The sequence below is a fragment of the Mustelus asterias genome, unplaced genomic scaffold (genome assembly GCF_964213995.1).
Source record: "Mustelus asterias unplaced genomic scaffold, sMusAst1.hap1.1 HAP1_SCAFFOLD_780, whole genome shotgun sequence".
Taxonomy (NCBI): domain Eukaryota; kingdom Metazoa; phylum Chordata; class Chondrichthyes; order Carcharhiniformes; family Triakidae; genus Mustelus; species Mustelus asterias.
The window spans coordinates 12297-156079 of NW_027590727.1; the positions used below are offsets into that span (position 1 = coordinate 12297).

The following is a 143783-nucleotide window of genomic DNA, read 5'->3' on the forward strand; positions in this document are numbered from 1 at the left end:
CTGGGAACAGATCCCAATCCCAGGGGGAGTCACTGACCCCGGGAACAGATCCCAATCCCAGGGTGAGTCACTGACACCGGGAACAGATCCCAATCCCAGGGGGAGTCACTGACCCCATCAACAGATCCCAATCCCAGGGTGAATCACTGACCCCGGGAACGGATCCCAATCCCAGGGGGAGTCACTGACCCCGGGAACAGATCCCAATCCCAGGGTGAGTCACTGACACCGGGAACAGATGCCAATCCCAGGGGGAGTCACTGACCCCGGGAACAGATCCCAATCCCAGGGTGAGAGACTGACCCTGGGAACAGATCCCAATCCCAGGGTGGGTCACTGACCCCGGGAACAGATCCCAATCCCAGGGTGAGTCACTGACCCCGGGAACAGATTCCAATCCCAGGGGGAGTCACTGACCCCGGGAACAGATCCCAATCCCAGGGTGAGTCACTGACCCCGGGAACAGATCCCAATCCCAGGGGGAGTCACTGACCCTGGGAACAGATCCCAATCCCAGGGTGGGTCACTGACCCCGGGAACAGATCCCAATCCCAGGGTGAGTCACTGACCCCGGGAACAGATCCCAATCCTAGGGGGAGTCACTGACCCCGGGAACAGATCCCAATCCCAGGGTGAATCACTGACCCCGGGAACGGATCCCAATCCCAGGAGGAGTCATTGACTCTGGGAACAGATCCCAATCCCAGGGTGAGTGACTGACCCCGGGAACAGATCCCAATCCCAGGGTGAGTCACTGACCCCGGGAACAGTACCCAATCCCAGGGGGAGTCACTGACCCCGGGAACAGATCCCAATCCCAGGAGGAGTCATTGACTCTGGGAACAGATCACAATCCCAGGGTGAGTGACTGACCCCGGGAACAGATCCCAATCCCAGGGTGAGTCACTGACCCCGGGAACAGTACCCAATCCCAGGGTGAGTCACTGATCCCGGGAACAGATCCCTTTCCCAGGGTGAGTCACTGACCCCGGGAACAGATCCCAATCCCAGGGTGAGAGACTGACCCCGGGAACAGATCCCAATCCCAGGCGAGTCACTGACCCCGGGAACAGATCCAAATCCCAGGGGGAGTCACTGACCCTGGGAACAGATCCCAATCCCAGGGGGAGTCACTGACCCCGGGAACAGATCCCAAACCCAGGGTGAGTCACTGACCCGGGAACAGATCCCAATCCCAGGATGAGTCACTGACCCCGGGAACAGATCCCAATCCCAGGGGGTGTGACTGACCCCGGGGACAGATCCCAATCCCAGGGGGAGTCAGTGACCCTGGAAACAGATCCCAATCCCAGGGTGAGTCACTGACCCCGGGAACAGATCCCAATCCCATGGCGAGTGGCTGACACCGGGAACAGATCCCAATCCCAGGGTGAGTGACTGACCCCAGGAACCGATCCCAATGCCAGGGTGAGTCACTGACCCCGGGAACAGATCCCAATCCCAGGGTGTGAGACTGACCCCAGGAACAGATCCCAATCCCAGTGGGAGTCACTGACCCCGGGAACAGATCCCAATCCCAGGGTGAGTCACTGACCCGGGAACAGATCCCAATCCCAGGGTGAATCACTGACCCCGGGAACAGATCCCAATCCCAGGAGGAGTCATTGACTCTGGGAACAGATCCCAATCCCAGGGTGAGTGACTGACCCCGGGAACAGATCCCAATCCCAGGGTGAGTCACTGTCCCCGGGAACAGTACCCAATCCCAGGGGGAGTCACTGACACCGGGAACAGATCCCAATCCCAGGGTGAGTCACTGATCCCGGGAACAGATCCCTTTCCCAGGGTGAGTCACTGACCCCGGGAACAGATCCCAATCCCAGGGTGAGAGACTGACCCCGGGAACAGATCCCAATCCCAGGTGAGTCACTGACCCCGGGAACAGATCCAAATCCCAGGGGGAGTCACTGACCCTGGGAACAGATCCCAATCCCAGGGGGAGTCACTGACCCCGGGAACAGATCCCAATCCCAGGATGAGTCACTGACCCCGGGAACAGATCCCAATCCCAGGGGGTGTGACTGACCCTGGGAACAGATCCCAATCCCAGGGGGAGTCACTGACCCTGGAAACAGATCCCAATCCCAGGGTGAGTCACTGACCCCGGGAACAGATCCCAATCCCAGGGGGAGTCACTGACCCCGGGAACAGATCCCAATCCCAGGCGGTGTCACTGACCCCGGGAACAAATCCCAATCCCAGAGTGAGTCACTGACCCCGGGAACAGATCCCAATCCCAGAGTGAGTCACTGACCCCGGGAACAGATCCCAATCACAGGGGGATTCGCTGACCCCAGGAACAGATCCCAATCCCAGAGTGAGAGACTGACCGCGGGAACAGATCCCAATCCCAGGGGGAGTCACTGACCCCTGGAACAAATCCCAATCCCAGGGTGTGAGACTGACACCAGGAACAGATCCCAATCCCAGCGGGAGTCATTGACCCCGGGAACAGATCCCAATCCCAGGGTGAGTCACTGACCCCGGGAACAGACCCCAATCCCAGGGTGAGTGACTGACCCCAGGAACTGATCCCAATCCCAGGGGGAGTCACTGACCCCGGGAACAGATCCCAATCCCAGGGTGTGAGACTGACCCCAGGAACAGATCCCAATCCCAGCGGGAGTCACTGACCCCGGGAACAGATCCCAATCCCAGCGTGAGTCACTGACCCGGGAACAGATCCCAATCCCAGGGTGAGTCACTGACCCCGGGAACAGATCCCAATCCCAGGGGGAGTGACTGACCCCGGGAACAGATCCCAATCCCAGGGGGAGTCACTGACCCCGGGAACAGATCCCAATCCCAGGGGTAGTCACTGACCCCGGGAACAGATCCCAATCCCAGGGGGAGTCACTGACCCCGGGAACAGATCACAATCCCAGGGATAGTCACTGACCCCGGGAACAGATCCCAATCCCAGGGTGAGTGACTGACCCCAGGAACTGATCCCAATGCCAGGGTGAGTCACTGACCCCGGGAACAGATCCCAATCCCAGGGTGTGAGACTGACCCCAGGAACAGATCCCAATCCCAGTGGGAGTCACTGACCCCGGGAACAGATCCCAATCCCAGGGTGAGTCACTGACCCGGGAACAGATCCCAATCCCAGGGTGAATCACTGACCCCGGGAACAGATCCCAATCCCAGGAGGAGTCATTGACTCTGGGAACAGATCCCAATCCCAGGGTGAGTGACTGACCCCGGGAACAGATCCCAATCCCAGGGTGAGTCACTGTCCCCGGGAACAGTACCCAATCCCAGGGGGAGTCACTGACACCGGGAACAGATCCCAATCCCAGGGTGAGTCACTGATCCCGGGAACAGATCCCTTTCCCAGGGTGAGTCACTGACCCCGGGAACAGATCCCAATCCCAGGGTGAGAGACTGACCCCGGGAACAGATCCCAATCCCAGGTGAGTCACTGACCCCGGGAACAGATCCAAATCCCAGGGGGAGTCACTGACCCTGGGAACAGATCCCAATCCCAGGGGGAGTCACTGACCCCGGGAACAGATCCCAATCCCAGGATGAGTCACTGACCCCGGGAACAGATCCCAATCCCAGGGGGTGTGACTGACCCTGGGAACAGATCCCAATCCCAGGGGGAGTCACTGACCCTGGAAACAGATCCCAATCCCAGGGGGAGTCACTGACCCCGGGAACAGATCCCAATCCCAGGCGGTGTCACTGACCCCGGGAACAAATCCCAATCCCAGAGTGAGTCACTGACCCCGGGAACAGATCCCAATCCCAGAGTGAGTCACTGACCCCGGGAACAGATCCCAATCACAGGGGGATTCGCTGACCCCAGGAACAGATCCCAATCCCAGAGTGAGAGACTGACCGCGGGAACAGATCCCAATCCCAGGGGGAGTCACTGACCCCTGGAACAAATCCCAATCCCAGGGTGTGAGACTGACACCAGGAACAGATCCCAATCCCAGCGGGAGTCATTGACCCCGGGAACAGATCCCAATCCCAGGGTGAGTCACTGACCCCGGGAACAGACCCCAATCCCAGGGTGAGTGACTGACCCCAGGAACTGATCCCAATCCCAGGGGGAGTCACTGACCCCGGGAACAGATCCCAATCCCAGGGTGTGAGACTGACCCCAGGAACAGATCCCAATCCCAGCGGGAGTCACTGACCCCGGGAACAGATCCCAATCCCAGCGTGAGTCACTGACCCGGGAACAGATCCCAATCCCAGGGTGAGTCACTGACCCCGGGAACAGATCCCAATCCCAGGGGGAGTGACTGACCCCGGGAACAGATCCCAATCCCAGGGGGAGTCACTGACCCCGGGAACAGATCCCAATCCCAGGGGTAGTCACTGACCCCGGGAACAGATCCCAATCCCAGGGGGAGTCACTGACCCCGGGAACAGATCACAATCCCAGGGATAGTCACTGACCCCGGGAACAGATCCCAATCCCAGGGGGAGTCACTGACCCGGGGAACAGATCCCAATCCCAGGGGGAGTGACTGACCCCGGGAACAGATCCCAATCCCAGGGTGAGTCACTGACCCCGGGAACAGATCCCAATCCCAGGGGGTGTCACTGACCCCGGGAACAGATCACAATCCCAGGGTGAGTCACTGGCCCCGGGAACAGATCCCAATCCCAGGGGGAGTCACTGACCCTGGGAACAGATCCCAATCCCAGGGGGAGTCACTGACCCTGGGAACAGATCCCAATCCCAGGGGGAGTCACTGACCCCGGGAACAGATCCCAATCCCAGGGTGAGCCACTGACCCCGGAACAGATCCCAATCCCAGGGTGAGCCACTGACCCCGGAACAGATCCCAATCCCAGGGTGAGCCACTGACCCCGGAACAGATCCCAATCCCAGGGTGAGTCACTGACCCCGGGGACAGATCCCAATCCCAGGGTGAATCACTGACCCCGGGGACAGATCCCAATCCCAGGGTGAATCACTGACCCCGGGGACAGATCCCAATCCCAGGGTGAGAGACTGACCCCGGGAACAGATCCCAATCCCAGGGTGAGAGACTGATCCTGGGAACAGATCCCAATCCCAGGGTGAATCACACAAACCACCAGGGTTTGAGGATAAACCCAGCAGAAACTCGGGGCTGTTTGACAGCTGGACTGAGCTGGCTAATTCCTCAGGCGTCAGGCGAATTGCTACTGGACTGAATTCCTGGCAGGAAAAAAGGGGTGGGTGGAATGGGGAAGGAGACATTTGATCCAAAAAAGAATCTGGAAATCTGTGGAAATGGGAGAAGCGAGCAGGCAATGGATGGTGGAAGGGGAGAAAAATGAACAGGTGCAGCTTTTCACACCTGAGGACAAAATCCTGATTTAAATCCATGGAAATGTCTGCCTCAGAATGTCTTTGACAGCCTGGCAGAGTTGGATGCTGCCATCTCTGACACAGAATGCCACCGGCAGCAGCTGGAGATTCCTTCATTTCACCCCCCCCCGCTTCCCACTCCATGTGGACTCTCCCTGTAGGATGGGGTGTGTGTGTGAGAGAGAGAGAGGAAGCTAACAGTAACTGTGGTACCCAGATCAGCATCCCTGCTAACGCTGCTCTGCATCCAGCACTGAGCGTGGGTCCAACGCCCTGTCGCAACCACCAGGTAAACAACTTCATTGCAATTCATCTGCCATTCCATTGATAAAAACAAAAGCACAAGGATTTCTTTGGTGTTGTTGTTGTTGGGTGTGGAAGGGGTTATTTCCAAAAATCCCTTTTTATTTTGCCTGTTCGCGACTGTGGCCATTTTGTCCTGGGCATCCTTGAATGATTTCTCTCTCTCTCTTTACATTCTGTGGTAGGATTTACTTTAACGAGTCTGTGATCTTGCTTATTTGGGTTATTGCAATAAAGAGAAAAATCTAACAGCAGCCGTGTGGCTTTTACAGCGGAATGAAGTGTGAAGCTGTGATGTGAGGTTATGTTTGGAAATGGGATTGATGGAATGAACTGTTAATGTGACCTTGTCACTCCTGGTAATTGTCACCCTGCGTATCCGGAACTCAATCAGTCCTGGAGGATTTGCCCAGCTAGATTATAAAGATTTGTTCGGACAAGATGATAAGCATGTTAAATATTTAATCAGATTGTGTAGTGTGCAGAGGATTGTCAGGCGTGCTGTGCTTTGAGAGTCTCCTTTTGTTAACACCGGGCTTCTGAGATACTTGAATAAATTCTTTTGGTTTTCCCCCAATCCGTGAATTTTGGGGACCGTTTGAGATGCAGAGGCTGTGACAGGGGCGTGTGCCCCAGTCAAAAGGGTCTGGGTATATGTTAAAGTGGCAAATTGTGCTGCTGTTTTTTTTGTGGGTCAGATTGGCGATTTGTCCCACTGTTGTGGTGATAGGCATGCAGTCCGGTCGAGAGGCAAGAGATACCCGGGTAAAACTGGCACGGTGGCTCCTGTTGCCAGCTGTACCCAGGCTCTGTCATGCGATTCAAGCGAATTGCCCCCAGGCACTCAATGGACAAGGAGCTGGTGAGCATAATGCGACATTACAATGTGACTGGAGTCCCAGGCAGCAAGCAGGAATGCAGGGGGTGACAGAGAGAAAGACAAGAAGAGTGGAGGAGAGAGAGAGAGAGAGATGGGGACTGTGGAGGGATGTAAAGGGAACGGAGCAGAGAGAGACGATGGAGGGGAAAGAGAGAAAGATGGCAGGAGAGAAAGAAAGAAAGAAATGCACAGGCAGCAAATGGAGGGCGAGAGAGACAGCAATTCAGAAATGGGAAAGGTCGACAGAGGGGGAGAGAAAGAAATGGAAGGATATGAATGGGGGGAGGGTGAATGGAGAAGTGTGGCAGGGGTGAAGGAATGAAGCATTGAGCAGAGAGAAGGAGAGATGGAATTAAAATGGAGAGGCTTCAGGCAGATGGACAGAAGCTCATGGAAGAGACATTTCAGACAGAGCCTGACATCTTGGTGAATTCCTCATGCACGAGGATATTGCCGGTTAGTTTCAATCCCTGCTGACAAGCAGGAATCACTAACAGTTAGCAAAGATCTAGGGATGAGATATCTGGTCCTTAGAAAGGACTCCTGGCTTGGACATGTCTCCAGTAATGGATGGTGAGCTATAGCCTGGGAAACAGAGGCTTGTGCGTGAGTATTCGACCATTCAAAGCCCACGCCATGTCCCTCTGCAAATCAATCAGGGCAATCACATCATCAATACTTTCATTCAGTCCTTCCCCCATCCCAGGCTTCATTGAGTGAAGGTACTGATTTGCACAATGGTACACATCGCACGCACATCACTGAGTTACATCTGAAATCAAAAGCAGCAGTTCAAGTGGTTTAAATATAGAATAAAAAATGCCCGAGAGAGAGTTATAGACTGTCATCCATTTGAGGGGTTCGGCAGAGGAAATATATATCAGAATAACAGATACCCGGGAGTGAGTTACAGACTGGAATCTAATCGAGGGGTTTGGGTGGTTTATATATCAGAATAACAGATACCCGGGAGTGAGTTACAGACTGGAATCTAATCGAGGGGTTTGGGGTGGTTTATATATAGAATAACAGATACCCGGGAGTGAGTTACAGACTGGAATCTAATCGAGGGGTTCGGAGTGGTTTATATATAGAATAACAGATACCCGGGAGTGAGTTATAGACTGGAATATAATTGAGGGGTTCGGGGTGGTTTATATATAGAATAACAGATACCCGGGAGTGAGTTACAGACTGGAATCTAATCGAGGGGTTCGGGGTGGTTTATATATCAGAATAACAGACACCCGGGAGTGAGTTACAGACTGGAATCTAATCGAGGGGTTTGGGGTGGTTTATATATAGAATAACAGATACCCGGGAGTGAGTTACAGACTGGAATCTAATCGAGGGGTTCGGGGTGGTTTATATATAGAATAACAGACACCCGGGAGTGAGTTACAGACTGGAATCTAATCGAGGGGTTCAGGGTGGTTTATATATCAGAATAACCGACACCCGAGAGTGAGTTACAGACTGGAACCTAATCGAGGGGTTTGGGGTGGTTTATATATCAGAATAACAGATACCCGGGAGTGAGTTACAGACTGGAATCTAATTGAGCGGTTCAGGGTGGTTTATATATAGAATAACAGATCCCCGGGAGTGAGTTACAGACTGGAATATAATTGAGGGGTTCGGGGTGGTTTATATATCAGAATAACAGATACCCGGGAGTGAGTTACAGACTGGAATCTAATCGAGGGGTTTGGGGTGGTTTATATATAGAATAACAGATACCCGGGAGTGAGTTACAGACTGGAATCTAATCGAGGGGTTCAGGGTGGTTTATATATCAGAATAACCGACACCCGAGAGTGAGTTACAGACTGGAATCTAATCGAGGGATTCAGGGTGGTTTGTATATAGAATAACAGATACCCGGGAGTGAGTTACAGACTGGAATCTAATCGAGGGGTTCAGGGTGGTTTATATATAGAATAACAGATCCCCGGGAGTGAGTTACAGACTGGAATCTAATCGAGGGGTTCAGGGTGGCTTATATATAGAATAACAGATACCCGGGAGTGAGTTACAGACTGGAATCTAATCGAGGGGTTCGGGGTGGTTTATATATAGAATAACAGATACCTGGGAGTGAGTTACAGACTGGAATCTAATCGAGAGGTTCAGGGTGGTTAATATATAGAATAACAGATACCTGGGAGTGAGTTACAGACTGGAATCTAATCGAGAGGTTCAGGGTGGTTTATATATCAGAATAACAGACACCCGAGAGTGAGTTACAGACTGGAACCTAATCGAGGGGTTTGGGGTGGTTTATATATCAGAATAACAGATACCCGGGAGTGAGTTACAGACTGGAATCTAATTGAGCGGTTCAGGGTGGTTTATATATAGAATAACAGATCCCCGGGAGTGAGTTACAGACTGGAATATAATTGAGGGGTTCGGGGTGGTTTATATATCAGAATAACAGATACCCGGGAGTGAGTTACAGACTGGAATCTAATCGAGGGGTTTGGGGTGGTTTATATATAGAATAACAGATACCCGGGAGTGAGTTACAGACTGGAATCTAATCGAGGGGTTCAGGGTGGTTTATATATCAGAATAACCGACACCCGAGAGTGAGTTACAGACTGGAATCTAATCGAGGGATTCAGGGTGGTTTATATATAGAATAACCGACACCCGAGAGTGAGTTACAGACTGGAATCTAATCGAGGGATTCAGGGTGGTTTATATATAGAATAACAGATACCCGGGAGTGAGTTACAGACTGGAATCTAATCGAGGGATTCAGGGTGTTTTATATATAGAATAACAGATACCCGGGAGTGAGTTACAGACTGGAATCTAATCGAGGGGTTCAGGGTGGTTTATATATAGAATAACAGATCCCCGGGAGTGAGTTACAGACTGGAATCTAATCGAGGGGTTCAGGGTGGCTTATATATAGAATAACAGATACCCGGGAGTGAGTTACAGACTGGAATCTAATCGAGGGGTTCGGGGTGGTTTATATATAGAATAACAGATACCTGGGAGTGAGTTACAGACTGGAATCTAATCGAGAGGTTCAGGGTGGTTAATATATAGAATAACAGATACCTGGGAGTGAGTTACAGACTGGAATCTAATCGAGAGGTTCAGGGTGGTTTATATATCAGAATAACAGACACCCGAGAGTGAGTTACAGACTGGAACCTAATCGAGGGGTTTGGGGTGGTTTATATATCAGAATAACAGATACCCGGGAGTGAGTTACAGACTGGAATCTAATTGAGCGGTTCAGGGTGGTTTATATATAGAATAACAGATCCCCGGGAGTGAGTTACAGACTGGAATATAATTGAGGGGTTCGGGGTGGTTTATATATCAGAATAACAGATACCCGGGAGTGAGTTACAGACTGGAATCTAATCGAGGGGTTTGGGGTGGTTTATATATAGAATAACAGATACCCGGGAGTGAGTTACAGACTGGAATCTAATCGAGGGGTTCAGGGTGGTTTATATATCAGAATAACCGACACCCGCGAGTGAGTTACAGACTGGAATCTAATCGAGGGATTCAGGGTGGTTTATATATAGAATAACAGATACCCGGGAGTGAGTTACAGACTGGAATCTACTCGAGGGGTTCAGGGTGGTTTATATATAGAATAACAGATCCCCGGGAGTGAGTTACAGACTGGAATCTAATCGAGGAGTTCAGGGTGGCTTATATATAGAATAACAGATACCCGGGAGTGAGTTACAGACTGGAACCTAATCGAGGGGTTTGGGGTGGTTTATATATCAGAATAACAGATACCCGGGAGTGAGTTACAGACTGGAATCTAATCGAGGGGTTTGGGGTGGTTTATATATCAGAATAACAGATACCCGGGAGTGAGTTACAGACTGGAATCTAATCGAGGGGTTTGGGGTGGTTTATATATAGAATAACAGATACCCGGGAGTGAGTTACAGACTGGAATCTAATCGAAAAGTTCAGGGTGGTTAATATATAGAATAACAGATACCCGGGAGTGAGTTACAGACTGGAATCTAATCGAGGGGTTCAGGGTGGTTTATATATAGAATAACAGATCCCCGGGAGTGAGTTACAGACTGGAATCTAATCGAGGGGTTCAGGGTGGCTTATATATAGAATAACAGATACCTGGGAGTGAGTTACAGACTGGAATCTAATCGAGAGGTTCAGGGTGGTTAATATATAGAATAACAGATACCTGGGAGTGAGTTACAGACTGGAATCTAATCGAGAGGTTCAGGGTGGTTTATATATCAGAATAACAGACACCCGAGAGTGAGTTACAGACTGGAACCTAATCGAGGGGTTTGGGGTGGTTTATATATCAGAATAACAGATACCCGGGAGTGAGTTACAGACTGGAATCTAATCGAGGGGTTTGGGGTGGTTTATATATCAGAATAACAGATACCCGGGAGTGAGTTACAGACTGGAATCTAATCGAGGGGTTTGGGGTGGTTTATATATAGAATAACAGATACCCGGGAGTGAGTTACAAACTGGAATCGAATCGAGGGGTTCGGGGTGGTTTATATATAGAATAACAGATACCCGGGAGTCAGTTATAGACTGGAATATAATTGAGGGGTTCGGGGTGGTTTATATATAGAATAACAGATACCCGGGAGTGAGTTACAGATGGAATCTAATCGAGGGGTTCGGGGTGGTTTATATATCAGAATAACAGACACCCGAGAGTGAGTTACAGACTGGAATCTAATCGAGGGGTTTGGGGTGGTTTATATATAGAATAACAGATACCCGGGAGTGAGTTACAGACTGGAATCAAATCGAGGGGTTCAGGGTGGTTTATATATAGAATAACAGATACCCGGGAGTGAGTTACAGACTGGAATCTAATCGAGGGGTTTGGGGTGGTTTATATATAGAATAACAGATACCCGGGAGTGAGTTACAGACTGGAATCTAATCGAGGGGTTCGGGGTGGTTTATTTATAGAATAACAGATACCCGGGAGTGAGTTACAGACTGGAATCTAATCGAGGGGTTCAGGGTGGTTTATATATCAGAATAACAGACACCCGAGAGTGAGTTACAGACTGGAACCTAATCGAGGGGTTTGGGGTGGTTTATATATCAGAATAACAGATACCCGGGAGTGAGTTACAGACTGGAATCTAATTGAGCGGTTCAGGGTGGTTTATATATAGAATAACAGATCCCCGGGAGTGAGTTACAGACTGGAATATAATTGAGGGGTTCGGGGTGGTTTATATATCAGAATAACAGATACCCGGGAGTGAGTTACAGACTGGAATCTAATCGAGGGGTTTGGGGTGGTTTATATATAGAATAACAGATACCCGGGAGTGAGTTACAGACTGGAATCTAATTGAGCGGTTAAGGGTGGTTTATATATAGAATAACAGATCCCCGGGAGTGAGTTACAGACTGGAATCTAATCGAAAAGTTCAGGGTGGTTAATATATAGAATAACAGATACCCGGGAGTGAGTTACAGACTGGAATCTAATCGAGGGGTTCAGGGTGGTTTATATATAGAATAACAGATACCCGGGAGTGAGTTACAGACTGGAATCTAATCGAGGGGTTCAGGGTGGTTTATATATAGAATAACAGATCCCCGGGAGTGAGTTACAGACTGGAATCTAATCGAGGGGTTCAGGGTGGCTTATATATAGAATAACAGATACCTGGGAGTGAGTTACAGACTGGAATCTAATCGAGAGGTTCAGGGTGGTTAATATATAGAATAACAGATACCTGGGAGTGAGTTACAGACTGGAATCTAATCGAGAGGTTCAGGGTGGTTAATATATAGAACAACAGATACCCGGGAATGAGTTACAGACTGGAATCTAATCGAGGGGTTTGGGCTGATTTATATTTCGAATACAAAGGCCCGGGAATGAGTTACAGACTGGAATCTAATCGAGGGGTTCGGGGTGGTTTATATATGGAATAACAGATACCCGGGAGTGAGTTACAGACAGGAATCTAATTGAGGGGTTTGGGGTGATTTATATTTAGAATACAAAGGCTTGGGAATGAGTTACAGACTGGAATCTAATCGAGGGGTTCGGGGTGGTTTATGTATGGAATAACAGATACCCGGGAGTGAGTTACAGACTGGAATCTAATCGAGGGGTTCGGGGTGGTTTATATATGGAATAACAGATACCCGGGAGTGAGTTACAGACTGGAATCTAATCGAGGGGTTCGGGGTGGTTTATATATAGAATAACAGATACCCGGGAGTGAGTTACAGACTGGAATCTAATCGAGGGGTTCGGGGTGGTTTATATATAGAATAACAGATACCCGGGAGTGAGTTACAGACTGGAATCTAATCGACGGGTTCGGGGTGGTTTATATATAGAATAACAGATCCCCGGGAGTGAGTTCCAGACTGGAATCTAATCGAGGGGTTCGGGGTGGTTTATATATAGAATAACAGATACCCGGGAGTGAGTTACAGGCTGAAATATAATTGAGGGGTTCAGGGTGGTTTATATTTAGAATAACAGATACCTGGGAGTGAGTTACAGACTGGAATCTAATCGAGAGGTTCAGGGTGGTTTATATATAGAATAAGAGATACCCGGGAGTGAGTTACAGACTGGAATCTAATCGAGGGGTTCGGGGTAGTTTATATATAGAATAACAGATACCCGGGAGTGAGTTACAGACTGGAATCTAATCGAGAGTTTCAGGGCGGTTAATATATAGAATAACAGATACCTGGGAGTGAGTTACAGACTGGAATCTAATCGAGAGTTTCAGGGCGGTTAATATATAGAATAACAGATACCCGGGAGTGAGTTACAGACTGGAATATAATTGAGGGGTTCGGGGTGGTTTATATATCAGAATAACAGATACCCGGGAGTGAGTTACAGACTGGAATCTAATCGAGGGGTTTGGGGTGGTTTATATATAGAATACAAAGGCTTGGGAATGAGTTACAGACTGGAATCTAATTGAGGGGTTCAGGGTGGTTTATATATGGAATAACAGATACCCGGGAGTGAGATACAGACTGGAATCTAATTGAGGGGTTCAGGGTGGTTTATATATAGAATAACAGATACCCGGGAGTGAGTTACAGACTGGAATCTAATCGAGGGGTTCGGAGTGGTTTATATATAGAATAAAGATACCCGGGAGTGAGTTACAGACTGGAATCTAATCGAGAGGTTGGGGGGCGTTTATATATAGAATAACAGATACCCGGGAGTGAGTTACAGACTGGAATCTAATCGAGGGGTTCGGGGTGGTTTATATATAGAATAACTGATACCCGGGAGTGAGTTACAGACTGGGATCTAATCGAGGGGTTCGGGGTGGTTTATATATAGAATAACAGATACCCGGGAGTGAGTTCCAGACTGGAATCTAATCGAGGGGTTCGGGGTGGTTTATATATAGAATAACAGATACCCGGGAGTGAGTTACAGACTGGAATCTAATCGGGGGGTTGGGGGGCGTTCATATATTGAATAACAGATACCTGGGAGTTCATTAGAGGCTAGATCCTCAACAAGGTGTTTGTGTGGTTTGGATATAGACCAACAGATACGTGGGAATGAATTAAACCCTGAGATAAAAGCAAAATACTGCAATCGGATGCTGGAATCTAAAACAAAAACAGAAAATGGTGGAAAATCTCAGCGGGCCTGAAAGCATCTGTGGGGAGAGAATAGAACCAACATTTCAATACTGGGGGACCCTTCGTCTGCTCCGACTCGAAACTCTGGCTCTATCTCTCCCCACAAATGCTGTCAGACCCACTGGGATCTTCCAGCGTTTTCTGTTCTTGTGCCTGGGAAAGAATTCGGGCACAACAACCTGAATCGAGGGGTTGGGGGTGGTTTATATATAGAATAACAGATACCCGGGAGTGCGTTACAGACTGGAATCTAATCGAGGGGCTCAGGGTGCTTTTTATATAGAATAACAGATACCCGGGAGTGAGTTACAGACTGGAATCTAATCGAGGGGTTCGGGGTGGTTTACATATAGAATAACAGATACCCGGGAGTGAGTTACAGACTGGAATCTAATCGAGGGGTTCGGGGTGGTTTATATATATAGAATAACAGATACCCGGGAGTGAGTTACAGACTGGAATCTAATCGAGGCGTTCGGAGTGGTTTATATATAGAATAACAGATACCCGGGAGTGATTACAGACTGGAATCTAATTGAGGGGTTCAGGGTGGTTTATATATAGAATAAGAGATACCCGGGAGTGAGTTACAGACTGGAATCTAATCGAGGGGCTCAGGGTGCTTTATATATAGACCCGGGAGTGAGTTACAGACTGGAATCTAATCAAGGGGTTTGGGGTGGGTTATATATAGAATAACAGATACCCGGGAGTGAGTTACAGACTGGAGTCTAATCGAGGGGCTCAGGGTGCTTTATATATAGAATAACAGATACCCGGGAGTGAGTTACAGACTGGAATCTAATCAAGGGGTTTGGGGTGGGTTATATATAGAATAACAGATACCCGGGAGTGAGTTACAGACTGGAATCTAATCGAGGGGTTTGGGGTGGGTGATATATAGAATAACAGATACTTGGGAGTGAGTTACAGACTGGAGTCTAATCGAGGGGTTCAGGGTGGTTTATATATAGAATAACAGATACCCGGGAGTGAGTTACAGACTGGAGTCTCATCAAGGGGTTTGGGGTGGCTTATATATAGAATAACAGATGCCCGGGAGTGAGTTACAGACTGGAATCTAATCGAGGTGCTCAGGGTGCTTTATATATAGAATAACAGATACCCGGAAGTGAGTTACAGACTGGAATCTAATCGAGGGGTTCAGGGTGGTTTATATATAGAATAACAGATACCCGGGAGTGAGTTACAGACTGGAATCTAATCGAGGGGTTCGGGGTGGTATATATATCGAATGCCAGATACCCGAGAGTGAGTTACAGACTGGAATCTAATCGAGGGGTTTGGGGTGGGTTATATATAGAATAACAGATACCTGGGAGTGAGTTACAGACTGGAGTCTAATCGAGGGCTTCAGGGTGCTTTTTATATAGAATAACAGATACCCGGGTGTGAGTTACAGACTGGAATCTAATCGAGGGGTTCAGAGTGGTTTATATCTAGAATAACAGATACCCGGGAGTGAGTTACAGACTGGAGTCTCATCAAGGGGTTTGGGGTGGCTTATATATAGAATAACAGATACCCGGGAGTGAGTTACAGACTGGAATCTAATCGAGGGGTTCAGGGTGGTTTATATATAGAATAACAGATACCTGGGAGTGAGTTACAGACTGGAGTCTAATCGAGGGGTTCAGGGTGGTTTATATATAGAATGGATTGGTAACCTGCTGTCTGATCGAAGACAGAGGGTGGTGGCGGATGGAAAATTTTCGGATTGGAGGCAGTTGCTAGCAGTGTGCCACAGGGATCAGTGCTTGGTCCTCTGCTCTTTGTGATTTTTATTAATGACTTAGAGGAGGGGGCTGAAGGGTGGATCAGTAAATTTGCTGATGACACCAAGATTGGTGGAGTAGTGGATGAGGTGGAGGGCTGTTGTAGGCTGCAAAGAGACATAGATAGGATGCAGAGCTGGGCTGAAAAATGGCAAATGGAGTTTAACCCTGATAAATGTGAGGTGATTCATTTTGTTAGGACTAATTTAAATGTGGATTACAGGGTCAAAGGTAGGGTTCTGAAGACTGTGGAGGAACAGAGAGATCTTGGGGTCCTTATCCACAGATCTCTAAAGGTTGCCACTCAAGTGGATAGAGCTGTGAAGAAGGCCTATAGTGTGTTAGCTTTTATTAACAGGGGGTTGGAGTTTAAGAGCCGTGGGGTTATGCTGCAACTGTACAGGACCTTGGTGAGACCACATTTGGAATATTGTGTGCAGTTCTGGTCACCTCACTATAAGAAGGATGTGGAAGCGCTGGAAAGAGTGCAGAGGAGATTTACCAGGATGCTGCCTGGTTTGGAGGGTAGGTCTTATGAGGAAAGGTTGAGGGAGCTAGGGCTGTTCTCTCTGGAGCGGAGGAGGCTGAGGGGAGACTTAATAGAGGTTTATAAAATGAAGAAGGGGATAGATAGAGTGAACGTTCAAAGACTATTTCCTCGGGTGGATGGAGCTATTACAAGGGGGCATAACTATAGGGTTCGTGGTGGGAGATATAGGAAGGACATCAGAGGTAGGTTCTTTACGCAGAGAGTGGTTGGGGTGTGGAATGGACTGCCTGCAGTGATAGTGGAGTCAGACACTTTAGGAACATTTAAGCGATTATTGGATAGGCACATGGAGCACACCAGGATGATAGGGAGTGGGATAGCTTGATCTTGGTTTCAGATAAAGCTCGGCACAACATCGTGGGCCGAAGAACCTGTTCTGTGCTGTACTGTTCTATGTTCTATGTTCTAGAATAACAGATACCCGGGTGTGAGTTACAGACTGGAGTCTAATCGAGGGGTTCAGGGTGGTTTATATATAGAATAACAGATACCCGGGAGTGAGTTACAGACTGGAATCTAATCAAGGGGTTCGGGGGGTTTATATATAGAATAACAGATACCCGGGAGTGAGTTACAGACTGGAATCTAATCGAGGGGTTCGAGGTGGTTTATATATAGAATAACAGATATCCAGGAGTGAGTTACAGACTGGAATCTAATCGAGGGGTTCGGGGTGGTTTATATATGGAATAACAGATACCCGACAGTGAGTTACAGACTGGAATCTAATCGGGGCGTTCGGAGTGGTTTATATATAGAATAACAGATACCTGGGAGCGAGTTACAGACTGGAATCTAATCGAGGGATTCGGGGTGGTTTATATATAGAATAACAGATACCTGGGAATGGGTTACAGACTGGAATCTAATCGAGGGGTTTGGGGTGGTTTATATATAGAATAACAGATACCCGGGAGTGAGTTATAGACTGGAATCTAATCGTGGGGTTCGGGGTGGTTTATATATTGAATAACAGATATCCTGGAGTGAGTTACAGACTGGAATCTGTTCGAGGGGTTCAGGATGTTTTATGTATAGAATAACAGATCCCCGGGAGTGAGTTACAGACTGGAACCTAATTGAGGGGTTCAGGGTGGTTTCTATATAGAATAACAGATACCCTGGAGTGAGTTATAGACTCGAATCTAATCGAGGGGTTCGAGGTGGTTTATATATATAGAATAACAGATACCCGGGAGTGAGTTACAGACTGGAATCTAATTGAGGGGTTCAGGGTGGTTTATATATAGAGTAACAGATACCTGGGAGTGAGTTACAGACTGGAATCTAATCGAGGGGTTTGGGGTGGGTTATATATAGAATAACAGATACTTGGGAGTGAGTAACAGACTGTGGTCTAATCGAGGGGTTCAGGGTGGTTTATATATAGAATAACAGATACCCGGGAGTGAGTTACAGACTGGAGTCTCATCAAGGGGTTTGGGGTGGCTTATATATAGAATAACAGATGCCCGGGAGTGAGTTACAGACTGGAATCTAATCGAGGTGCTCAGGGTGCTTTATATATAGAATAACAGATACCCGGAAGTGAGTTACAGACTGGAATCTAATCGAGGGGTCCAGGGTGGTTTATATATAGAATAACAGATACCCGGGAGTGAGTTACAGACTGGAGTCTCATCAAGGGGTTTGGGGTGGCTTATATATAGAATAACAGATCCCCGGGAGTGAGTTACAGACTGGAATCTAATCGAGGGGTTCAGGGTGGTTTATATATAGAATAACAGATACCTGGGAGTGAGTTACAGACTGGAGTCTAATCGAGGGGTTCAGGGTGGTTTATATATAGAATGGATAGGTAACCTGCTGTCTGATCGAAGACAGAGGGTGGTGGTGGATGGAAAATTTCCGATTGGAGGCAGTTGCTAGCAGTGTGCCACAGGGATCAGTGCTTGGTCCTCTGCTCTTTGTGATTTTTATTAATGACTTAGAGGAGGGGGCTGAAGGGTGGATCAGTAAATTTGCTGATGACACCAAGATTGGTGGAGTAGTGGATGAGGTGGAGGGCTGTTGTAGGCTGCAAAGAGACATAGATAGGATGCAGAGCTGGGCTGAAAAATGGCAAATGGAGTTTAACCCTGATAAATGTGAGGTGATTCATTTTGTTAGGACTAATTTAAATGTGGATTACAGGGTCAAAGGTAGGGTTCTGAAGACTGTGGAGGAACAGAGAGATCTTGGGGTCCTTATCCACAGATCTCTAAAGGTTGCCACTCAAGTGGATAGAGCTGTGAAGAAGGCCTATAGTGTGTTAGCTTTTATTAACAGGGGGTTGGAGTTTAAGAGCCGTGGGGTTATGCTGCAACTGTACAGGACCTTGGTGAGACCACATTTGGAATATTGTGTGCAGTTCTGGTCACCTCACTATAAGAAGGATGTGGAAGCGCTGGAAAGAGTGCAGAGGAGATTTACCAGGATGCTGCCTGGTTTGGAGGGTAGGTCTTATGAGGAAAGGTTGAGGGAGCTAGGGCTGTTCTCTCTGGAGCGGAGGAGGCTGAGGGGAGACTTAATAGAGGTTTATAAAATGAAGAAGGGGATAGATAGAGTGAACGTTCAAAGACTATTTCCTCGGGTGGATGGAGCTATTACAAGGGGGCATAACTATAGGGTTCGTGGTGGGAGATATAGGAAGGACATCAGAGGTAGGTTCTTTACGCAGAGAGTGGTTGGGGTGTGGAATGGACTGCCTGCAGTGATAGTGGAGTCAGACACTTTAGGAACATTTAAGCGATTATTGGATAGGCACATGGAGCACACCAGGATGATAGGGAGTGGGATAGCTTGATCTTAGTTTCAGATAAAGCTCGGCACAACATCGTGGGCCGAAGAACCTGTTCTGTGCTGTACTGTTCTATGTTCTAGAATAACAGATACCCGGGTGTGAGTTACAGACTGGAGTCTAATCGAGGGGTTCAGGGTGGTTTATATATAGAATAACAGATACCCGGGAGTGAGTTACAGACTGGAATCTAATCAAGGGGTTCGGGGGGTTTATATATAGAATAACAGATACCCGGGAGTGAGTTACAGACTGGAATCTAATCGAGGGGTTCGAGGTGGTTTATATATAGAATAACAGATATCCAGGAGTGAGTTACAGACTGGAATCTAATCGAGGGGTTCGGGGTGGTTTATATATGGAATAACAGATACCCGACAGTGAGTTACAGACTGGAATCTAATCGGGGCGTTCGGAGTGGTTTATATATAGAATAACAGATACCTGGGAGCGAGTTACAGACTGGAATCTAATCGAGGGATTCGGGGTGGTTTATATATAGAATAACAGATACCTGGGAATGAGTTACAGACTGGAATCTAATCGAGGGGTTTGGGGTGGTTTATATATAGAATAACAGATACCCGGGAGTGAGTTATAGACTGGAATCTAATCGTGGGGTTCGGGGTGGTTTATATATTGAATAACAGATATCCTGGAGTGAGTTACAGACTGGAATCTGTTCGAGGGGTTCAGGATGTTTTATGTATAGAATAACAGATCCCCGGGAGTGAGTTACAGACTGGAACCTAATTGAGGGGTTCAGGGTGGTTTCTATATAGAATAACAGATACCCTGGAGTGAGTTATAGACTCGAATCTAATCGAGGGGTTCGAGGTGGTTTATATATATAGAATAACAGATACCCGGGAGTGAGTTACAGACTGGAATCTAATTGAGGGGTTCAGGGTGGTTTATATATAGAGTAACAGATACCTGGGAGTGAGTTACAGACTGGAATCTAATCGAGGGGTTTGGGGTGGGTTATATATAGAATAACAGATACTTGGGAGTGAGTAACAGACTGTGGTCTAATCGAGGGGTTCAGGGTGGTTTATATATAGAATAACAGATACCCGGGAGTGAGTTACAGACTGGAGTCTCATCAAGGGGTTTGGGGTGGCTTATATATAGAATAACAGATACCCGGGAGTGAGTTACAGACTGGAATCTAATCGAGGGGCTCAGGGTGCTTTATATATAGAATAACAGATACCCGGAAGTGAGTTACAGACTGGAATCTAATCGAGGGGTTCAGGGTGGTTTATATATAGAATAACAGATACCCGGGAGTGAGTTACAGACTGGAATCTAATCGAGGGGTTCGGGGTGGTTTATATATAGAATGCCAGAAACCCGAGAGTGAGTTACAGACTGGAATCTAATCGAGAGGTTTGGGGTGGGTTATATGTAGAATAGCAGATACCTGGGAGTGAGTTACAGACTGGAGTCTAATCGAGGGCTTCAGGGTGGTTTATATATAGAATAACAGATACCCGGGTGTGAGTTACAGACTGGAATCTAATCGAGGGGTTCAGAGTGGTTTATATATAGAATAACAGATACCCGGGAGTGAGTTACAGACTGGAGTCTCATCAAGGGGTTTGGGGTGGCTTATATATAGAATAACAGATACCCGGGAGTGAGTTACAGACTGGAATCTAATCGAGGGGTTCAGGGTGGTTTATATATAGAATAACAGATACCTGGGAGTGAGTTACAGACTGGAGTCTAATCGAGGGGTTCAGGGTGGTTTATATATAGAATGGATAGGTAACCTGCTGTCTGATCGAAGACAGAGGGTGGTGGTGGATGGAAAATTTCCGATTGGAGGCAGTTGCTAGCAGTGTGCCACAGGGATCAGTGCTTGGTCCTCTGCTCTTTGTGATTTTTATTAATGACTTAGAGGAGGGGGCTGAAGGGTGGATCAGTAAATTTGCTGATGACACCAAGATTGGTGGAGTAGTGGATGAGGTGGAGGGCTGTTGTAGGCTGCAAAGAGACATAGATAGGATGCAGAGCTGGGCTGAAAAATGGCAAATGGAGTTTAACCCTGATAAATGTGAGGTGATTCATTTTGTTAGGACTAATTTAAATGTGGATTACAGGGTCAAAGGTAGGGTTCTGAAGACTGTGGAGGAACAGAGAGATCTTGGGGTCCTTATCCACAGATCTCTAAAGGTTGCCACTCAAGTGGATAGAGCTGTGAAGAAGGCCTATAGTGTGTTAGCTTTTATTAACAGGGGGTTGGAGTTTAAGAGCCGTGGGGTTATGCTGCAACTGTACAGGACCTTGGTGAGACCACATTTGGAATATTGTGTGCAGTTCTGGTCACCTCACTATAAGAAGGATGTGGAAGCGCTGGAAAGAGTGCAGAGGAGATTTACCAGGATGCTGCCTGGTTTGGAGGGTAGGTCTTATGAGGAAAGGTTGAGGGAGCTAGGGCTGTTCTCTCTGGAGCGGAGGAGGCTGAGGGGAGACTTAATAGAGGTTTATAAAATGATGAAGGGGATAGATAGAGTGAACGTTCAAAGACTATTTCCTCGGGTGGATGGAGCTATTACAAGGGGGCATAACTATAGGGTTCGTGGTGGGAGATATAGGAAGGACATCAGAGGTAGGTTCTTTACGCAGAGAGTGGTTGGGGTGTGGAATGGACTGCCTGCAGTGATAGTGGAGTCAGACACTTTAGGAACATTTAAGCGGTTATTGGATAGGCACATGGAGCACACCAGGATGATAGGGAGTGGGATAGCTTGATCTTGGTTTCAGATAAAGCTCGGCACAACATCGTGGGCCGAAGAACCTGTTCTGTGCTGTACTGTTCTATGTTCTATGTTCTAGAATAACAGATACCCGGGTGTGAGTTACAGACTGGAGTCTAATCGAGGGGTTCGGGGGTTTTATATATAGAATAACAGATACCCGGGAGTGAGTTACAGACTGGAATCTAATCGAGGGGTTCGAGGTGGTTTATATATAGAATAACAGATATCCAGGAGTGAGTTACAGACTGGAATCTAATCGAGGGGTTCGGGGTGGTTTATGTATAGAATAACAGATATCCAGGAGTGAGTTACAGACTGGAATCTAATCGGGGCGTTCGGAGTGGTTTATATATAGAATAACAGATACCTGGGAATGAGTTACAGACTGGAATCTAATCGAGGGGTTTGGGGTGGTTTATATATAGAATAACAGATACCCGACAGTGAGTTACAGACTGGAATCAAATCGAGGCGTTTGGAGTGGTTTATATATAGAATAACAGATACCTGGGAATGAGTTACAGACTGGAATCTAATTGAGGCGTTCTATGTGGTTTATATATCGAATAACAAATACCCGGGAGTGAGTTATAGACTGGAATCTAATCGTGGGGTTCGGGGTGGTTTATATATTGAATAACAGATATCCTGGAGTGAGTTACAGACTGGAATCTGTTCGAGGGGTTCAGGATGTTTTATGTATAGAATAACAGATCCCCGGGAGTGAGTTACAGACTGGAACCTAATTGAGGGGTTCAGGGTGGTTTCTATATAGAATAACAGATACCCTGGAGTGAGTTATAGACTCGAATCTAATCGAGGGGTTCGAGGTGGTTTATATATATAGAATAACAGATACCCGGGAGTGAGTTACAGACTGGAATCTAATTGAGGGGTTCAGGGTGGTTTATATATAGAATAACAGATACCCAGGAGTGAGTTACAGACTGGAATCTAATCGAGGGGTTCGGGGTGGTGTATATATATATAGAATAACAGATACCCGGGAGTGAGTTACAGACTGGAATCTAATCGAGGGGTTCAGGGTGGTTTATATATAGAATAACAGGTACCCAGGAGTGAGTTACAGACTGGAATCTAATCGAGGGGTTCAGAGTGGTTTATATATAGAATAACAGATACCCGGGTGTGAGTTACAGACTGGAATCTAATCGAGGGGTTCAGAGTGGTTTATATATAGAATAACAGATACCCGGGAGTGAGTTACAGACTGGAGTCTCATCAAGGGGTTTGGGGTGGTTTATATATAGAATAACAGATACCTGGGAGTGAGTTACAGACTGGAGTCTAATCGAGGGGTTCAGGGTGGTTTATATATAGAATGGATAGGTAACCTGCTGTCTGATCGAAGACAGAGGGTGGTGGTGGATGGAAAATTTTCAGATTGGAGGCAGGTTGCTAGCAGTGTGCCACAGGGATCAGTGCTTGGTCCTCTGCTCTTTGTGATTTTTATTAATGACTTAGAGGAGGGGGCTGAAGGGTGGATCAGTAAATTTGCTGATGACGCCAAGATTGGTGGAGTAGTGGATGAGGTGGAGGGCTGTTGTCGGCTGCAAAGAGACATAGATAGGATGCAGAGCTGGGCTGAAAAATGGCAAATGGAGTTTAACCCTGATAAATGTGAGGTGATTCATTTTGTTAGGACTAATTTAAATGTGGATTACAGGGTCAAAGGTAGGGTTCTGAAGACTGTGGAGGAACAGAGAGATCTTGGGGTCCTTATCCACAGATCTCTAAAGGTTGCCACTCAAGTGGATAGAGCTGTGAAGAAGGCCTATAGTGTGTTAGCTTTTATTAACAGGGGGTTGGAGTTTAAGAGCCGTGGGATTATGCTGCAACTTTACAGGACCTTGGTGAGACCACATTTGGAATATTGTGTGCAGTTCTGGTCACCTCACTATAGGAAGGATGTGGAAGCGCTGGAAAGAGTGCAGAGGAGATTTACCAGGATGCTGCCTGGTTTGGAGGGTAGGTCTTATGAGGAAAGGTTGAGGGAGCTAGGGCTGTTCTCTCTGGAGCGGAGGAGGCTGAGGGGAGACTTAATAGAGGTTTATAAAATGATGAAGGGGATAGATAGAGTGAACGTTCAAAGACTATTTCCTCGGGTGGATGGAGCTATTACAAGGGGGCGTAACTATAGGGTTCGTGGAGGGAGATATAGGAAGGACATCAGAGGTAGGTTCTTTACGCAGAGAGTGGTTGGGGTGTGGAATGGACTGCCTGAAGTGATAGTGGAGTCAGACACTTTAGGAACATTTAAGCGGTTATTGGATAGGCACATGGAGCACACCAGGATGATAGGGAGTGGGATAGCTTGATCTTGGTTTCAGATAAAGCTCGGCACAACATCGTGGGCCGAAGGACCTGTTCTGTGCTGTACTGTTCTATGTTCTATGTTCTAGAATAACAGATACCCGGGTGTGAGTTACAGACTGGAGTCTAATCGAGGGGTTCAGGGTGATTTACATATAGAATAACAGATACACGGGAGTGAGTTACAGACTGGAATCTAATCGAGGGGTTCGAGGTGGTTTATATATAGAATAACAGATATCCAGGAGTGAGTTACAGACTGGAATCTAATCGAGGGGTTCAGGGTGGTTTATATATAGAATAACAGATACCCGGGAGTGAGTTACAGACTGGAATCTAATCGAGGGGTTCGGGGTGGTTTATATATAGAATAACAGATACCCGGGAATGAGTTACAGACTGGAATCTCATCGAGGCGTTCGGGGTTGTTTATATATCGAATAACTGTTACCCTGGAGTGAGTTACAGACTGGAATCTAATCGAGGAGTTCAATTCAATACAGGTTGGCATTTAGTTGGGGCTTGTTCTGTAAAATGGGTGCGAGGGATTGGCTAGTGGCCAGCCTGACTTCAGTGGTGGGCAAATGATTGGAAACCATTCACAGACAAGTACACCGTCAGTGAGGAAAGCACAGATTGATCAGGGATATTCAGCATGGTATTGTTAGGGCAAGATCATGTCTTACCAACTGAATAGTATTTTTTTGAGGAAGTGACAGGGAGGAGTGATGAGGGGAGTGCAGTAGATGTTGTCTACATGGATTTCAATAAGACATCTGTCAAGGTCTCACATGGCGGACTGGTCAAAAAAGTGAGATCTCCTGGGATACGTAGGGTGGCGAGTCGGATCCAAAATTAGCTCAGTGACAGGAAACAAAGGGTGACGGTCGATGGATGTTTTTGTGAATGGAGAAGGGTTTCCAGTGGTGTTCTACGGGGCTCAGTGTTGGAGCCCTTGCTGTTTGTTGTATAGATTAATGAATTAGAATTAAATGTGGGAGGCATGATTGGGAAATTTGCGGATGTCAGTGGTAGTTGATAGCGAAGAGAACTGGAAAATCCGGCAGAGTGTGTGGTGATGCATTTGCAGGGGGCAAAGCAAGCAAGGGACTAACCAATAAACCATTAGATACTGAGAGGGGTTCAGGAAGTGAGAGACATTGGAGTTCCAGGATTTTGACTCAGTGACGATGAAGGAATGCCGAGGGAGCGGAGATTGCAGATAGTGGCGGGGGAGCAAGCTTAGGCAGGAGGTCAAAAATCAGTTTGCCGGTTGTGAGAAATTAGTTTGGAATCTTGTTCAGTGCATTGAATTCCCCCAACAAGCATGGAGGGGGCAATTCAATACACTGCCTGAGAGTGTGCTGGGATAATTCAATACACTGCCTGAGAGTGTGCTGGGATAATTCAATACACTGCCTGAAAATGTGCTGGGATAATTCAATACACTGCCTGAGAGTGTGCTGGGATAATTCAATGCCCGGTCTGAGAGTGTGCTGGGATAATTCAATGCACTGAGAGTGTGCTGGGATAATTCAATGCACTGCCTGAGAGTGTGCTGGGATAATTCAATGCCCGGTCTGAGAGTGTGCTGGGATAATTCAATGCCCGGTCTGAGAGTGTGCTGGGATAATTCAATGCCCGGTCTGAGAGTGTGCTGGGATAATTCAATGCACTGAGAGTGTGCTGGGATAATTCAATGCACTGTCTGAGAGTGTGCTGGGATAATTCAATGCACTGTCTGAGAGTGTGCTGGGATAATTCAATGCACTGAGAGTGTGCTGGGATAATTCAATGCACTGTCTGAGAGTGTGCTGGGATAATTCAATGCACTGAGAGTGTGCTGGGATAATTCAATGCCCGGTCTGAGAGTGTGCTGGGATAATTCAAAGGACAAAGAACAATACAGCACAGGAACAGGCCCTTCGGCCCTCCAAGCCCGCGCCGCTCCCTGGTCCAAACTAGACCATTCTTTTGTATCCCTCCATTCCCACGCCGTTCATGTGGCTATCTAGATAAGTCTTAAACGTTCCCAGTGTGTCCGCCTCCACCACCTTGCCCGGCAGCGCATTCCAGGCCCCCACCACCCTCTGTGTAAAATACGTCCTTCTGATATCCGTGTTAAACCTCCCTCCCTTCTCCTTGAACCTATGATCCCTCGTGAACGTCACCACCGACCTGGGGAAAAGCTTCCCACCGTTCACCCTATCTATGCCTTTCATAATTTTATACACCTCTATTAGGTCACCCCTCATCCTCCGTCTTTCCAGTGAGAACAACCCCAGTTTACCCAATCTCTCCTCATAACTAAGCCCTTCCATACCAGGCAACATCCTGGTAAACCTCCTCTGTACTCTCTCCAAAGCCTCCAACGTCCTTCTGGTAGTGTGGCGACCAGAACTGGACGCAGTATTCCAAATGCAGCCGAACCAACGTTCTATACATCTGCAACATCAGACCCCAACTTTTATACTCTATGCCCCGTCCTATAAAGGCAAGCATGCCATATGCCTTCTTCACCACCTTCTCCACCTGTGCCGTCACCTTCAAGGATCTGTGGACTTGCACACCCAGGTCCCTCTGCGTATCTACACCCTTTATGGTTCTGCCATAATGCACTGTCTGAGAGTGTGCTGGGATAATTCAATGCACTGAGTGCAAAGGTAAGGAAAGGAGTAGGAAGGCAGTGGTGATTGGGGAGCGGCGCGGGCTTGGAGGGCCGAAGGGCCTGTTCCTGTGCTGTATTGTTCTTTGTTCTTTGACTCCACAGTGAGGGGGTCAGACAGGTGTTTCTGTGGAAGAAGTCAAGAAACGCGGATGGTGGTTTGACTCCCTGGAGCCGGGATCAGGGGTGTTTCCAACAGGGTCCAAGAAATCCTTAAGTTGGAGGGAGAGGAGCCAGAGGTCGTGGTGCATACTGGTACTGCCGACATAGGCAGGAAAGGGGAAGGGGTTATGAAAAGAGAATATAGGGAGTTAAGTAAAAGGAACGCCAAGGTAGTAATCTCAGGATTGCTACCTGTGCCACGAGACAGTGAGGGAAGGAACGGAATAAGGTGGAGGATGAATGAGTGGCTGAGGGATTGGAGCAGGGGTCAGGGATTCAGGTTCCTGGATCATTGGGACGTCTTCAGGGGCAGGTGCGACCTGTACAAAAAGGACGGGTTTCACTTAAATCCCAGGGGGACCAATATCCTGGCGGGAAGGTTTGCTAAGGCTACTGGGGAGTGTTTAAACTAGAATGGTTGGGGGCTGGGAATCAAAATGTGGTGACTGGGAGAGAGGAGGTTAGAGTAAAAATAAGAGGGGCTGGTCGGCAGTGTGAGAGGGAGGATAGGCAGGTGAAGGGGAAAGGGAGCTCTCAGACCGAAGGGTTGAGGTGTGTTTATTTTAACGCAAGGAGTGTAGTGAACAAAATGGATGAGCTTAGAGCGTGGATCGCTGCTTGGAAGTGTGATGTGGTGGCCATTACAGAGACTTGGTTATCTCAGGGTCAGGACTGGGTACTTCAAGTGCCGGGTTTCAGATGTTTCAGGAGGGACAGGGAAGGAGGCAAAAGAGGTGGGGGAGTGGCACTGTTGATCAGGGATAGTGTCACAACTGTAGAAAAGATGGACGCCATGGAGGGATTGTCGATGGAATCTCTGTGGGTGGAGGTTAGGAACAGGAAGGGGTCGGTAACTTTACTGGGTGTTTTCTATAGGCCGCCCAATAGTAGCAGGGATGTGGAGGAGCAGATTGGGAAGCAGATTCTGGAGAGATGTGATAATAACAGAGTGGTCATGATGGGAGATTTTAATTTCCCAAATATCAATTGGAATATCCCTAGGGTAAGGGGTTAGATGGAGAGGAGTTTGTTAGGTGTGTTCAGGAGAGCTTCCTGACACAGTATGTGGATAAGCCTACAAGAGGAGAGGCTGTGCTTGATTTGATATTAGGGAATGAACCTGGGCAGGTATCAGATCTATCAGTGGGAGAGCATTTTGGGGATAGTCATCATAACTCTATCTCCTTTACACTCGCATTAGAGAGAGATAGGATCAGCCGAGCTCGGAAAGTGTCTATCTGGACTAAGGGCAACTATGATGCTATTAGGCAGGAAATTACAGGCATAAATTGGAAGGAGGTATTCTCAGGGAAATGTACAGAAGAAATGTGGCAAATTTTCAAGGAAAATTTGTCTGGAGCTCTGCACGGCAATGTTCCAGTGAGACAGGGGAGTTATGGTAGGTTACAGGAACCGTGGTGCACGAAAGCTGTAACGGATTTAGTCAGGAAGAAAAGAAAAGTCTACAAAAGGTTCAGGGAGCTAGGTAATGTTAGAAATCTAGAAGAATATACGACTAGTAGGAAGGAACTAAAGAGGGAATTTAGAAGAGCCAGGAGGGGACATGAGAAGACCTTGGCAGACAGGATAAAGGAAAACCCCAAGGCATTCTACAAGTATGTGAAGAGCAAGAGGATAAGATGTGAAGGAGTAGGACCTATCAAATGTGACGGTGGGAAAGTCTGTATTGAACCGGTAGAAGTAGCAGAGGTACTCAATGAATACTTTACTTCAGTATTCACAGTGGAAAAGGATCTTGGTAGTTGCAGTGCAGACTTGCAGTGGACTGAGAAGATTGAGAATGTGGACATTAGGAAAGAGGATGTGTTGGAGCTTTTGAAAAGCATCAAGTTAGATAAATCGCCGGGAAAGGATGGGATGTACCCCAGGTTACTGTGGGAGGCGAGGGAAGAGATTGCTGATCCTCTGGCGATGATCTTTGCATCGTCAATGGAGATGGGAGAGGTTCCGGAGGATTGGAGGATTGCGGATGTGGTTCCGTTATTCAAGAAAGGGAGAAGAGATAGCCCAGGAAATTATAGACCGGTGAGTCTAACCTCAGTGGTAGGTAAGTTGATGGAGAAGATCCTGAGAGGCAGGATTTATGAACATTTGGAAAGGAATGGTATGATCAGAAGTAGCCAGCACGGCTTTGTCCGAGGCAGATCATGCCTTACGAGTCTGATTGAGTTTTTTGAAGATGTGACTAGACACTTAGATGGGGGAAGAGTGGTAGATGTGGTTTATGTGGATTTCAGTAAGGTGTTTGATAAGGTGCCCCATGCAAGGCCTATGGAGAAAGTGAATGGGGCATGGGATACAAGGGGACGTTGCTTTGTGGATTCAGAACTGGCTTGCCCACAGAAGGCAAAGAGCGGTTGTAGATGGGACTTTTTCAGAGTGGAGGTCGGTCACCAGATCCCAGGGATCTGTTCTGGGACCCTTGCTCTTTGTGATTTTTATAAATGACCTGGATGAGGAAGTGGAGGGATGGGTTGGCAAGTTTGCTGATGACACAAAGGTTGGAGGTGTTGTGGATAGTGTAGAGGGATGTCAGAAGTTGCAACAAGACATAGATACGATGCAAGACTGGGCGGAGAAGTGGCAGATGGACTTCAACCCAGATAAGTGTGTGGTGGTTCATTTTGGCAGGTCGAATAGGATGGAAGAATATAATATTAAGGGTAAGACGCTTGGCAGTGTGGAAGAACTGAGGGATCTTGGGGTCTGGGTTCATAGGACGCTCAAAGCGGCGTCACAGGTAGAGGCTGTGGTTAAGAAGGCGTATGGAATACTGGCCTTCATCAAGAGAGGAATTGAGTTTAGAAATCGGGAGATAATGCTGCAGCTGTATAGGACCCTGGTCAGACCCCACCTGGAGTACTGTGCCCAGTTCTGGTCGCCTCACTACAGAAAAGATGTGGAAGCCATAGAACGGGTGCAGAGGAGATTTACGAGGATGTTGTCGGGATTAAGTGGTATGCGTTATGAGGATAGGTTGAGGGAGCTAGGTCTATTCTGCTTGGAGAGGCGAAGGATGAGAGGTTACCTGATAGAGGTGTATAAGATGTTGAGAGGTATTGATAGAGTGGATTCTCAGAGGCTTTTACCCAGGGCTGAAATGGTTGTCACGAGAGGCCACAGGTTTAGGGTGCTGGGGAGTAGGTACAGAGGAGATGTTAGGGGTAAGTTTTTCACTCAGAGGGTGGTGGGTGCGTGGAATTGGCTGCCGGTAGTGGTGGTGGAAGCGGATTCCATTGAGTCTTTTAAGAGACTTTTGGGTAGGTTCATGGAGTTTAGTCAGAGGGTTATAGATGAGCCTAGAAGGTAAGGAAATTGTTCGGCGCAACCTGTGGGCCGAAGGGCCTGTTTGTGCTGTAGCTTTTCTATGTTCTATGTTCTAATTCAGTGCACTGTCTGAGAGTGCGATGGGGGGATTCAGTGCTGGTTTCCAAATGGAATCAGATTAGCCCCTGAAAAAAGAGAGTTAACATGCAAACAGGGCATGGGCAGAGGGAGAGGAACTAGCTGAGTTGGTCTTGCAGAGAGTTGGCACTGACCTGAAAGATGGAATGGCTTCCTCCTGCTCTGTCGCTGTACAATGATCCTTTCTCAGTGTGGGACTGACATTACTGTACAGTGGAGCTAATCGCCTCACTGTATCATCTGGCTCATGAGGACCAAGTTCCAGAATTCCTGGCTCACCACCAACACCTTGTCCCTAACTCACCCTGACGACTGGACTTCTAACGATGGGAATTTATTTACGAGCTAAGGAGTAATCTTGAGTACTGACAAATGTTTGTGAATTATTACATGCCTCACTTTCCCAGGACTGGGAAAAATTGGGGGCGGCACGGCAGCACAGTGGTTAGCACTGCTGTCTCACAGCACCTGGGACCCGGGTTCGATTCCCAGCTCGGGTCACTGTCTGTGTGGAGTTTGCACGTTCTCCCCGTGTCTGCGTGGGTTTCCTCCGAGTGCTCTGGTTTCCTCCCGCACTCCAAAGATGTGTGGGTTAGGTGGATTGGCCGTGCTAAGTTGCCCCTTAATGTCAGGGGGACTAGCAGAGTAAATATTTGGGGTTCTGGGTTAGGACCTGGGTGGAATTGTTGGCGGGGCAGACTCGATGGGCTGGGAGCGGCACGGTGGCTAGCATTGCTGCCTCACAGCGCCAGAGACCTGGGTTCCCTAATAGCGGCACGGTGGCACAGTGGCTAGCACCGCTGCCTCTCAGCACCAGGGGCCCAGGTTCGATTCCCGGCTTGGGTCACTGTCTGTGCGGAGTCTGCACGTTCTCCCCGTGTCAGCGTGGGTTTCCTCCGGGTGCTCCGGTTTCCTCCCACAGTCTGAAAAACGTGCTGGTTAGGGTGCATTGGCCGTGCTAAACTCTCCCTCTGTGTACCCGAACAGGTGCCAGAATGTGGCGACTAGGGGATTTTCACAGTAACTTCACTGCAGTGTTAATGTAAGCCGACTTGTGACAATAATAAATAAACTTTTAAGACAAATAGCCTCCTTCTGCACTGTAGGGATTCTATGACTGATTTGTGTGTGATTCACTCTGGTGCGATGGACCTGTTGATAGGGACCTGTATGGGAAGCAGACTGTTCAGGATGAGTCTGTTAGCTGGTGTGGCTCCTGTCCCCTTTTGGCTAAACAGCTCTATTCTAACCCTGTGCTGCGTTCACTGTGAAAGGTAAGCATGCGCATGCAGCAGGCGGTAAAGAAGGCAAATGGTATGTTGGCCTTCATTGCGAGAGGTTCCGAGTACAGGAGCAGGGATGTGTTGTTGCAATTATACAGGGCCTTGGTGAGGCCACACCTGGAGTATTGTGTGCAGTTTTGGTCTCCTTTTCTGAGGAAGGATGTTCTTGCTCTGGAGGGTGCGCAGTGAAGGTTTACCAGGCTGATTCCGGGGATGGTTGGATTGGTGTATGAGGAGAGATTGACTAGGTTAGGATTGTTTTCACTGGAGTTCAGACGAATGAGGGTGGAATCTCATAGAGACTTATAAAATTCTAACAGGACTAGACAGGGCAGATGCAGGGAGGATGTTCCCGATGGTGGGGGTGAGTCCAGAACCAGGGGTCACAGTCTGAGGATTCAGGGTAGACCATTTAGGACGGAGATGAGGAGACATTTCTTCACCCGGTGAGCCTGTGGAATTCATTACCACAGGAAGTAGTTGATGCCAAAACATTGAATGTATTCAAGAGGCGGCTGGATGTAGCACTTGGGGCGAACGGGGTCAAAGGTTATGGGGAGAAAGCAGGACTAGGCTATTGAGTTGGATGATCAGCCATGATGGTGATGAATGGCGGAGCAGGCTCGAAGGGCCGAATGGCCTCCTCCTCCTATCTTCTATGTTTTTATGTTTCTAACTGATGAAACTGACTGACTACTTTTTCTCTTTCAGACTCCGTCGATCCAATAATTGAGGTGTTCCTGTCTGTGGGGATGATCGAGTACGTCACCAAGTCACTGTGCTGCTCTACCTCCTAACGTCCTGCCTACAGATACCGCCCTTTCCTCAGCTGATCCTCACTCGTGCTCACTGCTCAGTCAACCCATTCATTCCCACTCAGCCTCTCCCAGCTCAATTCCCGCTCGCTCTCCTGGCTCGGTTCCCTGTAGTGCAGCCCACTTGCTCTTTGCACTCAATATCTCTGCCTCGCTCGCTCTCCCTGCTCAATCCCTGTCTGATTCACGTACCGTCTGGAGCCCGTGTGCCCCGGGACTAACACCTCTGGGGTTTCACTCCTGGATGTGATACACTGCCAATCTCCCTGCCAACCTCCACCAGCCCCCCCCTCTCGAGCCAGGTCACCATGGATGACAACTTCAAGGACCGCACGGCCTTCATTAGAGGGGCTAAGGACATCGCCAAGGAGGTTAAGCGTCAGGCGGCCAAGAAGGTGGGGAAGGGCACAGACCGGCTCCAGGACGAATACAGTCGCCGCTCTTACACACGATTCCAGGAGGACGACGACGATGATGATGACTTCCAGCCACAGCATAGCTACACGCGTGGAAATGATGAGGAGGGAGGCTCGAGCGACGCCACCGAGGGTCACGATGAGGAGGACGAGATATACGAGGGGGAATACCAGGGCATCCCCCACGCCAACAAGATGGTGGACGACCACATGGCGAGCACACAGCCCATGGTGGATGAGTTTCGAGATTATGAGGAGATGGAAGGGGAACGGGAGAAGGAGAAGGAGCAGCTGGCTCAGCAGTACGAGCTGATCCTGCAGGAGTGCGGGCACGGCCGCTTCCAGTGGACGCTCTACTTTGTCCTGGGCCTGGCTCTCATGGCTGATGGTGTCGAGGTCTTTGTGGTTGGTTTTGTGCTGCCCAGTGCTGAGAAGGACATGTGCTTATCTGACTCCAACAAGGGCATGCTCGGTAAGTGGAGGCAGCACGCAACCCATTAAAGCATGAAATAATCGCTGGGACCAAAGGTTCAGAGCTGTGTGCTGCCCCAAGCCCCATTCCAGGTGACCGGGTCTCAGGCCCCATTCCGTGTACCCGGGCCTCAGGCCTCATTCTGTGTGTGCGGGCCTCAGGCCCCATTCCATGTGACCATGCCGCAGGCCCCATTCCATGTGACCAGGCCCCATTGTGTGACCAGGCCCCAGGCCCCATTGTGTGACCAGGCCCCAGGCCCCATTCCATGTGCCTGGGCCTCAGGCCTCTTTCTGTGTGCGCAGGCCTCAGGCCCCATTCCGTGTGTCCAGGCCTCAGTCCCTACCCCTGTCCGTGTACACAGGCAAGAGGCCCTGCCTCATTCTGTGTACCTAGGCCTCAGGCCCTCTCCCGCCCTGTGTATCTGGGCCTCAGGCCCTGCCCCGCTCTGTGTACCTGGGCCTCAGGCCCTGTCCTGCTCTGTGTACCTGGGCCTCAGGCCATGTCCTGCTTTGTGCCCGGGCCCAGGGCCTATACCACTCTGTGTACCTGCCTCAGGTCCTGTCCCGTTCTGTGTACCTGGGCCTAAACCTTGCCCCACTCTGTGCACCTGGGCCTCAGGCCCTGTCCCGCTCTGTGTACCTGGGCCTCAGGCCCTGTCCTGCTCTGTATATCTGGGCTCAGGCCCTGCCCCACTCTGTGTACCTGGGCCCCAGGCCCTGTCCTGCTCTGTGTACCTGGGCCTCAGGCCCTGCCCCGCTCTGTGTACCTGGGCCTCAGGCCATGTCCTGCTTTGTGCCCGGGCCCAGGGCCTATACCACTCTGTGTACCTGGGCCTCAGGCCTTGTCTCGCTCTGTGTACCTGGGCCTAAGCCTTGCCCCACTCTGTGTACCTGGACCCCAGGCCCTGTCCCACTCTGTGTACCTGGGCCTCAGGCCATGTCCCACTCTGTGTACCTGGGCCTCAGGCTATGTCCTGCTTTGTGCCCGGGCCCAGGGCCTATACCACTCTTTGTACCTGGGCCTCAGGCCTTGTCCAGCTCTGTGTACCTGGGCCCCAGGCCCTGTCCCGCTCTGTGTACCTGGACCCCAGGCCCTGTCCCGTCCTGTGTACCTGGACCCCAGGCCCTGTCCCACTCTGCACCTGGGCCTCAGGCTCTGTCCCGCACTGTATACCTGGGCCTGCCCTGCTTTGTACCGGGCTCCAGGTCCCCCTCCTCCCTCTCTGGGATTCTCATTGCTCCCTAGTTGTTAAATAGAGAAACATAGAAAAACTACAGCACAAAACAGGCCCTTCGGCCCCACAAGTTGTGCCAAACACATCCCTACCTTCTAGACCTACCTATAACCATCCATCCTATTAAGCTCCATGTTCTCATCCAGGAGTCTCTTAAAAGACCCGATTGAGTTCGCCTCCACCACCACTGACGGCAGCCGATTCCACTCGCCCACCACCCTCTGTATGAAAAACTTACCCCTAACATCTCCCCTGTACCTACCCCCCAGCACCTTAAACCTGTGTCCTCTCGTAGCAGAGATTTCCACCCTGGGAAAAAGCCTCTGAGAGTCCACCCGATCTATGCTTCTCAACATCTTATATACCTCTATTAGGTCTCCTCTCATCCTTCGTCTCTCCAAGGAGAAAAGACCGAGCTCCCTCAGCCTATCCTCATAAGGCATGCCACTCAATCCAGGCAACATCCTTGTAAATCTCCTTGTTGTTTTAAAAATGATTCCTATTCACATTGACACAGATGAGCTTCAAATTATTCTGGGCAGGAAACCAGCACAGCAGCACTGATGGAGATAGTCAAATTCTCAAGGTGCTTTAGAGGCTGTTGGTGGCGCAGTTTGCAGTTATCTGTACCACAGCTCACAGTGACAGAGTAAACCAGCCCTCCAGGTGCCAGAATAATAAATAGAGGGCACACTAAACCAGAGCAACCCAATGACATCCACACCTTGTTCAGCCTCCCACTGCTCAGGGTCAAACATGATGCAGTGTTTTAGACAATCTGCTTTGGCGTCAGTTGCTGGGGTGAGGGATTCAGCTGGGAGTTGGAGAACAACTGGCGACCCAAGGACAATGGCTTCAGTCTTCCCAGTACTTAGTTGGAGGAAACTTCTCCTCATCCATTCGGGGAACCAGAGCTCCCTACTTGGTGAGTGAGGTAAAGAATGTGACAGAACAAAGATACAGACTATATGTCAGGGGAATTCTTCAAATTAGAACCAGGCCAAAGGCAAGAAGTTGGTGGAGGAAGTCAAGAGGAAAATGAGATCGGCAACGAGAGAATATGAGATCAGAACGGCAGTTAATATATAAAAAGAAACCTTCTAGCGTCATGTAAATAGTAAGCAGGTAGGAAGAGGTGAGGTGGGTCTTATTAGTTTAAGTTTATTTATTAGTGTCACAAGGCTTACATTAACACTGTAATTAAGTTATTGTGAAAATCCCCTAGTCGCCACAGTAGTCGGCGCCTATTCGGGTTACACTGATGGGAATTTAGCACGGCCAATCCACCGAACTAGCAGATCCTTGGACACTAAGGGGCAATTTAGCATGGCCAATCCACCTAACCTGCACATCTTTGGACACTAAGGGGCAATTTAGCATGGCCAATCCACCTAACCTACACATCTTTGGACACTAAGGGCAATTTAGCATGGCCAATCCAGCTAACCTGCATATCTTTGGACACTAAGGGACAATTTAGCATGGCCAATCCACCTAACCTGCACATCTTTGGACACTAAGGGACAATTTAGCATGGCCAATCCACTGAACCGACACATCTTTGGACATGAAAAGGCAATTTAGTGCAGCCAATGCACCTAACAGCACATCTTTGGTCTGTGGGAGGAAACTGGAGCACCCGGAGGAAACCCACGCAGACTCCGCACGGACAGTGACTGAAGCCAGGAATCAAACCTGGGTCCCTGGCAATGAAAGGCAGCGGTGCTAACCACTGAGAAACTGTGCCATTATTAGGGACAAAGAAATAACATAGAAACATAGAAAAACTACAGCACAAACAGGCCCTTCGGCCCACAAGTTGTGCCAAACACATCCCTACCTTCTAGACCTACCTATAACCCTCCATCCTATTACGCTCCATGTACTCATCCAGGAGTCTCTTAAAAGACCCTATTGAGTTCGACTCCACCACCACTGACAGCAGCCGATTCCACTCGCCCACCACCCTCTGTGTGAAAAACTTACCCCTAACATTTCCCCTGTACCTACCCCCCAGCACCTTAAACCTGTGTCGTCTCGTAGCAGAGATTTCCACCCTGGGAAAAAGCCTCTGAGAGTCCACCCGATCTATGCCTCTCAACATCTTATACACCTCTATTAGGTCTCCTCTCATCCTTCATCTCTCCAAGGAGAAAAGACCGAGCTCCCTCAGCCTATCCTCATAAGGCATGCCACTCAATCCAGGCAACATCCTTGTAAATCTCCTCTGCACCCTTTCAATCTTTTCCACATCCTTCCTATAGTGAGGCGACCAGAACTGAGCACAGTACTCCAAGTAAGGTCTGACGAGGGTCTTATATAGCTGCATCATTATCCCCGGACTCCTAAACTCAATCCCTCGATTGATAAAGGCCAGCACACCATACACCTTCTTAACCACCTCCTCCACCTGCGGGGCCGATTTCAGAGTCCTATGGACCCGGACCCCAAGGTCCTTCTGATCCTCTACAGTACTAAGAGTCTTTCCCTTTATATTGTACTCCTTCATCCCATTTGTCCTACCAAAATGGACCACGACGCATTTATCTGGGTTGAAGTCCATCTGCCACTTCTCCGCCCAGTCTTGCATCCTATCTATGTCCCTCTGTAACTTCTGACATCCCTCCAGACTATCCACGACCCCACCAACCCTCGTGTCATCAGCAAACTTACCAACCCATCCCTCCGCTTCCTCATCCAGGTCATTTATGAAAATGACAAACAGCAAGGGTCCCAGAAGAGATCCCTGGGGCACACCACTGGTGACCGACCTCCATTTAGAAAAAGACCCATCTATACCCGCTCTCTGCCTCCTTTGGGCAAGCCAGTACTGGATCCACCGGGCAGCAGTCCCTTGGATCCCATGCCCTCTCACTTCTTCTAGAAGCCTTGCATGGGGGACCTTATCGAACACCTTGCTAAAATCCATATAAACCACCTCTACCGCCTTCCCTTCGTCAATGTGTTTAGTCACATTTTCGAAGAACTCCACCAGGCTCGTCAGGCACGATCTGCCCTTGACAAAGCCATGCTGAGTATTCTTGAGCATACTAAACCTCTCTAAATGCTCATATATCCTGTCCCTCAGGATCTTCTCCATCAGTTTACCAACTCACTGGTCGGTAATTACCTGGGCTATCCCTATTCCCCTTCTTGAAAATAGGAACCACATCCGCAATCCTCCAATCCTCCGGCACCTCTCCCGTCTCCATCGACGACGCAAAGGTCATCGCCAGAGGCTCTGCAATCTCCTCCCTCGCCTCCCACAGTAACCTGGGGTACATCCCATCCGGACCCAGTGACTTATCTATCTTGATGCCATTCAAAGATTCCAGCACAACCTCTTTCTTAAAGTCCACATACTCAATCTTTTCAGTCCACCGCAAGCCCGCAGTACATCCACCCAGGTCCTTCTCCTCTGTGAAAACCGAGGCAAAATACTCATTGAGCACCTCTGCCATTTCTACTGGTTCCGTACAGACTTTCCCACCTTCACCTTTTATCGGCCCTATGCCTTCACGTCTCATCCTTTTACTCTTCACATATTTATAGAACGCCTTAGGGTTCTCCCTAATCCTACCTGCCAAGGCCTTCTCGTGACCCCTTCTGGCTCTCCTAATTTCCTTCTTTAGTCCCTTCCTACAAGCCGTATACTCTTCTAAATCCCTATCTTCGCCAAGCTCTCTGAGCCTTTTGTACGCTTTCCTTTTCTTCTCGACTAGGTCCCGCACAGCTTTCGTGCACCACGGTTCCTTTAACCGACCAACACCTCCCTGTCTGCTCGGAACGTTGTCCTGTAGAACTCGAGACAGACATTCCTTGAAAAACTGCCACCTCTCTTCAGTACATTTCCCCGAGAATACCTCCTTCCAATTTACTCCTCCAATTTGCTGTCTAATAAGAACATAAGAAATAGGAGCAGGAGTAGGCCATCTAGCCCCTCGAGCCTGCCCCGCCATTCAATAAGATCATGGCTGATCTGACGTGGATCAGTACCACTTACCCGCCTGATCCCCATAACCCTTAATTCCCTTACCGCTCAGGAATCCGTCCATCCGCGCTTTAAACATATTCAGCGAGGTAGCCTCCACCACCTCAGTGGGCAGAGAATTCCAGAGATTCACCACCCTCTGGGAGAAGAAGTTCCTCCTCAACTCTGTCTTAAACCGACCCCCCTTTATTTTGAGGCTGTGTCCTCTAGTTTTAACTTCCTTACTAAGTGGAAAGAATCTCTCCGCCTCCACCCTATCCAGCCCCCGCATTATCTTATAAGTCTCCATAAGATCCCCCCTCATCCTTCTAAACTCCAACGAGTACAAACCCAATCTCCTCAGCCTCTCCTCATAATCCAAACCCCTCATCTCCGGTATCAACCTGGTGAACCTTCTCTGCACTCCCTCCAATGCCAATATATCCTTCCTCATATAAGGGGACCAATACTGCACACAGTATTCCAGCTGCGGCCTCACCAATGCCCTGTACAGGTGCATCAAGACATCCCTGCTTTTATATTCTATCCCCCTCGCAATATAGGCCAACATCCCATTTGCCTTCTTGATCACCTGTTGTACCTGCAGACTGGGCTTTTGCGTCTCATGCACAAGGACCCCCAGGTCCCTTTGCACGGTAGCATGTTTTAATTTGTTTCCATTGAGATAGTAATCCCATTTGTTATTATTTCCTCCAAAGTGTATAACCTCGCATTTATCAACGTTATACTCCATTTGCCATATCCTCTCCCACTCACTCAGCCTGTCCAAATCTCTCTGCAGATCTTCTCCGTCCTCCACACGATTCACTTTTCCACTTATCTTTGTGTCGTCTGCAAACTTCGTTACCCTACACTCCGTCCCCTCCTCCAGATCATCGATATAAATGGTAAACAGTTGCGGCCCGAGTACCGATCCCTGCGGCACTGTCTTCCTATTTCCCCTTACTCCATATAAACACTTTCCTAGCTTGCCTGATCCTCTCTTTTTCCAATGCAAACCTAAAGGAGATAGAGTTATGATCGCTATCCCCAAGATGCTCTCCCACCGAGAGATCTGACACCTGTCCAGGTTCATTGATCAGTATCAGATCAAGTACAGCCTCTCCTCTTGTAGGCTTGTCCACATGCTGTGTCAGGAAACCCTCCTGAACACACCTAACGAACTCTTCCCCATCCAATCCCCTTACTCTAGGGATATTCCAATCTATGTTTGGGAAATTAAAGTCTCCCATCACAACAACTCTGCTATTACTGCATCTCTCCAGGATTTGTTTCCCTATCTGCTCCTCCACCTCCCTGTCACTATTGGGCGGCCTATAGAAAACTCCCAGCAAAGTGACCGGCCTCTTCCCACTCCGAACTTCCACCCACAGAGACTCGGTGGACAATCCCTCCACAGCATACACCTTCTCTACAGCTGTGACACTATCCCTGATCAGCAGTGCCACTCCACCCCCTCTCTTGCCTCCCTCCCTGTCCTTCCTGAAACATCTGAATCCCAGCACCTGGAGTATCCAGTCCTGTCCCTGAGACATCCAAGTCTCCGTAATGGCCACCACACCATACTTCCAGGCATCGATCCACGCTCTGAGCTCATCCCCTTTATTCACTATACTCCTGGCATTAAAGTAAACACATCTCAATCCTTTGGTCTGACCTCTCCCCTTCTCTATTCCCTGTCCATCCTCCCTCTTGCACCGCCTATAACCCTTCTCTGTTTGCGAGCTACCTTCCTCACTCTAACATAAGCTTAGAGCCGCAGGGCAAGGCTAGAATGCTAAATTAATCATCTCTACCATTGAGTAAGGGAGAGAAAACTGACAAAATATCAATAGAAACAGAGATACAGAAGTAGTGGATGGGTGAAAATTGATAGGCAGGAGGTACTGGAACGGCTGGTTGTCCTTGGAGAAGATAATTCACCCGGTTTGGATGGCTTGCATCCCAGTTGCTGAAGGAGATTGGGGTGGAGAGAATGGAAGGGCTGGTCATCATCCTCCACTCTTCCCCAGATCCTCAAAAGGTGCCGGGGAGATGGGAGAGTGACAAACTCAACACCCTCATTCAAGGAAGAGTGTCAGGACATTCCTCACAACTACAGGTCAGTTCGTTTAGCATCAGCGCTGGGTAAGGTTCGAGAAACAAGAATCAGAGGTAAAGGACCAACAGACAGGTAAGAGGTTTGGGTTAATTAAGGAGAAGCCAGGATGGATTGGGAAAAGATGGAATATTTTTGATTAATGTAATTCAATTTTTAGAAGAACTTACAGACCAAAAGACGAGCTGGTAAGGGTGCATCGGCCGTGCTAATTTCTCCCACAGTGTGCCCGAACAGGCGCCGCAGTGTGGCGACGAGGGGATTTTCACTGTACCTTCATTGCAGTGTTAATGTCAGCCTTACTTGTGACACGAGCAATAAATAAACATTAAGAAATTCAAGGTGGATGAAGAAAATGCAATCAATGTCGATATCAATTTCAATGTGTGGGGATAGTAGATAGTGGTGTTCCTCAGTGTGTGGGGACAGTAGATAGTGGTGTTCCTCAGTGTGTGGGGATAGTGGATAGTGGTGTTCCTCAGTGTGTGGGGGATAGTAGATAGTGGTGTTCTTCAGTGTGTGGGGGATAGTAGATAGTGGTGTTCCTCAGTGTGTGGGGACAGTAGATAGTGGTGTTCCTCAGTGTGTGGGGATAGTAGATAGTGGTGTTCCTCAGTGTGTGGGGGACAGTAGATAGTGGTGTTCTTCAGTGTGTGGGGACAGTAGATAGTGGTGTTCCTCAGTGTGTGGGGATAGTAGATAGTGGTGTTCCTCAGTGTGTGGGGGACAGTAGATAGTGGTGTTCTTCAGTGTGTGGGGGACAGTAGATAGTGGTGTTCCTCAGTGTGTGGGGATAGTAGATAGTGGTGTTCCTCAGTGTGTGGGGACAGTAGATAGTGGTGTTCTTCAGTGTGTGGGGATAGTAGATAGTGGTGTTCCTCAGTGTGTGGGGATAGTAGATAGTGGTGTTCCTCAGTGTGTGGGGGACAGTAGATAGTGGTGTTCTTCAGTGTGTGGGGATAGTAGATAGTGGTGTTCCTCAGTGTGTGGGGATAGTAGATAGTGGTGTTCCTCAGTGTGTGGGGATAGTAGATAGTGGTGTTCTTCAGTGTGTGGGGGACAGTAGATAGTGGTGTTTCTCAGTGTGTGGGGATAGTAGATAGTGGTGTTCCTCAGTGTGTGGGGATAGTAGATAGTGGTGTTCTTCAGTGTGTGGGGATAGTAGATAGTGGTGTTCCTCAGTGTGTGGGGATAGTAGATAGTGGTGTTCCTCAGTGTGTGGGGATAGTAGATAGTGGTGTTCTTCAGTGTGTGGGGGACAGTAGATAGTGGTGTTCCTCAGTGTGTGGGGACAGTAGATAGTGGTGTTCTTCAGTGTGTGGGGGACAGTAGATAGTGGTGTTTCTCAGTGTGGGGGATAGTAGATAGTGGTGTTCCTCAGTGTGTGGGGACAGTAGATAGTGGTGTTCTTCAGTGTGTGGGGATAGTAGATAGTGGTGTTCCTCAGTGTGTGGGGATAGTAGATAGTGGTGTTCCTCAGTGTGTGGGGATAGTAGATAGTGGTGTTCCTCAGTGTGGGGATAGTAGATAGTGGTGTTCCTCAGTGTGGGGACAGTAGATAGTGGTGTTCTTCAGTGTGTGGGGATAGTAGATAGTGGTGTTCCTCAGTGTGTGGGGATAGTAGATAGTGGTGTTCCTCAGTGTGGGGACAGTAGATAGTGGTGTTCCTCAGTGTGGGGATAGTAGATAGTGGTGTTCCTCAGTGTGTGGGGATAGTAGATAGTGGTGTTCCTCAGTGTGTGGGGATAGTAGATAGTGGTGTTCCTCAGTGTGTGGGGACAGTAGATAGTGGTGTTCCTCAGTGTGTGGGGACAGTAGATAGTGGTGTTCCTCAGTGTGTGGGGACAGTAGATAGTGGTGTTCCTCAGTGTGTGGGGATAGTAGATAGTGGTGTTCCTCAGTGTGTGGGGATAGTAGATAGTGGTGTTCCTCAGTGTGTGGGGATAGTAGATAGTGGTGTTCCTCAGTGTGGGGGATAGTAGATAGTGGTGTTCCTCAGTGTGTGGGGACAGTAGATAGTGGTGTTCCTCAGTGTGTGGGGGATAGTAGATAGTGGTGTTCCTCAGTGTGTGGGGACAGTAGATAGTGGTGTTCCTCAGTGTGTGGGGACAGTAGATAGTGGTGTTCCTCAGTGTGTGGGATAGTAGATAGTGGTGTTCCTCAGTGTGTGGGGGATAGTGGATAGTGGTGTTCCTCAGTGTGTGGGGATAGTAGATAGTGGTGTTCCTCAGTGTGTGGGGGATAGTAGATAGTGGTGTTCCTCAGTGTGTGAGGATAGTAGATAGTGGTGTTCCTCAGTGTGTGGGGACAGTAGATAGTGGTGTTCCTCAGTGTGTGGGGGATAGTAGATAGTGGTGTTCCTCAGTGTGTGGGGACAGTAGATAGTGGTGTTCCTCAGTGTGGGGATAGTAGATAGTGGTGTTCCTCAGTGTGGGGATAGTAGATAGTGGTGTTCCTCAGTGTGTGGGGGATAGTAGATAGTGGTGTTCCTCAGTGTGGGGATAGTAGATAGTGGTGTTCCTCAGTGTGGGGATAGTAGATAGTGGTGTTCCTCAGTGTGTGGGGATAGTAGATAGTGGTGTTCCTCAGTGTGTGGGGGATAGTAGATAGTGGTGTTCCTCAGTGTGGGGATAGTAGATAGTGGTGTTCCTCAGTGTGGGGACAGTAGATAGTGGTGTTCCTCAGTGTGGGGATAGTAGATAGTGGTGTTCCTCAGTGTGTGGGGATAGTAGATAGTGGTGTTCCTCAGTGTGGGGATAGTAGATAGTGGTGTTCCTCAGTGTGGGGACAGTAGATAGTGGTGTTCCTCAGTGTGGGATAGTAGATAGTGGTGTTCCTCAGTGTGTGGGGATAGTAGATAGTGGTGTTCCTCAGTGTGGGGACAGTAGATAGTGGTGTTCCTCAGTGTGTGGGGGATAGTAGATAGTGGTGTTCCTCAGTGTGGGGATAGTAGATAGTGGTGTTCCTCAGTGTGGGGACAGTAGATAGTGGTGTTCCTCAGTGTGGGGACAGTAGATAGTGGTGTTCCTCAGTGTGGGGATAGTAGATAGTGGTGTTCCTCAGTGTGTGGGGACAGTAGATAGTGGTGTTCCTCAGTGTGGGGATAGTAGATAGTGGTGTTCCTCAGTGTGTGGGGACAGTAGATAGTGGTGTTCCTCAGTGTGGGGACAGTAGATAGTGGTGTTCCTCAGTGTGTGGGGGATAGTGGATAGTGGTGTTCCTCAGTGTGTGGGGATAGTAGATAGTGGTGTTCCTCAGTGTGTGGGGGATAGTAGATAGTGGTGTTCCTCAGTGTGTGAGGATAGTAGATAGTGGTGTTCCTCAGTGTGTGGGGACAGTAGATAGTGGTGTTCCTCAGTGTGTGGGGACAGTAGATAGTGGTGTTCCTCAGTGTGTGGGGATAGTAGATAGTGGTGTTCCTCAGTGTGGGGGACAGTAGATAGTGGTGTTCCTCAGTGTGTGGGGATAGTAGATAGTGGTGTTCCTCAGTGTGTGGGGATAGTAGATAGTGGTGTTCCTCAGTGTGTGGGGATAGTAGATAGTGGTGTTCCTCAGTGTGTGGGGATAGTAGATAGTGGTGTTCCTCAGTGTGTGGGGAGAGTAGATAGTGGTGTTCCTCAGTGTGTGGGGATAGTAGATAGTGGTGTTCCTCAGTGTGTGGGGATAGTAGATAGTGGTGTTCCTCAGTGTGTGGGGATAGTAGATAGTGGTGTTCCTCAGTGTGTGGGGATAGTAGATAGTGGTGTTCCTCAGTGTGTGGGGATAGTAGATAGTGGTGTTCCTCAGTGTGTGGGGATAGTAGATAGTGGTGTTCCTCAGTGTGTGGGGATAGTAGATAGTGGTGTTCCTCAGTGTGTGGGGATAGTAGATAGTGGTGTTCCTCAGTGTGTGGGGGATAGTAGATAGTGGTGTTCCTCAGTGTGTGGGGATAGTAGATAGTGGTGTTCCTCAGTGTGTGGGGGATAGTAGATAGTGGTGTTCCTCAGTGTGTGGGATAGTAGATAGTGGTGTTCCTCAGTGTGTGGGGATAGTAGATAGTGGTGTTCCTCAGTGTGTGGGGATAGTAGATAGTGGTGTTCCTCAGTGTGGGGGGATAGTAGAGAGTGGTGTTCCTCAGTGTGGGGACAGTAGATAGTGGTGTTCCTCAGTGTGTGGGGACAGTAGATAGTGGTGTTCCTCAGTGTGTGGGGATAGTAGATAGTGGTGTTCCTCAGTGTGTGGGGATAGTAGATAGTGGTGTTCCTCAGTGTGTGGGGACAGTAGATAGTGGTGTTCCTCAGTGTGTGGGGATAGTAGATAGTGGTGTTCCTCAGTGTGTGGGGACAGTAGATAGTGGTGTTCCTCAGTGTGTGGGATAGTAGATAGTGGTGTTCCTCAGTGTGGGGGATAGTAGATAGTGGTGTTCCTCAGTGTGTGGGGATAGTAGATAGTGGTGTTCCTCAGTGTGTGGGGACAGTAGATAGTGGTGTTCCTCAGTGTGTGGGATAGTAGATAGTGGTGTTCCTCAGTGTGTGGGGACAGTAGATAGTGGTGTTCCTCAGTGTGTGGGGACAGTACATAGTGGTGTTCCTCAGTGTGTGGGGATAGTACATAGTGGTGTTCCTCAGTGTGTGGGGATAGTAGATAGTGGTGTTCCTCAGTGTATGGGGACAGTAGATAGTGGTGTTCCTCAGTGTGTGGGGATAGTAGATAGTGGTGTTCCTCAGTGTGTGGGGATAGTAGATAGTGGTGTTCCTCAGTGTGTGGGGATAGTAGATAGTGGTGTTCCTCAGTGTGTGGGGATAGTAGATAGTGGTGTTCCTCAGTGTGTGGGGGATAGTAGATAGTGGTGTTCCTCAGTGTGTGGGGACAGTAGATAGTGGTGTTCCTCAGTGTGTGGGGACAGTAGATAGTGGTGTTCCTCAGTGTGTGGGGACAGTAGATAGTGGTGTTCCTCAGTGTGTGGGGACAGTAGATAGTGGTGTTCCTCAGTGTGTGGGGACAGTAGATAGTGGTGTTCCTCAGCGTGTGGGGGATAGTAGATAGTGGTGTTCCTCAGTGTGTGGGGACAGTAGATAGTGGTGTTCCTCAGTGTGTGGGGATAGTAGATAGTGGTGTTCCTCAGTGTGTGGGGATAGTAGATAGTGGTGTTCCTCAGTGTGTGGGGGATAGTAGATAGTGGTGTTCCTCAGTGTGTGGGGATAGTAGATAGTGGTGTTCCTCAGTGTGTGGGGATAGTAGATAGTGGTGTTCCTCAGTGTGTGGGGGACAGTAGATAGTGGTGTTCCTCAGTGTGTGGGGGATAGTAGATAGTGGTGTTCCTCAGTGTGTGGGGATAGTAGATAGTGGTGTTCCTCAGTGTGTGGGGATAGTAGATAGTGGTGTTCCTCAGTGTGTGGGGATAGTAGATAGTGGTGTTCCTCAGTGTGTGGGGACAGTAGATAGTGGTGTTCCTCAGTGTGTGGGATAGTAGATAGTGGTGTTCCTCAGTGTGTGGGATAGTAGATAGTGGTGTTCCTCAGTGTGTGGGGATAGTAGATAGTGGTGTTCCTCAGTGTGTGGGGATAGTAGATAGTGGTGTTCCTCAGTGTGTGGGGACAGTAGATAGTGGTGTTCCTCAGTGTGTGGGATAGTAGATAGTGGTGTTCCTCAGTGTGGGGATAGTAGATAGTGGTGTTCCTCAGTGTGTGGGGACAGTAGATAGTGGTGTTCCTCAGTGTGGGGATAGTAGATAGTGGTGTTCCTCAGTGTGTGGGGACAGTAGATAGTGGTGTTCCTCAGTGTGGGGACAGTAGATAGTGGTGTTCCTCAGTGTGTGGGGATAGTAGATAGTGGTGTTCCTCAGTGTGTGGGGACAGTAGATAGTGGTGTTCCTCAGTGTGGGGACAGTAGATAGTGGTGTTCCTCAGTGTGTGGGGACAGTAGATAGTGGTGTTCCTCAGTGTGGGGATAGTAGATAGTGGTGTTCCTCAGTGTGTGGGGACAGTAGATAGTGGTGTTCCTCAGTGTGGGGACAGTAGATAGTGGTGTTCCTCAGTGTGTGGGGGATAGTGGATAGTGGTGTTCCTCAGTGTGTGGGGATAGTAGATAGTGGTGTTCCTCAGTGTGTGGGGGATAGTAGATAGTGGTGTTCCTCAGTGTGTGAGGATAGTAGATAGTGGTGTTCCTCAGTGTGTGGGGACAGTAGATAGTGGTGTTCCTCAGTGTGTGGGGACAGTAGATAGTGGTGTTCCTCAGTGTGTGGGGATAGTAGATAGTGGTGTTCCTCAGTGTGGGGGACAGTAGATAGTGGTGTTCCTCAGTGTGTGGGGATAGTAGATAGTGGTGTTCCTCAGTGTGTGGGGATAGTAGATAGTGGTGTTCCTCAGTGTGTGGGGATAGTAGATAGTGGTGTTCCTCAGTGTGTGGGGATAGTAGATAGTGGTGTTCCTCAGTGTGTGGGGAGAGTAGATAGTGGTGTTCCTCAGTGTGTGGGGATAGTAGATAGTGGTGTTCCTCAGTGTGTGGGGATAGTAGATAGTGGTGTTCCTCAGTGTGTGGGGATAGTAGATAGTGGTGTTCCTCAGTGTGTGGGGATAGTAGATAGTGGTGTTCCTCAGTGTGTGGGGATAGTAGATAGTGGTGTTCCTCAGTGTGTGGGGATAGTAGATAGTGGTGTTCCTCAGTGTGTGGGGATAGTAGATAGTGGTGTTCCTCAGTGTGTGGGGATAGTAGATAGTGGTGTTCCTCAGTGTGTGGGGGATAGTAGATAGTGGTGTTCCTCAGTGTGTGGGATAGTAGATAGTGGTGTTCCTCAGTGTGTGGGGATAGTAGATAGTGGTGTTCCTCAGTGTGTGGGGATAGTAGATAGTGGTGTTCCTCAGTGTGGGGGGATAGTAGAGAGTGGTGTTCCTCAGTGTGGGGACAGTAGATAGTGGTGTTCCTCAGTGTGTGGGGACAGTAGATAGTGGTGTTCCTCAGTGTGTGGGGATAGTAGATAGTGGTGTTCCTCAGTGTGTGGGGATAGTAGATAGTGGTGTTCCTCAGTGTGTGGGGACAGTAGATAGTGGTGTTCCTCAGTGTGTGGGGATAGTAGATAGTGGTGTTCCTCAGTGTGTGGGGATAGTAGATAGTGGTGTTCCTCAGTGTGTGGGGACAGTAGATAGTGGTGTTCCTCAGTGTGTGGGATAGTAGATAGTGGTGTTCCTCAGTGTGGGGGATAGTAGATAGTGGTGTTCCTCAGTGTGTGGGGACAGTAGATAGTGGTGTTCCTCAGTGTGTGGGGATAGTAGATAGTGGTGTTCCTCAGTGTGTGGGGATAGTAGATAGTGGTGTTCCTCAGTGTGTGGGGACAGTAGATAGTGGTGTTCCTCAGTGTGTGGGATAGTAGATAGTGGTGTTCCTCAGTGTGTGGGGACAGTAGATAGTGGTGTTCCTCAGTGTGTGGGGACAGTACATAGTGGTGTTCCTCAGTGTGTGGGGATAGTACATAGTGGTGTTCCTCAGTGTGTGGGGATAGTAGATAGTGGTGTTCCTCAGTGTGTGGGGATAGTAGATAGTGGTGTTCCTCAGTGTGTGGGGATAGTAGATAGTGGTGTTCCTCAGTGTGTGGGGATAGTAGATAGTGGTGTTCCTCAGTGTGTGGGGATAGTAGATAGTGGTGTTCCTCAGTGTGTGGGGATAGTAGATAGTGGTGTTCCTCAGTGTGTGGGGACAGTAGATAGTGGTGTTCCTCAGCGTGTGGGGGATAGTAGATAGTGGTGTTCCTCAGTGTGTGGGGACAGTAGATAGTGGTGTTCCTCAGTGTGTGGGGATAGTAGATAGTGGTGTTCCTCAGTGTGTGGGGATAGTAGATAGTGGTGTTCCTCAGTGTGTGGGGGATAGTAGATAGTGGTGTTCCTCAGTGTGTGGGGATAGTAGATAGTGGTGTTCCTCAGTGTGTGGGGATAGTAGATAGTGGTGTTCCTCAGTGTGTGGGGGACAGTAGATAGTGGTGTTCCTCAGTGTGTGGGGGATAGTAGATAGTGGTGTTCCTCAGTGTGTGGGGATAGTAGATAGTGGTGTTCCTCAGTGTGTGGGGATAGTAGATAGTGGTGTTCCTCAGTGTGTGGGGATAGTAGATAGTGGTGTTCCTCAGTGTGTGGGGACAGTAGATAGTGGTGTTCCTCAGTGTGTGGGATAGTAGATAGTGGTGTTCCTCAGTGTGTGGGATAGTAGATAGTGGTGTTCCTCAGTGTGTGGGGATAGTAGATAGTGGTGTTCCTCAGTGTGTGGGGACAGTAGATAGTGGTGTTCCTCAGTGTGGGGGACAGTAGATAGTGGTGTTCCTCAGTGTGTGGGGACAGTAGATAGTGGTGTTCCTCAGTGTGTGGGATAGTAGATAGTGGTGTTCCTCAGTGTGGGGGATAGTAGATAGTGGTGTTCCTCAGTGTGTGGGGATAGTAGATAGTGGTGTTCCTCAGTGTGTGGGGACAGTAGATAGTGGTGTTCCTCAGTGTGTGGGATAGTAGATAGTGGTGTTCCTCAGTGTGTGGGGACAGTAGATAGTGGTGTTCCTCAGTGTGTGGGGACAGTACATAGTGGTGTTCCTCAGTGTGTGGGGATAGTAGATAGTGGTGTTCCTCAGTGTGTGGGGGATAGTAGATAGTGGTGTTCCTCAGTGTATGGGGACAGTAGATAGTGGTGTTCCTCAGTGTGTGGGGATAGTAGATAGTGGTGTTCCTCAGTGTGTGGGGATAGTAGATAGTGGTGTTCCTCAGTGTGTGGGGATAGTAGATAGTGGTGTTCCTCAGTGTGTGGGGATAGTAGATAGTGGTGTTCCTCAGTGTGTGGGGATAGTAGATAGTGGTGTTCCTCAGTGTGTGGGGACAGTAGATAGTGGTGTTCCTCAGTGTGTGGGGATAGTAGATAGTGGTGTTCCTCAGTGTGTGGGGATAGTAGATAGTGGTGTTCCTCAGTGTGTGGGGATAGTAGATAGTGGTGTTCCTCAGTGTGTGGGGATAGTAGATAGTGGTGTTCCTCAGTGTGGGGATAGTAGATAGTGGTGTTCCTCAGTGTGGGGATAGTAGATAGTGGTGTTCCTCAGTGTGTGGGGATAGTAGATAGTGGTGTTCCTCAGTGTGTGGGGATAGTAGATAGTGGTGTTCCTCAGTGTGGGGATAGTAGATAGTGGTGTTCCTCAGTGTGTGGGGATAGTAGATAGTGGTGTTCCTCAGTGTGTGGGGACAGTAGATAGTGGTGTTCCTCAGCGTGTGGGGGATAGTAGATAGTGGTGTTCCTCAGTGTGTGGGGACAGTAGATAGTGGTGTTCCTCAGTGTGTGGGGATAGTAGATAGTGGTGTTCCTCAGTGTGTGGGGATAGTAGATAGTGGTGTTCCTCAGTGTGTGGGGGATAGTAGATAGTGGTGTTCCTCAGTGTGTGGGGATAGTAGATAGTGGTGTTCCTCAGTGTGTGGGGATAGTAGATAGTGGTGTTCCTCAGTGTGTGGGGGACAGTAGATAGTGGTGTTCCTCAGTGTGTGGGGGACAGTAGATAGTGGTGTTCCTCAGTGTGTGGGGGATAGTAGATAGTGGTGTTCCTCAGTGTGTGGGGACAGTAGATAGTGGTGTTCCTCAGTGTGTGGGGGATAGTAGATAGTGGTGTTCCTCAGTGTGTGGGGACAGTCGATAGTGGTGTTCCTCAGTGTGGGGATAGTAGATAGTGGTGTTCCTCAGTGTGTGGGGATAGTAGATAGTGGTGTTCCTCAGTGTGTGGGGACAGTAGATAGTGGTGTTCCTCAGTGTGTGGGGGATAGTAGATAGTGGTGTTCCTCAGTGTGGGGACAGTAGATAGTGGTGTTCCTCAGTGTGTGGGGACAGTAGATAGTGGTGTTCCTCAGTGTGTGGGGACAGTAGATAGTGGTGTTCCTCAGTGTGTGGGGATAGTAGATAGTGGTGTTCCTCAGTGTGGGGACAGTATATAGTGGTGTTCCTCAGTGTGTGGGGACAGTAGATAGTGGTGTTCCTCAGTGTGTGGGGATAGTAGATAGTGGTGTTCCTCAGTGTGTGGGGGATAGTAGATAGTGGTGTTCCTCAGTGTGTGGGGACAGTAGATAGTGGTGTTCCTCAGTGTGTGGGGACAGTAGATAGTGGTGTTCCTCAGTGTGTGGGGGATAGTAGATAGTGGTGTTCCTCAGTGTGGGGACAGTAGATAGTGGTGTTCCTCAGTGTGTGGGGACAGTAGATAGTGGTGTTCCTCAGTGTGTGGGGACAGTAGATAGTGGTGTTCCTCAGTGTGTGGGGGATAGTAGATAGTGGTGTTCCTCAGTGTGTGGGGATAGTAGATAGTGGTGTTCCTCAGTGTGTGGGGGATAGTAGATAGTGGTGTTCCTCAGTGTGTTGGGATAGTAGATAGTGGTGTTCCTCAGTGTGTGGGGACAGTAGATAGTGGTGTTCTTCAGTGTGTGGGGACAGTAGATAGTGGTGTTCCTCAGTGTGTGGGGATAGTAGATAGTGGTGTTCCTCAGTGTGTGGGGACAGTAGATAGTGGTGTTCCTCAGTGTGTGGGGACAGTAGATAGTGGTGTTCCTCAGTGTGTGGGGACAGTAGATAGTGGTGTTCCTCAGTGTGGGGATAGTAGATAGTGGTGTTCCTCAGTGTGGGGACAGTAGATAGTGGTGTTCCTCAGTGTGTGGGGACAGTAGATAGTGGTGTTCCTCAGTGTGGGGATAGTAGATAGTGGTGTTCCTCAGTGTGTGGGGACAGTAGATAGTGGTGTTCCTCAGTGTGTGGGGATAGTAGATAGTGGTGTTCCTCAGTGTGTGGGGGACAGTAGATAGTGGTGTTCCTCAGTGTGGGGACAGTAGATAGTGGTGTTCCTCAGTGTGTGGGGGATAGTAGATAGTGGTGTTCCTCAGTGTGTGGGGGATAGTAGATAGTGGTGTTCCTCAGTGTGTGGGGGATAGTAGATAGTGGTGTTCCTCAGTGTGGGGACAGTAGATAGTGGTGTTCCTCAGTGTGTGGGGGATAGTAGATAGTGGTGTTCCTCAGTGTGTGGGGACAGTAGATAGTGGTGTTCCTCAGTGTGTGGGGGATAGTAGATAGTGGTGTTCCTCAGTGTGGGGATAGTAGATAGTGGTGTTCCTCAGTGTGTGGGGACAGTAGATAGTGGTGTTCCTCAGTGTGTGGGGACAGTAGATAGTGGTGTTCCTCAGTGTGGGGATAGTAGATAGTGGTGTTCCTCAGTGTGGGGATAGTAGATAGTGGTGTACCTCAGTGTGTGGGGGATAGTAGATAGTGGTGTTCCTCAGTGTGGGGATAGTAGATAGTGGTGTTCCTCAGTGTGGGGATAGTAGATAGTGGTGTTCCTCAGTGTGGGGACAGTAGATAGTGGTGTTCCTCAGTGTGGGGATAGTAGATAGTGGTGTTCCTCAGTGTGTGGGGATAGTAGATAGTGGTGTTCCTCAGTGTGGGGACAGTAGATAGTGGTGTTCCTCAGTGTGTGGGGGATAGTAGATAGTGGTGTTCCTCAGTGTGGGGACAGTAGATAGTGGTGTTCCTCAGTGTGGGGGACAGTAGATAGTGGTGTTCCTCAGTGTGTGTGGGATAGTAGATAGTGGTGTTCCTCAGTGTGTGGGGATAGTAGATAGTGGTGTTCCTCAGTGTGTGGGGGATAGTAGAGAGTGGTGTTCCTCAGTGTGTGGGGGATAGTAGATAGTGGTGTTCCTCAGTGTGTGGGGATAGTAGATAGTGGTGTTCCTCAGTGTGTGGGGATAGTAGATAGTGGTGTTCCTCAGTGTGTGGGGATAGTAGATAGTGGTGTTCCTCAGTGTGTGGGGACAGTAGAGAGTGGTGTTCCTCAGTGTGGGGACAGTAGAGAGTGGTGTTCCTCAGTGTGGGGACAGTAGATAGTGGTGTTCCTCAGTGTGTGGGGACAGTAGAGAGTGGTGTTCCTCAGTGTGGGGACAGTAGATAGTGGTGTTCCTCAGTGTGGGGACAGTAGATAGTGGTGTTCCTCAGTGTGTGGGGATAGTAGATAGTGGTGTTCCTCAGTGTGTGGGGATAGTAGATAGTGGTGTTCCTCAGTGTGTGGGGATAGTAGATAGTGGTGTTCCTCAGTGTGTGGGGATAGTAGATAGTGGTGTTCCTCAGTGTGGGGACAGTAGATAGTGGTGTTCCTCAGTGTGGGATAGTAGATAGTGGTGTTCCTCAGTGTGTGGGGACAGTAGAGAGTGGTGTTCCTCAGTGTGTGGGGATAGTAGATAGTGGTGTTCCTCAGTGTGTGGGGGATAGTAGATAGTGGTGTTCCTCAGTGTGGGATAGTAGATAGTGGTGTTCCTCAGTGTGTGGGGATAGTAGATAGTGGTGTTCCTCAGTGTGGGATAGTAGATAGTGGTGTTCCTCAGTGTGTGGGGGATAGTGGATAGTGGTGTTCCTCAGTGTGTGGGGATAGTAGATAGTGGTGTTCCTCAGTGTGTGGGGGATAGTAGATAGTGGTGTTCCTCAGTGTGTGGGGGATAGTAGATAGTGGTGTTCCTCAGTGTGTGGGGGATAGTAGATAGTGGTGTTCCTCAGTGTGTGGGGACAGTAGATAGTGGTGTTCCTCAGTGTGTGGGGGATAGTAGATAGTGGTGTTCCTCAGTGTGTGGGGACAGTAGATAGTGGTGTTCCTCAGTGTGTGGGGGATAGTAGATAGTGGTGTTCCTCAGTGTGTGGGGATAGTAGATAGTGGTGTTCCTCAGTGTGGGATAGTAGATAGTGGTGTTCCTCAGTGTGTGGGGGATAGTAGATAGTGGTGTTCCTCAGGGGCAGTGCTGGGATCGCAGCTGCTTTTGATTTTGGAATTCAGAGTAAAATTTTCCAATTTGCCAGTGATCCCAAACTTGAAGTTGTGGCAGTGAGGATGATTCTATTTGACTCCAGCATGATATGGATGGTTATTAATTATTAATCACTTTAGACAAATGGATAGTACATGATAAACATCGCAGGGCAGGCAATGCCTCATGACTGCATGTCGGGGCTCCTGGATTCCAGTGTGACTCCGTGCCGGTGTGACCCAGGGCCGGTGCGACCCAGGGCCGGTGCGACCCAGGGCCGGTGCGACCCCGGGCCGGTGCGACCCAGGGCCGGTGCGACCCAGGGCCGGTGTGACCCAGGGCCGGTGCGACCCAGGGCCGGTGTGACCCAGGGCCGGTGCGACCCAGGGCCGGTGCGACCCAGGGCCGGTGCGACCCAGGGCCGGTGCGACCCCGGGCCGCTGCGACCCCAGGCCAGTGCGACCCAGGGCCGGTGCGACCCAGGGCCGGTGTGACCCAGGGCCGGTGTGACCCAGGGCCAGTGCCACCCAGAGCCAGTGCGACCCAGGGCCCTTGCGACCCAGGGCTGGTGCGACCCCAGGCCGGTGCGACCCCAGGCCAGTGCGACCCAGAGCCAGTGCGACCCAGGGCCCTTGCGACCCAGGGCCCTTGCGACCCAGGGCCGGTGCGACCCCGGGCCGGTGCGACCCAGAGCCAGTGCGACTCCGGGCCAGTGGGTCTGTAGTAAATATCTGCAGTTGGAGCAGCTTTGGCTCAGAGTCGCTGAGCTGGAGACACTGTGGTGCAGTAAGGAAGGGGAAAATTAGCTGGATATTTTGTACCAGGGGCCTGTAGGATAGGGTCTTGTGATCCGGTCAGTGGTCAGGGAAGACGTTGTCCAGTAAATGGTTAAAGGTGATGTTAATCGGACAATGACGTTAATGATGATGTGAGCATGACATCAGATCAGGTGGCCAAGGGATCCTGAAGGAGTAGGTCACAGAACAGTCTGTGTGAAGACAGTCATGGTTCTCACCACTCGGTCTTGGTTGTAAAATAGATGGAAACAAATAGTTTAGTTCAGCCCATGTCCACCTGAAGGCAACAAGAAGCAAAGGACAATGATCCAAAGCAAGTGTGACTGTAAGTGAGGCAGGTATGGAGGCCCAGAAGGTGGTGGGACCTCAGCCTTTGTCCGACAGCTCTGGAGGGTCTTCCAGTCTGTTTGGATGAAAGCAGAGGCTGCAGGTGGATAACCACACTGACCATGGTGGGAATGTCGAAGCAGCCATTCAGCCCCTTGAGCCTGCTCCGCCATTCAATAAGATCATGGCTGATCTGGTGTGGTCTGAAGTCCACTTTGTTGTCTACCCCATAACCCTCGACTCCCTTGTCGATCATAACGGTAAAAAGAAGGTATTCAGCCATAGAGTCATAGAGGTTTACAGCATGGAAACAGGCCCTTCAGCCCAACATGTCCATGCCGCCCTTTTTTTTAAACCCCTAAGCTAATCCCAATTGCCCGCGTTTGGCCCATATCCCTCTATACCCGTAACTGTCTAAACGCTTTTTAAAAGACAAAATTGTACCCGCCTCTACTACTGCCTCTGGCAGCTCGTTCCAGACACTCCGCCCTGTGAAACAAATACCCCTCTGGACCCTTTTGTATCTCTCCCCTCTCACCTTAAACCTATGCCCTCTAGTTTTAGACTCCCCTACCTTTGAGAAAAGATATTGACTATCTAGCTGATCTGTGCCCCTCATTATTTTATAGACCTCTATAAGATCACCTCTCAGCCTCCTACGCTCCAGAGAAAAAAGTCCCAGTCTATCCAGCCTCTCCTTATAACCCAAACCATCAAGTCCCAGTAACATCCTGGTAAATCTCTTCTGCACTCTTTCTAGTTTAATAATATCCTTTCTATAATAGGGTGACCAGAATTGTACACAGTATTCCAAGTGTGGCCTTACCAATGTCTTGTACAACTTCAACAAGACGTCCCAACTCAATGTTCTGACCAATGAAACCAAGCATGCCGAATGCCTTCAAGCCGTGGGAGGTATTAGGAATTTAGTGGTATTTGGGGACAGTAGTGTCAGGGGGATAGACACAGTTCTCTGCAGCCAGGAGCGGGAGTCCAGGTGGCTATGTTGCCTGACTGGTGCCAGGATTCGGGACATGTGATCTGGGCTGGAGAGGAACTCGCAGTGGGAAGGAAAGGACCCAGTGTTCGTGGTCCACGTAGGTACCAATGAAATAGGTAGAGCTAAGAAACAGGATTTGCCGAGGAACGTGAGCAGCTAGGGGCTAAATTAAAAAGCAGAACCTCAAAGGTAATAATCTCTGCATCACTACCTGAGCCAAGAGCAAATGGCATAGGGTAAATCAGATTAGAAAGTTAAATGTAGGGCACAAAGTCTGGGTGTGGGATGTCGTTTTCGTGTCATGGGGCATTGGTACCAGTATTGAGAAAGTGGGAGCTGTACCAATGGGACAGTCTTCACCTGAATCTTTTCTTTCTTTATTCTTTCATGGGTTGTGGGTGTCACTGGTAAAGTCAGCATTTGTTGCCCATCCATAATTGGTCTTGGACTGAGTAGTTTTTTGGGCCATTTCAGAGCGCAGTTAAGAGTCAACCATATTATAGAATCATAGTAAAGTATATTTATTAGTCACAAGTAAGACTTATGTTAACACTGCAATGAAGTTACTGTGAAAATCCCCTAGTCGCCACACTCCGGCGCCTGTTCGGGTACACGGAGAGAATTTAGCACGGCCAATGCACCCTAACCAGCACATCTTTCGGACTGTGGGAGGAAACCGGAGCACCCGGAGGAAACCCACGCAGACACGGGGAGAACGTGCAGACTCCGCACAGACAGTGACCCAAGCCGGGAATCAAACCCGGGTCCCTGCCGCTGTGAGGCAGCAGTGCTAACCACTGTTGTACCATGCCACTGGGCTACCGTGCCCCTTCAGTGCAAAAGGAGGCCATTCGGTCCATTGAGTCTGCACTGACTCTTCGACAAAGCATCCTACCCAGGTTCGATCCCTGTAACCCCACGTATTTATCTCGCTAATCTCCCAACCCACACATCCTGGGATATTAAGGGGCAATTTAACATGGTCAATCCTCTTAACCTACACATCTTTGGGCTGTGGATCTGGTGCTGGGTATAGGCCAGTCTGGGTAACCAAACTGACCACGGCATAACCATGGCAGGCAGTAGTGAACCAGATGGATTTTTCAACCATCGATGATGTTTCACGATCACCATCATGGAGACTATATTCCAGGTTTATTAACTACATTGAAATTCCACCAGCTGCCATTGGTGGGATTTGAACCTGTGCCCCCAGAGCATTAGCTTGGGCTTCTGGTTTATTGGCCCAGTAACAGTACCATTACGCTGCCACCTCCCCACTGGGAAGAGTATTCTAGCAAGTTGTATAACTAGGATGGATTTAAACTAAATAGTGGGGCGAGGGATCAAGTTTGGGAAAAGGTGCTAAATGAAATTAAATGGGGCGGCACGGTACCTGACATGGCTGCCTCCCAGCGCCAGGGACCCGGGTTCAATTCCAGCCTCGGGTCACTGTCTGTGCGGAGTTTGCACATTCTCCCCGTGTCTGCGTGGGTTTCCTCCGGGTGCTCCGGTTTCCTCCCACACTCCAAAGATGTGCTGGTTAGGTTGATTGGCCGTGCTAAATTGCCCCTTAATGTCAGGGGGACTAGCAGGGTAAATACACGGGGTTACAGGGATAGGGCCTGGGCGGGATTGTGGGCGGTGCAGACTCGATGGGCCGAATGGCCTCCTTCTGCACTGTAGGGATTCTGTGATAAATAGAGAAGACAAAGCAAGAGATCAAGGTAGGAATAAGGGGAAATGATGATTAGAGCACGGCAGGAAGGACAGACTAAGCAGATAAGGCTAAAGGTTTCAAAAGTTGTAAAAAAAAATACTTTTTATCTTCTGGAAATCTGAGTACACCACATCCACAGATTCCCCTTTATCAGTGTTGCTTGTTATTTCCCCAAAGAACTCCAATAAATTAGTCAAACATTATTTGTCTTCCACAAAACCAAATTGACTGTCTGATTGCATTGAGATTTTCTAAGTGTCCTCCTTAATAATAGATGCCGGCATTTACTCCAAGACAGATGTTACACTGACTGGCTTGGAGTTTCCTGCTTTCCTCCTTTCTTGAATGGAAGAGTCACATTCATTATTTTCCAATCTGATTCCAGAAGCTAGGGAATTTTGGAAAAATTGAAACCAATGCATCTATTATCTGCATTCCAAAATCAAAAAAAGCTGTGTGTGGAATTATCTTATGAGGCGAGGTGGCACAGTGGTTGGCGCTGCTGCCTCACAGCGCCAGGGTCCCAGGTTCGATTCCCGGCCTCGGGTCACTGTTTGTGTGGAGTCTGCACGTTCTCCCCGTGTCTGCGTGGGTTTCCTCCGGGTGCTCCGGTTTCTTCCCACAGTCCAAAGATGTGCGGGTTAGGTTGACTGGCCAGGGAAGTTATACTGAAGCTGTATATAGCTCTGGTTAGGCCTCGTTTAGAGTACTGCATCCAGTTTTGGGCACTACACTTCAGGGAGGGTTCAGAGGAGGTTATGAGCAAGAGATATGGGGGATGGTGATGATCTGGAACTCACTGCCTGCAAGAAGGTAGTGGAAATGATCAATGATTTCAAAAGGAAGCAGTGGGTAATAAACTTGCAGGGCTGCAGAGTGGAACGAGAGTGACTGGATTTCTCCACAGAGAGCAGAATGGCCTCCTCCTGTGCCCTAATGTCTCTAGACTTAACAGTCCTGGGAGATCTCTGCACTCTTCTATAACTGGCCAGCTGCATCCTACTCTTCCCTTGCCCAACTGACCCTGTGCCGAAAGCGTTCTGTCCCTCCTCTCCCCCTGAATTTGGAGCCAGTGTAGGTTAGGAAAGACAGGGTAGTATGTGATAGGTGGAATGGTCACTGGTTACTAAGTTAGATAGAATTGGCAGATAAGTAACAGATGGAATTTAGTACATGTGAAGTGATGCCTTTTGTCAGCAGAGTTGGAGAGAGGCAACATAGAATTACTGACACAGTTCTAAAGAGTGTGCAGGAACAGAGGGAGCTGGGATTTCCCACCCGAACAGAGAGTTGGGTGGCACAGTGGTTAGCACGGCTGCCTCACAGCGCCAGGGACCCGGGTTCGATTCCCGGCTTGGGTCACTGTCTGTGTGGAGTTTGCACGTTCTCCCTGTGTCTGCGTGGGTTTCCTCCGGGTGCTCCGGTTTCCTCCCACAGTCCGAAAGACGTGCAGGTTAGGGTGCGTTGACCCGAACAGGCGCCGGAGTGTGGCGACTAGGGGAATTTCACAGTAACTTCATTGCAGTGTTAATGTAAGCCTTACTTGTGACTAATGAACTTTTTACTTTTTAGAAGCATGGTGAAAGGTGGGGTTTGTTGGTTTCCCCCCCCTGTGTGAACAGTTTAGAACACACGTTGTGATGAGGTTATCTAGCCGGCTCTTCACCAAGTGTCTGAGGATTGGGAGCAGTTTAAAATTCAAAGGAGGACCTTAAGAAGGGAAAATTAGAGTATGAAAGTAAGTTAGCGGGGAGCATAAAAACTGACTGTAAAAGTTTCTATAGATGTGTAAAGAGAGAAAGATTGACAAAAACACATGTAGGCCCCTCACAGTCAGAAACGGGAGAATTCATAATGGGGAATAGAGAAATGGCCGAGGAATTAAATTTGTTCTTTGCTTCAGTCTTCACAAAGGAAGACATGAATAATGTACCAGAAGGTGCTGAGAGAAACATGTTTTAGTGAGGAGCTGAAGGGAATCAGCATTAGTAGAGAAATGGTTTTGGGAAAATTGATGGGATTGAAGGTGGATAAATCTCCAGGTCCTGGTAATCTTCATCCCAGAGTACTTAAGGAAGTGGCCCTGGAAATAGTAGATCCATTGGTGGTTATTTCCCAAAATTCTTTAGCCTCTGGCCTGGTTTCTACAGGTTGGAGGGCAGCTAATGTAAGCCCGCTATTCAAAAAGGGAGATAGAGAGAAAACAGGGAACTATAGACCAGTGAGCCTAACGTGAGAACTGGGGAAGTTGCTGGAGTCTATTATCAAGGATTTCATAACTCAGCATTTGGAAGGCAGTGGTATAATCAAAGTCAGCATGGATTTACAAAAGGGAAATCATGCTTGACGAGTCTATTGGAATTCTTTGAGAATGTAACTAGTAGAGTTGACCAAGGAGAACCAGTGGATGCGGTTTATTTAGACTTTCAGAAGGCTTTCGAAAAGGTCTCACGTAACAGACTACTGTGTAAAGTTAAAGCACAGGAATTGCAGGTAATATCTTGAGACGGATAGAAAGCTGGTTAGCAGACAGGAAGCAAAGAGTTGGCATAAATGGGTCTTTTTCTGATTGGCAGTCAGTGACTAGTGGGGGTTCCGCAGGAATCTGCGCTAGAACACCAACTGTTCACATTATATATTAATGATTTGAAAGAGGGAACTGAATGTATTATCTCCAAATGTGCAGATGTTACAAAGTTGGGTGGGAGGGTGAGCTGTGAGGAGGATGCAGAGATGCTTCAGCGTTATTTGGACAGGCTGAGTGTGTGGGCATCTGCATATATGGATAAATGTGAGGTTGTCCACTTTGGTAGCAATAATAGGAAGACAGATTATTATTTGAATGGGTGTAAATTGAGAGAGGTGGATACTCAGTGAGACCTTGGAGACCTTATGCATCAGTCGCTGAAAGTAAGCGCGCAGGTACAGCAGGCAGTGAAGAAGGCAAATGGTATGTTGTCCTTCATAGCGAGAGGATTTGAGTACAGGGATAGGGATGTTTTGCTGCAATTGTATAAGGCGTTGTTGAGGCTACACCTGGAGTATTGTGTGTAGTTTTGGTGTCCTTATCTGAGGGAAGATGTCCTTGCTGTAGAGGGAGCGCAGCGAAGGTTTACCAGGCTGATTCCTGGGATGGCAGGTCTGTCACATGAGCAGAAACTATGTCAGTTAGGATTATATTCACTGGAGTTTACAAGAGTGAGAGGGGATCTCATAGAAACTTATAAAATTCTAACAGGGTTAGAGAGGGTAGATTCAGAAAGAATGTTCCCGATGGTGGGGGAGTCCAGAACTAGGGGTCATAGTTTGAGGATAAGGGGTAAACCTTTTAGAACTGAGGTGAGGAGAAATTTTTTTACCAGAGAGAGTGAATGAGTGGAATTGACTCCCACAGAAAGTAGTTGAGGTCAAAACATTGTGTGATTTCAAGAAGAAATTAAATATAACTCTTGGGGATAAAGGGATCGAGGGATATGGGAGGAAGAGTAATCAGGATATTGAATTCAGGGATCAGGATATTGAATTCAATGATCAGCCATGATCAAAATGAATGGGGGAGCAGGCTCGAAGGGCCGAATGGCCTTCTCCTGCTTCTAGTTTCTATGTTTCTATGTGTCTCACTGGAACTTCACTCTGTTTCTGTTGCAGGGCTGATTGTGTATTTGGGGATGATGGTGGGAGCCTTCCTTTGGGGAGGTCTCGCAGACAGGATGGGTCGCAGGCAGTGTCTGCTCATCTCCCTCTCGGTAAACAGCGTCTGCGCTTTCTTCTCGTCCTTTGTTCAAGGATACGGGACCTTCCTCTTCTGCAGGCTTCTGTCTGGCGTTGGGTAAGGTAGACCTGCTCTGCTTCCTTGCTCCTTTTCTCAGGGTGAAAGCTGCGTTGTGCTGGCCCGCTTTTTCTAGAGATGAACCTCGGGGAGAGCCCCGGGTGAGACCTACCTGTTGAGGTGAGGTCAATGGACGCTTCCTTTCAGCGCCTTACGGAGGGTTTGTTATTGGTTTCGAAAGTTGATGATCATCTCTGGCGACTTCACAAAGAAACTCACTGCCCGTCTGGTGTGGGAGGAGGGGGTAGATGCAGCATCTAGCCAACAGCAACTCATGTCTAGAGTTGCTTCAGTACCTTGGGTTTCAGAGAGAGGGAATCAGCCAGGGTTCCTGCTCCTGATCACTGTGCAGTGACCCCTGGGTTAGAGAGAGAGGGGAAATCAGCCAGGGTTCCTGCTCCTGATCACTGTCCAGTGATCCCTGGGTTAGAGAGAGAGAGAGGGGAAATCAGCCAGGGTTCCTGCTCCTGATCACTGTCCAGTGACCCCTGGGTTAGAGAGAGAGGGGAAATCAGCCAGGGTTCCTGCTCCTGATCACTGTCCAGTGATCCCTGGGTTAGAGAGAGAGGGGAAATCAGCCAGGGTTCCTGCTCCTGATCACTGTCCAGTGACCCCTGGGTTACAGAGAGAGAGAGGGGAAATCAGCCAGGGTTCCTGCTCCTGATCCCTGTCCGGTGATCCCTGGGTTAGAGAGAGAGAGGGGAAATCAGCCAGGGTTCCTGCTCCTGATCCCTGTCCAGTGATCCCTGGGTTAGAGAGAGAGGGGAAATCAGCCAGGGTTCCTGCTCCTGATCACTGTCCAGTGATCCCTGGGTTAGAGAGAGAGGGGAAATCAGCCAGGGTTCCTGCTCCTGATCACTGTCCAGTACAGAAAGGTGTGTGTGTCTAAGTGTGCTTGTGCACATCTATCTATGTACACAGTTGTCTCAGCAGCCATGTCTTTCTGTCCGTATATCTGTTCATCTGTGCATGCAAACCTATCCTTTTACTTTACACGGGATCTGCGCGTCTCTGGCGAGACTAACACTAATTGCCCTTGACAAGGTGGTGGGTGAGCTGCCTTCTTGAACCCGCTGCAGTCCCGTGTGGTGTAGGTACACCCACAGTGCTGTTAGGGAGGGAATTCCAGGATTTTGACCCAGCGACAGTGAAGGAACGACCGATATATTTCCAAGTCAGGGTGGTGAGTGGCTCGGAGGGGAACTTGCAGGTGTTCCCCAGGTGCCTGCTGCCCGTTGTCCCTCTAGGTGGTGTGGGTCACAGGTTTGGAAGGTGCTGTCAGAGGAGCCTTGGTGAGTTGCTGCAGTGCATCTTATACACGTCAGTGATGGAGGGAGTAAATGCTTAAGGTGCTGGATGGGGTGCCAATCAAGCGGGGCTGCTTTGTCCTGGATGGTGTCAAGCTACTTGAGTGTTGTTGAAACGACGCTGCTTCAGGCAGGTGGGGAGTATTCCATCACACTCCTGACTTGTGCCTTGTAGATGGTGGACGGGCTTTGGGGAGTCTTCTCAAACCACAATCTCCCAAATAGAACTGGCCCACACGGAGAGGCAACTCTGCTGTTTGTCCACTCCATTCTACGTTGACCAGGATGTAACCTTTTAATGGCGCAATCTCTTCTGTATCTGAGTTTAAAATCACGTCAGCTGGTTTTAAAGGAAGGTGCTTCAGTTTTTCTTGCTATGTAACCTCAGGAATTAAAGATACAGCAGTGCCGGTATCAACCTCCGTCCTAAACTTAACTTTGGAATCATCGCGAATCTCTGTGACTCACCGGTATGGGTAGGACGTTCTGTTGAAGCTCTTCATCACATTCTCCTCTTCACAGCAGTAATTCTTTTGTTCCATGTTGTAAATTATTTTTGTAGAATGCAACATGTTCTTCTTGAAGGTACCCAGATTCTTCTCCTGAATACCCTTCTCAAGGGAAACTGGCCCAGCCCAACATCTGACCCAGTTTTCCACAATTCTTGCATTTACTATCCTTGTCATAGAGTCATAGAGGTTTACAGCATGGAAACAGGCCCTTCAGCCCAACTTGTCCATGCCACTCTTTTTTTACAGTAAGAAGTTTAACAACACCAGGTTAAAGTCCAACAGGTTTATTTGGTAGCAAAAGCCGCACAAGCTTTCGAGGCTCTAAGCCCCTTCTTCAGGTGAGTGGGAATTCTGTTCACAAACAGAGCTTATAAAGACACAGACTCAATTTACATGAATAATGGTTGGAATGCGAATACTTACAACTAATCAAGTCTTTAAGAAACAAAACAATGTGAGTGGAGAGAGCATCAAGACAGGCTAAAAAGATGTGTATTGTCTCCAGACAAGACAGCCAGTGAAACTCTGTGGGGGTTACAGATAGTGTGACATGAACCCAATATCCCGGTTCAGGCCGTCCTCGTGTGTGCGGAACTTGGCTATCAGTTTCTGCTCAGCGACTCTGCGCTGTCGTGTGTCGCGAAGGCCGCCTTGGAGAACGCTTACCCGAATATCAGAGGCCGAATGCCCGTGACCGCTGAAGTGCTCCCCAACAGGAAGAGAACAGTCTTGCCTGGTGATTGTCGAGCGGTGTTCATTCATCCGTTGTTGCAGCGTCTGCATAGTTTCCCCAATGTACCATGCCTCGGGACATCCTTTCTTGCAGCGTATCAGGTAGACAACGTTGGCCGAATTGCAAGAGTATGTACCGTGTACCTGGTGGATGGTGTTCTCACGTGAGATGATGGCATCTGTGTCGATGATCCGGCACATCTTGCAAAGGTTGCTGTGGCAGGGTTGTGTGGTGTCATGGTCACTGTTCCCCTGAAGGTTGGGTAGTTTACTGCGGACAATGGTCTGTTTGAGGTTGTGCAGTTGTTTGAAGGCAAGAAGTGGGGGTGTGGGGATGGCCTTGGCGAGATGTTCGTCTTCATCAATGACATGTTGAAGGCTCCGGAGGAGATGCCGTAGCTTCTCCGCTCCGGGGAAGTTTTTTTAACCACTAAGCTAGTCCCAATTGCCCGCGTTTGGCCCACATCCCTCTATACCCATCTTACCCATGTAACTGTCTAAATGCTTTTTAAAAGACAAAACTGTACCCGCCTCTACTACTGCCTCTGGCAGCTCGTTCCAGACACTCATCACCCTCTGTGTGTAAAAATTGCCCCTCTGGACACTTTTGTATCTCTCCCCTCTCACCTTAAACCTATGCCCTCTAGTTTTAGACTCCCCTACCTTTGGGAAAAGATATTGACTACCTAGCTGAACTATGCCCCTCATTATTTTATAGACCTCTATAAGATCACCCCTCAGCCTCCTACGCTCCAGAGGAAAAAGTCCCAGTCTATCCAGCCTCTCCTTATAACCCAAACCATCAAGTTCCGGTAGCATCCTGGTAAATCTCTTCTGCACTCTTTCTCGTTTAATAATATCCTTTCTATAATAGGGTGACCAGAACTGTACACAGTATTCCAAGTGTGGCCTTAACAATGTCTTGTACAACTTCAACAAGACGTCCCAACTCCTGTATTCAATGTTCTGACCAATGAAACCAAGCATGCCGAATGCCTTCTTCACCACTCTGTCCACCTGTGACTCCACTGTCAAGGAGCTATGAACAAGTACCCCTCGATCTCTTTGTTCTGGAATTCTCCCTAACGCCCTACCATTAACTGAGTTGTTCTAGCATTCACTCACTGAATGGCCCATTTTGACACATCTGTAACATGCTTGTTGCTGTTTTGACTTCTTATGGGCAGTTCCCAACTTGTGGACCTTGATTCATGCAGCAAATTGTGAAGCCTCTTTAGCAGCCAGTTCCATCGACACTGCGATTTCTTCTGCTGTCTTTAAAGTCAAAGCATCTTCAGTAAGCAATCTTCTTTGGATAGCCTCAATTTGGACCCCGCAAACTAGACAATCTCAAAGAGTATTTTCTAACAACTCACCAAACTCACAATGTTGTGCCAGCCTTTTTAGGATTGCCGCCAACTGACCAACACTTTCGCCTTCCACTTGATTCCTCTGGTTGAACCTGAACCGTTCTGCGCTGACCAATGGCTTTGGAGAATCAAACTCATCAAGGATCTTTGTCAAGTTATCATAGGTTTTGGTTCCTGACTTGGTTCCTGAATGAACCAAGCACCAGAGCAAATTGAAGGTTTTACTTCCTTTTGCAATGAGTCATAGAGATACACAGCACGGAAACAGGCCCTTTGGCCCAACTCGTCCATGCCGACCAGGTTTCCTAAACTGAACTAGTCCCATTTGCCTGAGTTTGGCCCGCAACCCTCTAAACCTTTCCCTCCATGTACCTGTCCAAATGTATTTTAAATGTTGTAAATGTACCCGCCTCTACCACCTCCTCTGGCAGCTCATTCCATATCCGCACCACCCTCTGGGTGAAAACGTCACCCCTCAGGTCCCTTTTAAATCTTTCCTCTCTCACCTGAAACCAATGCCCTCTAGTTTTGGACTTAGGCCTTCGAGACCTCAGCTATTCACCTTATCTGTGTCCCTCTTGATTTTATAGACCTCTATAAAGTCACCCCTCATCCTCCTACGCCTCAGGGGAAAAAGTCCCAGCCTATCCAGCCTCTCCTTAGAATTCAAATCTTTAGGTGTCCAGATCACCAACAACCTGTCCTGGTCCCCCCATGCCGACACTATAGTTAAGAAAGCCCCACCAACACCGCTACTTTCTCAGAAGACTAAGGAAATTTGGCATGTCCGCTACGACTCTCACCAACTTTTACAGATGCACCATAGAAAGCATTCTTCCTGGTTGTATCACAGCTTGGTCTGGGCTCCTGCTCTGTCCGATACTGCAAGAAACTACAAAGGGTTGTGAATGTAGCCCAATCCATCACGCAAACCAGCCTCCCATCCATTGACTCTGTCTACACTTCCCGCTGCCTCGGCAAAGCAGCCAGCATAATCAAGGACCCCATGCATCCCAGACATTCTCTCTTCCACCTTCTTCCTTCGGGAAAAAGATACAAAAGTCTGAGGTCACGTACCAACCGACTCAAAAACAGCTTCTTCCCTGCTGCTGTCAGACTTTTGAATGGACCTACCTTGCATTAAGTTGATCTTTCTCTACACCCTAGCTATGACTGTAACACTACATTCTGCACCCTCTCCTTTCCTTCTCTATGAACGGTGTGTTTTGTCTGTATAGCGCGCAAGAAACAATACTTTTCACTGTATGATAATACATGTGACAATAATAAATCAAATCAAATATTAAGTTGATCTTTCTCTACACCCTAGCTATAACTGTAACACTACATTCTGCACACTCTCCTTTCCTTCTCTATGAACGGTATGCTTTGTCTGTATAGCGCGCAAGAAACAATACTTTTCACTGTATACTAATGCATGTGACAATAATAAATCAAATCAAACCAAAATCAAATTCCAGTCCCAGTAACATCCTTGTCAATCTTTTTTGCACCCTTTCCAGTTTAATAACGTCCTTCCTATAGCAGGGCAACCAAACTGACAAAAGCTGGTGCAAGCAACTCATCTGCAATTTTACTCGCTTGTACAAAGTACTGAAAACATTCTGCAAAGGAACGCCATGATTAATTTCCGTCATCGAAAGGAAACATGGCGTCTAACGGAGCTGCCATTTTTCTTGCAGGCCCTAATGACTAGAGACTAGTATGTACTTTGTTTACTGTCTTCAATCGGGGGCAGCATGGTCGGTGCAGGCTTGGAGGGCCGAAGGGCCTTGTTCCTGTGCTGTAATTTTCTTTGTTCTTTGTCTTCCGAGTACTCCCCTTTTTACTCTGGAGACCGACTGACTTGATGTGTTTTTTTCCCAAAGGGCCCCAGCCCATTCGGCAAAGCATCCCTTCTTCTTAAATATGCCTGAATTCTCACCCTTCTCCCATTGGAAAACCCCCCTCTTTTAAAACTACACAGAGAGCTTTTAGTCTCACTTGGCTTTCCTGCGCTGCCACTTCAATCTTTAACCCACTTGTTGCTTCTCTACAGCTTTCTAACATTCAAAATGTGAGGACGCACAATTCTTCTTTCCTGCCCAGGATCTTTTTTCAGTGGAACATTATCTTGACTTGTCGCCAGTTTTCTTTATGTAACGTCCTAATTATATTAGGGAGTTTTAAACAAAAAGAAAGGATGTGGTTTGCACATAAGAACAAAGAAAATTACAGCACAGGAACAGGCCCTTCGGCCCTCCAAGCCTGCACCGACCATGCTGCCCCGAATTAACTAAAACCCCCAACCCTTCCGGGGATCATATCCCTCTATTCCCATTCTATTCATGTATTTGTCCAGACGCCCCTTGAAACTCACTATCGTATCTGCTTCCACTACCTCCCCCGGCAGCGAGTTCCAGGCACCCACCACCCTCTGTGTAAAAAACATGCCTCGTACATCTCCTTTAAACCTTGCCCCTCGCACCTTAAACCTGTGCCCCCTAGTAATTGACTCTTCCACCCTGGGAAAAAGCTTCTGACTATCCACTCTGTCCAGGCCCCTCATAATCTTGTAGACTTCTATCAGGTCGCCCCTCAACCTCCGTCATTCCAGTGAGAACAAACCAAGTTTCTCCAACCTCTCCTCATAGCTAATGCCCTCCATACCAGGCAACATCATGGTCAATCTTTTCTGTACCTCCTCCAACGCCTCCACATCCTTCTGGTAGTGTGGCGACCAGAATTGAACTCTATATTCCAAGTGCGGCCTCACTAAGGTTCTAAAAGGCTGCAACATGACTTGCCAATGTTTAAACTTAAGCACGTGGATACAAACTAACAACAGATTTATTGAAGGAACTCTTGCCTATAAAGTACAAACTGAAAGTAAAACAGCAACCTGTGCAACACCCTAATGACATCGCCATCAGCTCATGTGACAGGCTCTTAAAGCAATCTGCAACCACTTAAATATATAACACTTACACTCTTCATTGAATCAGTGTTGTTCCCCTGGCTGGATGGCAATGTTAGAGTGCAGGGGTGTGATGGACCGCGAGGTTACTGGTTGTGGTTGTATACAACTCTTCTGCTAGTGATGGCCCACGGCGCCTCATGGGTGCCCAGTTTTACTCGATCTGTTCAAAATCTATCCCGTCTAGCCTGGCGGTAGTGCCACACAACATGATGGAGGGTAGCCTCAATGGGAAGTCAGGACTTTATCTCTACAAGGGCTGTACCATGGTCACTCTGACTAACACTGTCATGGACAGATGCATCTGTTTCAGGTCGAATATTGGGCATGAGGGTCAAATAGGTTTTTCCCCTCTTGCTTGTTCTTCGATCACCTCCCACAGATCCAGCCTAACAGCTATGTGCTTTAGGGTTCGGCCTGCTCAGTCAGAGCAGTGCTACCGAGCTACTCTTCAAGATGGGCATTGAAGTCCCCCCGCACAGAGTACATAATGTGCATTTGTCACCTTCAGTGACGCTACCAATTTATGTACCTGGAAGAGAACTGGTTCATTAGCCAAGGAGGCACGGTCGCTGGTAATTATCACATTTCCTTGCCGGGTCTGACCTGACACCAGAAGACTTGATGGGTTCTGGAGTCAATGTTAAGGAGTCCCACAGCAACTCCCGCCCGACTGTATGCCACTGTGCCGCTGAGTCTGGTGGGCCTGTCATGCCGGTGGGACAGGACACACCCAGGGATGGTGATGTCTGGGACATTTCCTGGAAGGTATGATTCTGCTGCTTAACTGGACTATGGGACAGCCCTCCCAGTTTTGGCACCAGAACCCTGACGTTCGTGAGGAGGACGTTGCAAGGACTTCAGAACTGGTGCCTAGGTCAATACCGTATGGTCCGTCTGGATTAATTCCTTTTAGACGTTGTAGCGGTTCAATAGCCCAATTCAGAGGGCATTTAAGAACCAATCATATTGCTGTGGGTCTGGCTTCACATTTAAACAAGACCACTAGGTGGCAGACTTTCTTCCCGAAAGGACATTGGTGAACCAGATGGGTTTTTACCATAATTGATGGCAATTTTATACTTATCATTACTGAGGGCAGCTTTCAACTTCAGATTTTTTATTTTCTTAAAATTGAATTTAAATTCCTCTGGCTGCCTCGGTGGGATCCTCTCTTCCACCTTCTTCCGTCGGGAAAAAGATACAAAAGTCTGAGGTCACGCACCAACCGACTCAAGTACAGCTTCTTCCCTGCTGCCGTCAGACTTTTGAATGGACCTACCTCGCATTAAGTTGATCTTTCTCTGCACCCTAGCTGTGACTGTAACACTACATTCTGCACTCTCTCCTTTCCTTCTCTATGAACAGTATGCTTGGTCTGTACAGCACGCAAGAAACAATACTTTTCACTGTGTAATTCATGTGACAATAATAAATCAAATCATTCAAAATTTGAAGCCATGTCCCCGGGATAATAGCCTGGGGACATGGATTACTAGTCCTATGACATTACGTCTACGCCACCATCTACCCTGAATATGTATGTCCGTGTGTACATCTGCTGAGGACAGGGCAGTTTAGGGTTTGGGTGGGAGTCCTCGAAGGAGTTGAGGAGATCCTATGATATCCAGCAAGGGTACAATGGGCTGAATGGCCTCCTCCTGGGATGTATCATGCTACGATTCTGTGACATTGTGACCACCCTGATGAGGCAGAGTGGATTGTTCTGTAACCAGGCTCTTTTCTCACACGCTCTAGAATCGGCGGCTCCATTCCCATCGTGTTTTCCTACTTCTCGGAGTTCCTGGCCCAGGAGAAGCGAGGGGAGCACCTGAGTTGGCTTTGCCTCTTCTGGATGATCGGAGGAATTTATGCCTCAGCAATGGCCTGGGCCATCATCCCTCACTATGGTAAGGACACTAATGCTCAGGTAGGAGCAGTGAGAAGGGGCCAAGGACCTGACAGCACAGAGAGAAAAAGGGCAGTGTGGCAGATATTCTTCATAAAACTAGATTTGGAACCCCAATCCTCAAGTAGCAGACATGATACCAGCATGTGAAATATACAGATAACCCCGTGCTGTACCTGTCCTGGGAGTGTTTGATGGGGGACAGTGTACAGGGAGCTTTACTCTGTATCTAACCCCGTGCTGTACCTGTCCTGGGAGTGTTTGATGGGGGACAGTGGAGAGGGAGTTTTACTCTGTATCAACCCCGTGCTGTACCTGTCCTGGGAGTGTTTGATGGGGACAGTGTAGAGGGAGCTTTACTCTGTACCTAACCCCGTGCTGTCGCTGTCCTGGGAGTGTTTGATGGGGGACAGTGTAGAGGGAGCTTTACTCTGTATCTAACCCCGTGCTGTACCTGTCCTGGGAGTGTTTGATGGGGGACAGCGTAGAGGGAGCTTTACTCTGTATCTAACCCTGTGCTGTACCTGTCCTGGGAGTGTTTGATGGAGACAGTGTAGAGCGAGCTTTACTCTGTATCTAACCCGTGCTGTACCTGTCCTGGGAGTGTTTGATGGGGACAGTGTAGAGGGAGCTTTACTCTGTATCTAACCCCGTGCTGTACATGTCCTGGGAGTGTTTGATGGGGGACAGTGTAGAGGGAGCTTTACTCTGTATCTAACCCCGTGCTGTACCTGTCCTGGGAGTGTTTGATGGGGACAGTGTAGAGGGAGCTTTACTCTGTATCTAACCCTGTGCTGTACCTGTCCTGGGTGTGTTTGATGGAGACAGTGTAGAGCGAGCTTTACTCTGTATCTAACCCGTGCTGTACCTGTCCTGGGAGTGTTTGATGGGGGACAGTGTAGAGGGAGCTTTACTCTGTATCTAACCCCGTGCTGTACCTGTCCTGGGAGTGTTTGATGGGGACAGTGTAGAGGGAGCTTTACTCTGTATCTAACCCTGTGCTGTACCTGTCCTGGGTGTGTTTGATGGAGACAGTGTAGAGCGAGCTTTACTCTGTATCTAACCCGTGCTGTACCTGTCCTGGGAGTGTTTGATGGGGGACAGTGTAGAGGGAGCTTTACTCTGTATCTAACCCCGTGCTGTACCTGTCCTGGGAGTGTTTGATGGGGACAGTGTAGAGGGAGCTTTACTCTGTATCTAACCCCGTTCTGTACCTGTCCTGGGAGCTAATCAGTATTGGGATATCTTGCACTCAGTGCAGCTTGAGTTTGTTTGATTATGGTAAGTACTGATTTGTTAACATGCTAGATCCCCTGTAAAATGCAATGACATTGTAACTCAATCCTTCTCTCTGTAACTCTCTGCCTCTTCTTTCTCTGTCCATTGCACTCTCCTCACTGGTGGAAATTTCTGCCCATTTGTCTGCTGCCATCTTCCTTTGCACTGGCTTCTCATTTTCTCATCAACATCTGTTCTCCTTTTCACATCTTATCAATCCCGCTCCTCACCGACGCTCCTCCCTCCCTTCATCTGCCTCACCATCATTACCTCCTCCTCCCATCCTGCTCCCGCTCACCCCCCCAAATCCTGACTCTCTCCCCACCGCCCCCCCCCCACCCCCCCCCCCCGACCCCCCCCCCACCCCCCCCCCGACCCCCCCCCCCCACCCCCCCCCGACCCCCCCCCACCCCCCCGACCCCCCCCCCACCCCCCCCGACCCCCCCCCCCGACCCCACCCCCCCACCCCCCCCCACCCCCCCGACCCCACCCCCCCACCCCCCCCACCCCCCCGACCCCACCCCCCCACCCCCCCCACCCCCACACCCCCCCACCCCCACACCCCCCCCACCCCCCCCACCCCCCCCACCCCCACACCCCCCCCACCCCCCCCACCCCCCCCACCCCCCCGTTACTCTCCTGCCCTATTCCCCTTTCTTTCCTCCCTTTCCCTCCAGGCTGGAGTTTCCAGATGGGATCGGCGTACCAGTTCCACAGCTGGCGAGTCTTTGTCCTTGTCTGTGTCTTCCCTTCCGTCTCTGCGATTGTGGCCCTCAACTTCATGCCTGAGAGTCCTCGCTTCTACCTAGAGGTAACTGCCTGCTGTCACCCCTCCGTCAGTACACGCTTGCTTGCAATCCTTAGCACGTCTCAGAGGCATGAGTCTTGGCAGGCTTATATTAGTGTAGAGGGAGCTTTACTCTGTATCTAACCCCGTGCTGTACCTGTCCTGGGAGTGTTTGATGGGGGACAGTGTAGAGGGCGCTTTACTCTGTACCTAACCCCATGCTGTACCTGTCCTGGGAGTGTTTGATGGGGGACAGTGTAGAGGGAGCTTTACTCTGTACCTAACCCCGTGCTGTACCTGTCCTGGGAGTGTTTGATGGGGGACAGTGTAGAGGGAGCTTTACTCTGTATCTAACCCCGTGCTGTACCTGTCCTGGGAGTGTTTGATGGGGGACAGTGTAGAGGGCGCTTTACTCTGTATCTAACCCCATGCTGTACCTGTCCTGGGAGTGTTTGATGGGGGACAGTGTAGAGGGAGCTTTACTCTGTACCTAACCCCGTGCTGTACCTGTCCTGGGAGTGTTTGATGGGGGACAGTGTAGAGGGAGCTTTACTCTGTATCTAACCCCGTGCTGTACCTGTCCTGGGAGTGTTTGATGGGGACAGTGTAGAGAGAGCTTTACTCTGTATCTAACCCCGTGCTGTACCTGTCCTGGGAGTGTTTGATGGGGGACAGTGTAGAGGGAGCTTTACTCTGTACCTAACCCCGTGCTGTACCTGTCCTGGGAGTGTTTGATGGGGACAGTGTAGAGAGAGCTTTACTCTGTATCTAACCCCGTGCTGTACCTGCCCTGGGAGTGTTTGATGGGGGACAGTGTAGAGGGAGCTTTACTCTGTATCTAACCCTGTGCTGTACCTGTCCTGGGAGTGTTTGATGGGGACAGTGTAGAGGGAGCTTTACTCTGTATCTAACCCCGTGCGGTACCTGTCCTGGGAGTGTGTGATGGGGACAGTGTAGATGGAGCTTTTCTCTGTATCCAACCCCGTGCTGTACCTGTCCTGGGAGTGTGTGATGGGGACAGTGTAGAGGGAGCTTTACTCTGTATCTAACCCTGTGCTCCTGGGAGTGTTTGATGGGGGACACTGTCGAAGGAGCTTTACTTTTTATGTAAGAGGCTGGAGAGAGATCTATTTTCTCCCTAAAGTGAAATTATGTGTTGTCAGTTTTGGCTTTACAGCAGGATGGCACTGAATATCCTGTAATGGAGAAAATGGTACGTAATGTGATGATACTGTGCTATTGCCGTTACCGGGATCGGGCCTGGATGGGATTGTTGTCGATACAGACTCGATAGGCTGAATGGTCTCCTTCCGCTCTGTAGGGACTCTATGTTACATTACATGTTCCTATTGAATATTTTAAGGTTCAGTTTTTTACCACAGACAGTCCACGTGTCTGGAAGGAATGCAGTTGAGATGCTGAGAAAACAGGAAAATTACTAATTTTAGCCATGTAGTCTTTATTTAGCTGGGGGCTAACTGCACTAGTCTTCAGTGGAAGGTGAGTTTTGGCATGCAGGGTCATAAGATGGTGAGCTGGATGGAAGGGGCTAGTTGTGTTACAGAGAAACAGCTTTCTGTGGTTAGTTGCTGACCTGGGGCTGGTTTGAAATACAAGTCTGCAAGCTGCTCTGAAAATCAAAACCTCTCTGAAAGCTGCAAGGCTGTTAACCAATTTAAAGCAAGTATGCTGAGGTTTGCGAACTATATTTACAGTAAGTCTATTGGAAGATTGTTGCTTGCTTACTTGGAACTAAATAGTGATAAGTTAGAAATTAGAGTTTTTTTAATGTTTAAAGACTGTTCAGCTGTTAAGAGTTAAGCTACTTAATTTTGTTTGAGCTATTGTAACGAATAAAGCTTGTTTTGATTTTAGAAGATCCCTAATTTGTCCGTGGATTCACTCATGGAGTGAAGGGTCCTTTCCTCACATTTATGCCAAAATGTTAAGAAGTGTTGGGGTTTAATCTGACTGGGGTTCGGGGCCAGGATCCGAACAATCGGCACAAAATGGTGCCCTCCGGGAAAGGAGTCTGCACAGCTCCCATTTCAGGAATTGCCAGGCAGAGACACTGATGAAGGGTCTGGAAAAGGGACCTGTGTAATGGAGAATTTTCTTCTGACAGAACGGGAAACACGATGAAGGCTGGATGATTCTTAAACAGGTTCATGACACCAACATGAGGGCCAAAGGCTTCCCGGAGAGGGTTTTCTCTGTGAGTATCTTGATTTGGTCACAATTCTCTCCACTGCACACCTGAGTCGATGGTTTAGCCTTGTAAAAGTTAGAAACATAGAACATAGAATATAGAAAAACTACAGCACAATACAGGTCCTTCAGCTCACAAAGTTGTGCCGAACATGTCCCTACCTTAGCGATTACTAGGCTTACCTATAACCCTCTATCTTACTAAGTTCCATGTACTTATCTAAAAATCTCTTAAAAGACCCTATCGAATCCGCCTCCACCACCGTTGCTGGCAGCCCATTCCACGCACCCACCACCCTCTGAGTGAAAAACGTAACCCTGACATCTCCTCTGTACCTACTCCCCAGCACCTTAAACCTGTGTCCTCTTGTGGCAACCATTTCAGCCCTGGGAAAAAGCCTCTGACTGTCCACTCGATCAATACCTCTCAACATCTTATACACCTCTATCAGGTCACCCCTCGTCCTTCGTCTCTCCAAGGAGAAAAGGCCGAGCTCACTCAACCTATCCTCAGAAGGCATGCTCCTCAACCCAGGCAACATCCTTGTAAATCTCCTCTGCACCCTTTCTATGGCTTCCACATTCTTCCTGTAATGAGGCGACCAGAACTGAGCACAGTACTCCAAGTGGGGTCTGACCAGGGTCCTATATAGCTACAACATTATCTCACAACTCCTAAACTCAATTCCTCGATTGGTGAAGGCCAGTACACCATACGCCTTCTTAACCACAGCCTCAACCTGCACAGCTGCTTTGAGCGTCCTATGAACTCGGACCCCAAGATCCTTCTGATTTTCCACACTGCCAAGAGTCCTACCATTAATATTATATTCCGCCATCCTATTTGACCTGCCAAAATGAACCACCTCACACTTATCTGGGTTGAACTCCATCTGCCACTTCTCCGCCCAGTTTTGCATCCTATCAATGTCTCGCTGCAACTTCTGACATCCCTCCACACTATCCACAACACCTCCAACCTTTGTGTCATCAACAAACTTACCAACCCATCCCTCCACTTCCTCATCCAGGTCATTTATAAAAATCACAAAGAGTAAGGGTCCCAGAACAGATCCCTGGGGCACTCCACTAGTGACCGACCTCCATGCAGAATATGACCCATCTATAACCACTCTTTGCCTTCCGTGGGCAAGCCAGTTCTGGATCCACAAAGCAATGTCCCCTTGGATCCCATGCCCCCTCACTTTCTCAATAAGCCTTGCAAGGGGCACCTTATCAAATGCCTTGCTGAAGTCCATATATACTACATCTACTGCTCTTCCTTCATCAATGTGTTTAGTCACATCCTCAAAAAATTCAATCAGGCTCGTAAGGCATGATCTGCCTTTGACAAAGCCATGCTGACTATTCTTAATCATATTATACCTCTCCAAATGTTCATAAATCCTGCCTCTCAGGATCTTCTCCATCAACTTACCAACCACTGAGGTTAGACTCACTGGTCTATAATTTCCAGGGCTATCTCTACTCCCTTTCTTGAATAAAGGAACAACATCCGCAATCCTCCAATCCTCCGGAACCTCTCCCGTCTCCATTGACGATGCAAAGATCATCGCCAGAGGCTCAGCAATCTCCTCCCTCGCCTCCCACAGTAGCCTGGGGTACATCTCATCCGGTCCCGGCGACTTATCTAACTTGATGCTTTTCAAAAGCTCCAGCACATCATCTTTCTTAATATCTACATGCTCAAGCTTTTCAGTCCGCTGCAAGTCTGCACTACAACCACCAAGATCCTTTTCCATAGTGAATACTGAAGTAAAGTATTCATTAAGTACCTCTGCTATTTCTTCCGGTTCCATACAAACCTTCTCACCATCACACTTGATAGGTCCTATTCTTTCACGTCTTATCCTCTTGCTCTTCACATACTTGTAGAATGCCTTGGGGTTTTCCTTAATCCTGCCTGCCAAGGCCTTCTCATGACCCCTTCTGGCTCTCCTAATTTCCTTCTTAAGATCCTTCCTACTAGCCGTATACTCTTCTAGATCTCTAACATTACCGAGCTCCCTGAACCTTTTGTAAGCTTTTCTTTTCTTCTTGACTAGATTCATTACAGCCTTTGCATACCACGGTTCCTGTAACCTACCATAACTTCCCTGTCTCATTGGAAGGTTGCTATGCAGAACTCCAGACAAATATTCCCTGAAAATTTGCCACATTTCTTCCGTACATTTCCCTGAGAAAACCTCTTTCCAATTTAAGCCTCCAATTTCCTGCCTGATGGCCTCATAATTCCCCTTACTCCAATTAAACACTTTTCTAACTTGTCTGATCCTATCTCTCTCCAATGCTATTGTAAAGGAGATAGAATTATGATCACTATCTCCAAAATGCTCTCCCACTGAGAGGTCTGACACCTGACCAGGTTCATTTCCCAATACCAAATCAAGTACAGCCTCTCCTCTTGTAGGCTTATCTACATACTGTGTCAAGAAACTCTCCTGAACACACCTAACAAACTCCTCCCCATCTACACTCCTTGCTCTTGGGAGATTCCAATCAATATTTGGGAAATTAAAATCTCCCATCACGACAATTCTGTTAATATTACACCTTTCCAGGATCTGTTTCCCTATCTGCTCCTCAACATCCCTGTTACTATTGGGCGGCCTATAGAAAACACCCAGTAAAGTTATTGACCCCTTCCTGTTCGTAACCTCCACCCACAGAGATTCCGTAGACAATCCCTCCATGGTGTCCATCTTTTCTGCAGCCGTGACACTATCTCTGATCAACAGTGCCACTCCCCCACCTCTTTTGCCTCCCTCTCTGTCCCTTCTGAAACATCTGAAACCCGGCACTTGAAGTAACCAGTCCTGTCCCTGAGTCATCCAAGTCTCTATAATGGCCACCACATCATATTTCCAAGTAGTGATCCACGCTCGAAGCTCATCCACTTTGTTCACAACACTCCTTGCGTTAAAATAGACACATCTCAAACCTTCGGTCTGAGCGCTCCCCTTCTCTATCACCTGCCTATCCTCCCTCTCACACTGTCGGCAAGCTTTCTCTATTTGTGAGCTAACCTCCTCTCTCCCAGTCACTTCAATTTGATTCCCACCCCCCAACCATACTAGTTTAAACTCTCCCCAGTAGCCTTAGCCAACCTCCCCGCCAGGATCTTGGTCCCCCTGGGATTCAAGTACAACCCGTCCTTATTGTACAGGTCACGCCTTCCCCAAAAGAGGTCCCAATGATCCAGAAACCTGAATCCCTGCCCCCTGCTCCAATCCCTCAGCCACGCATTTATCCTCCACCTCATTCCATTCCTACTCTCACTGTCGTGTGGCACAGGCAGCAATCCCGAGATTACTACCTTTGCGGTCCTTCTTCTCAACTCCCTTCCCAACTCCCTATATTCTCCTTTCAGGACATCTTCCCTTTTCCTACGTATCTCATTGGTACCAATATGTACCACGACCTCTGGCTCTTCTCCCTCCCACTTCAGGATATCTTGGACGCGATCAGAAACATCCTGGATCCTGGCATCAGGGATCCTGGCACAAGTTGTGACAAAGCAGACTAATTTCATGAACCCAGTCCCAGATTCCCGCACTCCCTAACCCGGGGATCACTGGACAGTGATCAGGAGCAGGAACCCTGGCTGATTTCCCCTCTCTCTCTAACCCAGGGATCACTGGACAGTGATCAGGAGCAGGAACCTTGGCTGATTCCCCCCTCTCTCTCTAACCCAGGGGTCACTGGACAGTGATCAGGAGCAGGAACCCTGGCTGATTTCCTCTCTCTCTCTCTAACCCACTGATCACTGGACAGTGATCAGGAGTAGGAACCCTGGCTGATTTCCCCTCTCTCTAACCCAGGGATCACTGGACAGTGATCAGGAGCAGGAACCCTGGCTGATTTCCACTCTCTCTCTCTAACCCAGGGATCACTGGACAGTGATTAGGGGCAAGAACCCTGGCTGATTTCCCCTCTCTCTAACCCAGGGTTCACTGGACAGTGATCAGGAGCAGGAACCCTGGTTGATTTCCTCTCTCTCTCTCTAACCCACTGATCACAGGACAGTGATCAGGAGCAGGAACCCGGGCTGATTTCCCCTCTCTCTCTAACCCAGGGATAGAACATAGAACATAGAACATAGAACATTACAGCGCAGAACAGGCCCTTCGGCCCACGATGTTGCACCGACCAGTTAAAAAAAAACTGTGACCCTCCAACCTAAACCAATTTCTTTTCGTCCATGAACCTATCTACGGATCTCTTAAACGCCCCCAAACTAGGCGCATTTACTACTGATCACTGGACAGTGATTAGGGGCAAGAACCCTGGCTGATTTCCCCTCTCTCGAACCCAGGGATCACTGGACAGTGATCAGGAGCAGGAACCCTGGCTGATTTCCCCTCTCTCTCTCTAACCCAGGGATCACTGGACAGTGATCAGGAGCAGGAACCCTGGCTGATTTCCCCTCTCTCTAACCCAGGGATCACTGGACAGGGATCAGGAGCAGGAACCCTGGCTGATTTCCCCTCTCTCTCTCTAACCCAGGAATCACTGGACAGGGATCAGGAGCAGGAACCCTGGCTGATTTCCCCTCTCTCTCTCTAACCCAGGGATCACTGGACAGTGATCAGGAGCAGGAACCCTGGCTGATTTCCCCTTTCTCTCTAACCCAGGGATCACTGGACAGTGATCAGGAGCAGGAACCCTGGCTGATTACCCTTCTCTCTCTAACCCAGGGGTCACTGGACAGTGATCAGGAGCAGGAACCCTGGCTGATTTCCCCTTTCTCTCTAACCCAGGGATCACTGGACAGTGATCAGGAGCAGGAACCCTGGCTGATTACCCTTCTCTCTCTAACCCAGGGGTCACTGGACAGGGATCAGGAGCAGGAACCCTGGCTGATTTCCCCTCTCTCTCTCTCTAACCCAGGGGTCACTGGACAGTGATCAGGAGCAGGAACCCTGGCTGATTTCCTCTCTCTCTCTCTAACCCAGGGATCACTGGACAGTGATTAGGGGCAAGAACCCTGGCTGATTTCCCCTCTCTCTAACCCAGGGTTCACTGGACAGTGATCAGGAGCAGGAGCCCTGGCTGATTTCCTCTCTCTCTCTCTAACCCACTGATCACAGGACAGTGATCAGGAGCAGGAACCCGGGCTGATTTCCCCTCTCTCTCGAACCCAGGGATCACTGGACAGTGATTAGGGGCAAGAACCCTGGCTGATTTCCCCTCTCTCTAACCCAGGGATCACTGGACAGTGATCAGGAGCAGGAACCCTGGCTGATTTCCCCTCTCTCTCTCTAACCCAGGGATCACTGGACAGTGATCAGGAGCAGGAACCCTGGCTGATTTCCCCTCTCTCTAACCCAGGGATCACTGGACAGTGATCAGGAGCAGGAACCCTGGCTGATTACCCTTCTCTCTCTAACCCAGGGGTCACTGGACAGTGATCAGGAGCAGGAACCCTGGCTGATTTCCCCTCTCTCTCTCTAACCCAGGAATCACTGGACAGGGATCAGGAGCAGGAACCCTGGCTGATTTCCCCTTTCTCTCTAACCCAGGGATCACTGGACAGTGATCAGGAGCAGGAACCCTGGCTGATTTCCCCTCTCTCTCTCTAAACCAGGAATCACTGGACAGTGATCAGGAGCAGGAACCCTGGCTGATTTCCTCTCTCTCTCTCTAACCCACTGATCACTGGACAGTGACCAGGAGCAGGAACCCTGGCTGATTTCCCCTCTCTCTCTAGCCCAGGGACACTGGACAGTGCATCCTGCGGCACACACTCCAGCAACAATGCGCTGCTGGTGGAAGGAGTGTCCAAGGCAGTGGTTATGTTGCTGATCAAGGAGGTTGCTTAGCCCAAGATGGTGGCACAGTGGTTAACACAGCTGCCTCACAGCGCCAGGGACCCGGGTTCGATTCCCGGATTGGGTCACTGGCTGTGTGGAGTTTGCACATTCTCCCCGTGTCTGCGTGGGTTTCCTCCGTGTGCTCCGGTTTCCTCCCACACTCCAAAGACGTTGCGGGTTAGGTGGATTGGCTATGCTAAATTGCCCCTTAGTGTCAGGGGGCTAGCTAGGGTACATGCATGGGGTTATGGGGACAGGGCTTGAGTGAGATTGTGGTTGGTGCTGACTCGATGGGCCGAATGGCCTCCTTCTGCACTGTAGGAATTCTATGATTCTATGGTATCAAGCTTCTTGACTGTTCTGCCAGCTACACTTTACCCAGGAAGTATTACACTCACTCCTGATTAAAGGTGAGGGCGGCTCAACAAACAGTTTGAAAGTGAGTTGCGGATTGCTATTTGATCTGTGGGTTTTACTCATTTCTAGTCGTACTTCTTTCAATAAATTGAGTTTGATCATTTTCCTCAAGCTTCACAATGTTTCCATATACTCTGAACAATGGAGAATGTACCATGGTTAGTTATATTATTCTGCGTGCCAACAGTGCAGGATTTATCCAGCTGTGGTGTTTGGGGAACTATGGTGTTCCCCATGCTGTACCTGACCATGTTGCAGCTTTATAGAACCTTAGTTAGGCCGCACTTGGAATATAGTGTTCAATTCTGGTCGCCACACTACCAGAAGGATGTGGAGGCTTTGGAGAGGGTACAGAAAAGATTTACCAGGATGTTGCCTGGTATGGAGGGCATTAGCTATGAGGAGAGGTTGGAGAAACTTGGTTTGTTCTCACTGGAACGACAGAGGTTGAGGGGCGACCCGATAGAAGTCTACAAGATTTATGAGGGGCATGGACAGAGTGGATAATCAGAAGCTTTTTCCCAGGGTGGAAGAGTCAATTACTAGGGGGCAGAGGTTTAAGGTGCGAGGGGCAAGGTTTAAGGGAGATGTACAAGGCAGATTTTTTACAGAGAGGGTGGTGGGTGCCTGGAACTCGCTGCCAGGGGAGGTAGTGGAAGCGGATACGATAGTGACTTTTAAGGGGCGTCTTGACAAATACATGAATAGGATGGGAATAGAGGAATATGATCCCCGGAAGGGTAGGGGGTTTTAGTTCAGTCGGGCAGCATGGTCGGTGCAGGCTTGGAGGGCCGAAGGGCCTGTTCCTGTGCTGTAATTTTCTTTGTTCTATTGATCTGCTCTCCTGCATCTTCTCCACATTCAGTGCATTGGGACAACGGGTTAGACTCTGCAGGCTGTGCTGCAAGGGTTACGAGATGAGGTAGAGGTAATGGTGAGGTAAGGATTCAACGAGCTGTATCTAGAGGCTGATTGTTTGTCTTTCCACAGGTCACTCACATTAAAACGCCCAAACAGTTGGATGAGCTGATCGAGATCCAGTCGGATACAGGCACCTGGTATCGACGTTGGCTAGTCCGCTTCACCAATCTCTTTCAGCAGGTACGGATCCCGGAGAGAGCCATTAAACATCATATGGAGAACTTTTTCTCCGATGGGTAGTGTAACATAAAGGAGCAGCACGGACACAGACCCGGTGAGGGACTGAGTGTAATACATTCATCTCGCTTCTCTTGTTGCAGGTTCGGAATAACTTCCTGCAGTGTTTCTCCATCCAGTACCGTCGCACAACCTTGCTTATGATGGCAGTCTGGTTCACTATGGCCTTCAGGTATGTTTGTGATGCAGTGCTGAGTAACTCGTTCATTAAGTGAGAGTCAGTGGATGTTAGAGATTGTCGCTGACTCACTCTCCCCAAACACGCCACGGTTACCCTGACCATCACACAAAATCAGAACTGTTACAGTGTACGAGGCCATTTGACCCATCATGTCTGTACTAGCTCTTCAATAAATAAGCAATCCATGCGCCATTCTCCTATTGGTGGGACAGTGTGGAGGGAGCTTTACTCTGTATCTAACCCCATGCTGTCCCTGTCCTGGGAGTGTTTGATGGGGACAGTGCAGAGAGAGCTTTACTCTGTATCTAACCCCGTGCTGTACCTCTCCTGGGAGTGTTTGATGGGACAGTATGAAGGGGGCTTTACTCTGTATCTAACCCCATGCTGTACCTGTCCTGGGAGTGTTTGATGGGGGACACTGTAGTGGGAGCTTTACTCTGTATCTAACCCCGTGCTGTACCTGTCCTGGGAGTGTTTGATGGGGACAGTGTAGAGAGAGCTTTACTCTGTATCTAACCCCGTGCTGTACCTGTCCTGGGAGTGTTTGATGGGGACAGTGTAGAGAGAGCTTTACTCTGTATCTAACCCCGTGCTGTACCTGTCCTGGGAGTGTTTGATGGGACAGTGTAGAGGGAGCTTTACTCTGTATCTAACCCCGTGCTGTACCTGTCCTGGGAGTGTTTGAGGGGGACAGTGTAGAGGGACCTTTACTCTGTATCTAACCCCGTGCTGTAGCTGTCCTGGGAGTGCTTGATGGGGGACAGTGTAGAGGGGGCCTTACACTGTATCTAACCCCGTGCTGTACCTGTCCTGGGAGTGTTTGATGGGGACAGTGTAGAGGGAGTTTTACTCTGTATCTAACCCCGTGCTGTACCTGTCCTGGGAGTGTTTGATGGGGACAGTGTAGAGGGAGCTTTACTCTGTATCTAACCCCGTGCTGTACCTGTCCTGGGAGTGTTTGATGGGGGACAGTGTAGAGGGGGCCTTACTCTGTATCTAACCCCGTGCTGTACCTGTCCTGGGAGTGTTTGATGGGGGGACAGTGTAGAGGGAGCTTTACTCTGTATCTAATCCTGTGCTGTACCTGTCCTGGGAGTGTTTGATGGGGGACAGTGTAGAGGGACCTTTACTCTGTATCTAACCCCATGCTGTACCTGTCCCGGGAGTGTTTGATGGGACAGTATGAAGGGGGCTTTACTCTGTATCTAACCCCGTGCTGTACCTGTCCTGGGAGTGTTTGATGGGGGACTGTGTAGAGGGAGCTTTACTCTGTATCTAACCCCATGCTGTACCTGTCCTGGGAGTGTTTGATGTGGACAGTGTAGAGGGAGCTTTACTCTGTATCTAACCCCGTGCAGTACCTGTCCTGGGAGTGTTTGATGGGGACAGTGTAGAGGGAGCTTTACTCTGCATCTAACTCCGTGCTGTACCTGTCCTGGGAGTGTTTGATGGGGACAGTGTAGAGGGAGCTTTACTCTGTATCTAATCCCGTGCTGTACCTGTCCTGGGAGTGTTTGATGGGGGATAGTGTAGAGGGAGCTTTACTCTGTATTTAACCCCGTGCTGTACCTGTCCTGGGAGTGTTTGATGGGACAGTGTAGAGGGAGCTTTACTCTGTATCTAACCCCGTGCTGTACCTGTCCTGGGAGTGTTTGATGGGACAGTATGAAGGGGGCTTTACTCTGTATCTAACCCCGTGCTGTACCTGTCCTGGGAGTGTTTGATGGGGACAGTGTAGAGGGAGCTTTACTCTGTATCTAACGCCGTGCTGTACCTGTCCTGGGAGTGTTTGATGGGGGACAGTGTAGAGGAAGCTTTACTCTGTATCTAACCCCGTGCTGTACCTGTCCTGGGAGTGTTTGATGGGGGGACAGTGGAGAGGGAGCTTTACTCTGTATCTAATCCCGTGCTGTACCTGTCCTGGGAGTGTTTGATGGGGGACAGTGCAGAGGGAGCTTTACTCTGTATCTAACCCCGCGCTGTACCTGTCCTGGGAGTGTTTGATGGGGACAGTGTAGAGAGAGCTCTACTCTGTATCTAACCCTATGCTGTACCTGTCCTGGGAGTGTTTGATGGGGGACAGTGCAGAGGGAGCTTTACTCTGTATCTAACCCCGTGCTGTACCTGTCCTGGGAGTGTTTGATGGGACAGTATGAAGGGGGCTTTACTCTGTATCTAACCCCGTGCTGTACCTGTCCTGGGAGTGTTTGATGGGGGGACAGTGGAGAGGGAGCTTTACTCTGTATCTAACCTCGTGCTGTACCTGTCCTGGGAGTGTTTGATGGGGGGACAGTGGAGAGGGAGCTTTACTCTGTATCTAACCCCGTGCTGTACCTGTCCTGGGAGTGTTTGATGGGGGGACAGTGTAGAGGGAGCTTGACTCTGTATCTAATCCTGTGCTGTACCTGTCCTGGGAGTGTTTGATGGGACAGTATGAAGGGGGCTTTACTCTGTATCTAACCCCGTGCTGTACCTGTCCTGGGAGTGTTTGATGGGGGACTGTGTAGAGGGAGCTTTACTCTGTATCTAACCCCATGCTGTACCTGTCCTGGGAGTGTTTGATGTGGACAGTGTAGAGGGAGCTTTACTCTGTATCTAACCCCGTGCAGTACCTGTCCTGGGAGTGTTTGATGGGGACAGTGTAGAGGGAGCTTTACTCTGCATCTAACTCCGTGCTGTACCTGTCCTGGGAGTGTTTGATGGGGACAGTGTAGAGGGAGCTTTACTCTGTATCTAATCCTGTGCTGTACCTGTCCTGGGAGTGTTTGATGGGGGATAGTGTAGAGGGAGCTTTACTCTGTATTTAACCCCGTGCTGTACCTGTCCTGGGAGTGTTTGATGGGACAGTGTAGAGGGAGCTTTACTCTGTATCTAACCCCGTGCTGTACCTGTCCTGGGAGTGTTTGATGGGACAGTATGAAGGGGGCTTTACTCTGTATCTAACCCCGTGCTGTACCTGTCCTGGGAGTGTTTGATGGGGACAGTGTAGAGGGAGCTTTACTCTGTATCTAACCCCGTGCTGTACCTGTCCTGGGAGTGTTTGATGGGGGACAGTGTAGAGGAAGCTTTACTCTGTATCTAACCCCGTGCTGTACCTGTCCTGGGAGTGTTTGATGGGGGACAGTGTAGAGGGACCTTTACTCTGTATCTAACCCCATGCTGTACCTGTCCTGGGAGTGTTTGATGGGACAGTATGAAGGGGTTTACTCTGTATCTAACCCTGTGCTGTACCTGTCCTGGGAGTGTTTGATGGGGGACAGTGTAGTGGGAGCTTTAGTCTGTATCTAACCCCGTGCTGTACCTGCCCTGGGAGTGTTTGAGGGGGACAGTGTAGAGAGAGCTTTACTCTGTATCTAACCCCGTGCTGTACCTGTCCTGGGAGTGTTTGATGGGGAGAGTGTAGAGGGAGCTTTACTCTGTATCTAACCTCGTGCTGTACCTGTCCTGGGAGTGTTTGATGGGGACAGTGTAGAGGGAGCTTTACTCTGTATCTAACCCCGTGCTGTACCTGACCTGGGAGTGTTTGATGGGACAGTATGGAGAGGGCTTTACTCTGTATCTAACCTGATGTTTCTGTTATGAAGCCTGAGCGTGACTACCGCCACATCCTGCTGATGTAAGCTCTGTATTCCTCAGTTACTACGGGCTGACTGTTTGGTTCCCGGATATGATCAAACATTTGCAGATGATGGAGTACTCCTCGCGCACTAAAGTCTTCTACAAGGAAAAGGTTGAACATTTCACCTTTAACTTCACACTAGAAAATCAAATTCACAAGAATGGTGATTACTATAATGACAAGTAAGTATCCAGGGAAGTACCTAAAAAGAATGGGATTCTTCAGAGTGATGTTACTGGGTCACTGAGGATACATGGCCTGCGCTTTAGCTGTTAGCTCTCAGACAGTTCCACCTTGAAGGGGTAGGGGTGAATTGACATTACTCCCCTGCTGTATCCTGGACTCAGATCCCTCTCAGAACGAGCAGAAACCTGGTTGATTTCTTGTTCTCTGGGACCAGGTGTCTACTTGTAGTTGAGGTTAGGGGTTAAGCTGTTTGCCACTCAGGGTGGCGTTTAGCAAGGAATGAGCTGAAAAAGGGGCTTAGGAGAGCTAGGAGGGGACATGAGAAGTCCTTGGCGGGTCGGATCAAGGAAAACCCCAAGGCTTTTTACTCTTATGTGAGGAATAAAAGAATGACCAGGGTGAGGTTAGGGCCGGTCAAGGACAGTAGTGGGAACTTGTGTATGGAGTCAGTAGAGATAGGCGAGGTGATGAATGAATACTTTTCTTCAGTGTTCACCAAGGAGAGGGGCCATGTTTTTGAGGAAGAGAAGGTGTTACAGGCTAATAGGCTGGAGGAAATAGATGTTCGGAGGGAGGATGTCCTGGCAGTTTTGAATAAACTGATGGTCGATAAGTCCCCTGGGCCTGATGAAATATATCCTAGGATTCTTTGGGAGGCAAGGGATGAAATTGCAGAGCCTTTGGCTTTGATCTTTGCGTCCTCGCTGTCCACGGGGGTTGTGCCAGAGGACTGGAGAATGGCGAATGTTGTTCCTCTGTTTAAGAAAGGGAATAGAAATGACCCTGGTAATTATAGACCGGTTAGTCTTACTTCGGTGGTTGGTAAATTGATGGAAAAGGTCCTTAGGGATGGGATTTACGACCATTTAGAAAGATGCGGATTAATCCGGGATAGTCAGCACGGATTTGTGAAGGGCAAGTTGTGCCTCACAAATTTGATAGAATTTTTTGAGGAGGTAACGAAGTGTGTTGATGAAGGTAGGGCAGTTGATGTGATATACATGGATTTTAGTAAGGCGTTTGATAAGGTCCCCCATGGTCGGCTTATGATGAAAGTGAGGAGGTGTGGGATAGAGGGAAAGTTGGCCGATTGGATAGGTAACTGGCTGTCTGATCAAAGACAGAGGGTGGTGGTCGATGGAAAATTTTCGGATTGGAGGCAGGTTGCTAGCGGAGTGCCGCAGGGATCAGTGCTTGGTCCTCTGCTCTTTGTGATTTTTATTAATGACTTAGAGGAGGGGGCTGAAGGGTGGATCAGTAAATTTGCTGATGACACCAAGATTGGTGGAGTAGTGGATGAGGTGGAGGGCTGTTGTAGGCTGCAAAGAGACATAGATAGGATGCAAAGCTGGGCTGAAAAATGGCAAATGGAGTTTAACCCTGATAAATGTGAGGTGATTCATTTTGGTAGGACTAATTTAAATGTGGATTACAGGGTCAAAGGTAGGGTTCTGAAGACTGTGGAGGAACAGAGAGATCTTGGGGTCCATATCCACAGATCTCTAAAGGTTGCCACTCAAGTGGATAGAGCTGTGAAGAAGGCCTATAGTGTGTTAGCTTTTATTAACAGGGGGTTGGAGTTTAAGAGCCGTGGGGTTATGCTGCAACTGTACAGGACCTTGGTGAGACCACATTTGGAATATTGTGTGCAGTTCTGGTCACCTCACTATAAGAAGGATGTGGAAGCGCTGGAAAGAGTGCAGAGGAGATTTACCAGGATGCTGCCTGGTTTGGAGGGTAGGTCTTATGAGGAAAGGTTGAGGGAGCTAGGGCTGTTCTCTCTGGAGCGGAGGAGGCTGAGGGGAGACTTAATAGAGGTTTATAAAATGATGAAGGGGATAGATAGAGTGAACGTTCAAAGACTATTTCCTCGGGTGGATGGAGCTATTACAAGGGGGCATAACTATAGAGTTCGTGGTGGGAGATATAGGAAGGATATCAGAGGTAGGTTCTTTACGCAGAGAGTGGTTGGGGTGTGGAATGGACTGCCTGCAGTGATAGTGGAGTCAGACACTTTAGGAACATTTAAGCGGTTATTGGATAGGCACACGGAGCACACCAGGATGATAGGGAGTGGGATAGCTTGATCTTGGTTTCAGATAAAGCTCGGCACAACATCGTGGGCCGAAGGGCCTGTTCTGTGCTGTACTGTTCTATGTTCTATGTATAAACACCACTCATTTACACATTGCGGCCGTTACCTTGCTGTCTGCCCTTTGTTTGTTATCATAGAATTCCTACAGTGCAGGAGGAGGCCATTTGGCCCATAGATTCTGCACAGACTCTCCAAAAGAACATCTTGTCTAGGCCCCGCCTTATCCCCATAACCCCACATATTTACCATGGTGAATCCACCTAAACTATACAACTTTGGACACCGAGGGGCAAGTTATCATGGCCAGTCCACCGAACCTGCACAACTTTGTACTGTGGGAAGAAACCCATGCAGACACGGGGAGAATGTGCAAACTGCACACAGACATCTGAGGACGGAATCGAACCCGGGTCCCGGGAGCTGAGGCAGTCGTGCTAACCACTGTGTCACCGTGCCGCTTGTTGTAGCGATTTATAGTGTGGTGCCTTTACGGGGCAGCAATGTTAAGATCCAATCTTCTTTTGTTCTGGGCAGGTTTATTGGGATGAAGCTGAAATCGGTGATATTTGAGGATTCTCTTTTTGAAGAATGTTATTTTGAAGACATTACCTCCAGTAACAGTTTCTTTAAGAACTGCACCTTTATCTCAACACTCTTCTACAATACAGGTTCATTCGCTTGGTTTCCCACTTCCTGTCTTAGTCTCCTGCTCTTTAACCCTCACCTTCACTGTCTTGCTGGATGCTGGGAGAATGTGGGTGAAAGGATCTGATATCGTGTGGCCTTTAGCTGCAGAATGTGTTTAGTCAGTGGATCTGTGGCTGAATGAGGGAGTGTGTGTGTGTGTGTCAGTGAATCTGTGTTGAATGAGGGAGTGTGTGTGTGTCTGAGTGTGTGTGTGTCAGTGAATCTGTGTTGAATGAGGGAGTGCGTGTGTGTGTGTCAGTGAATCTGTGTTGAATGAGGGAGTGTGTGTGTGTCTGAGTGTGTGTGTGTCAGTGAATCTGTGTTGAATGAGGGAGTGTGTGTGTGTGTCAGTGAATCTGTGTTGAATGAGGGAGTGCGTGTGTGTGTCAGTGAATCTGTGTTGAATGAGGGAGTGCGTGTGTGTGTCAGTGAATCTGTGTTGAATGAGGGAGTGTGTGTGTGTCTGAGTGTGTGTGTGTCAGTGAATCTGTGTTGAATGAGGGAGTGTGTGTGTGTCTGAGTGTGTGTGTGTCAGTGAATCTGTGTTGAATGAGGGAGTGTGTGTGTGTCTGAGTGTGTGTGTGTCAGTGAATCTGTGTTGAATGAGGGAGTGCGTGTGTGTGTGTCAGTGAATCTGTGTTGAATGAGGGAGTGTGTGTGTGTCTGAGTGTGTGTGTGTCAGTGAATCTGTGTTGAATGAGGGAGTGCGTGTGTGTGTCAGTGAATCTGTGTTGAATGAGAGAGTGTGCGTGTGTGTGTCAGTGAATCTGTGTTGAATGAGGGAGTGTGCGTGTGTCTGAGTGTGTGTGTGTCAGTGAATCTGTGTTGAATGAGGGAGTGTGTGTGTGTCTGAGTGTGTGTGTGTCAGTGAATCTGTGTTGAATGAGGGAGTGCGTGTGTGTGTGTCAGTGAATCTGTGTTGAATGAGAGAGTGCGTGTGTGTGTGTCAGTGAATCTGTGTTGAATGAGAGAGTGCGTGTGTGTGTGTCAGTGAATCTGTGTTGAATGAGGGAGTGTGTGTGTGTCTGAGTGTGTGTGTGTCAGTGAATCTGTGTTGAATGAGAGAGTGCGTGTGTGTGTGTCAGTGAATCTGTGTTGAATGAGGGAGTGTGTGTGTGTCTGAGTGTGTGTGTGTCAGTGAATCTGTGTTGAATGAGGGAGTGCGTGTGTGTGTGTCAGTGAATCTGTGTTGAATGAGAGAGTGTGCGTGTGTGTGTCAGTGAATCTGTGTTGAATGAGGGAGTGTGCGTGTGTGTGTGTCAGTGAATCTGTGTTGAATGAGGGAGTGCGTGTGTGTGTGTCAGTGAATCTGTGTTGAATGAGGGAGTGTGTGTGTGTCTGAGTGTGTGTGTGTCAGTGAATCTGTGTTGAATGAGGGAGTGCGTGTGTGTGTGTCAGTGAATCTGTGTTGAATGAGAGAGTGTGCGTGTGTGTGTGTCAGTGAATCTGTGTTGAATGAGAGAGTGTGCGTGTGTGTGTGTCAGTGAATCTGTGTTGAATGAGAGAGTGTGCGTGTGTGTGTCAGTGAATCTGTGTTGAATGAGGGAGTGTGTGTGTGTGTGTCAGTGAATCTGTGTTGAATGAGGGAGTGTGTGTGTGTCTGAGTGTGTGTGTGTCAGTGAATCTGTGTTGAATGAGGGAGTGTGTGTGTGTCTGAGTGTGTGTGTGTCAGTGAATCTGTGTTGAATGAGGGAGTGCGTGTGTGTGTGTCAGTGAATCTGTGTTGAATGAGAGAGTGTGCGTGTGTGTGTCAGTGAATCTGTGTTGAATGAGGGAGTGTGCGTGTGTGTGTGTCAGTGAATCTGTGTTGAATGAGGGAGTGCGTGTGTGTGTGTCAGTGAATCTGTGTTGAATGAGGGAGTGTGTGTGTGTCTGAGTGTGTGTGTGTCAGTGAATCTGTGTTGAATGAGGGAGTGCGTGTGTGTGTGTCAGTGAATCTGTGTTGAATGAGAGAGTGTGCGTGTGTGTGTGTCAGTGAATCTGTGTTGAATGAGAGAGTGTGCGTGTGTGTGTGTCAGTGAATCTGTGTTGAATGAGAGAGTGTGCGTGTGTGTGTCAGTGAATCTGTGTTGAATGAGGGAGTGTGTGTGTGTGTGTCAGTGAATCTGTGTTGAATGAGGGAGTGTGTGTGTGTCTGAGTGTGTGTGTGTCAGTGAATCTGTGTTGAATGAGGGAGTGTGTGTGTGTCTGAGTGTGTGTGTGTCAGTGAATCTGTGTTGAATGAGGGAGTGCGTGTGTGTGTGTCAGTGAATCTGTGTTGAATGAGAGAGTGTGTGTGTGTCAGTGAATCTGTGTTGAATGAGGGAGTGTGCGTGTGTGTGTGTCAGTGAATCTGTGGTTGAGGGTGTGTGTGTGTGTCAGTGAATCTGTGGTTGAGGGTGTGTGTGTGTGTCAGTGAATCTGTGGTTGAGGGTGTGTGTGTGTCAGTAAATCTGTGCTGAATGAGGGAGTGCGTGTGTGTGTGTCAGTGAATCTGTGGTTGAGGGTGTGTGTGTGTGTGTGTGTGTCAGTGAATCTGTGGTTGAGGGTGTGTGTGTGTGTCAGTGAATCTGTGGTTGAAGGTGTGTGTGTGTGTCAGTGAATCTGTGGTTGAGGGTGTGTGTGTGTGTCAGTAAATCTGTGGTTGAGGGTGTGTGTGTGTGTGTGTCAGTGAATCTGTGGTTGAGAGTGTGTGTGTGTGTCAGTGAATCTGTGGTTGAGGGTGTGTGTGTGTGTCAGTGAATCTGTGGTTGAGGGCGTGTGTGTGTGTCAGTGAATCTGTGGTTGAGGGTGTGTGTGTGTGTCAGTGAATCTGTGGTTGAGGGTGTGTGTGTGTGTCAGTGAATCTGTGGTTGAGGGTGTGTGTGTGTGTCAGTGAATCTGTGGTTGAGGGTGTGTGTGTGTCAGTAAATCTGTGCTGAATGAGGGAGTGCGTGTGTGTGTGTCAGTGAATCTGTGGTTGAGGGTGTGTGTGTGTGTGTGTGTGTCAGTGAATCTGTGGTTGAGGGTGTGTGTGTGTGTCAGTGAATCTGTGGTTGAAGGTGTGTGTGTGTGTCAGTGAATCTGTGGTTGAGTGTGTGTGTGTGTCAGTAAATCTGTGGTTGAGGGTGTGTGTGTGTGTGTGTGTGTCAGTGAATCTGTGGTTGAGGGCGTGTGTGTGTGTCAGTGAATCTGTGGTTGAAGGTGTGTGTGTGTGTCAGTGAATCTGTGGTTGAGGGTGTGTGTGTGTCAGTGAATCTGTGGTTGAGGGTGTGTGTGTGTGTCAGTGAATCTGTGGTTGAGTGTGTGTGTGTGTGTCAGTGAATCTGTGGTTGAGGGTGTGTGTGTGTGTGTGTCAGTGAATCTGTGGTTGAGGGTGTGTGTGTGTGTGTGTCGGTGAATCTGTGGTTGAGGGTGTGTGTGTGTGTCAGTGAATCTGTGGTTGAGGGTGTGTGTGTGTGTCAGTGAATCTGTGGGGTTGAGGGTGTGTGTGTGTGTCAGTGAATCTGTGGTTGAGGGTGTGTGTGTGTGTCAGTGAATCTGTGGTTTAGGGTGTGTGTGTGTGTGTGTGTCAGTGAATCTGTGGTTGAGGGTGTGTGTGTGTCAGTGAATCTGTGGGGTTGAGGGTGTGTGTGTGTCGGTGAATCTGTGGTTGAGGGTGTGTGTGTGTGTCAGTGAATCTGTGGTTGAGGGTGTGTGTGTGTGTGTCAGTGAATCTGTGGTTGAGGGTGTGTGTGTGTCGGTGAATCTGTGGTTGAGGGTGTGTGTGTGTGTCAGTGAATCTGTGGTTGAGGGTGTGTGTGTGTGTCAGTGAATCTGTGGTTGAGTGTGTGTGTGTGTGTCAGTGAATCTGTGGTTGAGGGTGTGTGTGTGTGTCAGTGAATCTGTGGTTGAGGGTGTGTGTGTGTGTGTCAGTGAATCTGTGGTTGAGGGTGTGTGTGTGTGTCAGTGAATCTGTGGTTGAGGGTGTGTGTGTGTGTCAGTGAATCTGTGGTTGAGGGTGTGTGTGTGTGTCAGTGAATCTGTGGTTGAGGGTGTGTGTGTGTGTCAGTGAATCTGTGGTTGAGGGTGTGTGTGTGTGTCAGTGAATCTGTGGTTGAGGGTGTGTGTGTGTGTAAGTGAATCTGTGGTTGAGGGTGTGTGTGTGTGTCAGTGAATCTGTGGTTGAGGGTGTGTGTGTGTGTGTGTCGGTGAATCTGTGGTTGAGGGTGTGTGTGTGTGTCAGTGAATCTGTGGTTGAGGGTGTGTGTGTGTGTCAGTGAATCTGTGGTTGAGGGTGTGTGTGTGTGTCAGTGAATCTGTGGTTGAGGGTGTGTGTGTGTGTCAGTGAATCTGTGGTTGAGGGTGTGTGTGTGTGTGTCGGTGAATCTGTGGTTGAGGGTGTGTGTGTGTGTGTGTCAGTGAATCTGTGGTTGAGGGTGTGTGTGTGTGTGTGTCGGTGAATCTGTGGTTGAGGGTGTGTGTGTGTGTGTGTGTCAGTGAATCTGTGGTTGAGGGTGTGTGTGTGTGTCGGTGAATCTGTGGTTGAGGGTGTGTGTGTGTCGGTGAATCTGTGGTTGAGTGTGTGTGTGTGTCGGTGAATCTGTGGTTGAGGGTGTGTGTGTGTGTCAGTGAATCTGTGGTTGAGGGTGTGTGTGTGTGTCAGTGAATCTGTGGTTGAGGGTGTGTGTGTGTCAGTGAATCTGTGGTTGAGGGTGTGTGTGTGTGTGTCGGTGAATCTGTGGTTGAGGGTGTGTGTGTGTGTCAGTGAATCTGTGGTTGAGGGTGTGTGTGTCTGTGTGTCGGTGAATCTGTGGTTGAGGGTGTGTGTGTGTGTGTGTCGGTGAATCTGTGGTTGAGGGTGTGTGTGTGTGTGTGTGTCTGAATCTGTGGTTGAGGGTGTGTGTGTGTGTGTGTCTGAATCTGTGGTTGAGGGTGTGTGTGTGTGTGTGTGTGTCTGAATCTGTGGTTGAGGGTGTGTGTGTGTGTGTGTGTCAGTGAATCTGTGGTTGAGTGTGTGTGTGTGTCAGTGAATCTGTGGTTGAGTGTGTGTGTGTGTCGGTGAATCTGTGGTTGAGGGTGTGTGTGTGTGTCAGTGAATCTGTGGTTGAGGGTGTGTGTGTGTCAGTGAATCTGTGGGGTTGAGGGTGTGTGTGTGTGTGTGTGTGTGTCGGTGAATCTGTGGTTGAGGGTGTGTGTGTGTGTGTGTCTGAATCTGTGGTTGAGGGTGTGTGTGTGTGTGTGTGTGTCTGAATCTGTGGTTGAGGGTGTGTGTGTGTGTGTGTGTCAGTGAATCTGTGGTTGAGTGTGTGTGTGTGTCAGTGAATCTGTGGTTGAGTGTGTGTGTGTGTCGGTGAATCTGTGGTTGAGGGTGTGTGTGTGTGTCAGTGAATCTGTGGTTGAGGGTGTGTGTGTGTCAGTGAATCTGTGGGGTTGAGGGTGTGTGTGTGTGTGTGTGTGTGTCGGTGAATCTGTGGTTGAGGGTGTGTGTGTGTGTGTGTCGGTGAATCTGTGGTTGAGGGTGTGTGTGTGTGTGTCAGTGAATCTGTGGTTGAGGGTGTGTGTGTGTGTGTCAGTGAATCTGTGGGGTTGAGGGTGTGTGTGTGTCAGTGAATCTGTGGGGTTGAGGGTGTGTGTGTGTGTCAGTGAATCTGTGGGGTTGAGGGTGTGTGTGTCAGTGAATCTGTGGGGTTGAGGGTGTGTGTGTGTGTGTGTCTGTGGGAGGGGGGTAACAGGGAAGAGAAGGTTTTGGGGGTTTACAGCTGCACAGGCAGCATGATGTCTGGTCACTGCGGTGATGAATTGTGTCACTGTGTGTGCAGATTTCTTTGACTACAAGCTGATGGGCTGCCGTCTGGTAAACAGCACCTTCCTGCACAGTAAAGAGGGCTGTCAGCTTGACTTCAGTGATGATAACAATGCCTACATGATCTACTTCGTTAGCTTCTTGGGATCCCTGGCTGTGCTGCCCGGAAACATTGTGTCTGCCCTCCTTCTGGACAAGATTGGTCGACTGAGGATGCTGGGTGAGTGTCTGGGGGAATCCAGGGATTGAGAGGCTTTGATTAGGAACGGACTTGGAAATTCCTCCCCGCATCTTACACAGAAATTAGGAGCAGCAGTCAGCAATTCAGCCCTTCGAGCGTGCCCCGCCATTTAATCAGACCATGGCTGATCTCTCCCTGGTCTCAAATCCACCTCCCCACCTGTTCCTCATATCCCTTTAACCTGTTTTTTTTATCAGAAATATATCCATCTCCTTCTTGAAACCATTCAATGATTCAGACTCCACTGGGCAACGGGTTCCACAAATTCACCCCTGTCTGCGGGTAGCTCCTCATCTCAGTTTTAAATCTACCGCCTCTCACCTTATACCTGTGCCCTCTAGATTGCCCCACAAGGGGAAACATTTGGTCTGCGTTTACTTATATCAATCCCTTTTAGTATTTTATATACCTCGATCAGATCCCCTCTCATCTTGCTGCTGGCATTGGACTAGACTGAACAAAGAACAAAGAAAATTACAGCACAGGAACAGGCCCTTCGGCCCTCCAAGCCTGCACCGACCATGCTGCCCGACTGAACTAAAACCCCCTACCCTTCCGGGGACCGTATCCCTCTATTCCCATCCTATTCATGTATTTGTCCAGACGCCCCTTAAAAGTCACTATCGTATCTGCTTCCACTACCTCTCCCGGCAGCGAGTTCCAGGCACCCACCACCCTCTGTGTAAAAAATCTGCTTCGTACATCTCCTTTAAACCTTGCCCCTCGCACCTTAAACCTGTGCCCCCTAGTAATTGACTCTTCCACCCTGGGAAAAAGCTTCTGACTATCCATTCTGTCCATGCCTCTCACAATCTTGTAGACTTCTATCAGGTCGCCCCTCAACCTCCGTCGTTCCAGTGAGAACAAACCAAGTTTCCCCAGCCTCTCCTCATAGCTAATGCCCTCCATACCAGGCAACATCCTGGTAGATCTTTTCGAAACCCTCTCCAAAGCCTCCACTGCTAGAGTTATACAATGTAATCTGGATTGAAGTGTAATGTAGAAGGCTGGATATTTTCCAGTGTATAACTGCCTTTCCCTCTCTCTCTCTCTTTCTCCCCCACACCAGCCGGCTCCAGCACGCTCTCCTGTATCAGCTGCTTCTTTGTGTCTTTCGGTAACAATGAGTCTGCGATGATTGCGCTGCTCTGTCTGTTTGGAGGAGTAAGCATCGCTTCATGGAATGCACTAGACGTCATTACAGTGGAACTATATCCATCCGATAAACGGTACGGGTGAGCTTATCTCAGGGGTTCTGTGCACCCGGCCACACTCGCTGAAGTTTTTCTGTTGGAATTGTGGGCTAAATTCCAGATTAAATTTTCAGTTTAAGTTTATTTTTTAGTGTCACAAGTGAGGCTTACATTAACACTGCAATGAAGTTACTGTGAGAATCCCCTAGTCGCCACACTCTGGCGCCTGGTCGGGTTACACTGAGGGAGAATTTAGCACGACCAATGCACCCTAACCAGCGCGTCTTTCAGACTGTGGGAGGAAACCCACGCAGACACGGGGAGAACGTGCAGACTCCGCACAGACAGAGACCCGAGCCGGGAATCGAACCCGGGTCTCTGGCGCTGTGAGGCAGCAATGTCAACCACTGTGCCACCGTGCTGCCTGTATTACTGGGGGCTGAGCATCCAAGAAGGGGAGCATTGGATCCCAGTCTTGCGCTACGCCATGGCTCTGGGGCTCCCAGTCAGTCGACGTGTCGGTTTTCCTGCCGGCTTTGATGCTCCCTGTGGCTCGTTAAGCCTTGGTTTCCCTCGGCTTCCAATGTTACTGCTCTCGGTTCCCAGCGCTACTGTGACCTCTCTCTCTGTTTCCCTGCTCTATCCGGTACTCCCTGTCTCTCTCTCTCTTTTCCTGCTCTATCCGGTACTCCCTGTCTCTCTCTCTCTTTTCCTGCTCTATCCAGTACTCCTTGTCTCTCTCTTTTCCTGCTCTATCCGGTACTCCCTGTCTCTCTCTCTCTGTTTTCCTGCTCTATCCGGTACTCCCTGTCTCTTTCTGTTTTCCTGCGCTATCCGGTACTCCCTGTCTCTCTCTATTTTCCTGCTCTATCCGGTACTCCCTGTCTCTCTCTCCCTCTCTCTGTGTTTTCCTGCGCTATCACTCCCTGTCTCTCCCTCTGTGTTTTCCTACTCTATCCGGTACTCCCTGTCTCTTTCTGTTTTCCTGTTCTATCCGGTACTCCCTGTCTCTCTCTCTGTTTTCCTGCTCTATCCACTACTCCCTGTCTCTCTCTCTCTCTCTCTCTGTTTTCCTGTCTGTCTCTCTCTCTCTCCCTGCTCTATCCGGTACTCCCTGTCTCTCTCTCTCTCTTTTCCTGCTCTCTCCGGTACTCCGTTTTCGTGCTCTATTTGGTACTCCCTGTCTCTCTCTTTTCCTGCTCTATCCAGTACTCCTTGTCTCTGTCCATTTTCCTGCTCTATCTAGAACTCCCTGTCGTCCTGCTATTTCCAATCCACTCTTTTCCTGTGCTTGGTCTCTCTCCTCGGTTTTCCTGCTGTTTTGGTGCTCCTGGTCCCTTGCCGTTCTGTCTCCCAGTGCTCCAAGCCGCTCTGGTGTTGTTTAATATCAGTAACCAATGTTTCTTTTGTATCCTGGCAGGACCACGGCCTTTGGATTCCTCAACGCTCTCTGTAAGCTGGCGGCTGTGCTGGGCATCAGTATATTCCAGTCCTTTGTGGGGGTGACGCGAGCGGTGCCCATCATGCTGGCTTCCATCGCCCTGGCAGTGGGCAGCTACCTGGCTCTAAAACTCCCAGAGACTCGCGGCCAGGTGCTCCAGTGAGTCTGGCTCCAGCTGAGCCCCTGTAGTTGTAGACACTGTGACTCATCTTTCTCCCCCTTTTTTCATATTGTTCTTGTATGTCTTCCCACGTGGACAATGAAATGAGATTCTATAGCACTCATTACCAGCTCCTGTAGGAGATGTAAATATCCCCTCTGGTATTGTATACATGGCTCACTGTACCGACCACACAGCGAGTCCAATATAGGTCAGGACCCCTAGGAGCACAGACCCCATAGACTATAGTGAGCCAGCCACCCGAGAGCACAAAATCTACCGCACAAATATCTCCCAATAAATGCAGCAGGTATTGCCTGAACCAGTCCCTCACTGTAAATACAGCGTTTGAAAATGCAATATGGCTGAGAAGGCAGGACCAATCCTGAGGCAGTCACTGCCAGGACCTGATAGTGTGATCTGTACAGTGACCCAACTTTTCCGTTTCCTGGTATCAAGACAAACTTTGTGCAATTTTTAGGTGTAGGTGTCCAGAGTTACCTTTTCCTGTTAGAATCAGTCCAATAATCCAGTCTGAGTGAAGCACAGGACCAGCTGGGTGCGATGGGGAGAAGAGTGAGAGTCAGCTCCTCTCCATTTCTAACCGGTGGTTACGATGGGAGGAGCGGGGGGGGGGGATGAGAGAGAGAGAGAGAACACAGCCACTGACCAATTCCAAACCAGACCCAACTGATGAATCTAAGCACACATACACACACACTGAGCCCCTTGAGTCTGGTTAGGAGACAACCCCACAATCGCACCGACCATCTTGCTACAGATGTTTATATCAAGGGCAGGACAGAAAGCAAATAATTTACAAATGAAAATATCACAATCAGAAGCTTAGCGATCCAATCCTAAGTCGAACCCCCTTGTCTCTCCCTTTCCTGCCCCTCTCCCCCATCCATGGTGCTCACTTAAGCGACAGTCAGCCAATGTGGTGACAATCAGTGGCTCTGTGGCTATTGTATGGAGTGAACCTTGTTAATCGCCAAATATTTTTCTACTGTGTCTTGTTTTAATTCTCTGGTGAGAGGTTTGTTCAGACTTTGTGAATGCTGTAGATTTAGAAATTGTGTGTGTGCGTGTGTGTGTGTAAATGGTTTTGTGCAGTTGTACCACTATTCCTTGTACTTGGATGCTGCCTTGTTGTCTGTCTGTGTAAAATTCTGTGATAGATGGAGGTTATCTGTATAGTTTCGGATATAATAGAGTACAATTGTAGAGTGTCTGAATTTTAGCTGTTTTGTATTATATTAAAATAAAAAGAAGCCTATCGTTGGCGAAAAACTCCTCAGAACTGTAACAAAATAAATAAAAACAACAGTGGACCATCCGTTGCTGGGTGTAATCCCTTTGGAGTGTCTTTGTTTTAATCTTACCTTTGGAGAGAGGGTGAAGGAGCAGCTGCAGTGGACCTCAGTACCCAGGATCTGCAAGGGAAGAGTCAGGTTCTGCCTCCTGTAACTCCCGACTGAACACTTCCTACTGAAGACAGGATAAGGATTGTACCCCAAAAGTCAGCTCAACACCGCCTTCTCAAAAGCAACAAGGGATGGGCAATAAATGCTGGCAGCCAGCGACACCCACATCCCACGCATGAAAAGTCAAATATCTAAAATCATTTGATAAGGTGCCGCACCAAAGATTACTACACAAGATAAGAGACCATGGTGTAGAGCATATTAGCATGGATAAAGGATTGTTTAGCTAACACGAAGAGCGTAGGGATAAAAAGCATCCTTTTTGGGTAAGCAAGGCGTAACTAATGGAGTGCCAGAGATTAGTGCTGAACTATTTACAAATTACATCCGTGATTTGGATGAAGGGACCGAAGGTATGGAAGCTAAATTGGACAATGACATCAAGATCGGTAGGAAAGTATGCTGTCAAGAGGTGGTAGCGAGTTTGCAAAGGGATATAGACTGGTTAGATCAGTGGGCAATATTTTGGCAGATGGAGCATAACGTGGGAAAACATGAACGTGTCCACTTTGGCAGGAAGAAGAGAAAAACAGTATTCTTTTTAAACGGAGGGAGATTGTTGGTACAGATGGATCTGGGTGTCCTTGTAGGTGAATCACAAAATCACCCAGCAGAGAAACTCAGTGCTGAAAAAAGTTCTTCAGCGAGAGGCTTGTGTTACATGGAAAGACTTTATAAATTGGGATTGTTCTCCTTTGTAATTTTGAACATCTTAAATCTCAGTCCAAAGGCGGTTGATAGAGCAAGTGGGGAAAAAAAACAGTAGAAGGATCGGTAATCAGAGGACAAAGATTTAAGGTGATAGACAAAAGTGCCCGAGGGGAGATGATTTTTACACTGGGTTGTCACGATCTGGATAGGTGGCAGAAGCATATTCAATAATAGCAGTTGAAAGGAAAGTGGGTAAATTGGGAAGTTTATTGGGCTACAGGGAAGAGTGGGAGTTAATAGAACAAACAGTATAGGCGCGATGGGAAATGACTGTTTCCTGTTCTGTATGATTCCACACCATAAACATGAAGCTGCAGTGCAAATTGGATTTATTTTCATCAGCAAAGTGCCATTTTTTAAAAGCAGCATCTGAGGTTTGTAATGTGACAGGAATACCCACTGTCCATAACTGTCCTGTTCGCCAGGGGTCAGTGTCACCTTCTCAGCGTCCCTCAGTCCTTTGTAACTGTTCCCTCTTTGCCCACCATGTGCGGGTCGTGTTTGGAGCCTCCCAGACAGGCCGGGCTCTTGTCAATGTGCGGCTCGGCTCCCCACTGCCGGGGGGTCTTGGCCTGGATGGAGAGGGCATGCACCCTGGTCTGCAGCTCCTGCCTCAGGGCCTCGTTGACCATCCGATGCCGCTGGAGCAGGGGCACCCCCTCAAACCTCTCGCTGACCACCACCACTTTGAAGTGGGTCTCCGAGCCTGCGGGCACTGCGTGCATGTAGCTCTCATTGATGACCTGCAGGTGTGCGGGTGCCAGACACTGCTCCAGCTTGGTGTGGATGGCACTCTCCACTGGCCTCTCCATGGCACGGGCTGATGTCGTCATCACAACTCTCGAGCTGAGGACTGGCACCGAGCGAAGCAGCCTCACCAGGAACCTCATCCAAGCTGCCTTCACCACCTGCTGACTGAAGCAGTAAGGCTGGTTAGCAATCCACAGGACGGTGAGTGTAGCGAGTGTGCACTCACTGTACAACCTCCTTTCCTTCAGCCCGCTTCCCTCACTGCATCACTGTCTCCTCACATTGCTAACTCTCCGTGCTGGTTTCCTGCAGTCTCCAGAAATTACTCAGCTTCACTCAGAATCCTACGGTGCAGAAGGAGGCCATTCAGCCCATCGAGTCTGCACCAACCACAATCCCAACCAGATCCTATCCCCACAACCCCATGCATTGACACTAAGGGACAATTTAACATGGCCAATCCAACTAACCCGCACATCTTTGGACTGTGGGAGGAAACCGGAGCACCCGGAGGAAACCCACGCAGTGTGACCTTCTCAGCGTCCCTCAGTGTTTTGTAACTGTTCCCTCTTTACCCACCATGTGCGGGTCCCCATCACCTTTAAGGGAAATTCATACTGCATGAGCAATAATTGCCAGCTTTGCCAACAGTGCCCATCTCCTGTGAAAGAATAAATACTCCAAGATACTACTCCAGCCAAAAATCTATGAGAGAAAATCAGAGGAGCTTCAAACTATTTTTGGAACATTTTTGCTGATTGCAGCAACACTGAACATGTGGGGGATAAGGAATCATCCAATCAGATAATACAGCCTGTGCGTCCTCTCTCTGATTGGTGCAGGAAAGGAACCAAACTGATAAGACATTTCAGCTGCCCAATGGTGGGAGAGAAAGAAAGGGAGGTCACCTGACAGTATGGCGCTCCCTCATTACTGACCCTCCCACAGTGCGGCGCTCCCTCAGCACTGACCCTCCCACAGTGCGGCGCTCCCTCAGCACTGACCCTCCCACAGTGCGGCGCTCCCTCAGCACTGACCCTCCCACAATGCGGCGCTCCCTCAGCACTGACCCTCCCACAGTGCGGCGCTCCCTCAGCACTGACCCTCCCACAGTGCGGCGCTCCCTCAGCACTGACCCTCCCACAGTGCGGCGCTCCCTCAGCACTGACCCTCCCACAGTGCGGCGCTCCCTCAGCACTGACCCTCCCACAGTGCGGCGCTCCCTCAGCACTGACCCTCCCACAGTGCGGCGCTCCCTCAGCACTGACCCTCCCACAGTGCGGCGTTTCCTCAGCACTGACCTTCCCACGGTGCGGCGCTCCCTCAGCATTCACCTTCAACACAGTGCGATGCTCCCACAGCATTGACCTTCCTACAGTGTGGTGCTCCCTCAGCACTGACCCTCCCACAGTGCGGCCCTCCCTCAGCACTGACCCTCCCACAGTGCAGCGCTTCCTCAGCACTGACCCTCCCACAGTGCAGCGCTCCCTCAGCACTGACCCTCCCACAGTACAGCGCTTCCTCAGCACTGACCCTCCCACAGTGCGGCACTCCCTCAGCGCTGACCCTCCCACAGTGCGGTGCTCCCTCAGCACTGACCCTCCCACAGTGCGGTGCTCCCTCAGCATTGACCCTCCCACAGTGCGGCACTTCCTCAGCACTGACCTTCCCACGGTGCGGCGCTCCCTCAGCACTCACCTTCAACACAGTGCGGTGCTCCCTCAGCACTGACCCTCCCACAGTGCGGCCCTCCCTCAGCACTGACCCTCCCACAGTGCAGCGCTTCCTCAGCACTGACCCTCCCACAGTGCAGCACTCCCTCCGCACTGACCCTCCCACAGTGCAGCACTCCCTCCGCACTGACCCTCCCACAGTGCGGCGCTCCCTCAGCACTGACCCTCCCACAGTGCAGCACTCCCTCAGCACTGACCCACACACAGTGCGGCCCTCCCTCCGCACTGACCCTCCCACAGTACAGCGCTTCCTCAGCACTGACCCTCCCACAGTGCGTCACTCCCTCAGCGCTGACCCTCCCACAGTGCGGCGCTCCCTCAGCACTGACCCTCCCACAGTGCGGCGCTCCCTCAGCACTGACCCTCCCACAGTGCGGCGCTCCCTCAGCACTGACCCTCCCACAGTGCGGCGCTCCCTCAGCATTGACCCTCCCACAGTGCGGCGCTCCCTCAGCACTGATCCTCCCACAGTGCGGCGCTCCCTCAGCTCCGACCCTCCCACAGTGCAGCGCTCCCTCAGCACTGACCCTCCCACAGTGCGGCGCTCCCTCAGCACTGACCCTCCTACAGTGCGGCACTCCCTCAGCACTGACCCTCCCACAGTGCGGCGCTTCCTCAGCACTGACCCTCCCACAGTGCGGCGCTCCCTCAGCACTGACCCTCCCACAGTGCGGTGCTCCCTCAGCATTGACCCTCCCACAGTGCGGTGCTCCCTCAGCACTGACTCTCCCACAGTGCAGCACTCCCTCAGCACTGACCCTCCCACAGTGTGGCGCTCCCTCAGCACTGACCCTCCCACAATGTGGCGCTCCCTCAGCACTGACCCTCCCACAGTGCGGCGCTCCCTCAGCACTGACCCTCCCACAGTGCGGCGCTCCCTCAGCACTGACCCTCCCAGAGTGCGAATTCCTATGAAACGCCTCTCCAAATTCCGTGGCCTGGGCCTCTGCTCCTCCCTCTGTGAATGGATCCTGAACTTCCTAACCCACCTAACAACCTTCCTCCATGATCATCCTCAGCCCTGTCGGAGGCTGAATGCTGAGGGGGCGCTGCCCTGTCGGAGGGTCAGTGCTGAGGGATCGCCGCCCTGTCGGAGGGTTAGAGAGTAGGGCCAGTAAGACTCAGAGAAAGCGCAGGCAAGGTGTGGTTGCTAATCAAAGAGGGCCTAGTGGACTGAAGTGCATTTATGTCAATGCGAGAAGTGTAACAGATAAGGCCGATGAACTTAGAGCTTGGAGTAGTACTGGGAACTATGATGTCGTTGCTATTACAGAGACTTGGTTAAGGGAAGGACAGGATTGGCAGCTTAACATTTCAGGATACAGATGTTTCAGGCGGGATAGAGGGGGATGTAAAAGGGGTCGGGGGGTTGCACTATTGGTTAAGGAGAATATCACAGCTGTACTGCAGGAGGACACCTCAGAGTGCTCATACAGCGAGGCAATACGGGTAGAGCTCAGGAATAGGAAGGATGTAGTCACAATGTTGGGGGTTTACTATAGGCCACCCAACAGCCAGCGGGAGATAGAGGAACAGATATGTAGGCAGATTTTGTCAAGGTGTAAAAGTAACAGGGTTGTTGTGGTGGGAGATTTTAACTTCCCTTATATTGACTGGGACTCACTTAGTGCTAGGGGCGTGGATGGGGCAGAGTTTGTAAGGAGCATCCAGGAGGGCTTCTTGAAACAGTGTGTAGATAGTCCAACTGGGGAAGGGGCCATACTGGGCCTGGTATTGGGAATGAACCCGGCCAGGTGGTCGATGTTTCAGTAGGGGAGCAGTTTGGGAAAAATGACCACAATTCAGAAGCTTTAAGGTACTGATGGATAAAGAGAAGTGTAGTCCTCAAGTTAAGGTGCGAAATTGGGGGAAGGCTAATTACAACAATATCAGGCAGAAACTGAAGAATGTAGATTGGGGGCAGATGTTTGAGGGCAAATCAACATCTGACATGTGGGAGGCTTTCAAGTGTAAGTTGATAGGGATTCAGGACCGGCACATTCCTGTAAGGGTGAAGGATAAGTATGGCAAGTTTTGGGAACCTTGGAAAACGAGAGATATTGTGAGTCCAGTCAAAGAGAAAAAGGAAGCATTTGTCAAAGCTAGGAGGCTGGAAACACACGAAGTAAGTGTGGAATACAAGGAAAGCAGAAAGAAACTTAAGCAAGGTTTAAGGAGGGCTAAAAGGGGTCATGAAAAAGCATTGGCCAGCAGGATTAAGGAAAATCCCAAGACTTTTTATACATATATAAAAAGCAAGAGGGTAGCCAGGGAGAGGGTTGGCCCAAGGACAGGGGAGGGAATCTATGCGTGGAGCCAGAGGAAATGGGCGAGGTATTAAATGAGTACTTTGCGTCAGTATTCACCAAAGAGAAGGACTTGGTGGATGATGAGTCTGGGAAAGGATGTGTAGATAGTTTGAGTCATGTTGAGATCAAAAAGGAGGTGGTATTGGGGTTCTTGAGAAACATTAAGGCAGACAAGTCCCCAGGGCCTGATGGGATATACCCCAGAATACTGAGAGAGGCAAGGGAGGAAATTGCTGGGGCCTCGAGAGAAGTTGTTGTATCCTCACTGGCTACAGGGGAGGTCCCAGAAGATTGGAGAAAAGCCAATGTTGTTCCTTTGTTTAAGAAGGGTAGCAAGAATAATTCTGGTAATTACAGGGCTGTGAGCCTTACATCAGTGGTAGGGAAATTATTGGTGAGGATTCTTCGGGACAGGATTTACTCCCACTTGGAAATAAGTGGACATATTAGCGAGAGGCAACATGGTTTTGTGAAGGGGAGGTTGTGTCTCACTAACTTGATCGAGTTTTTCGAGGAAGCGACAAAGATGGTTGATGAGGGTAGGGCAGTGTCTACATGGACTTCAGTAAGACCTTTGACAAGGTCCCTCATGGCAGACTGGTGCAGAATGTGAAGTCGCATGAGATCAGAGGTGAGCTGGCAAGGCAGATACAAAACTGGCTCGTCAAAGAACGTAGTAAGAGTTTTAACAACACCAGGTTAAAGTCCAACAGGTTTATTTGGGAGCAAATGCCATTAGCTTTCGGAGCGCTGCTCCTTCGTCAGATGGAGTGGATATCTGCTCTCAAACAGGGCATACAGAGACACAAAATCAAGTTACAGAATACTGATTAGAATGCGAATCTCTACAGCCAACCAGGTCCTAAAGATACAGACAATGTGAGTGGAGGGAGCATTAAGCACAGGTTAAAGAGATGTGTATTGTCTCCAGATAGGACAGCCAGTGAGATTCTGCAAGTCCAGGAGGCAAGCTGTGGGGGTTACTGATAGTGTGACATAAACCCAAGATCCCGGTTTAGGCCGTCCTCATGTGTGTGGAACTTGGCTATCAGTTTCTGCTCAGCGACTCTGCGCTGTTGTGTGTGGTGAAGGCCGCCTTGGAGAACGCTTACCCAAAGATCAGAGGCTGAATGCCCGTGACCGCTGAAGTGCTCCCCCACAGGAAGAGAACAGTCTTGCCTGGTAATTGTCGAGCGGTGTTCATTCATCCGTTGTTGCAGCGTCTGCATGGTTTCCCCAATGTACCATGCCTCGGGACATCCTTTCCTGCAGCGTATCAGGTAGACAACGTTGGCCGAGTTGCAAGAGTAGGTACCATGTACCTGGTAGATGGTGTTCTCACGTGAGATGATGGCATCCGTGTCGATGATCCGGCACGTCTTGCAGAGGTTGCAATGGCAGGGTTGTGTGGTGTCGTGGTCACTGTTCTCCTGAAGGCTGGGTAGTTTGCTGCGGACAATGGTCTGTTTGAGGTTGTGCGGTTGTTTGAAGGCAAGAAGTGGGGGTGTGGGGCTGGCCTTGGTGAGATGTTCGTCTTCATCAATGACATGTTGAAGGCTCCGGAGGAGATGCCGTAGCTTCTCCGCTCCGGGGAAGTACTGGACGACGAAGGGTACTCTGTCTACCGTGTCCCGTGTTTGTCTTCTGAGGAGGTCGGTGCGGTTTTTCGCTGTGGCGCGTTGGAACTGTCGATCGATGAGTCGAGCGCCATATCCTGTTCTTATGAGGGCATCTTTCAGCGTCTGGAGGTGTCTGTTGCGGTCCTCCTCATCCGAGCAGATCCTGTGTATACGGAGGGCTTGTCCGTAGAGGATGGCTTCTTTAACGTGTTTAGGGTGGAAGCTGGAGAAGTGGAGCATCGTGAGGTTATCCATGGGCTTGCGGTACAGTGAGGTGCTGAGGTGACCGTCCTTAATGGAGATGCGTGTGTCCAAGAATGCAACCGATTCCGGAGAGTAGTCCATGGTGAGTCTGATGGTGGGATGGAACTTGTTGATGTCATCATATAGTTGTTTCAGTGATTGTTCACCATGAGTCCAAAGGAAGAAAATGTCATCGATGTATCTAGTGTATAGCATCGGTTGAAGGTCCTGTGTGGTGAAGTAGTCTTGTTCGAACCTGTACATGAAGATGTTGGCATATTGAGGTGCGAATTTGGTCCCCATGGCTGTTCCGTGTGTCTGGATGAAGAACTGGTTGTTGAAGGTGAAGACATTGTGGTCCAGGATGAAGCGGATGAGTTGTAAAATTGCATCTGGAAACTGGCAGTTGTCAGCGTTGAGTACTGAGGCCGTTGCAGCAATGCCATCATCGTGGGGGATGCTGGTGTAGAGAGCCGAGACATCCATTGTGACGAGGAGTGCTCCTGGTTCAACTGCTCCATGTGTGCCGAGTTTCTGTAGGAAGTCCGTAGTGTCGCGACAAAAGCTGGGGGTTCTTTGAACAATGGGTTTCAGGATGCCCTCGACATAGCCGGAGAGGTTCTCGCACAGGGTTCCATTGCCTGAAATGATGGGACAGCCGGGTGTGTTTGCCTTGTGTATCTTCGGGAGGCAGTAGAGATCTCCAACGCGGGGAGTACGTGGGATGAGAGCACGGAGGGTGCTCTGAAGGTCTGGATCAAAGGTCTTGATCAGAGTGTTGAGTTGACGGGTGTGTTCTTTGGTCGGATCTGTGGGTAACTGTCTGTAGTGTTCCTCGTTGTTCAGTTGTCGGTACACTTCTTTGCAGTAATCCGTTCTGTTCAGTATGACGATGGCCCCTCCTTTGTCTGCTGGTTTGATGACAATGTTGCGGTTGGTCTTGAGAGCGTGGGTGGCGTTGCATTGTGCTTGGGTGATGTTCGGGGCTGTCTTGTGAGTGCGGCTGATGAATTTGGTGTTGATGCACCTCCTGATGGCTTGGGCATACATGTCAAGTCGAGGGCAGCGGCCTTCCGGAGGAGTCCAATTCGACTCTTTCCTCTTCGGTTGCACTGTGGATCTCTCTGTCGGCTGTTCCGGTTCATCGGCTGTCTCACTGTGTTCACTGTTGGCCTCTTGGGGTTTGTGGAAGAACTCCCGCAGCCTCATTCGCCTGATGAATTCCTGTGTGTCTGCTGTGAGACTGATGGGGTCTATTTTGGTGGTGGGGCAAAAATTGAGCCCTCAGCTGAGAACTTCGATTTCATCTGGTTGAAGTGTGTAGTCCGACAAGTTGACACTGGACTTCCCTGCAGTGGTACTGTTTTCTACTGTGGTACCGGGGGAGGCTCGGTTGCTGCTGGTGGTGATGCCGAGTTTCTCAAGTTTCCTGTTCTTGATGTGCATGTAGATGGTGTAGTTCCTTTGTCTCGTCTGCTTGGCAGAGTTTCACAGCTAGTCTGTGTCCTGAGCGCAAGTTCAGAATATGGATTCTATCTTGGTTTCCAGGCTGCGGCGTTTGCTGTAGAGCTGGTGTATGAGGTGGTTGAGGAACAAAGTCTCTCAGCGTAGTCTGTGTTATAGGTTGACCTGAGTGGGTTCGTGATCTGTAGTCCTTTCGGTCAAAGACAGAGGGTAGCAGTGGAAAGGTGCGTTTCTGAATGGAGGGCTGTGGCAAGTGACGTTCCTCAGGGATCAGTGCTGGGACCTTTGCTATTTGTAATATATATATATATAAATGATTTGGAGGAAAATGTAACTGGTTTGATTCGTAAGTTTGCAGATGACACAACCGTTGATAGAGTTGCGGATAGTGATGAAGACCATCAGAGGATACAGGATATAGATCGGTTGGAGACTTGGGCGGAGAGATGGCAGATGGAGTTTAATCCGGACAAATGTGAGGTCATGCATTTTGGAAGGTCTAATACAGAAGGTAATATACAGTAAATGGCGGAACCCTTAAGAGTATTGATAGGCAGAGGGACCTGGGTGTACAGGTACACAGGTCACTGATAGTGGCAATGCAGGTGGAGAAGGTAGTCAAGAAGGCATACGGCACGCTTGCCGGGGCACTGAGTTTAAAAATTATCAAATCATGCTTTATAGAACCTTAGTTAGGCCGCACAGAAGGATGGGGAGGCTTTGGAGATGGTACAGAAAAGATTTACCAGGATGTTTCCTGGTATGGAGGGCATTAGCTATGAGGAGAGGTTGGAGGAACTTGGTTTGTTCTCACTGGAACGACGGAGGTTGAGGGGCGACCTGATAGAAGTCTACAAGATTGAGGGAGGCATGGACAGAATGGATAGCCAAAACCTTTTTCCCAGGGTGGAAGAGTCAATTACTAGGGGGCATAGGTTTAAGGTGCAAGGGGCAAGTTTTAAAGGTGATGTACGAGGCAGGTTTTTTTTTTACACAGAGGGTGGTGGGTGCCTGGAACTCGCTGCTGGGGGAGGTAGTGGAAGCGGATACGATAGTGAGCTTTAAGGGGTGTCTGGACAAATACATGAATAGGATGGGAATGGAGAGATATGACCCCAGAAAAGGAGGGGGTTTTAGTTAAGTCAGGCAGCATGGTCGGTGCAGGCTTGGAGGGCCGAAGGGCCTGTTCCTGTGCTGTAATTTTCTTTGTTCTTTGAAAGAGATACAAACGTCCAAAGATGTGCGGGTTAGGTTGATTGGCCATGCTAAAAATTGCCCTTAGTTTCCTGAGATGTGTAGGTTAGAGGGATTAGTGGATAAATATATGGGGGTAGGGCCTGGGTGGGATTGTGGTAGGTGCAGACTCGATGGGCCGAATGGTCTCTTTCTGTACTGTAGGGTTTCTATGATTCTATCTGAGGTCACGTACCAACCGACTCAAGAACAGCTTCTTCCCTGCTGCCATTAGACTTTTGAATGGACCTACCCCGCATTAAGTTGATCTTTCTCTACACCCTAGCTATGACTGTAACACTACATTCTGCATCCTCTCCTTTCCTTCTCTATGAGTGGTATGCTCTATCTGTATAGCACACAAGAAACAATACTTTTCACTGTATGCTAATACATGCGACAATAATAAATCAAATCCCTCAGTACTGACTATTATAGTGCACCGCCACATCGGTGCTGACTCCATTACAGTACGGCGGCCCCTCGGTGCTGACTCCATTACAGTGCGGCGCCTCCTCCGTGCTGACTCCATTACAGTGCGGCACCCCCTCGGTGCTGACCATTACAGTGCAGCGCCCCCTCGGTGCTGCCTCCGTTACAGTACAGCACTCCCTCGATGCTGACTCTATTATAGTACAGCACTCCCTCGATGCTGACTCTATTACAGTACAGCACTCCCTCGATGCTGACTCTATTACAGTACAGCACTCCCTCGATGCTGACTCTATTACAGTAGAGTGCTCCCTCGGTGCTGGCGCTATTACAGTTCAGTGCACCCTCGGTGCTGGCTCTATTACAGTACAGCACTCCCTCGATGCTGACTCTATTACAGTAGAGTGCTCCCTCGGTGCTGACACTATTAAATACAGTGCTCCCTCGGTGCTGACTCTATTACAGTACAGTGCTCCCTAAGGTGCTGACTCTATTACAGTACACTGCTCCCTCGGTACTGAGTCTATTACTGTCCAGGGCTCCCTCGGTGCTGGCTCTATTACTGTACAGTGCTCCCTCGGTGCTGGCTCTATTACAGTACAGTGCTCCCTCGGTGCTGACACTATTACAGCAGAGTGAGCGCTCGGTGCTGACACTATTACAGTACAGTGCTCCCTCGCTGCTGACTCTATTCCAGTACAGTGCTCCCTCGGTGCAGACTCTATTACAGTACAGTGCTCCCTCGGTGCTGGCTCTATTACAGTACAGTGCTCCCTCGGTGCTGACTCTATTACAGTAGTGCTCCCTCGGTGCTGACTCTATTACAGTAGTGCTCCCTCAGTGCTGACTCTATTACAGTACAGTGCTCCCTCGGTGCTGGCTCTATTACTGTACAGTGCACCCTCGGTGCTGGCTCTATTACAGTGCAGTGCTCCCTCAGTGCTGACTCTATTACAGTACAGTGCTCCCTCGGAGCTGGCTCTATTACAGTACAGTGCTCCCTCGGTGCTGACTCATTACAGTGCTCCCTCGGTGCTGGCTCTATTACAGTACAGTGCTCCCTCGGTGCTGGCTCCATTACAGTACAGTGCTCCCTCGGTGCTGACTCTATTACAGTACAGTGCTCCCTCGGTGCTGACTCTATTACAGTACAGTGCTCCCTCGGTGCTGACTCTATTACAGTACAGTGCTCCCTCGGTGCTGACTCTATTACAGTACAGTGCTGACTCTATTACAGTACAGTGCTCCCTCGGTGCTGACTCTATTACAGTACAGTGCTGACTCTATTACAGTACAGTGCTCCCTCGGTGCTGACTCTATTACAGTACAGTGAGCGCTCGGTGCTGACTATTACATTACAGTGCTCCCTCGGTGCTGACTCTATTACAGTACAGTGCTCCCTCAGTGCTGACTCTATTACAGTACAGTGAGCGCTCGGTGCTGACTCTATTACATTACAGTGCTCCCTCAGTGCTGACTCTATTACAGTACAGTGCTCCCTCGGTGCTGGCTCTATTACAGTACAGTGCTCCCTCGGTGCTGGCTCTATTACAGTACAGTGCTCCCTCGGTGCTGACTCTACTACAGTACAGTGCTCCCTCGGTGCTGACTCTATTACAGTACAGTGCTCCCTCGGTGCTGACTCTATTACAGTACAGTGCTCCCTCGGTGCTGACTCTATTACAGTACAGTGCTCCCTCGGTGCTGACTCTATTACAGTACAGTGCTCCCTCGGTGCTGACTCTATTACAGTACACCCTCGGTGCTGACTCTATTACAGTACAGTGAGCGCTCAGTGCTGACTCTATTACAGTATAGTGCTCCCTCGGTGCTGACTCTATTACAGTACAGTGCTCCCTCAGTGCTGACTCTATTACAGTACAGTGCTGACTCTATTACAGTACAGTGAGCGCTCGGTGCTGACTCTATTACAGTACAGTGCTCCCTCGGTGCTGACTCTATTACAGTACAGTGCTCCCTCGGTGCTGACTCTATTACAGTACAGTGCTCCCTCGGTGCTGACTCTATTACAGTACAGTGCTCCCTCAGTGCTGACTCTATTACAGTACAGTGCTCCCTCAGTGCTGACTCTATTACAGTACAGTGCTCCCTCGGTGCTGACTCTATTACAGTACACCCTCGTTGCTGACTCTATTACAGTACAGTGAGCGCTCGGTGTTGACTCTATTACAGTACAGTGCTCCCTCGGTGCTGACTCTATTACAGTACAGTGCTCCCTCAGTGCTGACTCTATTACAGTACAGTGAGCGCTCGGTGCTGACTCTATTACAGTACAGTGCTCCCTCGGTGCTGACTCTATTACAGTACAGTGCTCCCTCGGTGCTGACTCTATTACAGTACAGTGCTCCCTCGGTGCTGACTCTATTACAGTACAGTGCTCCCTCGGTGCTGACTCTATTACAGTACAGTGCTCCCTCGGTGCTGACTCTATTACAGTACAGTGCTCCCTCGGTGCTGACTCTATTACAGTACAGTGCTCCCTCGGTGCTGACTCTATTACAGTACAGTGCTCCCTCGGTGCTGACTCTATTACAGTACAGTGCTCCCTCGGTGCTGACTCTATTACAGTACAGTGCTCCCTCGGTGCTGACTCTATTACAGTACAGTGCTCCCTCGGTGCTGACTCTATTACAGTACAGTGCTCCCTCGGTGCTGACTCTACTACAGTACAGTGCTCCCTCGGTGCTGACTCTATTACAGTACAGTGAGCGCTCGGTGCTGACTCTATTACAGTACAGTGAGCGCTCGGTGCTGACTCTATTACAGTACAGTGAGCGCTCGGTGCTGACTCTATTACAGTACAGTGAGCGCTCGGTGCTGACTCTATTACAGTACAGTGAGCGCTCGGTGTTGACTCTATTACAGTACAGTGCTCCCTCGGTGCTGACTCTATTACAGTACAGTGCTCCCTCGGTGCTGACTCTATTACAGTACAGTGCTCCCTCGGTGCTGACTCTACTACAGTACAGTGCTCCCTCGGTGCTGACTCTATTACAGTACAGTGAGCGCTCGGTGCTGACTCTATTACAGTACAGTGCTCCCTCGGTGCTGACTCTATTACAGTACAGTGCTCCCTCGGTGCTGACTCTATTACAGTACAGTGCTCCCTCGGTGCTGACTCTATTACAGTACAGTGCTCCCTCGGTGCTGACTCTACTACAGTACAGTGCTCCCTCGGTGCTGACTCTATTACAGTACAGTGAGCGCTCGGTGCTGACTCTATTACAGTACAGTGCTCCCTCGGTGCTGACTCTATTACAGTACAGTGTTCCCTCGGTGCTGACTCTATTACAGTACAGTGCTCCCTCGGTGCTGACTCTATTACAGTACAGTGCTCCCTCGGTGCTGACTCTATTACAGTACAGTGCTCCCTCGGTGCTGACTCTATTACAGTACAGTGCTCCCTCGGTGCTGACTCTATTACAGTACAGTGCTCCCTCGGTGCTGACTCTATTACAGTACAGTGCTCCCTCGGTGCTGACTCTATTACAGTACAGTGCTCCCTCGGTGCTGACACTATTACAGTAGTGCTCCCTCGGTGCTGACTCGATTACAGTACAGTGCTCCCTCGGTGCTGACTCTATTACAGTACAGTGCTCCCTCGGTGCTGACTCTATTACAGTACAGTGCTCCCTCGGTGCTGACTCTATTACAGTACAGTGCTCCCTCGGTGCTGACTCTATTACAGTACAGTGCTCCCTCGGTGCTGACTCTATTACAGTACAGTGCTCCCTCGGTGCTGACTCTATTACAGTACAGTGCTCCCTCGGTGCTGACTCTATTACAGTACAGTGCTCCCTCGGTGCTGACTCTATTACAGTACAGTGCTCCCTCGGTGCTGACTCTATTACAGTACAGTGCTCCCTCGGTGCTGACTCTATTACAGTACAGTGCTCCCTCGGTGCTGACTCTATTACAGTAGTGTTCCCTCGGTGCTGACTCTATTACAGTACAGTGCTCCCTCGGTGCTGACTCTATTACAGTACAGTGCTCCCTCGGTGCTGACTCTATTACAGTACAGTGCTCCCTCGGTGCTGACTCTATTACAGTACAGTGCTCCCTCGGTGCTGACTCTATTACAGTACAGTGCTCCCTCGGTGCTGACTCTATTACAGTACAGTGCTCCCTCGGTGCTGACTCTATTACAGTACAGTGCTCCCTCGGTGCTGACTCTATTACAGTACAGTGCTCCCTCGGTGCTGACTCTATTACAGTACAGTGCTCCCTCGGTGCTGACTCTATTACAGTACAGTGCTCCCTCGGTGCTGACTCTATTACAGTACAGTGCTCCCTCGGTGCTGACTCTATTACAGTACAGTGCTCCCTCGGTGCTGACTCTATTACAGTACAGTGCTCCCTCGGTGCTGACTCTATTACAGTACAGTGCTCCCTCGGTGCTGACTCTATTACAGTACAGTGCTCCCTCGGTGCTGACTCTATTACAGTACAGTGCTCCCTCGGTGCTGACTCTACTACAGTACAGTGCTCCCTCGGTGCTGACTCTATTACAGTACAGTGCTCCCTCGGTGCTGACTCTATTACAGTACAGTGCTCCCTCGGTGCTGACTCTATTACATTACAGTGCTCCCTCGGTGCTGACTCTATTACAGTACAGTGTTCCCTCGGTGCTGACTCTATTACAGTACAGTGCTCCCTCGGTGCTGACTCTATTACATTACAGTGCTCCCTCGGTGCTGACTCTATTACAGTACAGTGCTCCCTCGGTGCTGACTCTATTACAGTACAGTGCTCCCTCGGTGCTGACTCTATTACAGTACAGTGCTCCCTCGGTGCTGACTCTACTACAGTACAGTGCTCCCTCGGTGCTGACTCTATTACAGTACAGTGAGCGCTCGGTGCTGACTCTACTACAGTACAGTGCTCCCTCGGTGCTGACTCTATTACAGTACAGTGCTCCCTCGGTGCTGACTCTATTACAGTACAGTGCTCCCTCGGTGCTGACTCTATTACAGTACAGTGAGCGCTCGGTGCTGACTCTACTACAGTACAGTGCTCCCTCGGTGCTGACTCTATTACAGTACAGTGAGCGCTCGGTGCTGACTCTACTACAGTACAGTGCTCCCTCGGTGCTGACTCTATTACAGTACAGTGCTCCCTCGGTGCTGGCTCTATTACAGTACAGTGCTCCCTCGGTGCTGACTCTATTACAGTACAGTGCTCCCTCGGTGCTGACTCTATTACAGTACAGTGCTCCCTCGGTGCTGACTCTATTACAGTACACCCTCGGTGCTGACTCTATTACAGTACAGTGCTCCCTCGGTGCTGACTCTGTTACAGTACAGTGCTCCCTCGGTGCTGACTCTATTACAGTACAGTGCTCCCTCGGTGCTGACTCTATTACAGTACAGTGCTCCCTCGGTGCTGACTCTATTACAGTACACCCTCGGTGCTGACTCTATTACAGTACAGTGCTCCCTCGGTGCTGACTCTATTACAGTACAGTGCTCCCTCGGTGCTGACTCTGTTACAGTACAGTGCTCCCTCGGTGCTGACTCTATTACAGTACAGTGCTCCCTCGGTGCTGACTCTATTACAGTACAGTGCTCCCTCGGTGCTGACTCTATTACAGTACAGTGCTCCCTCGGTGCTGACTCTATTACAGTACAGTGCTCCCTCGGTGCTGACTCTATTACAGTACAGTGCTCCCTCGGTGCTGACTCTGTTACAGTACAGTGCTCCCTCGGTGCTGACTCTATTACAGTACAGTGCTCCCTCAGTGCTGACTCTATTACAGTACAGTGCTCCCTCGGTGCTGACTCTATTACAGTACAGTGCTCCCTCGGTGCTGACTCTATTACAGTACAGTGCTCCCTCAGTGCTGACTCTATTACAGTACAGTGCTCCCTCGGTGCTGACTCTATTACAGTACAGTGCTCCCTCGGTGCTGACTCTATTACAGTACAGTGCTCCCTCGGTGCTGACTCTATTACAGTACAGTGCTCCCTCGGTGCTGACTCTATTACAGTACAGTGCTCCCTCGGTGCTGACTCTATTACAGTACAGTGCTCCCTCGGTGCTGACTCTATTACAGTACAGTGAGCGCTCGGTGCTGACTCTATTACAGTACAGTGCTCCCTCGGTGCTGACTCTATTACAGTACAGTGCTCCCTCGGTGCTGACTCTATTACAGTACAGTGCTCCCTCGGTGCTGACTCTATTACAGTACAGTGCTCCCTCGGTGCTGACTCTATTACAGTACAGTGCTCCCTCGGTGCTGACTCTATTACAGTACAGTGCTCCCTCGGTGCTGACTCTATTACAGTACAGTGCTCCCTCGGTGCTGACTCTATTACAGTACAGTGCTCCCTCGGTGCTGACCCTCTTACCTGCGGAAGGAGGAGCAACGCCGTGATCGAAGGCCGCCTGTCAGCGCAGGCGCAATGACTTCACTCGGCGCCCGGAACCCGAGGCTGTGCGCGCGAGACCAACGGTCAACCAACGGCTACCGGTCCTCACTGCGCCTGCGCAGTATGTCCTAGAGGCTGCCGGGAAGTGTAGTCGTTGAGCAAGGGGAGCGGGATGACAACAGTGTCCCCGCGCAGTGGCTGCCGGGAGTTGTAGTCCATTAGCGAGGGAGGGCGGGAAGACAACACGGTCCCCACGCAGAGCATGCTGGGGGTTGTAGTCCGTGAGTCTCAAGGTGGGAGAGGGAGTTGTCTCAGAGACCATGGAAGAGAAGGCTGAGGGAGATAGCGGGAGAGGGAGAGATGGAGCTGAGGGGTAGACAGAGAGAGAGAGAGACCTCTTTTTTAGGTCAAACCAAGTAAACAAACTCAAATTAAATCAGGAGAGAGAGATGAAGCTGAGGGATAGACACAGAGAGAGAGATAGGGATGAAGCTGAGGAATAGACAGAGAGAGGGCGAGAAAGGATGGTATTGAGAGTAATAAAACAGGACAAGTCTGAGAGGTGAACAGACAGGATTGTTGATTCTGTCAGTCTGATGGGGGGGGGGGGGGGGAATTGGCTTGAAAATGGAGAAGACATTTCAGAAGCACTGGCATGGAGCATTGCAAAATCAGAACAGATGTAACGAGCACAGAGAAACTGGGAGAATGAAATAGAGTCGCTACAAGAAGTCTGGTGTGAGAAGATGTAGCCACAGCAGCTATGGGTTCTGTGAGCTTGCAATAAATATTAGTTGATAGTTTGTCATCAGGAATGGACATGGAGAAGTTGAAAGGAAACGTGGGGGAAGAACCATGTCAGGCTGAGGGATGGGTGAAAGATGCAAGGAAAGTTGATGAAATTTTCCTGACAGCAATGCAGCCCTCACTGTACCGGAAATAGAGGCGAGGGAGTCGATCTGGCTTAGGACTGTGACAAGGAATGTTCCACATATCTCATGAGAAACAGAGAAAAACATGCTGGTTAGGGTGCATTGGCCGTGCTAAATTATCCCTCGGTGTACCCGAACAGGTGCCGGAGTGTGGCAACTAGGGGATTTTCACAGTAACTTCATTTCAGTGTTAATGTCAGCCTTACTTGTGACACTAATAAGCAAAACAGGCATTGCTAGGAGCTATGTAGATTCCTAAAGCAACAGCTTCCATTCGGAGGAAGAGTTTGTGGGGTAATAGTTCAATGTGGGAAGAGGTTCAGCGAGATGGAGGAGGCTGGTGTTGGGTGAGAACTGGCTGGCTTTCCATTCAAGGCAGTAGCGGAATGTCCTCGGAACATTCTGGTAGGGTGATGTAGGTGCAGGAGCGTTGAAAATCGATGGTGAAAAGGAGATGGTTTGGGCCAAAAAGCTGGAAACTGCTAAAGTAATGTAGAAACATAGAAAATAGGTGCAGGAGTAGGCCATTCGGCCCTTCGAGCCTGCTCCGCCATTCATGGCTGATCGTGCATTTCCAGTATCCCTCTCCTGCTTTCTCTCCATATCCCTTCATCCCATTAGCCACAAGGGCCACGTCCAGCTCCCTCTTGAACATATTTAACCAACTGGCCCAACAGCTTTCACTGGTAGAGAATTCCACAGCTTCACAACTCTTTGAGTGAAGAGGCTCTTCCTCATCTCAGTCCTGTATGTCTGGCACAGTGGGTCAGCACTGCTGCCCCACAGCGCCAGAGACCCGGGTTCGATTCCCGGCTTGGGTCACCGTCTGTGTGGAGTCTGCACGTTCTCCCCCGTGTCTGCGTGGGTTTCCTCCGGGTGCTCCGGTTTCTTCCCACAGTATGAAAAACGTGCTGGTTAGTTGCCGTGCTAAATTTTCCCTCAGTGTACCCCGTGCACAGGTGCTGGATTGTGGCGACTAGGGGAATTTCACAGTAACTTCATTGCAGTGTCAATGTAAGCCTACTTGTGACACTAATAAATAAACTTTAACTTTATTCTTAGACTGTGACCCGAGTTCTGGACTTCCCCAACATCAGGAACATTCTTCCCACATCTAGCCTGTCCAGTACCATCAGAATTTTAAATGTTTCTATGAGATCCCTCTCATTCTTCTAAATTCCAGTGAGTACAAGCCTAGTCAATCCAGTAACGGAGGCTGTTGAAAGAGTATCAGGTGTAGGTTGTATCAGTTGTTGGCAAAATTCTAGAATCCATCGTTAAGGATGAGATTTCTAAATTCTTGGAAGTGCAGGGTCGGATTAGGACAAGTCAGCATGGATTTAGTAAGGGGAGGTCGTGCCTGACAAACCTGTTAGAGTTCTTTGAAGAGATAACAAATAGGTTAGACCAAGGAGAGCCAATGGATGTTATCTATCTTGACTTCCAAAAGGCCTTTGACAAGGTGCCTCACGGGAGACTGCTGAGTAAAATAAGGGCCCATGGTATTCGAGGCAAGGTACTAACATGGATTGACGATTGGCTGTCAGACAGAAGGCAGAGAGTTGGGATAAAAGGTTCTTTCTCAGAATGGCAACCGGTGACAAGTGGTGTCCCACAGGGTTCAGTGTTGGGGCCACAGCTGTTCTCTTTATATATTAACGATCTAGATGACGGGACTGGGGGCATTCTGGCCAAGTTTGCCGATGATACAAAGATAGGTGGAGGGGCAGGTAGTATTGAGGAGGTGGGGAGGCTGCAGAAAGATTTAGACAGTTTAGGAGAGTGGTCCAAGAAGTGGCTGATGAAATTCAACGTGGGCAAGTGCGAGGTCGTGCACTTTGGAAAAAAGAATAGAGGCATGGACTATTTTCTAAACGGTGACAAAATTCATAATGCTAAAGTGCAAAGGGACTTGGGAGTCCTAGTCCAGGATTCTCTAAAGGTAAACTTGCAGGTTGAGTCCGTAATTAAGAAAGCAAATGTAATGTTGTCATTTATCTCAAGAGGCTTGGAATACAAAAGCAGGGATGTACTTCTGAGGCTTTATAAAGCACTGGTTAGGCCCCATTTGGAGTACTGTGAGCAATTTTGGGCCCCACACCTCAGGAAGGACATACTGGCACTGGAGCGGGTCCAGCGGAGATTCACACGGATGATCCCAGGAATGGTAGGCCTGACATACGATGAACGTCTGAGGATCGTGGGATTATATTCATTGGAGTTTAGGAGGTTGAGGGGAGATCTGATAGAAACTTACAAGATAATGAACGGCTTAGATAGGAGGGACGTAGGGAAGTTGTTTCCATTAACAGGGGAGACTAGGACGCGGGGGCACAGCCTTAGAATAAAAGGGAGTCACTTTAGAACAGAGATGAGGAGAAATTTCTTCAGCCAGAGAGTGGTGGGTCTGTGGAATTCATTACCACAGAGGGCTGTGGAGGCCGAGACGTTGAGCGTCTTCAAGACAGAAATTGATAAATTCTTGATTTCTCGAGGAATTAAGGGCTATGGGGAGAGAGCGGGTAAATGGAGTTGAAATCAACCATAATTGAATGGTGGAGTGGACTCGATGGGCCGAATGGCCTTACTTCCGCTCCTATGTCTTATGGTCTTAGGTGAGCAGAGGCTGAACGAGAGGAGAAAAAAACAAGCAATTTCTGTGGAGCAAGAACCAGCTGAAAGAAGGGATAGAACATTACAGCTCAGTACAGGCCCTTCGGCCCTCGGTGTTGTGCCGACCAGTGAAACCAATCTAAAGCCCCTCTAACCGACACTATTCCAATATCATCCATATGTTTATCCAATGACCATTTGAATGCTCTTAATGTTGGTGAGTCCACTCCTGCTGCACGCAGGGCATTCCACGCCCTTACTACTCTCTTGAGTGAAGAACCTACCTCTGACATCTGTCCTATATCTATCACCCCTCAATTTAAAGCTATGTCCCCTTGTGTTAGCCATCACCATCCGAGGAAAAAGGCTCTCACTATCCACCCTATCTAATCCTCTGATCATCTTGTATGCCTCTATTAAAATCTACCTGGGAAGTCCTGTTTAATCACCTGGGGATGGGGGTGGAAAGGGGCTGTCAGGGGGCTGGGGGAACTGTGAGGTTGGAGACCATGGAAGGAAGATCTCCAGAGGGGTTGAGATCGGTGACAATGACCGGTAAACAATGAATTGATCTTTGGTGCTGGGGTCATGATCCGGTGGTGGGGAGGAAGTGTCAGAAAGCTGACATTCAGCCCCTGCTAGGTAGGGATCGGTTCTTGTCAGCAGAATATTAACTTGGACCTAAGAGAGCAGAATGCAGCGAATTCTGAAAGGGGTTAATTACAATGAGTGAGGGGAGGGGATCATGATGTGGAGATGTCGGCGTTGGACTGGGGTAAACACAGTAAGAAGTCGTTAACAACACCAGGTTAAAGTCCAACAGGTTTATTTGGTAGCAAACGCCACTAGCTTTCGGAGGGCAGCAGAGAAATGGAAATGGTCAATGTCACACCAGCAATTCTCAATGGAAGGATGGACAGAGGATCGGAAGGCAAAGCGGGTGTGTGAGCCAGGGAGAAGCAGAATTCCGAAAACAGGAGGAAGGATCCGCTGTATGTGGAGGAGTCGGGGGAAGACAATCGGTCAAAGAGGTGGGCACAAAATGTCTACCTGGTTTCCTCCGGGTGCTCCGGTTTCCTCCCACAGTCCAGAGATACATAGAACATAGAACAGTACAGCACAGAACAGGCCCTTCGGCCCACGATGTTGTGCCGAGCTTTATCTGAAACCAAGATCAAGCTATCCCACTCCCTATCATCCTGGTGTGCTCCATGTGCCTATCCAATAACCGCTTAAATGTTTCTAAAGTGTCTGACTCCACTATCACTGCAGGCAGTCCATTCCACACCCCAACCACTCTCTGCGTAAAGAACCTACCTCTGATATCCGTCCTGTATCTCCCACCACGAACCCTATAGTTATGCCCCCTTGTAATAGCTCCATCCACCCGAGGAAATAGTCTTTGAACGTTCACTCTATCTATCCCCTTCATCATTTTATACACCTCTATTAAGTCTCCCCTCAGCCTCCTCCGCTCCAGAGAGAACAGCCCTAGCTCCCTCAACCTTTCCTCATATGACCTACCCTCCAAACCAGGCAGCATCCTGGTAAATCTCCTCTGCACTCTTTCCAGCGCTTCCACATCCTTCTTATAGTGAGGTGACCAGAACTGCACACAATATTCCAAATGTGGTCTCACCAAGGTCCTGTACAGTTGCAGCATAACCCCACGGCTCTTAAACTCCAACCCCCTGTTAATAAAAGCTAACACACTATAGGCCTTCTTCACAGCTCTATCCACTTGAGTGGCAACCTTTAGAGATCTGTGGATATGGACCCCAAGATCTCTCTGTTCCTCCACAGTCTTCAGAACCCTACCTTTGACCCTGTAATCCACATTTAAATTAGTCCTACCAAAATGAATCACCTCACATTTATCAGGGTTAAACTCCATTTGCCATTTTTCAGCCCAGCTTTGCATCCTATCTATGTCTCTTTGCAGCCTACAACAGCCCTCCACCTCATCCACTACTCCACCAATCTTGGTGTCATCAGCAAATTTACTGATCCACCCTTCAGCCCCCTCCTCTAAGTCATTAATAAAAATCACAAAGAGCAGAGGACCAAGCACTGATCCCTGCGGCACACCGCTAGCAACCTGCCTCCAATCCGAAAATTTTCCATCGACCACCACCCTCTGTCTTCGGTCAGACAGCCAGTTACCTATCCAATCGGCCAACTTTCCCTCTATCCCACACCTCCTCACTTTCATCATAAGCCGACCATGGGGGACCTTATCAAACGCCTTACAAAAATCCATGTATATGACATCAACTGCCCTACCTTCATCAACACACTTAGTTACCTCCTCAAAAAATTCTATCAAATTTGTGAGGCACGACTTGCCCTTCACGAATCCGTGCTGACTATCTCGGATTAATCCGCATCTTTCTAAATGGTCGTAAATCCCATCCCTAAGGACCCTTTCCATCAATTTACCAACCACCGAAGTAAGACTAACCGGTCTATAATTACCAGGGTCATTTCTATTCCCTTTCTTAAACAGAGGAACAACATTCGCCATTCTCCAGTCCTCTGGCACCATCCCCGTGGACAGCGAGGACCCAAAGATCAACGCCAAAGGCTCTGCAATCTCATCCCTTGCCTCCCACAGAATCCTAGGATACATTTCATCAGGCCCAGGGGACTTATCGACCTTCAGTTTATTCAAAACTGCCAAGACATCCTCCCTCCGAACATCTATTTCCTCCAGCCTATTAGCCTGTAACACCTTCTCTTCCTCAAAAACATGGCCCCTCTCCTTGGTGAACACTGAAGAAAAGTATTCATTCATCACCTCGCCTATCTCTACTGACTCCATACACAAGTTCCCACTACTGTCCTTGACCGGCCCTAACCTCACCCTGGTCATTCTTTTATTCCTCACATAAGAGTAAAAAGCCTTGGGGTTTTCCTTGATCCGACCCGCCAAGGACTTCTCATGTCCCCTCCTAGCTCTCCTAAGCCCCTTTTTCAGCTCATTCCTTGCTAACTTGTAACCCTCAATCGAGCCATCTGAACCTTGTTTCCTCATCCCTACATAAGCTTCCCTCTTCCTTTTCACAAGACATTCCACCTCTTTCGTGAACCATGGTTCCCTCACTCGGCCATTTCCTCCCTGCCTGACAGGAACATACCTATCAAGGACATCCAGTATTTGTTCCTTGAAAAAGTTCCACTTTTCATCAGTGCCTTTCCCTGACAGTTTCTGTTCCCAACTTATGCCCCCTAATTCTTGCCTAATCGCATCATAATTACCCCTCCCCCAATTGTAAACCTTGCCCTGCCGTACGGCCCTATCCCTCTCCATTGCAATTACAAAAGACACCGAATTGTGGTCACTATCTCCAAATTGCTCTCCCACAACCAAATCTAACACTTGGCCCGGTTCATTTCCCAGTACCAAATCCAATGTGGCCTCACCTCTAGTCGGCCCATCCACATATTGTGTCAGGAAACCCTCCCGCACACACTGCACAAAAACTGCCCCATCCAAACTATTTGACCTACAAAGGTTCCAATCAATATTTGGAAAGTTAAAGTCCCCCATGACAACTACCCTGTGACCCCCACACATATCCATAATCTGCTTAGCAATTTCTTCCTCCACATCTCTATTACTATTTGGGGGCCTATAGTCAACTCCTAGCAACGTGACCGCTCCTTTCCTATTTCTAACTTCAGCCCATATTATGTGCGGGTTTGGTGGATTGACCGTGCTAAATTGCCCCTTAGTTTCCCAAAGACCTGTAAGTTAGGCGGATTAGCCATGCTAAATGTGTGGGGCACAGGGATAGGACGGGGTGGCGGGCCTGGATAAGATACTCAGAGAGTTGCTGCAGGCTCGATGGGCTGAATGGCTTCCTCCTGCACTGGAGGGATTCTATCAGGAACTCATTGCCGTGCTGAACAAAAAAATGAATTGAGACGAGCTGGGGTTGCGGGGTGAAAGTTTGCTGGGGACTGATGGTCCAGAATTGGAAAGGCAAGGTGAGAGCGGGTTATGAAAATACAGAAAGGGTGAGATTGGAAGGAGGGGGATTCGATCAGACATTGGTCGCCAGGAGAGGCCGGGAATCGGGGCCTGATGGGGTGTCAATTGTTTTGGACTATCAGAGCACAGGCACAGTCAGGAGCCTCATCTCTTCTCAAAATGTATTCGATGACAGTCCATCTCTCACCCCTCTGGAACTGGATCCAGTCAGAGTTATATCTCCGCCCCTCTGGAATTGGATCCAGTCAGAGTTATATCTCTGCCCCCTCTGGAACTGGATCCAGTGAGAGTTACATCTCTACCCCCTCTGGAACTGGATCCAGTGAGAGTTGTATCTCCGCCTCCTCTGGAACTGGGTCCAGTGAGAGATAGATTTCCCTCTACTCTGGAATTGGATCCAGTGAGAGTTATATCTCCGCCCCCTCTGGAACTGGATCCAGTGAGAGTTATATCTCCACCCCCGCTGGAACTGGATCCAGTGAGAGTTATATCTCCGCCCCTCTGGAATTGGATCCAGTCAGAGTTATATCTCTGCCCCCTCTGGAACTGGATCCAGTGAGAGTTGTATCTCCGCCCCCTCTGTCCAGTGAGAGATAGATTTCCCTCTACTCTGGAATTGGATCCAGTGAGAGTTAAATTTTCTCCCTCTCTGGAACTGGATCCAGTGAGAGTGACATCACCGCCTCCTCTGGAACTGGATCCAGTGAGAGTTAGACTTCCACCCCCTTCCCAACTGGATCCAGTGAGAGTCAGGATCTCCAACCCCTCCGGAACTGGATCCAGTGAGAGGCAAGTTCTTCACTGCCTCTCAACTGGATCCAGTGAGAGTCAGGATCTCCATCCCCTCTGGAACTGGATCCAGTGAGGATCAAAATAAAAGCTAATTACTGCGGATGCTGGAATCTGAAACAAAATGCTGGAAAATCTCAGTGGGTCTTGCAGCATCTGTGGAGATAATAGGGCTGACGTTTCGAGTCTGGATGGCTTGTTGTCAGGGTGAGGGTCACATGCTTCACACCATCTGGAACTGATTTGATTTGATTTATTATTGTCACACGTATCGGGATACAGTGAAAAGTATTGTTTCTTGCGCGCTGTACAGACAAAGCATACCGTTCATAGAGTACATAAGGGAGAAGGAAAGGAGAGGGTACAGAATGTAGTGTCACAGTCATAGCTAGGGTGTAGAGAAAGATCAGTTTAATACAAGGTCGGTCCATTCAAAAGTCTGACGGCAGCAGGGAAGAAGCTGTTCTTGAGTCGGTTGGTACGTGACCTCAGACTTTTTCATCTATTTCCCGACGGAAGAAGGTGGAAGAGAGATTGTCCGGGGTGCGTGGGGTCCTTAATTATGCTGGCTGCTTTTCCCGAGGCAGCGGGAAGTGTAGACAGACTCAATGGATGGGAGGCTGGTTTGCGTGATGGACTGGGCTACATTCACGACCCTTTGTAGTTCTTTGCGGTCTTGGGCAGAGCAGGAGCCCCATACAAGCTGTGATACAACCAGAAAGAATGCTTCCTATGGTGCATCTGTAAAAGTTGGTGAGAGTCATAGCTGACATGCCAAATTTCCTTAGTCTTCTGAGAAAGTAGAGGTGTTGGTGGGGCTTTCTTAACTATAGTGTCGGCATGGGGGGGACCAGGACAGGCTGTTGGTGATCTGGGCACCTGGAAACCAGAAGCTGTCGACCATTTCTACTTTATCACTGTTGATGTAGACAGGGGCATGTCCTCCATTAAGTTTATGTTTATTAGTCACAAGTAGGCTTACATTAACACTGCAATGAAGTTACTGTGAAAATCCCCTAGTCGCCACACTCCGGCGCTTGTTCGGGTACAGTGAGGGAGAATTTAGCATGGCCAATGCACCCTAATCAGCACGTCTTTTGGACTGTGGGAGGAAACCGGAGGAAACGCACGCAGACGCGGGGAGAAAGTGCAGACTCCGCACAGACAGTGACCACAGCCGGAAATTGAACCCAGCTCCCTGGTGCTGTGAGGCGGCAGTGCTAACCACTGTACCACCGTGCCCCCTGTCGGGAGTGTTGAGGCTTCACCCTCACTGCGACCAGATCAGGGTGAGCTTTGTGGGCCTTGATACTGTGCAAAATTTTATTGAACTGAAGGTGGGCAGCTGGGCTTTGCAGCTGTGGGGGTTTCAGGCAGGACACTGGGTGGCAGTGTGGTCAGTGGAATTTTACTGAGTTTAAAACCGAACACATTTCTCCCTCTCTTCAACGTTGAAGGAAGTCAAACAGACTTAAAACTTTGCCTCTGTTTTAATTCTCTACAGATGCTGCCATCCCCTGCTGACTTTTTCCAGCATTCTCTGTTCTTGTTTCACATTCCAGCAGCAATGTTTTGCTTATTTTATTTTGATGTGACTGATTTTTCAAAGTTAAAGTGGAAATCAATTGTACCCGGAGTGACTCACTCCCGGAGCAGACTGTACCCGGAGTGATTCACTCTCGGAGCAGACGGTACCCGGAGTGACTCACTCCCGGAGCAGACTGTACCCAGAGAGACCCACTCCCGGAGCAGACTGTACCCAGATTGACTCGCTCCCGGAGCAGACGGTACCCAGAGTGACCCACTCCCGGAGCAGACTGTACCCGGAGTGACCCACTCCCGGAGCAGACTGTACCCGGAGTGACTCACTCCCGGAGCAGACTGTACCCGGAGAGACCCACTCCCGGAGTAGACTGTACCCAGATTGACTCGCTCCCGGAGCAGACTGTACCCGGAGTGACTCACTCCCAGTGGAGACTGTACCCGGAGTGACTCAGATCCGGAGCAGACTGTACCCAGTCTGACTCACTCCCGGAGCAGACTGTACCCGGAGTGACTCACTCCCGGTGCAGACTGTACCCGGAGTGACTCATGCCTGGAGCAGACGGTACCCGGCGTGAATCACTCCCGGAGTGACTCACTCCCGGAGTGACTCACTCCCGGAGCAGACAGTACCCGCTCTGACTCACACCCGGAGCTGACTGTACCCGGAATGACTCACTTCCGGAGCAGACTGTACCTGGAGTGACTCACGCCTCGAGCAGACTGTACCCGGAGTGACTCACACCGGAGCAGACTGAACCCGGAGTGACTCACTCCTGGGGCAGACGGTACCCGGAATGACTCACTACCGGAGTGACTCACTCCCGGAGCAGACAGTACACGCTCTGACTCACACCCGGAGCAGACTGTACCCGGAGTGACTAACTCCCGGAGCAGACTGTACCCGGAGTGACTCACTCCCGGAGCAGACTGTACCCGCTCTGACTCACTCCCGGAGCAGACAGTACCCGGAGTTACTCGCTCCCGGAGCAGACTGAACCCGGAGTCACTCACTCCTGGAGCAGACTGTACCCGGAGTCACTCACTCCTGGAGCAGACTGTACCCGGAGAGACTCACTCCCGGAGCAGACTGTACCCGCTCTGACTCACTCCCGGAGCAGACTGTACCCGGAGTTACTCGCTCCCGGAGCAGACTGAACCCGGAGTCACTCACTCCTGGAGCAGACTGTACCCGGAGAGACTCACTCCTGGAGCAGACTGTACCCGGTGTGACTCACTCCCGGAGCAGACTGTACCCGGAGTGACTCACTCCCGGAGCAGACTGTACCCGGACAGACCCACTCCCAGAGCAGACTGTATCCGGAGAGACTCATCCCGGAGCAGACTGTACCCGGAGTGTCTCACTCCCGGAGCAGACTGTACCCGGAGAGACTCACACCCGGAGCAGACTGTACCCGGAATGACTCACTACCGGAGTGACTCACTCCCAGTGCAGACTGTACTCGGAGTGACTCACTCCCGGAGGAGACTGTACCCGGATAGACCCACTCCCGGAGCAGACTGTACCCGGAGAGAGACATTCCCGGAGCAGACTGTACCAAAGTGACTCACTCCCGGAGCAGACTGTATCCGGAGTGACTCACTCCCGGAGCAGACTGTACCCGGAGTGATTCACTACCGGAGTGACTCACTCCCAGTGCAGACTGTACCCGGAGTGATTCACTCCCGGAGCAGACTGTACCCAGAGTGACTGACTCCTGGAGCAGACTGTACCCAGAGTGACTCACTCTCGGAGCAGACTGTACCCGGAGTGACTCAGATCCGGAGCAGACTGTACCCGGAGTGACTCACTCTCGGAGCAGACTGTACCCAGAGTGACTCACTCCCGGAGCAGACTGTTCCCGCTCTGACTCACTCCTGGAGCAGACTGTACCCGGAGTTACTCGCTCCCGGAGCAGACTGTACCCGGAGTCACTCACTCCCGGAGCAGACTGTACCCGGAGTGTCTCACTCCCGGAGCAGACCGTACCCGGAGAGACTCACTCCCGGAGCAGACTGTACCCGGAATGACTCACTACCGGAGTGATTCACTCCCGGTGCAGACTGTACTCGGAGTGACTCACTCCCGGAGCAGACTGTACCCGGAGTGACTCACTCTCGGAGCAGACTGTACCCGGAGTGAGTCACTCCCGGTGCAGACTGTACCCGGAGTGACTCACTCCCGGTGCAGACTGTACTCGGAGTGACTCACTCCTAGAGCAGACAGTACCCGGAGTGACTCACGCCTGGAGCAGACTGTACCCGGAGAGACTCACTCCCGGAGCAGACTGTACCCAGAGTGACTCACTCCTGGAGCAGACTGTACCCGGAGTGACTCACTCTCGGAGCAGACTGTACCCGGAGTGAGTCACTCCCGGTGCAGACTGTACCCGGAGTGACTCACTCCCGGTGCAGACTGTACTCGGAGTGACTCACTCCTAGAGCAGACAGTACCCGGAGTGACTCACGCCTGGAGCAGACTGTACCCGGAGAGACTCACTCCCGGAGCAGACTGTACCCAGAGTGACTCACTCCTGGAGCAGACTGTACCCGGTGTGACTAACTCCCGGAGCAGACTGTACCCAGAGTGACTCACGCCTGGAGCAGACTGTACCCGGAGTGACTCACCCCCGGAGCAGACTGTACCCGGAGTGACTCACCCCCGGAGCAGACTGTACCCGGAGTGACTCACCCCCGGAGCAGACTGTACCCGGAGTGACTCACTCCCGGAGCAGACTGTACCCGGAGTGACTCACCCCCGGAGCAGACTGTACCCGGAGTGACTCACTCCCGGAGCAGACTGTACCCAGAGAGACCCACTCCCGGAGCAGACTGTACCCGGAGTGACTCACTTCCGGAGCAGACTGTACCTGGAGTGACTCACTCCCGGAGCAGACGGTACCCGGAGTGACTCACTCCCGGAGCTGACTGTACCCGGAGTGACTCACTCCCGGAGCAGACTGTACCTGGAGTGACTCGCTCCCGGAGCAGACAGTACCTGGAGTGACTCACGCCTGGAGCAGTCTGTACCCGGAGTGACTCACCCCCGGAGCAGACTGTACCCGGAGAGACTCACTCTCGGAGCAGACGGTACCCGGAGTGACTCACTCCCGGAGCAGACTGTACCTGGAGTGACTCACTCCCGGAGCAGACTGTACCCGGAGTGACTCACTCCCGGAGCAGACTGTACCCGGAGTGACTCACTCCCGGAGCAGACTGTACCCGGAGTGACTCACTCCCGGAGCAGACTGTACCCGGAGTGACTCACTCCCGGAGCAGACTGTACCCGGTTTGATGCACTCGAATGAATTTTCCTTCAATCTGTGCCTCACTAATGGCATCTGTCTGTTGATTATTCCTATGTCTTATGGTCTTATAGCGGGTAAATGGAGTTGAAATCAACCATGATTGAATGGTGGAGTGGACTCGATGGGCCGAATGGCCTTTCTTCCGCTCCTATGTCTTATTTGTGTGTGTGTGTGTTGTGTTACTGACCTGTCTATGTTTAATATCCATCAGGGATTTGGAGTAAAAATATCGAGTGGGACTCGATTTGTTTAGTAAGCTGAGGGTCACCTTGTTTCTTTTCCTTCAGGACACTCCTGACTTCCGACAAGTGCAGTTTGACAGTTGACCACGCTGGGATTCGAGGCTGTGAATTCCGGGCTGCTGTTTGAGATGTGTGCAGGTGTGAGACGCAGGCGAGTACATTTCACATGTGAGAGTGCTGCGTCGTGTCACCAGGGCGACCTTCCCGTTGTGAGCCTGGGGAGGGAGAGTTTGTCTGCACCGACCCGTCAGGTAAATCCAGCTTGACGATGCAGCATTGAAAAAACACTGCGCAGAGAGGACTCTGGTCCCCCGACTGCCGTCTTTCAGAGCTGCAGTGCCCAGAGTCGCCTTCTGACATACATTCGTGTGCTCAATTGTCCCAACCGCCCAGAAAAGCAGCAGCCTTACAGAGATCTCAGTCAGACTGCAGTTGGCTCTTGTTAAAGAGAATCCCAGGCACATCGTACATTTGCGTGCACACATGTGGAAAGTGGGTAACCTCTCAGCAGATGGGCCTGTGCCTTTTTGACACGAGCTGCGCCAAATTCAAGTTGATTGCACATGGCCCAGTTGCTGCATTAATTTAAGATCAGCCTCCCTGTCTCAGCGCTTTGTCCTGGGTCCTGATCTTTCATCTGTGAATAGATGCGCGGAGTGGGAGTCATGCTGATGTAGTGTATAATGTTACTGGGCTAGCAATCTGAGGAAACATGAGTTCAATGCTCACTCTGCCTGGCACAGTGGTTAGCACTGCTGCCTCACAGCGCCAGGGACTGTCTGTGTGGCGTCTGCACGTTCTCCCCGTGTCTGCGTGGGTTTCCTCTGGATGCTCCGGTTTCCTCCCACTGTCCAGAGATGTGCGGGTTAGGTGGGTTGGCCATGCTAAATTGCCCCTTCGTGTCCAAAGATGTGTTTGTTAGGTGGATTGGTCATGGTAAATGCATGGAGTTACGGAGATGGGGCCCTGGTAAGATGCTCTTTTGCAGAGTTGGTGCAGACCCAATGGGCAGAATGGCCTCCTTCTGCACTCCCCGGGACACAGGTGCAGGATTTGTACATAAGGTGTGCTGACAGGACGGTGTAGCAGTGAGGTGAAGGAAAGTGTTCTGGGAGCAGCAGCAGGGTACACTGTTTCACCTGAATTGTCGTGTAATCTACAAGGTTATGGACCGAGAGTTGGAAAGTGCGATTTGGCTGGTTGGCTACTTGTCAACCCCAGTGTGGGCACAATGGGCCGAATGGCCACTTTCTATGCTGCAGTGAGAGCTCACGGGCTAACACGGGACGTGGGAAAATACTGAGCCTTTGCACAACTGTAAGACACCCGGCCCCAAAAGACCATCAGGGACTCAGTCATAACACAGGGAGTAGGCCCAGTGAGGGAACAGCAGAGGGTAGCCTCATTGCACAGAACTGGTGGGTATCTGCACCAACTGGGGCACCACCCCAGGAGACCTTGCAGCAGTGAGCAGGCTCAGTGGCTGGGGGTGTTGTCAGGGAACCCACCTCCTGCCCGCTGCAAACATCAGATTGTACCACCTCCAGCTAACCTGGGCCTCACATCTGCCGTCTCCGAGCCCGTACGGCTCTTTATTCTTTTGGGTGCATTCACCTCCACCGAAAGAGGTGCCAACTGTCTGTGCGGCCAGGGATGTGGAAACTGCCAGGGTAGGGACACTCCCCACCCAGTGGAAGTGGTCTTGTTTAAACTGGGGCTCCAGCCTAGACCAAGGCCCTGGAAGCCCCAGCAGAGGGTGAGTGGGCTGACCCAATGGCAGATGGAGTTTAATTTAGATAAATGCGAGGTGATGCATTTTGGTAGATTGAACCAGGGCAGGACTTACTCAGTTAATGGTAGGGCGTTGGGGAGAGTTACAGAACAAAGAGATCTAGGGGTACAGGTTCATCGCTCCTTGAAAGTGGAGTCACAGGTGGACAGAGTAGTGAAGAAGGCATTCGGCATGCTTGGTTTCATCGGTCAGAACATTGAATACAGGAGTTGGGACATCTTGTTGAAGTTGTACAAGACATTGGTAAGGCCACACTTGGAATACTGTGTACAGTTCTGGTCACCCTATTATAGAAAGGATATTATTAAACTAGAAAGAGTGCAGAAAAGATTTACTAGGATGTTACCGGGACTTGATGGATTGAGTTATAAGGAGAGGCTGGATAAACTGGGACTTTTTTCCCTGGAGCGCAGGAGGCTGAGGGGTGATCTTATAGAGGTCTATAAAATAATGAGGGGCACAGATCAGCTAGATAGCCAATATCTTTTCCCAAAGGTAGGGGAGTCTAAAACTAGAGGGCATAGGTTTAAGGTGAGAGGGGAGAGATACAAAAGGGTCCAGAGGGGCAATTTTTTCACACAGAGGGTGGTGAGTGTCTGGAACGAGCTGCCAGAGGTAGAACATAGAACAGTACAGCACCGAACAGGCCCTTCGGCCCACGATGTTGTGCCGAGCTTTATCTGAAACCAAGATCAAGCTATCCCACTCCCTATCATCCTGGTGTGCTCCATGTGCCTATCCAATAACCGCTTAAATGTTCCTAAAGTGTCTGACTCCACTATCACTGCAGGCAGTCCATTCCACACCCCAACCACTCTCTGCGTAAAGAACCTACCTCTGATATCCTTCCTGTATCTCCCACCACGAACCCTATAGTTATGCCCCCTTGTAATAGCTCCATCCACCCGAGGAAATAGTCTTTGAACGTTCACTCTATCTATCCCCTTCATCATTTTATAAACCTCTATTAAGTCTCCCCTCAGCCTCCTCCGCTCCAGAACAGCCCTAGCTCCCGCAACCTTTCCTCATAAGACCTACCCTCCAAACCAGGCAGCATCCTGGTAAATCTCCTCTGCACTCTTTCCAGCGCTTCCACATCCTTCCTATAGTGAGGTGACCAGAACTGCACACAATACTCCAAATGTGGTCTCACCAAGGTCCTGTACAGTTGCAGCATAACCCCACGGCTCTTAAACTCCAACCCCCTGTTAATAAAAGCTAACACACTATAGGCCTTCTTCACAGCTCTATCCACTTGAGTGGCAACCTTTAGAGATCTGTGGATATGAACCCCAAGATCTCTCTGTTCCTCCACAGTCTTCAGAACCCTACCTTTGACCCTGTAATCCACATTTAAATTAGTCCTACCAAAATGAATCACCTCACATTTATCAGGGTTAAACTCCATTTGCCATTTTTCAGCCCAGCTTTGCATCCTATCTATGTCTCTTTGCAGCCTACAACATCCCTCCACCTCATCCACTACTCCAGCAATCTTGGTGTCATCAGCAAATTTACTGATCCACCCTTCAGCCCCCTCCTCTAAGTCATTAATAAAAATCACAAAGAGCAGAGGACCAAGCACTGATCCCTGCGGCACTCCACTAGCAACCTGCCTCCAATCCGAAAATTTTCCATCGACCACCACCCTCTGTCTTCGATCAGACAGCCAGTTACCTATCCAATTGGCCAACTTTCCCTCTATCCCACACCTCCTCACTTTCATCATAAGCTGACCATGGGGGACCTTATCAAACGCCTTACTAAAATCCATGTATATCACATCAACTGCCCTACCTTCATCAACACACTTAGTTACCTCCTCAAAAAATTCTATCAAATTTGTGAGGCACGACTTGCCCTTCATGAATCCGTGCTGACTATCCCGGATTAATCCGCATCTTTCTAAATGGTCGTAAATCCCATCTCTAAGGACCTTTTCCATCAATTTACCAACCACCGAAGTAAGACTAACCGGTCTATAATTACCAGGGTCATTTCTATTCCCTTTCTTAAACAGAGGAACAACATTCGCCATTCTCCAGTCCTCTGGCACCATCCCCGTGGACAGCGAGGACCCAAAGATCAAAGCCAAAGGCTCTGCAATCTCATCCCTTGCCTCCCAAAGAATCCTAGGATAGATTTCATCAGGCCCAGGGGACTTATCGACCTTCAGTTTATTCAAAACTGCCAGGACATCCTCCCTCCGTAGTAGAGGCGGGTACAATTTTGTCTTTTAAAAAGCATTTGGATAGTTACATGGGTAAGATGGGTATAGAGGGATATTGGCCAAACGCGGGCAATTGGGATTAGTTTAGGGGTTTTTAAAAAAGGGGCGGCATGGACAAGTTGGGCCGAAGGGCCTGTTTCCATGCTGTAAACCTCTCTGACTCAGAGAGCTGGGTCCAGCCACCGTGCCATTGGACCTGAGGTTAAAGTCCACCGGGAAGGCCATGAACCTTGGGTTTTCGTTACCTGTCTGAGGATCTGGGGGCGATGTAGAAACATAGAAAAACTACAGCACAAAACAGGCCCTTCGGCCCCACAAGCTGTGCCGAACATATCCCTATAACCTAGGCCTACCTATAACCCTCCATCATGTGATTACACTGATAGGGAATGGACAGCACAGAACCAGCCAACTGATGTCTGCCAGTGTTTTTATGTTCCGCACCCCAGCTCCTTCCATCCTGCTGCATCATCCCCTGTCAGCGTAACCTTCGATTCGGACACCGAATGATGACAGCACTGGAGGTTATGAGCACTGAGTGTGCCTGTGATGTGAATGGAGTTAATGATAAGTGTCAGGTTGAATCAGGAGCAGGAGACTGGAGTTGAGGGTCAGTCCTGGGTCTGCCTGCGGGCCCCGGCACTGACTTAGTTGCCTGTGCAATGCCAGCACTTCGAACAGACTGTTCCAGCCCTGTGGCTCGTGTGAGTGTGCAGCGCAGAGTCTGACACTGCTCCGAGCTGGGGGGCGGGGGGGGGGGGTGTACGCACGTTCTGCTCCCCTGCCTCCTCCCACAGACCCTCCTCACGACACCCAGGACGGCCCACCTCCGCCACCCATCAGTCAGATGATAATCTAAAGTGCCATGGATTTATTGACCTCGATATACAGACCAGACTCTCCCCGAGCTTATTCCTGAAGGCGGGAGTTGCATGTTGGAGTCGAGTTGTGGGAGGGGAGGGGCTGATTGAAACTGGAATCTGTCCCAATTAAAAACAGAACGATGGCAGTACACAGCAGGTCATCCGACAGGGTGGTGGTGAGATGGGGGGGAAGAGATAGCTCAAGTGTTTCTCACTGGCTCTATGTTAGGCTCCTGCCACACACTCTCCCTGGGGTGCTATAGAGCAAGGTTCTGTTCTCAGGGGGTTCGCTGAGCTGACCCTGGGAGCTGAACCACATGGAGGGAAGGGCGGTGAGAACAAAGAACAAAGAACAGTACAGCACAGGAAACAGGCCCTTCGGCCCTCCAAGCCTGTGCCGCTCCTTGGTCCAACTAGACCAATCGTTTGTATCCCTCCATTCCCAGGCTGCTCATGTGACTATCCAGGTAAGTCTTAAACGATGTCAGCGTGCCTGCCTCCACCACCCTACTTGGCAGCGCATTCCAGGCCCCCACCACCCTCTGTGTAAAAAACGTCCCTCTGAGTGGGAGAAGTGAACCAACGAGTGTCCCTGCTCTTCATCACTCGCAAGAGACTGCTGTTTCTGTGTCAATATCAGGATTCGGTGTGGATGCGTTTCCCACTTGCCCTTGGTGAAATATCCCACTGGGACTGTCCCAGAACACACACTTAGAAGGTCATTAGAATGGGGTCCCTGGAATGAAGAGCTTGTCGTATGAGAAACGGTTGAGGACTCTGGGTCTGTCCTCGTTGGAGTTTAGAAGGTTGACAGGGGGATCTTATTGAAACTTACAGGATACTGCGAGGCCTGGATAGAGTGGACGTGGAGAGGATGTTTCCACGACCAGGAAAAACTAGAACCAGAGGGCACAGCCTCAGGCTAAAGGGACGATCCTTTAAAACAGAGATGAGGAGGAATTTCTTCAGCCAGAGAGTGGTGAATGTGGGGAACTCTTTGCCGCAGAAGGCTGTGGAGGCCGGGTCATTGAGTGTCTTTAAGACAGAGATAGATACTCTCACTGGGGTACAGGGTCCCCGTCCTCTCATGAAGGTGCTGACTCTCACTGGGGTACAGAGTCCCCCTCCTCTCCTGAAGGTGCTGACTCTCACTGGGATACAGGGTCCCCCCTCCTCTCCTGAAGGTGCTGACTCTCACTGGGGTACAAGGTCCCCCCTCCTCTCCTGAAGGTGCTGACTCTCACTGGGGTACAGGGTCCCCCCTCCTCTCCTGAAGGTGCTGACTCTCACTGGGGTACAGGGTCCCCCCTCCTCTCCTGAAGGTGCTGACTCTCACTGGGGTACAGGGTCCCCCCTCCTCTCCTGAAGGTGCTGACTCTCACTGGGGTACAGGGTCCCCCTCCTCTCCTGAAGGTGCTGACTCTCACTGGGGTACAGGGTCCCCCCTCCTCTCCTGAAGGTGCTGACTCTCACTGGGGTACAGGGTCCCCCCTCCTCTCCTGAAGGTGCTGACTCTCACTGGGGTACAGGGTCCCCCCTCCTCTCCTGAAGGTGCTGACTCTCACTGGGGTACAGGGTCCCCCCTCCTCTCCTGAAGGTGCTGACTCTCACTGGGGTACAGGGTCCCCCCTCCTCTCCTGAAGGTGCTGACTCTCACTGGGGTACAGAGTCCCCCTCCTCTCCTGAAGGTGCTGACTCTCACTGGGGTACAGAGTCCCCCTCCTCTCCTGAAGGTGCTGACTCTCACTGGGGTACAGGGTCCCCCCTCCTCTCCTGAAGGTGCTGACTCTCACTGGGGTACAGGGTCCCCCCTCCTCTCCTGAAGGTGCTGACTCTCACTGGGGTACAGGGCCCCCCTCCTCTCCTGAAGGTGCTGACTCTCACTGGGGTACAGGGCCCCCCTCCTCTCCTGAAGGTGCTGACTCTCACTGGGGTACAGGGTCCCCCTCCTCTCCTGAAGGTGCTGACTCTCACTGGGGTACAGGGTCCCCCCTCCTCCCCTGAAGGTGCTGACTCTCACTGGGGTACAGGGTCCCCCCTCCTCCCCTGAAGGTGCTGACTCTCACTGGGGTACAGGGTCCCCCCTCCTCCCCTGAAGGTGCTGACTCTCACTGGGGTACAGCCCATTCTCCGCTCGTAAAGATTGCAGACACTTCCCGAGCAGCTGTTGTGAATTGATATTAGTGGTGGCCTGAGACGGGGGAAGTGAATCTTTGTAGCCCCTTTTAGATTCAGTCGCAGAATTACCTGAGAGACACTGGGTGGCAGTTCCTGCCCCGGGCCCGCACCTGGTCTGCGTTTCTGTTACACGGGGTCAAGATCCGACCTTGCAAGTCTCGAGAGGCCACAGCTGCGGGACCTGGCATTAATCCCAAACGATGTGATCATTATTAGATCTGATTAGTCAAAGTGTTTTGAGACAAAATGGCCCATTCCTGAGCTTCAGGGCATAAACTCCATCAGGGTTGCTAATAGGCTGTGTTCTGGGTTCAGACTGCTGCACGCAATCCAAAAAGCCTGGGAGCCGCAGACTGTCACAGAGGGTCTACAGCATGGAAACAGGCCCTTCGGCCCAACTTGTCCATGCCGCCCTTTTTTAAACTCCTAAGCTAGTCCCAATTGCCTGCGTTTGGCCCATATCCCTCTATACTCACTATCCACTATCCCTCATACCCATGTAACTGTCTAAATGCTTTTTAACAGATAAAATTGTACCCGCCTCTACTACTGCCTCTGGCAGCTCGTTCCAGACACTCACCACCCTCTGTGTGAAAAAACTGCCCCTCTGGACCCTTTTGTATCTCTCCCCTCTCTCACCTTAAACCGATGCCCTCTAGTTTTGGATCCCCCTACCTTTGGTAAAGATATTGACTATCTAGCTGATCTGTGCGACAGGTGGACAGAGTGGTGAAGAAGGCATTCGACATGCTTGGTTTCATTGGTCAGAACATTGAATCCAGGAGTTGGGACGTCTTGTTGAAGTTGTACAAGACATTGGTGAGGCCGCACTTGGAATACTGCGCAAGACTCTCCAAACTTCCCGCTACTCCCTCGCAACCTTCCCTGTCTCTCTCTCTCTCTCTCTCTCCCAGCCCCCGGAAACACGTAAACCCCCAACCTAGCCGCCCCCTCCTCCTAACACCCACCACCTCAACAACCACCCCCCACCCCCCTCAACCACCTAAAATATGACAGAAGCAGGCCATCACCTTGTTTTCCTTCATTCTTCTCCCTCCCACTCCACTTACTCCTTCTCTTCTGTCACACTTCTACCCCCCCTTTAACCACACCACACAAGAAAAACTAACACAAATAATAATATATGATATATGAGAAGAAAAAGGCCCAGGAGACAAGAAGACAACAAGCCACAAGATAAGGGCAAGGCATCACAGGGGGCAACAAGGGGTTGGACGTGAGCAGAAAGAAAAGTGTCAGAAGAAAAGGGGACACGTCCTCTCTCTCTGTCCCATCCCAAAAATCTCTCCATTCTATTAGCGGTGCTGCAGTCGGTGAAACTCTGCTGCTTATTCCCTGTCCGAAACACTCTGCTTCCCAGCTACATCCTCACTTGTGTTCAGATCAGAACACACTGCACTGCCTCCCACTCTGTCAATCTCCTCACCATCCTCAGTCCTCCCACAATCTCCTTAAGACCCAACCTTGTTGTCACTTACTCCCCTCAGCTTGTGTGTCCCTCCCCCCGGCCCCCCGGCAGACTTTGACCTTGCAATTCCACTGCCCCAGTCACCACCTACAATTTTGGGATTATTTCCACTGATAGCCCACCGACACTGCCGCACGTGCCACATGGTGCTCAGTGTGTATTGTGGGATTCGGTGGAGTGCTACAGAAAGCTGGTGGGACAGTCGGCTCGATATTCATTGTACATTTGCCAGCATCCCAGCGTGTAGAGATAGCCTTGGGTCGCCATGGTGGCACAGCGATTAGCACTGCTGCCTCATAACGACAGGGACCCGGGTTCGACCCCTGACTTGGATCTGTGTGAAGTTTGCACGTTCTCCCCGTGTCTGCGTGGGTTTCCTCCGGGTGTTCCGGTTTCCTCCCACAGTCCAAAGATGTGTAGGTTGGGTGGATTGGCCGTGCTAAATTGCACCCTTAGTGTCCAAAGATGTGCAGGTTAGGTGGATTGGCCATGCTAAATTGCACCCTTAGTGTCCAAAGATGTGTAGGTTAGGTGGATTGGCCGTGCTAAATTGCACCCTTAGTGTCCAAAGATGTGCAGGTTAGGTGGATTGGCCATGCTAAATTGCTCCTTAGTGTCCAAAGATGTGTAGGTGGGTGGATTGGCCATGCTAAATTGCCGCTTAGTGTCCAAAGATGTGCAGGTTAGGTGGATTGGCTATGCTAAATTCTCCCTCAGTGTACCCGAACAGGTGCCGGAGTGTGGCGACTAGGGGTTTCTCACAGTAACTTCATTGCAGTGTTAATGTAAGCCGACTTGTGGCACTAATAAATAATCTTTAACTTTAGGATTAGCAAAGGCATCTTTCTTTCTGTTTCTCTCTCTCGCTCTGGTGCTCTCTCTGCCTCTCACTCTTCTTCCTCTTGCGCGCACACACACACACAAGTGGAAAGACCCTTCTCTGTGCTGCCATGACTTCAAATCCTTTCTAATGAATGTCTTGGGCCACTGCCCATTATCCCTTGACCTCATTCAGTGAAGCACACAGCAGGAGCTTTTGTTCAGAGTCAAGCTGCTGAGTAGGAGAGGTGTCAGGCTCTCCAGATCCGGGAACACGGTTCACAGTCGCTCGGGGCCTTTCCTGACCTTTCAGGAAGGCCGGTTATTCATCACTTGTGCATTGGCCATGAAAAGGCTCTGTGTTCTTTCGGGGTAGAGGGGGTTGGGTGAAGGTTAAAGAGCGGTGACCTGGGCTAGCCGAGGGTCAGACCCTGTGATTGAAGAATGCACGGGATTAAAGGACGGACTGCTGGAATGGGGTTTTGGAGCAGTGATTGTGGACAGTGTTTGTTTGTGCTGAGTTGGGTAAATTACCTCATCACACTTTCAACTGACAACAAGATGTCAGAGGTCAGTGAACAGGAGTGTGTAGGAATTTAGAAGGATAGCTTTTAGGGAAGTGCTGCTCTCATTCCTCCCACCAGTGTGAGTGTGTGTGTGTGTGAAATCCGCACCCTCCACTGTTCCTGATCATTGCAGCTTTTCATAAAGACTGACATGAGGCTGCAGTGAATAACAGCATGAAACGGTACCTCATTTATATTGCAACCAGTTTAGGTTTTGGGAGGTGCAATTTGGGCGGGGCGGTGGCAGAGTGGTTAGTACTGCTGCCTCACAGCGCCAGGGACCCGGGTCACTATCTGTGTGGAGTTTGCACATTCTCCCCGTGTCTGCGTGGGTTTCCTCTGGGTGCTCCGGTTTCCTCCCACAGTCCGAAAGACGTGCTGGTTCGGTGCATTGACCCAAACAGGCGCCGGACTGTGGCAACTAGGGAATTTCACGGTAACTTAATTGCAGTGTTAATGTAAGCCTTACTTGTGACTAATAAATAAACTTTGCTAAGTTTTACTTTAACTTTACAATTAGTGTTTGTGCAATTGCCCCAGCACGGGTTAGATAAAGCTCCCTCTACGCTGTCCCCATCAAACACTCCCAGGACAGGTACAGTACGGGGTTAGATACAGAGTAAAGCTCCCTCTACACTGCCCCCCATCAAACACTCCCAGGACAGGTACAGCACGGGGTTAGATACAGAGTAAAGTTCCCTCTACACTGTCCCCCATCAAACACTCCCAGGACAGGTACAGCACGGGGTTAGATACAGAGTAAAGCTCCTTCTACACTGTCCCCCAACAAACACTCCCAGGACAGATACAGTACGGGGTTAGATACAGAGTAAAGCTTCCTCTACACTGTCCTCCATCAAACACTCCCAGGACAGGTACAGCACGGGGTTAGATACAGAGTAAAGCTCCCTCTACACTGTCCCCATCAAACACTCCCAGGACAGATACAGTACGGGGTTAGATACAGAGTAAAGCTCCCTCTACACTGTCCCCCATCAAACACTCCCAGGACAGGTACAGCACGGGGTTAGATACAGGGTCAAGCTCCCTCTACACTGTCCCCATCAAACACTCCCAGGACAGATACAGTACGGGGTTAGATACAGAGTAAAGCTTCCTCTACACTGTCCTCCATCAAACACTCCCAGGACAGGTACAGCACGGGGTTAGATACAGAGTCAAGCTCCCTCTGCACTGTCCCCCATCAAACACTCCCAGGACAGGTACAGCACAGGGTTAGATACAGAGTCAAGCTCGCATCTATGTTGTCTCATCAAATGTGAGTCGAGAGGGATCGAGAAACATAGCCCTTGATTTGTAGTTCACTTAGTTGCAAGACTTGCCGTTTTCTCCCTCATCATGTCAGCCCCTGTGACTGACACTGACCTCCCACTATAGAGGCAAGAGGCATCCTGAGCACTGATTTCCCTGGCTGAGGGAGCGTGCAGCAAGCTGGTGTTACTTGAGCCTTTCTCCTTATTTTCATTAGGATAAGGTCAAGCGGGGTTGAGGAAAGTGTTCCCAGATGTGCTGAGGGTATGGGACATGGAGTTCTGCCAGTGTGTTCCTCTCCTCTCCTGATTCCACCGCCTCTGGTCACTCTGCTAACATGTTCAAGTACCACATGTGGCCCCTGCATGGTCAACTTGAGGCTGTAGTCTTCAGGTGGAATTCTCTGTTTTTTGAGACTGTGTGGTGGTGATGGGTGGCTCCAGGGACACCTTTCCCACTGGCCAGCATGGCAGGATCCCACGCTGGATTCTGTGCTGGGAACCTCGCTAATTACGCACAGGCAAGTTCCACTCTGATTAGTCTGCCTGTCCTCAATTGTCTGGTTCAAAGGTCCCAGTGCCATATTTAAACACCAGTCCAGCAGACTCACATAGAAAACAGGAGCAGGCTATTCAGCGCTTTGAGCCTGCTCCAGCATTCATAGAAACATAGAAGATAGGAGGAGGAGGAGGAGGCGGCCATTCGCCCCTTCGAGCCTGCTCCGCCATTCATTACGATCATGGCTGATCATCCAACTCAATAGCCTAGTCCAGCTTTCTCCCCATAATCTTTGATCCCATTCGCCCCAAGTGCTATATCCAGCCGACATTCAATGTCAACTGCTTCCTGTGGGAATGAATTCCACAGCTCGCCACTCTTTGGGTGAAGAAATGTCCCCTCGCCTCCGTCCTAAATGGTCTACCCTGAATCCTGGTTCTGGACTCATCATCGGGAACATCCTCCCTGCATCTACCCTGTCTAGTCCTGTTAGAATTTTATAAGTCTCTATGAGATTCCACCCTCATTCGTCTGAACTCCAGTGAAAACAATCCTAACCTAGTCAATCTCTCCTCATACATCAGTCCCACCATCCCCGGAATCAGCCTGGTAAACCTTCGCTGCACTCCCTCAAGAGCAAGAACATCCTTCCTCAGAAAAGGAGACCAAAACTACACACAATACTCTCGGTGCGGCCTCACCAAGGCCCTGTATAATCGCAACAACACATCCCTGCTCCTGTACTCGAAACCTCTCGCAATGAAGGCCAACATGCCATTTGCCTTCTTTACCACCTGCTGCACCTGCATGCTTACCTTCAGCGACTGGTGCACAAGGACACCCAGGTCCCGCTGCACATTCCCCTCTCCCAATTTACAGCCATTCAGGTAGTAATCTGCCACCTTGTTTTCGCTTTCAAAGTATGATCATGGCTGGATCTCCTGGATTCAGCACTAAGCAGCCAATCTGATGTGTGATGGCTGGTTTAGGAAAAGGACCCGAGGTGTGGACCCCACTCCCCGTGGCTCGTTCTCTGATCCTAATGCTCGCAACAGGTATGCTGTGAGATTCTGGGTGAAACAAGTTCGTGACAGTGAGCCCTCCAATTGGGAAAGTTAGTCCAGAGAGGGCCCGGCTTGGAGCAGTAGTTCTCAGGTTGAGCTGAGGGGCTGGATTACACAAAATTACCAGGAATGTACAATACAAAGAGACCATTCGGCCCAGCTGTGCCTGTGGTTATCTTCCACGTACATCATCCCACTGTATCCTTGTTATATTTGTCTCTCCCTCAAGTACACAGCGCCCCTTAAGTGCATCCACGTTATTTGCTTCAATCACCTTGTGGTAATGCGTACCTTATTCTTAATACTCAGACAAGTTTCTCCTGAATTGCTATTGGATTTGTTGGTGATTTCCTATATTTATGTTCCCCAGCTTTGCCATCCTCTCTCCGTCTATCCTATCAGACCTTTCCGTTTTCATTCTTTTTTTTATTCATTCGTGGGACATGGGCGTCGCTGGCTGGGCTGGCATTTATTGCCCATCCCTAGTTGCCCTTGGAGGGCAGTTGAGAGTCAACACATTGCTGTGGCTCTGGAGTCACATGTAGGCCAGACCAGGTAAGGACGGCAGATTTCCTTCCCTACAGGGAACCAGATGGGTTTTTCCGACAATCGGCAATGGTTTCATGGTCATTCTAACCACTGTGCTACGTGTGGCATGGTAGCTCAGTGGTTAGCACTGTTGCTGCATAGCTCCGGGGACCTGGGTTCGATTCCCGGCTCGGGTCACTGTCTGTGTGGAGTTTGCACATTCTCCTCGTGTCTGCGTGGGTTTCCTCCGGGTGCTCCGGTTTCCTCCCACAGTCCAAAAGATGTGCGGGTTAGGTTGATTGGCCGTGCAAAAATTGCCCCTTAGTCTCCTGAGATGCGTAGGTTAGAGGGATTAGCGGGTACATATGTAGGGATATGGGGGTAGGGCCTGGGTGGGATTGTGGTTGGTGCAGACTCGATGGGCCAAATGGCCTCCTTCTGCACTGTAGGGTTTCTATGATTCTTAATTCCAGATATTTTTTATTGAATTCAAATTCCACCATCTGCCGTGGCGGGATTCAAACCCGGGTCCCCAGAACATTAGCTGAGTTTCTGGATTCATAGTCTAGCGATAATACCACTCGGCCATCGCCTCCCCAGCATTGAATCATTGTTTAATGTACAATGCAGAGATTGAACAGTTTAGGCCGACACTCTCTGGAATTTAGAAGAATGAGGGGAGATCAAATTGAGGTTTACAAGATGATAAAAGGCCTGGATAAAGTAAATGTGGGGCATTCTAGGACAAGAGGCCATAGTCTTAGGATAAGGGGTAGCAAATTTAAAACAGAGTTGGAGGAGAAACTACTTCTCCCAAAGGGTTGTGAATCTGTGGAATTCGCTCCCCCAAAGTGCGGTGGATGCTGGGACAGTGAGTACATTTAAGGAGGAGTTAGACAGATTTTTAATTGGGAATGGGGTTGAAGGATTATGGGGAAAAGGCAGGAAAATGGGGATGAGGAGCATATCAGCCATGATTGAATGGCAGAGCAGCCTCAATGGGCCGAATGGCCTAATTCTACTCCTATATTTTATGAACTTATGTAGGGGCAGAGTGTAAAATCATTGTTAAACATTTATCCAGCACCTGCCCTTTGAGAACTGGTGCGGTGACAATAATCTCTCCCTCAATGTCAACAAAACAAAGGAGATTGTCATCGACTTCAGGAAGCGTAAAGGAGAACATGCCCCTGTCTACATCAACGGAGACAAAGTAGAAAGGGTCAAGAGCTTCAAATCTT

At 49.7% G+C, this 143783-nt stretch overlaps 2 protein-coding genes across 2 annotated transcripts; one reads left to right on the plus strand and one right to left on the minus strand.

The window, feature by feature from the left end:
- The first annotated feature begins 33084 nt into the window (after positions 1–33084).
- On the plus strand, positions 33085–97456 carry sv2a (synaptic vesicle glycoprotein 2A). Its single transcript, XM_078205502.1, has 12 exons — positions 33085–33664; positions 61238–61418; positions 70075–70226; positions 72181–72314; positions 74416–74505; positions 81740–81850; positions 81991–82079; positions 85725–85889; positions 88523–88656; positions 94435–94638; positions 95729–95888; positions 97273–97456. Exons 1-12 carry the CDS (start codon positions 33085–33087, stop codon positions 97454–97456), a joined length of 2184 nt encoding a protein of 727 aa, XP_078061628.1.
- A 1232-nt stretch (positions 97457–98688) lies between these two features.
- On the minus strand, positions 98689–115906 carry LOC144487412 (bolA-like protein 1). The gene is made up of 2 exons (XM_078205504.1): positions 115803–115906; positions 98689–100566 (listed from the first exon to the last, which is right to left on the minus strand). Exon 2 carries the CDS (start codon positions 100539–100541, stop codon positions 100104–100106), a length of 438 nt encoding a protein of 145 aa, XP_078061630.1. The 5' UTR covers positions 100542–100566; positions 115803–115906; the 3' UTR covers positions 98689–100103.
- Positions 115907–143783: the final 27877 nt, after the last annotated feature.

Coding starts and splice junctions, on each gene's coding strand:
- sv2a (XM_078205502.1), top strand. CDS start 33,085: ATGGATGACAACTTCAAGGACCGCACGGCCTTCATTAGAGGGGCTAAG. Junction 72,315..74,415: donor GTCCTCGCTTCTACCTAGAG/GTAACTGCCTGC, acceptor TTCTTCTGACAG/AACGGGAAACACGATGAAGG. Junction 88,657..94,434: donor AACACTCTTCTACAATACAG/GTTCATTCGCTT, acceptor CTGTGTGTGCAG/ATTTCTTTGACTACAAGCTG.
- LOC144487412 (XM_078205504.1), bottom strand. CDS start 100,541: ATGAGGTTCCTGGTGAGGCTGCTTCGCTCGGTGCCAGTCCTCAGCTCG.